Raw genomic sequence first — 144,179 nt, 5'->3', positions numbered from 1 at the left:
CCTTAAGCATTCCTTTGCTTTTAATAGACATTTAATACTTATTTTTCTACTTTTGAGGGAAGGAAAGGGACAGGTGGAGAAGAACCATGACACTAAACTCAGGCCCACAGGTCAGATAAAAACATTCAGCCATCCAGAAGGAATTTGGGTGACAATAACATTCATAATAATGGCTCACGTGCTATGGACCACATATTAATCTAAGCACTTTTCACATATTAAGGCACTTAATCCTCACAATAGCTTTATAATCTCCATTTTACAACTGAGGAAATGGGCTCAGAAAAATTTTGCGCTCGCTCATGGTCATACACTGCGAGAGTAGGATTCTAACCTAGGTGATCTGTCTCAGGCAGTAGTTCTTCAACTTGAGCAAGCATTAGAATCACTGGCAGAACTCGTTCAAACACAGATGACTGGGTCCCACCTTCAGAGTGTCTGATCAAGCAGGTCTGGCCTGGGGCCCGAGAATGTCTGTATCTAATGAGTTCCCATGTGACTGCTGCTGCTGATAGAAGGGCCGCAGTTTAGAACATTGATAGTATATGATTCTACAGTCAACCACCTTATTACACTACTCAGCCATCCTCTTGCAAAATCCTTCACTGACTCTTTCATAACCTTAAGATAAAATACAAATGCCTCCTTAAAACACATAGGGCATTTTGTGATCTTGCCTTAGCTAGCTTTCTAATCTCATCTCCTGGTACCCTCCATTCACCCATGTCCATCCTCCAAAGCTATTTTCCATTTCAGAATGTACCAAAAGCTCTCTCTGGCTTCTCTCTGCATTTGCTATTCCTTCTGTGTGGGAATGCCTATACTCTCACATTCTCCTCCAGCCAACACTTAACAAACTTCTTGTGCTTTAAGGTTAGAGATTCAGCTGAAGCATCCCCTCCTTCCAGAAACCTAACAGAATCCTACTTCCTAACCCCTCTCCAAGTTGGAGTGAGGGGCCTCTTTGGGGCCCTCAGTCTTCCTTCCTGCTCTCACTATCCTTTAATTTTCTATGCAGTGGTTTCCCCTATAACCCTGAGGGACCTATTTCACTCATATTAGTATTCCCAGTACCTGATACATGTTAGATGCTTGTTAAAAGTTGATAGTTGAGGAATGTCACCAGAAGCCAAGCAACAACATTAAAAGCTGCTTGGTGAGGGGTGCCTGGCTAGCTCAAATGGTACAACATGCAATTCTTTTATTTTTCCCAACATGCAATGATTGATCTCTGGGTTGTAAGTTCAAGCCCCCCCCCATTGGGTGTAGAGATTTCTTCAAAATAAAATCTTTTAAAAAGGTAATACATAAATAAATAATACAAACTGGTGAAAATATAGAATCAGAAAAAGCAAAGTGCCTCTTGCTATAAGGCTGGCCTGGTCCCACAGAACTGATCAACCATTCTTTTTCCCATTGCCTGTCTCCCTTTTACTCTTTCTCTTCCTACCCAACTCCACATCCAGCACTGGGCATACTCTACCCATGCTCCTCAGGCTACATTTATAGTCCCTCTGCCCCAGTCGCTGATGGCCTCCAGATTGCCATTAAAGCTGTCCCCTCTTGCAATCAGGAGAGAACCTCTCTCTGGCAACACTGTAGGACTTAGCCAGCTCCGGTTCACCCCTTCCCTCAGAAGTAGGGAAGATCAGGAATGGAAGGAGAGGGCTGGGGGCATATATCTTGGGTGACATAGATTTTGACTCTCCGGATTGTGGCTGATTTCTTTAGGGGAGTCGTTTTCACCCTCTTAGGAGAATGGGATGGGATCATTTCTCATGATGTTTTTTTCTCTTTCTGACATGAAGGCAAATAATAAATGCTGGTTGGCCCTGTGATTTACGAGTTCCTTGAAATAAGGAGATCTAAGAAGCATAAGCTCAGCTGAGATCTAAGAAGCATAAGACAAGTTTAATATTTATAATTTGCTCCTCCCAATGACTGGCCTCAAGTTTCATCAAAAGAGTTGTGGGTCAGCCAAAGCAAACAGTAGGGGGAGTTGTACTTTGTAAAGTGTAACTATGCGATAGGGCCAACTGGCTCTTGTGGAAGTTCAAACAGAGTCACTTAACAAACAAACAACAACAAAAAAAAATTAAAAAAACAAACAACAACTACAACAAGCAGCAACAATGACACACCCTGGGAAGGAGAAAGATTCTGATTTCCAGAGTTACATTATAATATTCAGAATGACCAGTTTTTAACAAAAAATTATGAGACCCACAAAGGAGACCATACCCAGGAAAAAACAAAGCAACCACTAGAAACTGTCCCTGAGGAAGCCTAAATGTTGGGCTTTTTAGACAAAGATTCAAGTCTTCAATTTTAAATATGTCCAGAGAGCTAAAGGATGCCATGTCTAAAGAGCCAAAGGAAAGTGTAAGAATGAGGTCTTAATAAATAGAGAGTATCAATAAAGAGGTAGAAATCATTTTTTAAATGAACCAAGTAGAAATTCTGGCATTGGAAAGTACAGTAACTGATGTGAAAATTTTACTAGAGAAAAATTTACCATAGATTTGAGCAGACAGAAGGAAAAAATCAGCAAATTTGAAGATATTGAGATCCAATGTGAGAAACAGAAAAGAAAATAAAGAAAAATGACCAGAGCCTGAGAGACCTGTGGGACACCCTCAATATACAACATAAATATAAGGGAAGTCTCAGGAGGAGAGAGAGAAAGAAGCAGGAAGAATATTTGAAGAAATAATAGCAAAAGTCTCCCCAAATCTGATGAAAAACATTAACCTACACATCCAAAAAACTTCAACTAACTCCAGGTAGGATAAACTCAAAAAGGTATGCACCTAGATACTTCATAAGCAAACCGTCAAAAGCCAAAGGCAAGGAGATAATCTTGAAAACAGCAAGAGACTAGTCACTCATCACATACAAAGGATCCTCAATAAGTTTAACAGTTGACTTCTTATCAGAAACTAGGGAAGCATGAAGGTAGTGGGATGATATATTCAACATGTTGAAGGACAAAAATTAACAACTGAGAATTCCATACCCAGCAAAACTATCCTTAAAAATGAAGGAGAGGGGCACCTGGGTGGCTTAGTGGGTTAAAGCCTATGCCTTCAGCTCAGGTCATGATCCCAGGGTCCTGGGATCGAGCCCAGCATCGGGCTCTCTGCTTCACGGGGAGCCTGCTTCCCTTCCTCTCTCTCTGCCTGCCTCTCTGCCTACTTGTGATCACTGTCAAATAAATAAATAAAATATTTTAAAAATGAAGGAGAGTACTATTGAGCCACCAAAAAAAAAGAATGAAATCTTCCCATCTGTAAAAATGTGCATGGACCCTGAGGGCATTATGCCAAGTGAACTAAGTCAAAGGAAAGACAAATACCACATGAACTCACTTATATGTAGAACCAAAAACACTAACCCAAGCTCATATATACAGAGAACAGACTAGTGGTTGCTAGGGGTGTGGGGGCTGGGGTGGGCAAAATGATACAAACCTCCAGTTACAAAATAAATAAGTCACAGGGATGGAAAGTACAGCATGGTGACTATAGTTCATAATACTGTATTACATATTTGAAAGTTGCTAGGAGAACAGACCCCAAAATTCTTTGTCACAAGAAAAAACTTCTTTTGTAAGTATCTACGGTGACAGATGTTAACTAGGCTTACTGTGGTGATCATTTTGCAATAAATACAAACACTGAATCATCATGTCATATACCTGAAACTAATACAATATTATATGTCAATTATACCTCAATTTTAAAAAGAGGTGAGGGGCACCTGTGTGGCTCAGTCGGTTAAGCATCTGACTCTTGGTTTCGGCTCAGGTCATGATCTTAGGGTTGTGGAATCAAGCCCCAAGCGGGGCTCCACACTCAAAGTGGCACCTGCTTGAGATTCTCTCTCTCCCTCTGCCTCTGCCCCACCCTGCCATTTTCACTCTCTAAATAAACAAATAAAATCTTTTTAAAAAGAGGGAAAATGGCAAAGGGAGTCCTTCAGGCTGAAATGAAAGCTAGACAATGACTCAAATCCACACAAAGAAATAGGGAGCTCCAATGCACATAACATGAACATTTATAGGTAATTATTAAAAATATGAATGTATTTTTGTAACTCCCTTTTTCTATCTGTTTGAGAAGATAACTGCACAAAGCAGTAAGTATGGATCTATGTTGACAGGCACAGCATGTAAAAGAAGGTAATTACAACGCTCTGATTACGGATCAAGAGCCAAGGCATGCTCAAACAGAGGCGAGGTAGTGAGCCTTGCCAAGGTCATCCCACAGTCCAGAGGTGGAGGCAAGAATTGAACACATGCCTCCTTGCTAGCAGAGCCCACGAGTTTAAAGCCCCTGCTCTGCTGTGTAAGGAAGACCCCGGGCCTCTCCACACAGCTGCCAGAGAGAGCTCTTAGGAAGAAGCTCAAAACACCCCATCAAAGAAGGTCCTTGAAAAATAGCTCCTTCTCCATAGATTTCTACTGTATTACTCAGAGTGCCCCCAGCATAGGGCGAGGCACTCAGCAGATACTCCATAATCCCAGTTGAACGGAGTTCACCCAGAGTGATCAACATACCTCAGAGATCTAAGGACATTCCCTTAGCAAGGAAATGGCAAGACCACACGTCATTTACTAAGTGCTTCCCATTGTGCGGGGCACCAGGCTAAGTTCACATGCATACAAGTTATCTAATTGCCTCCATGTAAGAACCCTGGGAATTAGGTCTTGGGGCTATCTTGTTTTATAGAATGAGAAAACTGAGGCACCGAGCATTTAAATAATATAAGCACCGTCCCACAGCTGGTAAGTGCCAGAGCCAGAATGTGACCTCAGACAGTCTGACCCCAGAGCCTGTGCCCTCTCCAGTTGACCACGTCAGCAGTTCTGGCAATTTTCCAGCTATAAATACTGGTTCCCAGATGAGTTGACATCCAGAGCTAGTAGTATGATTTCAGAAGTGCCAGAAAGGTGCCTTCTCTCAATATCCCTTTATTAACCCTCCCACTTGCTGGTCAATGCCCGAAATTCCACTGATAGAAATTTATTCCTTTGGCTTAAGTTCCTGTATCCTGAAACAAAGACCTAGGAAATGGGCACATAAGCTGCTGGGATAGTCTTTCTGGAGAGATGCTTTTGCTGTGCACATGTAGACAGCTAACATGAGATCCAGAGAAGAGGGAAGACATAAGAGCAGGAGGGCCTGAAGCTCCATGGGAGGGAAAGAAACAAGGTAGAGACCAGCAACAGACAAATGTTCCTGTTTTGGAGAGGACCAGCCTTTGTCAAATGACCGTCACCGCTCTGCAAACATCCTCCCAAACCGCACTGAGTTTCTAAGGAGGAAAGTTTCATGTAGGAGCCTTTGAAGCAAGGTTCTTCAGGGGAAGTGGTGATAAAAACCCCAGGGTGATCTGTTTGTCCTGAAATTCCCTCCCTTAACTCTGAGATACGACTCAGCATAAATTCCTCTGCTGGTCATACTGCAGCTACCTAGGAAACACCTCCGTCTGGAAGCAGGAGGAAGGCCCCCTTCATCTTGAGGAACAGTTTTGGAGGGAAAGACCTCCTGCTGTGGAGGTTGAAGCTGAGAGCTCTGCTTTTCTACCCAGCCGCAGGGAGTAGTAGCAGAGCGGGGGAATTGCACTTGCCTGGGCTTGGCTCTGCCCTTGCTGGCTGTATGACCTTGAACAAGTCATTCCGGCTGATGCTTTCTGGCCCTCACTTGTCTTCTATATGCTGATGATTCCCGTCCCTATTATCCTTACACTAAACCTCCCCTCTGAGCTAGAGCTGTTGTCCTAGGTGGGCGGCGGTCCCTTCCAGAGAACACTTAAAAAAATAAACATCCCTTAATTTCATACATCCATCTATAAGACAAAGAATGTTCCCTGCAGTCTGACCTCTGAACCCGTGCTCTTTGCTACACCACGTTTTAATTCCAGGGTCACACTTCAGAGCTGTGGGACCTGGATTAATGTACCTGAGCCTCAGTTTCCTGGTCTATAAAATGGGGATATAATCATGCTTGCTGCCATATATTAAGCCCTGCGCCTGGCACATACTGAGTGCTCCGTATGTGTTTTCTAAAAGTCGATAAATGAGTAATGACTGGGTTTGCTTCCCCAATTTGTGTGTGTGTGTGTGTGTGGTTTTTTTTTTTTTTTTATCAGTAGACGATTGGCTCCTTTTTCAATTTTTGAGACATTTAAATAAAATGAAAGCCACATCAAGCTTCAGAAATGCTGGGTAAAGCATTCAGTCTTCTGGTCTACCTTATAAGCAATCCTAGGGGCCCACCCCTAAACTTGCAAAGGCACACATGCCATCTGGTTCTTCATGAAGGCTTTCGGCCACACTGCCAGGGGGAGCAGAGGGATTGCCACCATCTGCCTGGAGACCCAGTGTGGTCTATTTGCTGGGATTTCTGCGGTACTAAGACTTCCCCTCCACCTCCATGCCCCATTTTCCCAATCACTCCCTCCTACTGCCCGAAACATCCGCATGATCTTCTGAGGAAACTTAATCCCAAAATATCTACCCTATTGGCTCTCATCCTAGACCCCTGGCCTCCACCCACAGAGGCTTTTTGCCTCCTAGAGTCTTGTTCATGGGCACGCATACCTGCTATGGCCCGGGCTTTTGCCAACTAAGCCCCAACTTGCTTTTCAATCCTTAGCAGGACTCGACATCGTGGGACACAGAATGAGTATGTGGAGTCAAGGAGCTGTCACACAGCAGGAAGGCAAGTGGTGTTCAGGGAGTGGGGGTGCTGGGGGACCCTCTGCCCCAACCCTGGTGACCCTCCCCCCAGTCTGGCTGAGGCTCCAGGCAGAAACGCAATCCAGATTGGACCATCAAGTCATAGCCATTTGGGCCAAAGGGTGTGGAGGAGGCTGGTCTATATTATGGACCAGTTTTCAAAAAGACACAGTTTTAGGACTGCCCAGCCAATACAGTAGCACATGGGCCTAATAGCTAACCAAGAGCTGCCAAGTCCCAGGCCTGCCAGATCTGTTTAATGACAAGATAAGAACCATTTATAATTAGCACATTTGGTCTGTAAGTGGGCCCCACTATACCCCTAGCCAACAGTTTTTTCCCAGGATTGCAATGAGCATGTACCCACAATGCTTCTTCCATTTTTAATAGAATCTCAAAGAAAACTCCATCTTTATGAAGCCCAGCCCCTGGCAGATGCTCCCAAATACTGAGACAGGGCCATCCAAAGCAGGGACTGAAGTTGGCTGTAGCCAAACAATCACAAAGTAGTACCTCGGGGGAGATGAAACCTTGACCTTCATTACAATGAAAGACAGCACTCTCAGATGGCAGTGGCCTCCCACTCCTTTATCTGCTGGAAATATACAGTCACCCAAACATGAACGGGACTCACTTTTCTCACAGGCATCAAATCAGGAGCAGGACATAGTCAGAAGCCAGAGATGGCAACTTTCTGGCTATGTCAAATGAAACTATTAGTGGAAGATATCCCAAGCAAGGTGCTAAGACACCCACTTCAGTTTCCTCCTAAGGAAAGGGAATGTACGACAAGGGTCCTGGGTGCCTTCTGCCATCGTGGGCCAACACACACTCACACGCATGTTTCACACACAAGTCCTTTGTTGAGCATTGAGGCAGGAAGTGGGGAATTTAAAAGAAGAGCCCGAGAAGTCATTTTATTTCATTTTTGGGGGCTTCTCACAAATCTCAATCCTGCAAAGGAGCCAGCACCAAGTGATATAAGACTGGAGCCTCTCTCACGGAGCCTGAGACAAAACAGAGGCCGTGGCCGGGCTCAGGGCTGGAGAAGCTTCATCTGATGGAAGCGGGTGTGGTGGGTTTGTGTTTTGGTGGAGTGAACACATAAAAGAGGGGAGTGTGGGCAAAACAAAACAAAACAGGAAAATCTCCCCCAAACCCACTGGAGCTGGGTCCGAAGAGGCAGCCCAAGAGAGAGGCTCACCTTCCTCCTCCTTTGTCCTCTGTACTGATGGGCGAATTTGGAGCTTGTGAAGACGTATGTGCAGGTAGTACGTGCCCCTAAGGAACTGGGCCCCCCGCAGAGATGGGGGTGGGGCTGGGGGTACCTGGGGGCTATTTCCTCAGAAAGCTCAATAAGGACCCTGCAGATTACCAAAGGAAGAGAAGATTCTAGAAGAGTGAAAGCGTAAAGGCACAAATGAACATGGCGGGGTGGCATGGGTGCTAGGGATCCAGACGAGGCCTAGCTTGCATGGAAGGCCCCAGGCTAGGAGCACTGAGAGGTGAAGAAGTGAAAAAAAAAAAACCCAACAGATTGTACTTGTCAGATACTACAGGTTATTGGCATCAGAGCGTTCCCTGCCCTTCCCTCAGGAAAAAATGTTTGCAGACCTGTGTGAGGCTACGTGCCGCGCCCTCCGGCATGATGCCTGCTTCGCCGCCTCACCTCTGAGAAAGATGCCGCTTGTCTTCAAAGGTCTGGAGGGGTCCCAGGGAACCTGGTTGGGGTTCTTTGTCAGATGAAACATAGCAAGCCGGGACAGCTGTGCCTGACGTTTCCTGAGTGGAGCAAGGAGGGCTGCGCCTGGCTCTGCCTTGCCTGGGAGGGAACAGTCCAGAAGGCGGCTACTCGGCCTCCCCGCTTCCACTCTGTTCTCCAGGCCCCAGAGCTGGGAGCCCTCTTGAATGTGTTGGGTTGAAGGTTGCGAATAAATCCTGGATGTGGGTGTTTGTTGTTTTGGTTTTGGGGTTTTTTTCCAAACTCCATCCAGGGCAGCCCTCTCACACTTCGCCCGTTGTCCCCAGCCTGTTGGCAATGACGTAGGCTGGACCCCCAAAGCAAAGTCTCACCAGTGTCTGGTGCAGTATGGGAGCCAGGGGTTCTCCCCAGAGCCCAGCAAGCCCAGTGCTCTCTGTCCTGGCTTGAGTTAAAATGCAGGCTTAGTCCCCCACTCCACACCTGCGCAGGGCCAGCAGGCCTGGTCTAACCCCCAATGCCTGGCACACAGGGACCTCATTCACAATTCAGTGTGTTTCAAGGGGCACTGCCTACCACAGGCCACGGGGCTCCTTCCTACGAGTGACTCCTGCTCTAATCTTGCAGATAGGCCCGAACCTCCCTCCCTCAGCACATTTTTCAGGAAGGGTGATTTTTTTTCTTCCTCCCTCTCTCCCTCTCTCTCAATCTCTCTCTCTCTCTCTCTCTTGCTTTCTTTTTTATCATCATCAAAATATATTCACAAAACACCCACATCTCTGTCCACACTATAAATCAGGGTGGGGAGCCTCTGGCCCACAGCCCAGATCTGGCCCTCAGCTTGATTCATCTGGCATGTGGGATGTGGGGGATACTGTACTGGCTTCCACAGCTGCAACCCAGAGCATAATGCCTGCCTCCCTCCCGGCCTCCCACCCCCTGCACTGCTGGGGCCGGCCCATTCCAGAGCGAGCCTCGAAAATAGCCAGACTCAGATGTGGGCGGGGGGGGGGGGGAGCGGGGGGGGGGAGGCGGCTCCTGTGGCTCCTTCAGTTGCTCTTCAACAGGAAATGGGACCATAGAGCCAGGGAGGTGATTTTCACAATGACAAAAGTCAACACTGGGCGGCCACTTCAGGAATTTTCAGCACTGACCTAACAAAGCATGTCACCTAGGTTTTCTCATTTATCCTTCCCAACCCTTTTGCACTAAGAACGCTTGATTTCGTCTGGAGTATAGGAAGCAGGGGCTCAGGAACTTGCCTGGCCCCACGTCGAGGAGGCAGCCCAGCTGGGAATTAAAGCCAGCGGTGGCTGACATCAGCGCCTTCACAAGCACTGGGCTCTCCTCTCCGCGGTGCCCCACAGCACGCTGGTTCTCACGATTCGATTCGGGAGGCCTGTCGTTTCCTTGTCTCTGCGTTGCATGCAGTAACCACGCGCTCGGTTCTGGGGTGACAGTAAATTCAATCCCAGTTCCTTCAGAGTGGCAAGCCCTGCTCTGAAGATTTCTAGAACAAGCAAGCAAATAAAACCAAAGAGTGGAGGGCATGTTTAACGGGCTACTGATAATTTTAAAAGGCAGGGAAACTCTTCCCCAGGCCAAGGTCCCCAAAGAAATAGAATACTAGGGGAGTTGATCACAAATATTCCCTTTTACTGTTTGTCTAGATAGATCATGACTAATAGAGGGGGGAAAGTCAGAGGGAGTTTGGGGGAGGGAGGGGAAGGAGGAATCCCCCCTCCCCCCCACTGGAGCAAGCCCCCGGTACTCTCCAAGAGAATTCTTCCAACCCTCCCCTGGTATTGCAATGCCCCAAAGCACCATTGGCTCAATCCTTCACCTCCTCAAAGACTGTGCTGGGATGGCATCTCTCTGCGCAAGGGGAGCGGGAGGCCAGAATGGACGCCCCAATCAAATACGGTACATCTCTGGGTACCAAGGAAGAGGTTGCAAATCCAGAAAGACCCAGCAGTTGAATGGTTAAAGACAAAAAGGGAGCACGGGCAAATTCAGAGCCCTCAGTGCCAGACCATCTGTCTACCTTAAAAAAAGAAAAAAAGAAAAAAAAAAGAAATATAAGCTTCTGCCTGACGTGAAATCTGCAAATACCAGAGGCCCCGCAAATACCCTTTGCTGACACTCCAAGACAGCAGACAACTGCTTGGGGTTAGGACAAACCAGGGGAACTCGAGACTGATCCAGGAAAGAGGAGGCAGCTGCTTGGTGACAGAGCCCCAGAGCCCCTGTGACTCCTGCTTCTTAAGGCCCAAATGACCAGAGGTACAGAATAAAAGAGTCGGCTCGGCCCCTAACCCCAGCCAGCAGGGTGGTCCCAGAATCCGACAGCTGGCACGAACAGCCCTGGCAGAGCGACACTCCAAATGAGTACATCTCATCCTCCCAAGATCCTCGGAAATGGAAGCTTTGCTACGCTCATTACCGAGAAGGCTCTGGCGCCCTCCAGCTCATTTGTACCTCTTTACCCTCTCCCTGAACATGTGTTGCCTGGCAGGCACAGCTGCAGGCTCCTGCAAGCCATGGTCTCAGACCTCCAGGAGATCCCATGGAAAGGGGTCAAGGTGAGGGTGAGCAACCCAAGGGGCATCCCATCAGAGCCCCGGAAGCAGGTGGCCCTGCAGACCTGGCCACAGGAAACCCATGGCCCTGTTTCCAGAACCTGCTTATATCCTGCCCCGCATGGCAGCCCAGAAGCCAGCAACTCAGAGGAGTTTGATTCCTACCCAGAGAGAAGTGCAGAAAACCTGTGAGACTCTAAGGAAGTAAATCAAAATAACAGCGCATCTAGAAGCCTGGTGACCTATTTCCTGAATCGGATGTTGGAATCGCCTTCCCACAGAACAGCCAATTGTGATGTGTTAGTATTTTCATGCAGTGCGGCCCTCTGGCATGGAGGCTCTGCCCCATTCCTTCCCAAGGAAATTCCACTGCAGGCAATGTTATGATTAGTGGACTAATAACACTTGTCGTTGGAACACTAGACAAAGCTGCAGTGTGGACTGGCCTCCAAGTCCCTTAATCACCTATTTCATCATCTTGACACTGGAGCCCTGGCAATGGGGATGGGCTTGTGGATCCCAATAATTAACCAAAGGGACAGCTGCTTACTTGCATGGGGATCTCCCGTCCCTCCATTCATAAGCCCAGGCCGAGCTGGGATGTTAACTGGGTGGCTGCTGTGTCCGATATGGGATGGCAGCTAGAGAAAGAGATGCTGCAGGCTAACTCTGAAGCAAGCCACCCGCCTGTTCACGCCTGACAGTCACACACACACACACACACACACACACACACACACACACACACTTTCCTTGTGATTAGCTTGCTGGGCTTCTGGGTGGGGGCCAGGGGAGAGTCCGGGAAGTGTGTGCGCACTAATGGGCCCTGCGACCTGACTGGGAGCACCGCCAATTCCCAGCAGTATAATGGTGAGCTCCTCTACCCTTCCCCCTGACTGGGACTGGCGTAGGGAGAGGATAGGGCATCTCTAATCATACCTAGGCCCCTGAAGAAGCCAGTTGGGTCTCTGGGAAACAAGGCAGGGTGGGGAGGAGAAGGGGACAGTCTATCCTACTCCTGCATCTGGTCCCCTTTGATTGGGCTTCAAATCAAATTAGTTCATTAGCTGAAGGCAGACGCTTACAGTCTTTGAATGAACTGATTTGGGAGTGAGCATGTATAAAGAGACAACTCAATAACATAAACAAGGAAAGGAGAGGGAGGCTGATACAATCATAGAAGGAGGAAAAGAATCTCCAGGGACTTACTGACTTCTCAGAACTGCTGGCTAGCCTCAGACCAGTGGACTTGACTTCCTTTCTAACCCTGAGAGCCATTGGGGTTTCTTGGCCACATCTTTGCGGGAAGAAATAAACATATAAAAAAATATGAAGGGAAAATTTAAGCTGGGGGGGTGCAAGTAGTGACAGCAAGACAGAGAGGGGTGAGAAAAAAGAAAATAAGAAAAGGGAAAGGTCAATTATTGTTGGAAGGTAGAGTGCTAACGGCAACATCTGCAGGCCCTTAGCTTCTAGAAGCACTGGAGCTCTGGGGTGCCTGAAGCTGGCTTCAGAGAGAAGTGCTTTCCCAGCACATGGTATGTGACTATTTGGAAGCCATCAGCGGTTCTCCTGATGACAAGACACAAGGCAGGCAATCCTCGGCAATTTTCTTCCCACAAATGCACCCATCCACGATTCCTGACATAACTACACTGTTCGTGGGGATTCCCAGGAAAAGATGGCTGTTTCCAAGCCAACCAGGCAAATGCCAGGTGTTCACCCACCCCCGCCTCTGCTCCCAGAACCTAGGTACCAAGAGAGAATGGCTTTTGTCTTCTCCTCCACGATCCCTGAGAAGTACAAACCACCCGGGGTGACCAGATAGCTCATGGAGCAAAGGCTCAAACGTTCTCTGGGAAAGTCCCACCCCAATCCCTTTCCCACTGACCTTTCCAAAATTCATTTGGCTTTGCTTTGGGCTCCACAAGTTATGAAAGTTAGCTTCCAGGGGAGCTAGAGATGAGGCATTCCCAACGTGGGATTTAGATCTCTGTTAATTTCCACCCAACTGCCAGAGTATAGTTTGGGGGCTGTTTCTCCCTCATATTTAGACAATGACGCAAAACCTGTTGATTTGTTTAGACACAATTGTCCCTTCACCGGACAGCTGGTATTCAGCAGAATGGAATAATTAGGAGATTCAAACGAAATAATTATGTGGGAAAATACGGTTGGAGTCAAACATGCCTGTAATCTGTCTATACGGAGGATTTGTGTCTAAAATGTGCATAAAACTGTCATTCTAGATTCTGTTGCCTTGTTATCCTGAAGTAAAACAATACTTTATCGATGAGAGATGTTTCGTATCAAGCTGTTAAAGACAAACACGATTTTTAAGAATCGTGGGAACAGTGACATGAAACATTCAGTTTATTTTCATCTCTTCCTGGGGAAACTGAAGTTCCTGGTGAAACGACTTTATGAGGCAATGGCTTCATTACACTAAATGCCTTTTAAAAAATAACACAGCGGGGTGGGAGTGGGGGGTGGTGGGAGCCACCTTGTTAAATTGCTTTTTTGAACTTTGAGCTGCTTTCGGCTTTCCCCATCGCTCAGAGTCCAAAAGATGGGACTCTGCTGTGATGTACACTTCTTGGAAGGAAAGTTGCACATGTAAGATTATTTACTAGGCACACATCAGTCCTCTGCCCACACAAGTGGTTCGCTTCTTGCCTCCCCCGTGACTGGGGCCACTGAGCTCTCTTTCATTTGTGTGATCTGACAAAGGCAGTGTGGTGTGACTCCGGCCCAGCACCTGGATGGGGGACTAAGCCAGAATGACAAGCTGGAAAATTACTATCTGCCCAATTCAGAAGGTCTGGATCAGCAGGAAAGAGTGGACTTGGACTTGGGTGGATTTGGGATTATTGGGGTTTTATTTAAGTAAAGTGTCTGGTCTTGATCTCAAAAACTCGACCCAGCTTTAAAAATGTTCTAACTCCTTGACACCATCCACCAAAGCTGAACATAAGCATACAACCTAGGACTAATTCTGCTCCTGGTATACTCAACAGAAATGCATGCCCACATGCTCCAAGACACAGGTACAGAAATATTCCTAATAGCCCACACTGATAGTAACTCAAAGGTCCGTCAAATGTAGAATGTCTAGACTGTGACAAAGTCATTAGACGGAATGCCATCTGGCAATGAGAATGAATGCTCTACAGCTATAAGCCCACGTGTATATAAATCTCACAAGGGTGACATTGAGCAAGAGAAGCCAGATACAAAAGAGCACACTTGTATGATTTCATTTATGTGAAGTTCAAATGCAGGCCAAGCTAGTCTATGTTGGGAGAGGTCAGGACTGTGGTTAGCCTTGACAGGCAGTGGCTGGGAGAGATGAGAGGTGTGGCAGGTTGTAGGGTGGCCCCCAAAAGACATACCCACATTCCAGAACTTGTGAATGTGAACTTCTTTGGGGGAAGAAGAGGGGTCTTTGCAGATGTAATCAAATGAAGGATCTTGAGATGAGATCATCGCAGATTATCTGGGTGAGCCCTCAGTGACCAGTATCCTTGTGAGAGACGGAAGAGGAGACACACAGAGGGATAAGAAGAAGAAGGTCTTGTGAAGACAGAGGCAGAGATTCATAGTGACATGGCCCTGAACCAGGGAAGGTCGGGAATTGCCAGAGGTGGAGGAGGTGAGGAAGAACACTTCCCTAGAGCCCCCAGAAGGAGCAGGGCCCTGCTGCCATCTTGATTTCGGACCCCTGGCTTCTAGAGCTGGGAGAGAAACATTTCTGTTGTTGTAAGCCATTGCATTTGGGGTGATTTGTTACCGCAGCCCTAGGAAACTCATACAAGATAGGTGCTCTCTTTCTTGAATTGGGTACTGATTATGTGGGTAAGTTCATTTTGTAAAAATTCATCACGTCTTACACTAACCATCTGTGTACTTTCTTACGTGTATAGTATACTTCAATAAAACATTTATTTAAAATAATCCGTGATTTGATAACCCACTTTCCAGCTGCCCGCCATTTTGAGTAAGGAGAGGCTGTCTTCCTGAGGTTCCACCAAATCAAAAAGTATGCCCCAAATGAATGTACACCCCTCGTCTTTCCTTCCACTGCAGCATGGTGAAGGGAACTTTGGAAGACAGGAGGTCAGAAGCAAGCAGCAAAAGGTCCATTTTCATATTTCCCTCTTTGAAGTTGGCAGCACGAGAGTTATGCGATAACTCCAGGAAAGCAACTGTCTAGAGGTTCTGGGTAATGATGGAGTGACCAAGACCTTACTGGATCAGCTGTAAACCTTCTGGAATCAAAAAGAAGCAGCAGCCAAACCATCACTCCACCTCACGAGATAATTTTGCAGTGTGTGGGAGGAGCATGGCAGAGGGTTCGTGCATTTTTACCAATGACATTTAAAGATGGTTTCCTCTGTCTCGAAAAACAAACAGAAAACACGCTTGGCAGTGTACCCCCGATAAACCAGCCAGAGGTTGCAGATTTTTTTCCAAAAGAATAAGATGTCTCTAAAATGAGCATGTTTTCCATTTTCCACTCTCTCCAACCCCAGGCAGAGGATTCTGAACGTGCACTCCCCTCGCACTGGCTTTGAAGAAGTCAGTCCTTGCCAGGACTATGGACTCAAGACAAAAGCCAAGTGCAGATGGAAGGGACTGTGGAGAGTGGGCCCAAATCCCCTCAGCGGGGATTAGTGAGGAACAAAGCTGGCAGGGTGGGGATTTCAAACAGTCCCAGGTGCAGAGAGGCATGGGGCAGAGGATGGGGCACCGGGGAAGGGCCTTTTTCCATCCTCCTGGAAGTCAGCTCTCAGGCATGTCTGCTTAAAGGGGGCCACTGCTGCCTAAATCCAGCTATCAAACTCCAGTTCAAGGAGACCTTGTGACTGAAGGTGGCAGACAGGCCTCCTGTTTTCTCCATGATGGAGCAGCCTCTGCCCCATGAGCCCTGCCCAAGCACGGAGAACCCAAGACTGTGGCCCCATGGTCTGGGGCATGGGGAATGAAGTAAAGACAACAGTCGTCTTCCTCCAATTCCGAGAGGGGTTTTGGAGTCTATGGTAGTAGGGATAAGCAATGTTTTGGCAGTGGTTTGGGTGCTAACTTCTTTAAGGTGCCAAATCGGGCTAAATTGATGACTTCTCAGGGAGCCTGGGCAGCTCAGTCTTGATTTCAGCTCAGGTCATGATCTCAGGGTTGTGAGACCTTCATTGGGCTCCACACTCAGCAGGGAATCTGCTTAAGATTCTCCTTCTCCCAGGGCACCTGGGTGGCTCAGTGGGTTAAGCCTCTGCCTTTGGCTCAGGTCATGATCCCAGGGTCCTGGGATCGAGCCCCACATCAGGCTCTCTGCTCAGCGGGGAGCCTCCTTCCCCCCTCTCTCTGCCTGCCTCTCTGCCTACTTGTGATCTCTCTCTGTCAAATAAATAAAATCTTTTTAAAATAAAAAGATTCTCCCTCTGTCCCTCCCCCTGCTTTCTCTCTCTCTCTCTCAAAAAAAATAAATCATTTTTTTTTTAAATGGATGACCTAAGTTCCCTCCTGCACTGGAATCCTTAAACGTGTGTGGTTTGTTCCGTGTGGAAGCTTTGTGTCTCGCCTTTTCAAGTGTGAGCTCCAAGGATGGCTAGCGCCAGGCCCTCTGTTTCTGTTGTCACCTTTGAGCTGCTGCCATTTCCATGCAGCTGTTAATGCAAAGAAAACAAGAGAAAGAGAGAACAAAGAAAAGTGAAGACAGAAGTGAATGCCACATGTTCCATACTAGGCCACTGTGGGATGGCCACAACAGTGACCTCTTCAGCAAGAAGAAAAACTTCACTCCAGTATGTGAGAAGAGAAAGTGAGAACTTAGGGGGCTAAAAGAAGAAAACGCCCACCTAGAAGACATGAAAAGAAAGGCAATGCTTATGAGACCAAATAATAAGTAACTGATTTGAAAAGAAGTCAAAACCAAAATCTAACACTGTAGGTTAACTATACAGGGATTAAAGAAAAGATTCTAGGGGCGCTCAGGTGGCTCAGTCAGTTAAGCATCCAACCCTTGATCTCAGTTCAGGTCTTGATCTCACAGTCATGAGTTCAAGCCCCACATTGGGCTCCAAAATATTTTTAATAAAAAAAATTAGGTAATGTGAAATTCTGAGCCTTGACTGTAACCTATATCCCGTGATTTTTTCCTAATTCAGTTTTGTCTGTATGGCATTCCAGCCAAATGTTCTATCCAAAAGCCCCTGAGGAAAGGCTGAACATGAGACAATAGTTCATAATTCAATTCCATCAGCATTTACTGAATGCTTACTACATGCTCAACATTCTGCTTGGTGCTGTGGGGAACATGTAGAAAGCAGACAACACGGGCGATGCCTGCAAGAAGTTTGTTTGCCATTTTGTTGGGAGAGAGAAGGACTTCCAAACATAGAAAAATCCAAATGATTAAGTGGGAAAGTAGAGGCACAGAGAACCAAAAGAAGCATACTTCAGTGCAAAGAGGTAGGGTCCAGGCGAGAACGGGCAATTTAACACCACAAGAATGCCACAGATAGTAAGGAGAGGTCCACAGGATACAAATAAGGTAGACACCCGGGCTGCAGGGACAGGGCCAGCCAATGGCCCACACTGAAACTGACATGAGTGCAAAAAGTGTCAAGAGTTGGTGCTATGAAGACAACTGGCTCCGAATCAACAAGGGGCTGGGAATGTCTTCTAAACTCTCAACCACAAGGCATCAATTTGAAAGGCTAACTGATGCGAAATCGGTCATCTTGATGTGGTAGTGAGAAAAGTCTTTGGTAACTGAATGTGAATACTGCATAAGAAGACCTAGATGGGAAGAAGTTGTTGGTACGTGTGTAGCTCTATTTACAGAAGCAGACCTAAGTTCTTTGGGCCATTACAAAGGTGGATTTTGGATCAAAATAGAGGAGACCACCTAGGTGCTACTCTTCCCTCCTCCCTTGGTTATGAGTCTTTAAAAAGCAGTGGTTCCTTCAGAGTCTGCCCAGGGGACCCTGTGATCCATGTGGCCTTGGGGACTTACCTCACTTCTCCAAGTCTCAGTTTCCTCAAATAGCAATAATCATAATAATATCTCCCCCCACTGAATTCTGATGAGGAATCAATTGGGTGATACATGTGGAGTGCTTACCACAGAACCTGCCACACAGCACAAACTCAATACAAGTTTGCTATTGGGATGCCTGGGTGGCTCAATCAGTTAAGCATCTGCCTTGGGCTCAGGTCATGATCTCAGGGTCCTGGGATCGAGACCTGCATCGGGATCCCCACTCAGCGAGGAGCCTGCTTCTCCCCCTACTTGTGCTCTCTCTGTCAAACAAATAAATAAAATCTTTTAAAAAAGAGAGAGAGAGAGTGTTTGGGTTTTGGACTTAGATTAGAATCTAAATCCTGTGCTCTGCCATTTACTACGTCACTTTAGGCAAATCAGACTGTTAATTGTTGTTGTTGTTGTTAGCCATTGTGCCTATAGTTACTACCAACTTGGTTTCCCGGGTACCTTAATACGGGACAAGGAAGTTAGGGGACACAAGTACTCCAGGCAACAGAAAAGCCAACCTTCCATTGTCAATGAACAAATGGGTCTTCTGAGTTAGTCTCCTCTGAGTCTAGGTGGTGTGTATCAGTCCCCCAGCGTCTCCACGGATGATCTGGGTGTTCCTGTGTCAGCGACCAGCCAGCCTCTCTTGTCACATCTGCGCCCCAGAATGAGAAAGGTTTTGTCTCCCAAGGCTGGAAGTCCAGAGCGAAGTGTGATTGCTGTGGCCGTAGCTCCTCCCCCGACCCCTGGCCCCGGCCACTCTCCTCCCTGAGTTGCCTCTGTCCTTCAGCTCAAGTGAGATCTCACACCCACACATGACAGCAGCTTAGAGGGAGAGTGACCTCTTAGCACCGAGGCAACTCTCCTCAGAAGCCCACGGCAAATGTTCCTTCCTCTCTCGTTGATACGAACTGGGTCACGTGCCCATTCCCACAGAAATCCTCGTAGCCAGGTAGACCTGAGACCGCCGGGGCACGGACTTAGCGAGACTGGCTTAGACTAATGAGGCTCTGCCCCGTGAAGCTGGAAGCAATCCCCAAAACTCCACTTGTGTTAAACAATGTGTGAATCGATGATAGGATATCGACCCGCAATGGCCACCATCTTAAGCATAGGATATCCGCGCTCCCTAATGCTAGAGATAATGAAAAATAACCCTACCACCAGGAACTGGCCACTCCCTGAAAGCTAGCCGAAGTTAAGGTCTACCGCAGTGACCTCTTTGGAACTATAGTCATATCCGGAGTAACAGGAATGTCACTGCCTGGAAAAACAGGGTCCTTTTCTAAAATGGGCTTTCCCTTCTGGCCAGACTGCTTGGTCCATAATGACAGTTGATAGGATCTCTGGGAGAGGTTTCCTTGGCCTTTTGTTTGAATGTTGTGCCCCCTTTATGATTCTATACATGAAGAGGAAACCAGCCCTTTCCAGGTTTGTCAGGGCCCTGATTAATGCCTCAGTAGCAAGCACGACCCAAGCCACAGTGAGCCTGGTTCCTTCCTTTCCCAGAAGGAAGCTAACATGGCTTTCCCTTTGTTTGAAGGTGCTGGGTGAAAAAGCACTAGCTGTAGGTTCAGAGGGAGGTAGGCGGCCCTAAAATCAGTTTCCCTCCTCACCTCTCTACTGTATATGTTGAATTTAAAATGAATCATCCCAGGGACGCCTGGGTGGCTCAGTCGGTTAAGCATCTGCCTCCGGCTCCGGTCATGGTCCTGGGGCCTTGGGACCGAGTCCCGCCTCAGGCTCCCTGCTTCTCCCTCAGCCAGCCGCTCCCCCTGCTTGTGCTCTCTCTGCCAAGTAAATAAATAAAATCTTTTTTAAAAATTTAAAAATAAAATGAATCAGCCTGTGAAACTACCATCCGTCCAAGCCAAGGCAAAAGACTCCGTACGCTAACGCGGACGAGGCCACAGTTCAGCATGACCCCCTGCCCTGGAAGGTAGAGAGCCGCAGGCCTGGGCCACAAGCTTCCAGCCCATCATCGGCTTCCTCCTTGACCCGGTCTGAATTTGTCAGAACTCCCACCCCTCTTGCAGAACGGTTTCGTTTGCTTGCCTGACCTCTGCCTGGTCTCCCCAGGGCAGGTTGCTTTGTTCTCCCTCAGCTGGCCAAGCTGGCTGGCTGCCTAATGGTCCCAAGAGATGGAAAGGCACCCTTTACCTCTCTCCGGTTTGGGGCCATTTTTACTGCCTCTCTGGAGTTACCATCAAGGACTTTAAAAACATCTTGGTAAATGCAGATGTAGAGGCTAGATAGGATTGTGGTCACCTTGGCCTTCATTTTTCTCGCTGCTCGCAGAGTAGGAAAATTCAGTGCTGTTTTTGGACTTGACCCAACACCTTTTCTGTCCAGAAAGTCAATAACTCACTCTCGGAGTGACTTGTTTGGCTCTGCTGGCTATGTCACGTATCATATATTATAGATGATCTATCATAGTCATTGGCAAAGCTAAGCAATGCCCAAACTCCACTCCTAGATCCCAGCACCGACTGCCAGAGGTAACCATAGAGTCACATTAGAGAGACGTGGTGGACTGTTAAACCCATCTGCGTGATTTGAGGTTAAAGTGTAGAAGACTTCCAAGTTTCTTGGATTAGTATCAGTAGAATTTCTTTTGGACTCTAAATACCTCAAAAGATCATATTTTCTACGTTACTTGGAATCTGTTTTCACATCAAGTGAATATTGTATACAGAACACTGTGCTCAACGTTCGAGGGGCTACTACCCAGGTTTTAGGAAGGGATACACGGCATGTGCTGTGGAAAAATGATAAACAATCCAATGTAGTACAGGCTGAGTCAAAAGGAATGGTATAGAGCAGACCACAGACGCACACGGAGGACTTTATCCTTAGTTGATGTATAACCGCTTAAACTCATTTCTAAGCGCTGCCCTTAGGCCTTTTCAATCGGGACAATGACATACTCTGGGAGAGGTGGGGTGGAACACCGCTGACCACCTAGACTTAAATGAAACCTCATTAACCCATTGCCAGCCTGCACCCAGAGGGCCCTGTGCAGTCGCTGGCTTCCTGTGGCTGGGTTAAAAAACACTAGCTGTAGGTTCAGAGGGAGGTAGGAGGCCCTAAAATCATTGGTCTCTCCAGGAGGCCAAAAAAGTGTCTGCCAGGTGGCTGGCACCTCACCTTGCATTCTACTGGGGAAGGGAAGATAAATAAACGTGGAAGAAGCTGGGAAGACCGGTGACCTGACCTCCCTGGGAAATACCCCGCTATATTTCGAGCCGCCTGGTTACTCAGCTTAATGATTTTAAAAGAAGACATTATGTTGTTCAGTGGCCTGTAGTGAAGGTTGCACTCTGCCAGGGAAGAGAAAATAAATGTCTGTGGGAGTGGGGAAATAGTGGGGACCTCCTTGGGAAATTCTCTGCTGATCACTTAGCTTATTAATTTTTAAGAGCCATTCTGAGAGTCTGCAGTCAAGAAATGTGCTGCAGGGGGAAGAAGCCATTTAGCAGAGACGGGAAGCCCATCAGCCCCTGGGAACCCACCAGGAGCATTTACAAGGATGAAGACACAAGCCTCCCATTTTCTACCTCTTTACACTTTTCCAAGCACTTTCACGTGTACTACCACAAAAGCATAGAATTTGCCCCACCAGAGTGGGACTTTAGGACTTATCCATGACTTTATGGAATTACCCAGTATGGCCTCCCGCCCCAGGCAAGACTGTCACCTACAAAATCCTTCTCGCTGAATTTTCAAAGAAGCACTCCACGGAAACCAGCTTAGCACCTTGCAGCATCTCTGTCTTGGAGAAAAAAACCAGTTGAGGGCCTAGAGAGTTCCAGAACAAGATGATACAGTCAATTCATGACAAAACTGGCCTTTGACAGGGGAGTCCCAGTTCTTTCCAAGCTATCACGTTTATCTTTATCTTTTATCTTTATATCTTTATAAGATATAAAGATATTTTATCTTTCAGGGGATAGGTTCTAGTCAATCTTCTGGTCCTTACTAGGTAACTTGGTACCGAATTGTTCGCTCATTGCTTTAGAAGCTCCAGATCAGTTAACCCAGCTAGAGTACAAGATCCCTGGAGACGAGACTATATCTCCTACTGCCTTTGAAGCTCTATCCTCTCCCCACCTCACCACCAATGTTAGGAGTCCCTGGAAGATATTTAACAAATGCCTAAAATGAATGGATTAACATTTGACAATTTCTGAGTTACTCCTATTATATCTTAAAGGTAGGCCAGATTCTACTTTCCACAGTTATACCCTCATCTTTGGAAATTTTACTTGGTTGTAGAGATTAAGGCTACTTAGGCAGGTTAAAATACTCTGGTATCAGGGCTTACATAGGGGGAATGTCTTGATATAGCAGATCGCCTTTCTCAATGGATTAAATAACTGACAATTACCTAGGTCTGATATTGGCAAGTTAAGGATCCAAAACCTTTATTTCCCTTAAAAGCCCTGGCTCACTCTGTTCTAAAGAACAGAGTAATTTTGTATTGCCCTTTTCTGGCCAATGGAACATTTTAAATAAGACATGCTGTGCTCATATTATACCTTAATGTGAGAGAAAGAGTTCTAATCAGGGTTATTTGTCATGGGCTTTTGACATAAACTAGTGTCTTCCAAGAGTGTTAGGCCATAGTAAAGATAAGAATCAAAGACAAAAATCAATTACACAGAAATATCCATAGGACTGACTACTTAGCCAAAACATGCACTTTTTTCTGAAGTTAAAATTTGGGGCTTGGTAAGATATTTCTATTAAAACAACAACAACAACAAGATTTGGGGCACCTGGCTGGCTCAGTTGGTGGAGCGTGCAACTCTTGATCTTGGCATTGTAAGTTCAAGCCGCACACTGGGTGTAGAGATTACATAATTTTTTTTTTAAATCTTTAAGGCCACCTGGGTGGCTCAGTGGGTTAAGCCTCTGCCTTCAGCTCAGGTCACGATCCCAGGGTCCTGGGATCGAGCCCCGCATCAGGCTCTCTGCTCAGCAGGGAGCCTGCTTCCCTTCCTCTCTCTGCCTGCCTCTCTGCCTCCTTGTGATCTCTGTCTGTCAAATAAATAAATAAAATCTTTAAAAATAAAAAAAATAAAAAAACAAAAATAAAATAAAATAAATCTTTAAAAACAGCAAGATTTTAAACTGCTGTCTATACCTAGACTAAAAAAACAAACAAACAAACCTCTCTTTAGTTCATAATTCTTTTGATATTGTTGACATACAGAAAAACCCTAGCTGATCAGTGTCCATTCTTCTCTGCTCACTCTTTTCATTCTCCTTTCCCACAAACAGAATCTATATTGCAATAAGCATCTCCCGCTACTGCCACCCAAGGAATCTGGAAAGTGTGTTAGTTAAGTAGCGATGAGTTTTCACAGCGCTGTGATTTTTACAGCTACAGTGGAGCCTCCCGTCACCACCACTCCTATGCCAGAGATGGGTTAGCTACCCCCAAAAGTCTTTCAAGAGGAGAACAAGGGACAGAATCTGGCAGATTTACCCCAACCAAACACCACCTAGGCAGAAGGGGCCCAACCTGTCTGGTGAGATTCTTTCAAACACATTTTATACTATCCAGGCTTAAATTTACCAGGGGGGCAAGAAACCAACACTGAAATTTACCAGGAAACTTTTAAGGTAGAGTAATAGAACTACTAAGATACACTTAAACATAACTTTCTAAGCTTAAACTGCATAATAATCTTTTCCAGATCCTTTTAGTTGACATCTTAGTCCAAGAAAAACCTTATATGGACTTGCACACGTTTAGCCTGTGCAAATTTGGCCCCTATCAAGCCCCTTAGACTTGGCCCCGCACAAATCCATGCTGTTAACAGCAGCCTGGCCCCACCGTGGTCCCGTTGGTCCTTACAACACCTTACCCTGTGAACATTCCAGTCTTTCTCCTCAGGCCCCCAAGGCCTCTACCTCCCAACTCCCCATTCTTAATAGATGAGCTTGTCAAAGGTTGCTGAATGAAACTGAAGCTGAGAGTCTGAACTCTTGTAGTGACTGGAGGTGTGAGAGATCTCCCACCTCAGATGAAGACTCTTTTTTCCTCAAGACTTTCAAGGTCTTGAGGTTATCCCTCCCTTTCTGCTTTAGAGTTAGTTCATCCCTTCCTACCTTCCTCCTTCCACACTTCTCCTCTCCCTCTACACTTGCACTGTCCTAGCTGGCTAGGCTAGGACATGTGTACTAGAACATGTGGCTATTTAAATGGAAATGAATTAAAATTAAATAAAATTTAAAAGTCAACTTTGCTATTGCCTCAGCCACATTTCAAGTGCTCAGCAGCCACTCGTGGCTAGTGGCCACTGTATGGGGCAGTGAAGATACAGAACATTTCCATCGCTGCAGAAAGTTCTATGGGATAGCAATGATCAGTAGGCTCCTCCGGTTCATTACCTAGCCCACCGGCTCTTCGATCTCACCACAATGGCGACAACAACCTTACAAATGACCATCCTACCCTTGTAGCTAGCAGACTCTAAATGTCTCCACCATTTTTTGGTCAGTCATCACCCTCTTAAAATGTCTTCTCTCTAACCTGTTCCTCCCACCTCGGGTCCCTGGCACAGCACCACTGCTGCGGTGCTGGTCAGATGAAACATGAGCTTCCCTCCTTGATCATCCACTCCAGGATCCTTGCTATGCCTCCCTCCTGTCCCCAAAGTCCCGTCCTCCATTCTTTCTGCCAGCCCTCCTCTAACGAGCTCATCTCCCGTTGTTCACCTTTAACTAGCTGCTCTGTGAAAACGGGATTCAATCTCATGGCTCAAGATGCTAATTTCTCACCTACATGCCTGGCATGAAGAGTCAGGGACTGAAGGGGCAGAAACAAAGACATGGGATGGCTCTGGCCAGAGGAATTTTGCCTATATAGTAATCCTGCTGTAGTCTTTCTTCCGGCGAGTTTCAAAGTCTCAAGAAGGCACAGTTCTTTTTCTTTTGGATTTCTTCTTCCTCCTTTTGGAGGGCGGGGACGCATTAGTATGCTCCACGCTGCCACTACATAGTGAACTACACAATAGTTGTAGATCAAAACGGAAAAGCAGGCACTCGTGCTAAGGTAACACAATGCGGCAAGCCTGAAGTCAAGGAAACGGACAGGACAACACCTCCATCCCTTCTGGAAAGGAATGCATAAAGTACACTCTAACCTTTAACAGAGTATGATATCTATAATTAACATGAAGGGATGTCAGAACTTGTTTTCTCCCTTTGGCTTTTTTTTTTTCTTCTTCTTCCAGCAGACACATTGCTCTGTTGATCAGAAAGCTAAGAAAGCAAGCAGGTAGAAATCTACAGCTCATTCAGCTAAAGGAAGATTAAAATAATAGACCACACAGGGCATGGTGCTGGAGTTGGTCACACTTAGGGACGACTACATCCTGACCAATGTTCCTCTCCAGCCCCCACAACCCAGCCTTATTGAGGTATATACCATTGACCCTTGAACCACAGGATTTGAACTGTCTGCCTCTACTTATATGTGGATTTTTTTTTACAGTACAGTACTGTAAATGTATTTTCTCTTCCTTACGATTTTTTAAAATACATTTTATTTTTAAAAATATTTTATTCACTTATTTTGACAGAGAGAGAGCATGCAAGCAGGGAGGTGGGGGGAGAGAGAAGCAGGCTCCCTCCTGAGCCGGGAACCTGATGCGGAGGCTCCATCCCAGACCTTGGGATCATGACCTGAGCTGGAGACAGACACTTAACGATTGAGCCACCCAAGCGCCCCTTCCTTATGATTTTCCTTTTTTTTTTTTAAATTTATTTGACAGACAGAGATCACAAGTAGGCAGGGAGGCAGGCAGAGAGAGAAGGGGGGAAAGCAGGCTCCCCGCCGAGTAGCGAGCCCGATGCAGGGCTTGATCCCAGGATCCTGGGACCATGACCTGAGCCAAAGGCAGAGGCTTTAACACACTGAGCCACCCAGGCGCCCCTCCTTATGGTTTTCTTAATAACGTTTTCTTTTCACTAGCTTACTTCATTGTAAGAATACAGCATATAAGACACACAGTGTACAAAATACGTGTTCATTGACTTTATGTTATCAGTAAGGCTTCTGGTCAACAGTAGGCTGTTAGTCATTGAGTTTTGGGGAATCAAAAGTTATACATGGATTTTTTTAAAGATTTATTTATATATTTATTTATTTAGAGAGTGCATGTGCATGAAGTGGGGGGAGGGGCAGAAGGCAGTAGGAGAGAAGGAGACTCTCCACTGAGTGTGGAGCCCAAGCCGGGGCTGGATCTCACAACCCTGAGATCAAGACCTGAACAGAAACCAAGAGCCAGGCACTCAACTGACTGAACCACCCAGGTGCCCCTGTCAAAAGTTACACAAGGATTTTTGACTGCACGGGAGTAGGGGGTCAGTGTTCCTAACTCCCATGTTGTTCAAGGGCCAACTATAGCTGACAAATAAAATGGCAATGTATTTAAAGTGTACAACATGACGATTTGCTATATGTATACAATACACAAATATACAAATATACATTTGCTATGTGTATACAATCAAGTTAATAAGCATATCCGTTACCTTACCTAGTTATTTTTTTAAAATTAAATTTATTTATTTTCAGCATAACAGTGTTCATTGTTTTTGCACCACACCCAGTGCTCCATGCAATCCATGCCCTCTCTAGTACCCACCACCTGGTACCCCAACCTCCCACCTCCCCGCCCCTTCAAACCCCTCAGATTGTTTTTGTTACTTTTTTTTTAAAGATTTTATTTTTTTATTTATTTGAGAGAGAGAGACAGTGAGAGAGAGAATGAGCGAGGAGAAGGTCAGAGAGCGAAGCAGACTCCCCATGGAGCTGGGAGCTTTTTTTTTTTGTAAAAATGTTTAAGATTGACTCTCTCTGCAAATTTCAAGTACCCAACACAGTATTATTAACTATAGTCACCATACTGTATATTAGATCCTCAGAATCTATTCTTCTTATGACTGGAAGTTTGTACCCTTTGACCAACATCTTCCCACTTCCCCCACCCTCCAGCCCCTGGCAACTGCCATTCTACTCTGTTTCTATGAGTTTGACTTTTTTTTTTCAGATTTCACATATAAGTGATGCCATACAGTATCCGCCTTGCCCTGTCTCCTGACCAGTGTTCCTGAATTGTAAATTCAACACCCCAAATCCGCAAGTGATGCTAAGGACCCACGGAAACCGGAGAAATTTACACCAGACGGATATGGGTAGTCCCAAAACTCAGTGATCTTTGACAGCTACAAGGTCAACGACGGTTTTTCACAGTGATTTGTACGAAGTTTGCTTATAAAAGAAAAACAAATTTAAAAGCGGGCATTCAGTTATACACAAGGTAATCAAAGTGGCAAAAGTAATCTCTAAAGTGAGCATTTACTAGACAATTTGGGTTAAAATGATATAAAAGGCAGATTGCTTGGGCCAGTATATCTGCTTTTCTTGCACTTGAAGAAAATTTATAGAAGAAGAAACTGCTTTATAAAAAAAAAAAAAGAAAGAAAGAAAGAAAGAAAAAGGAAAGCCTCCTTTCCCACAGCCTTCTGCCAAACAGATTCTGTTGCTAGGTAAACATAAGCTACCAACAATTTATGTACCAATATATATAGCAAATTGTAGCTGAGAGGAAGCTCGCTGGCTTATGAAACAGATGGTAGATTTGTGTCACGGCCCAAGAAAGAACAGGGCTTTGCCACGATGAGCCATTGCAAGTCTCCCTGACAATTTCCTTGACTAATAAACACTCTGATTTTTTATGCTGTGAAGCTGGAGGAGCGTGGAATCATGTAGAAAAGAAGGGAGTAGGAAGGAATGGCAAAGATGATACTGAGTTGGAATTACTGGTTTTAAACTTGGTGTTTAAATATACAGTAACAGCAGTATAACCAACACAGCCCGTAATATATCCCTCAGAGTAGCCGTGCAAGCTGAAGTCAAATTTCATTCGCCTAACTACCTCAGCTGCTCTAGCACTGTAACAAATTTAAGAAAACCTGGTCAGGCAATCAGGGGCGGAAGAAGAGGCTATAATCTTCCGTGAGAGAATGCAGCCGTGCTTATGAAGATTTTGCAAAAAGAAATTTCAGCAACTTAAGCTCTTGCTTGCAGCTCATTTTCTCATCCAAACTAAACTGGTGCTTGTGTAATAAGCAACTGGTTCACAACTGGACTTCAACTGTCCACCATATCCTGGAACAAACTGTTGAACCACACTCAGATCCACACTGACATCTGCAGGTAACTGACACAGGACTTCTATGAATTGATTTCTAGACACAGATTCTCAATCATTCATCGCAGTAGTGTGTGAACCCACAAAACCTAAATACCCTGGAAGACTGTTTCTTTTAAAAAATACTCACAAAGTTTAAGCCTTTTCAGAGACTAAAGTATTGTAACTAGAGCCTGAACTCAATTATGCAGAGAAAACCCACAAACACAGAGCTTTGTCTACCTGGTGTATTTAGGGTGACTTTTTATTTTCACTTTAGAATGTTCTATTTTCCAGTGCTTTTTACGTATTCTCCAACGACCATATAGCACTTTTATAGGAAGTTATCACTACCCCAATTTTTACCTCCAATGCTTCCTTGTCCCAATCTGTATTCACGTTCACCAAAGCCTTAAAACAAGCCCGCAGAGCGCTGTTTTGCTAAGCAGTGTGCTTATTTATAAAGGCTCTCAAAATTCCTAAATACACACAAAGAGATCTATAGCACACTCAAACTGCTCTGTTCTAATACAAGTGATTTTTTTTCTACAGGACCTTTCAACTGAGCAAAATGTCCAAGTCGCATTTATTGGATCAATCTCTAATTACAATATTAGGGAAAATAGGATCGACTACCAAGAGGCTCCTTGTACAATGACTGTCTGGACGAAAGCCTGTTTTTCTGGGCTTGAAAAAAAATCAAGTGACTCATTCAAAGTCTGAGGTAAAAATCAACATTTGAAGAAAGCCGTATTCTATGCGTTAAAAAATTAAGTGTAATAGAAAAACATACTTACAGTTGTGCTACACAGCAAATGTCTATTGATGTATTTATTTTGGGGTGCCTGGGATGCATTTGCTTGAAGACCCGGATCTATGGTTGTTAGAGTTCCCAAGTGAACTCACAAAAGGAACGCTCAAATACTGTGGGTTTACAACGAAACCGTAGGAGGCGATTTCAGCAATGAGATCAAACAAATATAAGAATCTTCTTAGCAATAAACTAGTCCTCAGTTTTCTTGTTTGGATGCGTGAGAAAATAATTCTAGAAAGATAAGCAAGCAGGACTTTTTCCAGCACTTTTCATTGTTGGTCCCTAATTCCCCTTTAAAACTCACAACTTCTACTTATTTTTGATTTTATGCTGATGGGCCTTGCCTCACCTTCTACTTTAGGTAAAAAATGGGTGAGAGTTGGAACTCGGGGAGAAAAATTAGGAGAGAGATTTTGCAATAAAATTCACATGGGCACCCAAAAAAGAGACTGGGGAGAGGGAACCAAAGGAACTGTGGATGTTGCCTCCACTTGACTCATCCAGTCATTCATTCAACTATGAAGTGGCAGGACCCAAGCAGTTCATTCATTCAACTATTCAGCCCTCTCCCCAAAGGCGCCACACGGTCAAGTTGACTGCATATTCTCAAAATCGTATGAGCATCTCTCCCTACTATGTGTGAAGTGGAGTATCTTTTCACATGTTTAAAGATCATTTGTTTATTCTGTGATTTGTGAATTCATGTTTCTACACATTTTCCTTTCGGTATTTTCAGCCTTGGACCCTCCTGTGGAATTCGAGAGCTTTTTATGTATTGGGGATATTAGCCTTTCATGTGGGATATGGTAGAAGTATTTTTCTCCAAGATTTGTCATCTTGCTTTTGACTTTGCTTATGTTTTTTGTCGTGCAAACGTTACTTTCATTTTTATGCAGTTGTCATTTTCCATCTTTTTTTATTACATCTGGATTTGGAGTCAAATGCAGAAAGCCTTTCCCCATACCCAGGTTTTCTTCGAGCACTTGCATGGCTTTATTTTTTACACTTAGATCCATTTGAAGTTTACTCCAGTGTACAGTGTAAGGTGTGCAGCCAAATTATCTAATTTTTGTGGTTATCCGGTTATCCCAATAAAATTTATTAAAATGTCCATCTTTGCCCCAGTGATTTGCTTATTATCATATATTTAAAATAATTATATATTTATATATATATAAGAATATAACAATATATAATATTTTACATTTATTATATATTATTATATAATATTTAAAATTTATTATATATTAAATTTTCATTTACACCTGGGTTTACTTCTGGACTTTCTGCTTTATTCCATTGACCTGTCTGTTCATGCACCAGTACAAAAATGGTAACAAGTTATAATATACTGAATAATAATTTAACAAAGCAATTTGAAGTGATATGCAAAAAGAAGGGGGGCAGCTTTCTTTAACAGAATGGTAGCTAATAAATGACAGAATTAGGAAAACATCATTTTGCAGCCACCATTAAAAACTGATTCAGGAGGGCACCTGGGTGGCTCAGTGGGTTAAAGCCTCTGCCTTCGGCTCAGGTCATGATCCCAGGGTCCTGGGATCGAGTCCCGCATCAGGCTCTCTGATAAGCAGGGAGCCTGCTTCCCTTCCTCTCTCTCTGCCTGCCTCTCTGCCTACTTGTGATCTGCCAAATAAATCAATAAAATCTTTTTAAAAAATTTTAAAAAAATGAAAACAACTGATTCAGATAAGCATCACTAATGAGTGCTAAAACTATCCGGTGAAAGTATTTGGGGAATAGGACATACACACAGTCACACCTAGTTTTTACTGTCAATTCATTAAGTACAAAGGGTAAATAGAGTACCTTTCCAGCAGAAGAATCTGGAGAACACTACTTTCACCAAGTGATCAAACTTGGCATCACCAACGGGACAACTGATGTCATCTACTTCCCGATATGGTACAACGGGAATCACCTACATGGTATTCTTGCCAAAAATGTTTAATGATTCACTGAATCTAATTATGAGGAAAGGAAACAATCTGAAAAATCCAAATTACAAGACATTATGTAAAATAACTGGGCCAGGCTCTTCAAAATAAATATTTCATGAAAGATGGAAAAAGTAGGGGACTGTTCCGTAAAAAAAGAAAACTAAAGGGGTGTCTGGTTGGCTCAGGCAGTACAGCATGTGGACTCTTGATCTCGGGGCTGTGAGTTTGAGCCCCACGTTGCATATAGAGATTACTTCAAAAAAAATTCAAAATCTTTAAAAATCAAAAAAGAAAACTAAAGAGATAGGACAAGTAGATAAATTTGCATGACCTTTGATCCTGAATTTTGGATGCTCTATTCAAAAAAGAAAAAAGCTCTGGGGCAGCACCTGGGTGGCTCAACAGGTTGGGCATCTGCCTTTGCCTCAGGTCATGATCCCAGAGTCCTGGGATCAAGCCCGGGATCAGGCTCTTTGCTCAGCAAGGGTGTCTGCTTCTCCCTCTCCCTCTGCAGCTCACCCTGCTTGTGCTTTCTCTCTCTCTCTCTCTCAATCTCTCTCAAATATATAAATAAATTCTAAAAAAAAAAAAGAGAAGAAAAGCTCTAAAGGAGATTATTGGGGCAATTTGAGAAATGTGAATATGGACTATGAATTAAATGAAATTATCTTATCGCTGTTAAATTTCTTGGGTGTGCTAATAAAATTGTGATTATATAGGCAAACACCTCTGTGTCTCTGAGACCATTCTAGACCCACTGATCGCCTTCCAGCTTGCCCATAAACTCATGAGAAAAAATGAACAACTATGGTTATAAGGCACTAAGCTTTGGGGGTGGTGGGGAGAAGGGGGGAGAACACACAGTCATAGCTCATACAATGATATCGTCTGTGTAAAACTTTGGGAAAATGAAAATACTGATGCATTTGTTTGCATAACTCTCTGTAAGGAAACACAGGAAACTGAAAATACAACCGTCTGGGGGAAGATTAACTAGGGTGGCTCCCATGAAAATGGGAGGGACACATTTCACTGTCTACTCTTCTGTACCTATGGAATTTTGAAATATGTGACTTTATTTCCAATAAATGAATAAATAAATGAATAAAATCTGTTTCTTTACTCAAATCTTTTTAGAACCCTTAAATCATCTCTAGTGGGTAATGGGAACTCTCATACCTTACAGGAGAGATTATAAATTGGTACAATCTTGGGGGGGTGGAGGTGTGGTTTTAAGCAGCTCCTATAAAATATGTAAATGCATATGCAATGCACAGACTGTCTCTGGGAAAAAAAACCACCAGAAGCTGGTAACACTGGATGCGTCTGAGGAAGGACCTTATGGAACTGGGGGTCAAGAGTAAAAGGAAGATGGACTTTTTTCTATATGCCCTTTTTACTACTTGAATTTTTTACACTTAACTTGTATTACCTTTTCAAAAGGAAAATAATGAGTAAAGTGCACATACCCTTTGACCCAACAATTTATCACTTCTAAAAATCTCTCCTGCAGAAATACTTACAGAAGCAAAAATAAATGTATATTACTACTTTTGTATACTAATAAATTATAAAGAGCCTAAATGACCATCAAGTAAGGATTCGTTAAATAAATTATGGAATGTTTGTACAAGGGAGTAATATACAGTTGCTAAAAATGAACCCATAAACCATCACCCAGGTCAACATAGAACATTCCAGAACTCCTAAAGTACTCCCTAATGCCTACTTTGGCCATTCACCCCTATGAATTATCACAAACTGAATAAACCCAGCATAAAGATCAGCATAGAACATTCAGAACTTTTGAAGCACCCCCTAATGCCAATTCCAGCCATTTAACACTCTATGAATTATCACAAACCAAACAAACCCATTTAATAAATCACCCAGGTCACAGAAAATTCCAGAACTCCTGAAGCGCCCCCTTATGCCCACTTCTAGCCATCCACACTCTATGAATTACCACACACTGAATAAACACTTGTAACCATCACCCAGGTCACAAAGAACATTCTAGCACATTCCACAGAACATCCAGTTTGTGCTAATTCATCAAGCAGTACACTCTTTTGTATATATGCTATAATTCAATAAAAATCTCTAAAATATGCCTGTGTATCTATTATAAATATGTTTGCATATTATAAAAAGGCTAATTAAGTATACAAATCAAAGTACTACACTATAGATGAGAAGGCTGTGCAGGGAGGAGTTTATTTACTTTGATTCTAGAAGGCCTGAAATCTTTATAGTGAGCTTTTTTCTTCATAACTGATTATTTCAAAATGAAAAACTAATGAAGAAAAATACATACAAAAAAAAAGAAACTAATTTTAAGTACAGCTACGAGACATTAGTTTTGTCCTTGAGGACAAAAATACACCAACAGGATTATAAGTCCTAGAATTCTTGACCCACCACCTGCAACAGCCAGCGTCCCCCTTCCCACCACCCCTACCCCTAGCCCATAGATCTTGAGGGAATTAAATGCCTAAAGAACCAATTCAAAGAAACACTTTACCAGCCTAGGCTTTCACCTCAAACTTCGATGTAGTCACTAGATAACTAAAAATACAGACTAAAAATTTTATAGACCAAAAACTCCTTTTGCCTGAGACACCTGGGTGGCTCAGTTGGTTAAGCGTCTGCCTTCGGCTCAGGGCATGATCCCAGCATCTCGAGATCAAGTCCCACAACGGGCTCCTTGCTCGGCAAGGAGCCTGCTTCTCCCTCTGCCTGCCACTCCCCTGCATGTGCTCGCTTGTGTGCACTCTTTCTCTGACAAATAAATAAAATCATTCCTAAATAAATAAATAAATATTCCTTTTGCCCAAAGCAGACAGGCTTCAGTGACTCAGACTAGAAACTTCTTTCTTTGAGGCTGACCTTCTGACCTTAGCTTTGGAGCCCTAAACACTCTTTCAGTCAGAAGAGAGGTAAGGAAAGAAACTGAAGAAAAACCACATGTAGGGAAGGCAAGAAACCTTTAAGGGTAACTGAACAGTCCTAGTTTGCCCGGGACTTTCCTTGTTTTAGCACTGAAAGTCCCCCGGAAACACCTCAGTTCCAAGCAAACCAGGTCTCAAGTCCTCTTTAGGCTCCTTTCCCCTTGAACCCCAACCAAGTTCCCCCTTGACCTTGAATGTGCCAGAGGGGTTTCTTCTCCTCAGAAGCTAAAGGAGAGGTACCAGACTTCTTTTACCACACTTCACAGGAGAAAAGCAGAATCAGAATCCCAGAGAGGATTCAAAAGACACCCAAGAAGAACATTCCACACAGATTCAACAGCTTTTAACCTCGTCATACCATCAGCTCCACACACCACTGCGACCCAGTGCTTTCCCTGGATCTAAATTCTGATTCAGATTTTACTTTGAAGAGAAGGGGCCATATCTAGGGATCACTCCTATCAACTCGCTTTTTGTGATGTTCATTGCTTAAATACACATTATTTTAAAATATTGTTTGCTAAATCTATGCCCCCAGAAAACTTCACATCACTGTTATCAATGGAAAACCAGTCCCACATGCCACAAACAGAAAGTACATATTAGGTATAACTTAGAAATATTACCTAAAGGTGGTACTTCTTGACGCAGACTCCTCAAGCGAGTTTTCCTCAGCAATGTCTGGAAGAAGCCTGAAGCTCCTCCTAGAGGTCAGTGTGTGGGTAACACTTTCTCAGGGATTTCTTCCAGCTCCTTCTGCAGATGAGTGATTTTTCTTTTAGCTCCCCCTATTGGTTAGAGTGTGGGGTTACTGTTCAACCAAATTTTATTGAGCGACTGCTATGTTTTGGATACAGTGCTAGCCGCCAAGGCTACAGAGCTTCAAGAAAATGGGGAGCAATTTGGGGTTATAATTGAGCAAGGGTTGGAAGAGAAGGGAAAGAGGAAACTAGGATATTTAAGCCCAAACTGTGCTGCTTGTCTAACCTTCCTCTGCACCCCACCCCACCCCTTGATTTAAGCCACAGCAACTTGACTTTTATCCCTTCCACTTCACCAAAAGCACACTCACGAAAGTCTCTAGGAGACCTCATTGTCAGGCCCAATGGGAAGTTCTTGGTCCTCATCTTTTTTTTTTTTTTTTAAAGATTTTATTTATTTGTTTGTCAGAGAGAGAGGGGGAGAGAGTGAGCACAGGCAGACAGAGTGGCAGGCAGAGGCAGAGGGAGAAGCAGGCTCCCTGCCGAGCAAGGAGCCCGATGTGGGACTCGATCCCAGGACGCTGGGATCATGACCTGAGCCGAAGGCAGCTGCTTAACCAACTGAGCCACCCAGGCGTCCCTCTTGGTCCTCATCTTAAGTGACCATGCAGACGACTCTCCGTAGCTCTGCCGAGAATGTTGGCTTGTTTCTCCAGGTTTTTCTCCTACCTCTCTTGCCGCCCATCTCTCCTTCAGCCTGTCTCTTAGCTGTTGTGCTTGTCAGGACTTTGTCCTTAATCCTCGCCCCCATTAATCTTGCTACTTCCATCTACGTGCACAGCTTCCACCTCCTAAAAGACCACATGTGGCCCCCGTTTCTCTCTCCGGCCTCCTTTTCTTCTATTAGCAAATTACTTCTCTCTGGGTGATGAATTCACCTGTGTACCATTTCCCTCCACCTGACTCCCACCGGCACCCCGGGTTTGTTCTCCCAGATTCAGCTTCCAGGTTACCTCTTGGAGCAAGCATTCCAGAAGCACAGCCCAGGTTATGTCAGGTGCTCTCCTTCCGTGTTCCCCCGCTTCACCCAACACCAGAGTGTCAACTGCTTGGTCTAGTTCTGTTTATTGCACCACGCTGGTCCACTTGAAGGCATGAACGTAATCTGCATTTAGTTCCCAGCACAGGGCTAAGTATTTGTCAAATTGATGAATACATGAAATCCCTGAGCTGTGAACCATTCAACATAGAGGAAGAGGAGCTGGAGAGGGGTGGGTAGACGGGATGGGTAGGAGCCAGGGATATTTAAAGCCTGAATATGTGGCCCTTCTTCCCTTTCCCTTCTGCAGAGGCAGCCGGGGCTGGTGGGACTGGAAGGACATCGGGGTCGGCGCAAGGAGATGGATGCGGCCAAGGAGGCAGCCAGGGGGCAGGCTCAGAAATTGTTTACATCCAGGGGAGATGAGCAGTCATATTGAGGATAGAGGGGACCAGGGCTGTCCCTATCAGAGAATGGAGTTACAAATATGGATAGGGTGGGCACTGGAAGGAACCCTGTGGCATTGAACTGGAGTTGGAGGTACCAGTTTAAACTCATTTGTAATAGATGAACAGGGGTGTGTGTGTGTGTGTGTGTGTGTGTGTGTACACATTTACATAGATTTTCTCTATGCTGAAAAAGCCTTTAAACCAGGATGCCCTGGTAGGAATGATTATACTTGGTGTAGGTGTAGTGCCTATACCTTGGCTTTGAAATACCATTTTCCATTAAAGCAATCGGGGCTCCTTAGAGAAATGTCTGATCCCAAGGCTGGGGCAAGGAAAGTATGAATCTGGAACATCTTAAGCCAGGTTGTGAAACACTGCTCAAACCGCCCCCCGCCCCGAGGTTTGTCAAAAGGACACAGGAGCCAGCTTGGAGGGACTCTCAACTGTCCAAATCTGAGATGTGAATATCAAAATAATGAAAATGATTTTTTTAAAGACTTTATTTAGAGAGAGAGAGAGCGTGCACACATGAGTGAGCGGGGGGAGACGGAGAATCTCAAGTGGACTGTGCTGACACACCAGAGCCCCAAACAGGGCTCCATCTCAAGACCCTGAGATAGCGACCTGAGCCAAAATCAAGAGTCAGACGTTTAACCAAATGTACCACCCAGGTGCCCCAATGATGAAAATGATTTAAAACCCAAGGACTAAAATAGGAGTTCATGAGTGCACACTGATGCAAATAAATGGTGAAGGGAAATTCCTTTTTTTACAGTAGAATGCCAACTAGTAAATGGAGAAAGAATAATAGAATGGGGGTCAAGATTAGGTGGCCATCCTCCTACTATCAGGCATGGAAGATCGATGGATCCTAAAACTAGCGAAAGTTTGAGGACACAGGATACTTAATACACTGTCAAAGTATCCCCACACAAAGTATTTTATTAATTTCATAGGGAAAACACTAACTGTACAGGTACTGGCAGACACCACCTTAACTGAAGGATCAGGGTGGCATCACGTGCCCCCCACGGTAATATACAGAATGCAGCATCGCTTCTGTGGCATTTCTGCCCAGAATACATAACCTGAATTTACTGACTAGGAAACATGAGTGAAACCTAAATTGAGGGACATTTTCAAAACTGGCCAGAACTTTTCAAAAAAATATGAAAATCACAGAAGGAAAGGCTGGGGGACTTTCAGATTGTGGGAGAGCAAAGACCCGCTGTAACAATGAAGTGTAACCCATAATCCTGGCTTGATTCCTGGGTCGGATTTTTTTTTCTTTTTGCTAAAATAGCATTATTGGGACCACAGGCAACATCTGAATGGAATCTCTAAATTAGATGGGAGTTTTGTATCAAAGGTAATTTCCTGATTTTGACAGTTGTAATATGGTTGTGTAGAATGTCCTAAATAGTCTTTAGAGAATGTATTGAAGCAAGGAAGGGTAATCGGGTATCGTTTTGGTAACTTCTCCGATGGTTCAGAAGAAATATGTGAATATGTAAGGACTTACACATACGACAGGGCGGGGGGAGAGAATGATAAAACAAAGGTGGGAAATGTTAACAATCAGGAAACCTGGCATAGGATGCACAGGGATTCCTCGTGCATTTCTTGCCACCTTTCTGTAAGTGTGAAATATCCCAGTTCATGTTTCTAATATACTGAAAAGAAAACTGAGTGTTTAGAACCTGAGTCATGCAGAAAGGCTTTTATTTTTTAACCTGTCAACCCCCTACCTTATTCATAAGACTAAATTGTTTTGGCACATGTTAAAAAAAAAAGAAAAAAAAACTTGAAAATAAGTAAGAAATATATGTGGCCTTGGCAAAAACTGTCTAAATTGTCCAATTCTACAAAATGCTCGTGAAAGTCTGACAGATTATGTGGAGAGGTTTCTTTTTGTTTTGGGAGACAGCCCAATCTTCAATGTGGCTATTCTTCTGAGCTCCTGGTATCATTTTACTCCAAACTTGACTGCAATTAGACACAGAGCGTGGGATACTGGGACACGGAGGCAGAAAATAATTATTAGTAAGGATAAAAGAGATAGACTTGAAAAACTTGTATCGAATTTTATGCATGTGTACACATTTTATTAAATTTGCATTCTAAGATATACACAAGATCAGCATTTCACAAAACTTCCTATTATTTATTCCAAAAGCAGTTATCATGAAACAGAGTATGATTATATAAGTTAGTCAAGCAAAAAGAGCATCTGTAGGATTTTCTTATGATATCATCTCTTGTACTTGCTTTCAAATAGAAGCCTGAAATATGATATATTAGAATAGGAAGAGAGAATTTTACTTTATAATAATGACCACTTTTCAAATATTAGACTTCATATAAAAATAAAGGGGTACTGTCAACAAAGCTCATCTGAAGGCTAGCATCTCTGTCTTTTATTTTTTCCAAAACAATCCCTGCATAAACTTAACTTTCTAGTCAATTTGAACAATAAAAACGAACCCCGGGCTCAACGATGAAGTGACTCATCTCGTCTCCTAGTTCTCACACTACTGTTAAGGACTACAGTTTCCTGTCCCAATTCTCACCCACCACTGGATCTCAAGAAGAAATTGAAATACCATCACATTCCGAAGGCTGTTTCTTACGAGACCTAAATTAGAGCCCAAAAATATCATGGCCAAAAGTATCCCTTTAAGGCAAAGAAGACAGTGGTGCGAAAGTGGATGATTAGCCTGTAAAAGAGAAAACCATCTCTCGGCATTATATGGGCAGAAACATTTGAATGCAGTTCTTTCAGAAACAGGACAGACACAGGATACCATCGCAGTAATTCTTTAAAAATGGCACGCTAGGGAACACGCTTCATAGTATGTACATTGATGTTGGGTTTCAAAGCTGAGGGACCTTGCACGGGTGAAAGCAATACGAGAAATCAAGCCGTTAATGGCCATCGGGGCGGTTAGTACAGTTGAGAATCAACACCACCTCGGATGCCGGAACAGAACTACTCACTGCAAAGCTAAGTGATGCTCTTCTTGTAAGTCAAAGCGGATCGCTTTCCCCTCAAGCCATACGGTAGGACTATTCTGTGAGCCCCCTCAAAGCGCATCATCTTCCTTCAAAATTCAAGAATCTTTGCCTTCAAAGGACACAGGGGCAGTAGTTTCCATTTCTTACATTCATTTCAAAAGTGGAATATTGTGATCCTAGCAGGCAAATTTGCATATTAAACACAGACAATCCAACCACGATGTCTGAACATTAAAAAGCAACCAAGCACAACAGACATTTTTACACAGTTTTAAATAATAAATAACAAAACGATAGATTACACTCGTTTTTTTTTTTTTAAATAGCTCTATCAGGATTTTCCTTTTTAAAATTAAATAACTTACGGTACCTCGGACTTACTATCATGTACACTGTTCACAGCTCAAACAGCTCCTTAAAAGCAGAATGCACAGTAACATCGGCTTGTTTCAGCTCCTAAAAGCTTCCTCACAGATATTAAACTGCCCTTACTAGGAGGCAGCATCGACAAGAACTGGATTTGGACTCTGGTGGCAACATGATTAACCCAAACAGAGTCAGCGGCAGCACATACTCACCACGCGACAAAACCAACAAATCCAAGGACAGAAAAATAATCAGAAAAAAAAAAGCAGCAATCAATACAGTATGTGGCAATCAGACACATTAAAGCCCCCTTTTCTACCCTACCTTAAGACATCCATCTTTACAGCACAACACTGTACCCCAAGGCACCTCTGGCCTCGTAATACCACCCGAGACAAGCTGTCACGCCCCATGCATGCTTTTCTACACAGTGCTTTGGGTGTAAATAACATTATTCATTCATTTGTAGATGCTCCACACATCTGGTCAAGGCAGGGATTTCTTCTCCTTGATAACACCACCTAGAAACATTAACAATATTTTATATATTCCTTCAGGCAACAGGTTTGGGGAGAAAAATATCAACTGTGGTGGCTAAGGCATAAGAACCTGTGGAGAGTCATCCAGGCATCCTGTCAAGTCCATTTACATTCTCAGCACTAAAATCAATCCTCACGTCATACACTCCACCAGCAAAGAAGCGATATGGGTAGTAATGAAAGCGACTACGGGTTTCTTCCCCTCTGTGAGAAATGGCAAGTAAGCAGCTCAAAACAGGAAAAGGAAACAAAATGATGTACTTGAAGCTGATGCAGAAAAATAAAAATTTAATATAATCGAAAGCAATCCATCTATTATTGTGAAATAAAGAGATCTGAAACTATGTAGTCAACAGAACAAAACAGGAACCAAAAAAAAAAAAAAAACCCCAAAAACAACCCCAAATCTCTCAAGCAAGAGAATTTCTGATCAACTTTAGCTGTCGTGTTGCTGCTTGGAAAAAGAACCACTGTCGAAAATACACATCAGTGCTTTCCTTAAACGTATAGGCTCTATAATAGGTGCACTTTGAGGCACCGAGGAATATGTATATATATACATATATATGTGTGTGTGTGTGTGTGTGTATGTATATATATATATACTGGGCAATCAAAAATGAGTATTGGTGATTTAGTCACTAGATCCAAAATGAGATCAGCAAAAAAGAGACATACGTAAGGTCACTACACTCGTAAAACTGAACTTTTAGAGAAGAGAGATGCCACACAGAATGGCATCGGAATGGTTTTTTTGTGGTTTTTTTTTTTTTTTTAGCCTGTCACACTTTAATCCTCATTATGGATCAAAGTTCTCTGCGTTCCTCACTGCAAGTTTTAAGTAAGGAACGGCAGTTAAGAACGCTGAATCAGAAATGGGTAAGTCACTTGGGTGAGAGATCATCCGTGAAGATGAACGGAGAGCATGGATTGGAGCATGCTACTGGAAACTCTGCGGTTGTTCTGCCTTTAGCCAGTGAGTCTGAGGATAAGCCACTGCTGCTACTACTGCCATCCAAAATATCTGAACTGAGGACAAAGCAAAAAGAATTATAAGCAGATGCATCTATCAGGATAAAGATAAACATAACATGCAACGACATAGTTCCAAGAACTCACACACCGGTAAGAGCATTTTTAAATAATAAAAAGCATAAGCGACAGCAATGACCTACACAAGGTGCTACATTCGGATACCTGCAAAAACAAGGTCACAGATATCCAGAGGGCATTCAAGGTTCTGTACCACTTTGGTGCTCTCTTGGAGGCACCAGAACGTCCAACACAGAGTAAGCATTCCTTGAGGTGTCAAGATTTTGGTGAGGGAGTTCCCTTACCTTCAGCTCAAAAGATCGCTATCCTTAGATTTCTCTTCTTCCCTTCCCATCAGTCTTCGAGTAAGAGGACTGGTTACTCACTGAGGCACCCTGGACCAGCTGAAGTACTCTAGTAAGTTCCCCGCTTCGTAGCTCCTCTATCCCCAGAACACAGCCCTTCAACCACTCTAGATCCAACCGCTTCCCCCTTCGCACCCCCTTCCCAAGATGCCTTCAAGTCAAACACTTCTCTTTTCTGATTTATCCCTCCACCATTTGTCTTTTATATTCCTCTCATCTGATGAACTTCTGACACTGTTTCCTTTTCTCTTGCTGTTAGAACCTACAAGTATCTCTACAAGCCTCCTTCGGTTACTATCCAGTTAGGCTGCTAGAAGGAATGTTCTATAGCCACGGGCCCAATACCCTCATCCTCCACTTGCCTCTCTGACTCTGACAGCTAGCTTCCACTCCCATCCTTCCACGAAAACTCCCGATCTGGGCACCAGAGCCTCTAGGATCCAGCCCAGGGACTCCTTACCCACCCAGCCTAGGCTCTCGTGGCTGCCAACCATCCATCTGGCCCGCTTCGTCATAAACCCGGCTTCATGCTTCAGTAGTCACCATTTCACACCAGGCTGCCTTTCTGGCTCTGAGTCCCATCAGTCCAACATGTAAGTCCTATGCTCTATGTATCTGGCCTGAATTCACTCCTTCACTTATTCTAATATTTACTGAGTATCTGCCAAGGGCAGGAAGTATGCTAGATCTTAGAAGTATGATGGCGTCTAAGACTGACATGGTCCTGGCCCTCATGGAACTTACGAAGTACAGTGCGGAAGACAGACATTTAAGGAATCATGCTGATATGTGTGTAATTTGGGATCAAAGCAGCACAGGCAAGATACAAAGGGCTCTGCGAGTGTGTGGCATGGGTAATCTGATCCAATGTGGAGGGACTGGGAGGAACACGTTCCCTAAAAGTGATACTTGAGCTGCTCATCTGAAAGCTGAGTAGGTAGTAACTAGGTCTGGTTTGGGAGGAAGCAAGGGTGGTTTTAGGAGCCGAAAGAGGGCTAGTGTGGTTGTTAAGTAGAGCGAGCGAGGACACGGTGAGAGACAAAGCCGAAGAGGTCGTCGGGTAGTTTTAGGATTTACAGAGACACTTTCTGATTTTGAAAAGGGAAGCAAGCACAGAATTGGAAAAGGAATCATGAATCAGGAAATATGGGTTCTAGCTGAAGTCTGGTCACTAGCTCTTCTACAAAAGCCCACCCTGGTCTAATATGCTCTGAGGCTAAATATTAGCTTCACTTTTAATACGATCACTTTTATGGATCTCCAGGTTAATACATTCCTGGTGTTAAGCAACCCACGGCACACCTGGAAGTTTCTGGGCCCTGTACCCTCCCCCCTACCTCAAAGACATGTAATGCTTTCCCCCCACATCTCTGCTATTTTTTCTATTGCCTGTGGATTGTTTTTAGGCAGAGACAGAAAACAAATAAACTCTGGAAAAATAAACATAAAAAGGGAAACAGTACGGTCCACGGTACTCCCACTTTACGCTCACTGCTGTGAAATGCATCATTAATAACAGCACTTTTTAAGTAAGAAGTTCGGAAAATTTAGCTGGCACTGCTGTTTTTCAACCCACTGGTAAAATAGGTCTAAAATATGAATTATTCAAACTACTGAAAGAAAGTTACACAGATAATCTAAGGCATTGGAAAATCAAAAGACCTTTATATTTGCCTTTGGAACATATGTGATTTTTCCTCCTGCAGCACTTTGCCTAGACTAATATTAAAATGAATTTACTTTCCTAAAGCACATATTGGCTGGGCAGCCGAAGGACACGCTCTGTGCTACTTGGCAAGAAGAAACAGGCCTTGATTAAAATTTGGCCACCGAGCAGATAATATGAATATAAATAAAGACTTTCTTATTCCAACCACCGGCCTTATGGTGAGCCCTGGGTTAAAAGATTCCATTTGTAACAAGACCTGCTTGCTTAGGTGAATCCTGTATTCACTCAAAAACACAGAACATGGCTCATGAGGAGAAACCTCTCATCCAGCACAGTTGATTACCTTAAGAGAAATAAGCTAACAGGGAAATTACCAAGAAGTTACTGGGGAAAAAAGAATACAAATCTGAACATTTCATTTCATATATTCCTTTTCAGGAATTTTTTTCTCTATTATTAAATATGAACATATGAAAAATTATGTTCATTAATAGTAAAATAGCATACTTAAATTTAGCCTCCAGCATAATTTAGATTCAGAACTTGGTAAACCGTTAACCAGGTATTTTCTCTGAACTAAGGTCTAGTTTCTATTCTAATAAATCTGACACTACTACACTTGGTCATGGAAGCAGAGACTACAGGTCAGAGATTACCCACTGTCAGTAAATCTGTGCAGAGCAAGACTTCTGTGATTTCTTTTTTTTAATTCACAGAGAGATCCCTGAATAAAAGTGACTTTCACAGCGTTCATTACTAAACCTTCTGTCAGGCCTTCTAAAAGCAACAAAGTATGGTCCAATTCAAGTTTATCTTTTTCCTTTCCTAGCTGAAACTCTGATGGAGGTATTAATGGGCCTCGGACTAATGACTGAAAGCCAGACAATGCAAGGAAAGCAAAGGACCTAGACAGTTCAAGCTGGACACAGGAGTACAAGCATCAAAAAATGAACTAATTCAGGGCACTGGGTTGGTTCAGTGGGTTAAGCCTCTGCCTTTAGCTCAGGTCATGATCCCAGGGTCCATATCGGACTCTCTGCTCAGCAGGGAGCCTGCTTCCCTCTCTCTCTGCCTGCTACTCTGCCTACTTATAACCTCTATCTCTGTCAAATAAATAAATAAAATCTTTAAAAATAATAAAATAAATAAAATTAAATTTTAAAAAAAGGTGATTTTAACACCTAACTCACATCAATGGAAAAAATCATCCAAGCAGAAGTTCAGCAAGGAAACACTGGCTTTGAATGACAGTGGACTAGATGGACTTAACAGATATATTCAGAGAATTTCATCCTAAAGCAGAAGAATACACATTCTTTTCAAGTGCATGTAGAGAAAAAAAATAAAAATAAAAAATAAAAAAATAATTTTTTTAAAATAAACTAATTCTAATTCATTTTGGCTACTGAGTATACATAATGATACAATATCTGAACCACACAACCAAAAACACTTATGACTATTAAGGTAGTGTCCTTGGTCTAAAAAAAGTAAGAGTGAAAGTATAAGAGAATTATTAAAACATTCAAATGATAAACAACAAAATCAGGATGTCCAGTGTAACTGATGCTATTACTCATTTGGCGGAGTCACTTTGTGCCTTGTGCAGTCAATAAACTGAGTTCTATTTTTTTTTTTTTTAAACTGAGTTCTATCCGACTAAGGACACGCAGGAAAATGTACTCCCAATTCATCATAGCCCTATCAACCTCCACATAGATTCTGGTACTACCCTTTGCTGTGGGTTAAAGTGGTCCACAGGGTAGGTTTTCTGGTCTCTACGATCTTATCTTAGAAAGATCCAACATTATATTTCTGCATAACTTCTAAGTTTTTAAGATCACATATTTAAATATAATCACTTCCATAGTCACCTTGGGGATAGTTTCTCTTTTTTTAAAGATTTTATTTATTTATTTGGCAGTCAGAGAGAGAGAGAGAGAGAGAGGAGGAAGCAGGCTCCCCGCTGAGCAGAGAGCCCCATGAGGGGCTCAATCCCAGTACCCCAGGATCATGACCTGAGCTGAAGGCAGAGGCCCCAACCCACTGAGCCACCCAGGCACCCTGGGGATAGGAGTTTTAAGTACCAGCACAGATGTTTAAGCTACTCACTTAAACACAATCAAGGTATATATATATACAGTTCTATTATTAAATAAATCGTGATTAAATCTCATTCTTTGTATACCTCACATATTCCTGATTAAGTTTTCTTGCCGTGACACATATACCACTAAAAATAATGTGAAAATCACTAAGTGAAACCCAGTGAAAATGTTAAAATATAAAGGTTAAGTCAGCAGTCACACTAACACTGACGCATTGGGCAAGAATCTCATGGGAGAACTTTTCCTTTGCTGTCTGAGAAACAGACTATCACTGAATCTTCACTACGTGGCTAGTGGCCCTAAAAACAGATAATCTTGTTCCCATAAGAACGAGGAACAGAACAAGAGTCCCCAGCACACAAAAGGAATCAAAGCACCACGGACTGGTGAACTTCCAAGCTACAATCAAATTCTTGATGTTCGGAAGAACTAAATGCAGAATGACATTAATTCCTGCCTTGTGGTTGACAACGTTCCCTGGATTTGCTTGGCAAAGATTTCAGAGATTTCATCTAGTAAAAAAATGTGATATCAAGAGCGGGCCTACTATTCCTTTGGGCAGCAGTCACCACATTGGACACAAACCCTACATAGGTCTCTACTCAAACTTCACGCTTAATTTACACTTCAAAGATGTCAGATTTTATTTTTTTAATATATTCCTTTTTTAAAGATTTTATTTATTTGATAGAGAGAGAGAGCATGCACAAGCAGGGGGAGCAGTAGGTGGGGGGGGGAGAACCAGGCTTCCTTCTGAGCAAGGAACTCAATGTGGGGCTCAATCCCAGGACCCTGGGATCATGGCCTGAGCCAAAGGCAGATGCTTAACTGACTGAGCCACCCAGGAGGCCCAAGATGTCAGATGTCAGATTTTAATGACTGTTATCTAACATATGAAGTTTAACTTCAAGTTTTAAAAACCCATCTTTCCTTTGTGGGGTGGGGAAGGGGGACAACGAAGACAACTGAAATGATGAGATGAGATGCCATCTACTAATGATCAACCCGGTACCTTATCTGCTCCCTAAAATGTACAAAAATGGTTTCCTTGGTTATCACATAGATTGGCTATCCTTGACAACAGAAACCAGAACACAGGTAGTATCTGTCTCTCTCCCCATTTCTAACAATACTGATCAATGAAAGAAAGTCTGATCAATGGAACTGCATTATAGAGATAGGAAAAAAAGGTTTTGCAAAAGCAGCATCCAATTTTTACAAATCACGAATAACTCCTGTTCAAAATCTCTTCACTGCAAACATAAATGTCAGCAATATTAGGATACAAGGTACCCCAAAAGTCAGAGCAATCTTGAGCTTTAATATCCTCAGGAGTCCAAATGCTACAAACTTACTGAAAATACCTTTTAATGTTTAATTGCTTAAATATCTTTTACACTTAGTTTTGTGAATTTGGACAATAAACTTCAACCTATTACTTGAGCCACACGTTGGCTTGTTACTGCTCTGACTGGCCATGAAAGAAGTGAATCTTTCCAGTGTGAGGCAATGCTTTTTGTCTTTATGGATCAAAAATGCCCTTAATCACCAATGTCGATGTCTCCAGTGTTCTCATAGTTAGTGACGGTTCTAAGGAGAAAGAATGGGAGTGGTGGCAACAGAAACAGGACCCTCACCATAGCCACCATCGTTGACAACTTAGGGTTTTGCTATTCAGAGGAATAAACATCTGGACAAGGGGTGAGGACCCTTGGTAAATCCCAGACCCTTTGCTTTCCTTCCTTCTTTATTGTTTTATGGCATCCTTTACAGTCTATGACAATATTTTTTTAAAAATCGCCTCACCCTCTGTGTTTTCAGCTTGGTGAAATGCTTCCTTATCTTCTCCCTAACTTGGTTACTTGGTTAGCAACTGGGTAAGCAAAGCTATTTATACTGTCATGTGCCTATATTAAAACACACTTTACCATAAAAGTGATAGACAGTTTCCACTAAGTGTAGAGTTTCATCCACTAGTCCTCTTGACAAGCTTTAGAAGTTTTCTCTTTGCAATCATCTACATACCTGGAAAGGCTCTCTATACCAAAATTAGCACACTGAGCTACCAAGGACAGACATAGATGATAGAGGAGAGACTGTGGGGCTGAAAATAGCTAGAACAATCTAAAAGGCATCTGTTCCAAGGTTAGAACAGTACTGATCAACGAGTCTAATAAACTAGAAGAATCTGTGACTTCTTGGTCAACTACAAGTGCAGTTATCTTACACAAAACAATAGATACGTGATCTGGAAAGGAAGAAACACTAATCCTTATACCTTGTAAGTGGCGTGCACAATTCCACTATTTAGAGGACACCATCCTGATATTTCTAAAGTGAATGCACTTTGGGGCTCTTAAAAAAGATCCTCAGCTATAAAACTCAGGCAACAAAAAGTAGTGAAAGGCACTACACAGTTGTGTCTAGAACACAGGGGCTCAGTGAATTGATTAGAAATAGGTGCTGAGGGGCACGAGGGTGGCTTGGTTGTTTAAGTATCTGCCTTCGGCTCAGGTCATGATCCCAGGGTCCTGGGATCGAGCCCCGCATCGGGCTCCCTGCCTCTCCCTCTGCCACCCACCCCCACCCCGCTTGTGTTCTCTCACTCGTGCTCTCTCAAATAAATAAATGAAATCTTAAAAAAATTTTTTTTAAAAAGAAGTAAATACTGAAAGAATTCAAAGTATTACCTGGCCACTGCCACTATCCCTTCCCCTTCCTTCCAATGTAAGTCAGCATTCAAGTACTCGACTTCAGGTACATGAAAAGATATTAACTTCTGCACCGAAACATTGAAGGGCCTTAAGTTAGATGAGTATGGCTGAAAAAAAATATTATGTGACTAGACCACAGGAATCAGGAAGTGTTTTTATACTAACACTCCTTTTTATACTAAAAGACAAAACCTGGGTAGGACTGTGACAGAACACCCCCCAAATTTCAAAAACACTTTATAACAGAAAATGCTATAGAAAACACCATGCTTCAGAGGATGCTGGTGTTCCCTAAGTCAAAGGATATAATACAAAATGCAGGCAGAGCAGCTACAATCAATGCACATTATCCACACCAACCCAGAAACTCTCTCACGCCATCCAGCTGTTGCCACGCTCCCACACCATTACCACCTACCGAGAGAGGCTGACCTAACAGGAGCTAGGGAGGAAAGGGAAGGTGCCAGAAACATACACACACTTCCGAAGGAGTACTCAATGACTTTCAAATGATCTGCTTTTTTTTCACATTCTCTGTACCTCCCTGGAGCTTTCCCCTCTATAGAGCATGAATAAAAAGCCGAATGTTATTCCAAATGATCCCAACATACTTCGGATGTGGCTCTTTTTTAATAGATCATCCCCTAACATCCTTCGGATTTGATTTCATTTTTTACCATGAACTGAGATCAGACAGTTGTGCAGCCTCTGGAGACAGCATGCTGGTAGTGCCTTGGAAGAGCCTCTTGGGCTGGCTTTCTGTCTCCATTTCACCTACAACAGAAGAGATGAATGCTACCGTAAAACAACTTTACAAATACAGGCATGGGGCAAAAATGGGATGATCTTTGTTCAACTGAAGCTCAGAACGCTTTGTCAAGCCATTACTTCGAAGCTGTTTTTCCACAGGCTTTAAAGTGGAAGAAATAATACTTCCATATAACCTCAACCAAAAAGTAAGCGGCCCTTTAAAAAAAAAAAAAAAAAACCACACACCTTATTTAGCATGCTATGGATATAGTCCTGTTCTTTAACCGAAGAGCAGAACCAGAACACGGACTGCATCAGGCAAAATGAATCAAGGCTTACCCCAGCAGAAATAAAGAACCATCCCCAAACAGCTGAAGCTCACAGTGAATAATGATTTATCCCAGGCAACTAGCAAAGACTATTGTTTACATTATTTTAATATATCGGAGTATTTCCTGAGTCAAAGTCAAATGGGTTAAAAAGTATGTAGTCTAACGGTGTATAAATTAAAGGTTGCTTTAGACTACTTAGGGAAATGAACACTTTAAAAAGTGACTTTGAATGCCCATCTGTAATTGAAAGCAATCATTAATCCTCTCAGGAAATTGGTGTTGTACTGGCAACACCTCACTCTAACAGACTATCTCAAAATATCTTTAAGGTAGCAGAAAAACTTTGCATTAATTGGAATAACAACATTTTGCCACCAGGAGTGCAAAGACTAAAAACCCTCAGTTAAGACAAAAAAAGCCCCTTTTCAAATAAGCTATGATTTAAAACGCACAAATACCTTAGTTTTGAGGCTCTTTATCTGAGCTTTAAAATGGAATATTAAATAAAACTTAATTCTTGGGCCTAACTATATGTTCCAATGGGAAATTAGTAACTGTGAATTTACAGCCATACAAGATTCTTCTCATGGAAAAAGATCAAGCAAGAGCAAATGTAACATTTATTTTTTTCCCTCATATTATCAATTAATTCATATTATCTTTCTTCTGGAGCTATTTTGGAAATTACCAACTCAGGAAAAGTTGTATTTTTATTTGCTTTTGCCATGCTTTAATATGGAGCTTTTAAAAGCTACTGCCAGACTTTCGACACCTCATTAGCAAAAGACTTTAGCCCCTTTTAGCAAAGAATTCCTCCATCTGCTGGTATATTTTGGAATAGCTTTGAAACTAAACAACCATACTAATTCCAACTTCCTGCAATGTATCAAAAATTAATAATAACAATAATAATGGCTTTACTTGTAAATAATTGTAAATTATTTAAATAATTTGTTGTAAATAATTCCTTGCAGCATTAAGGTAAAAGACTACCAGGTTATAAAAAAAATTATTCACTAAATGCAAACATCATCACCATATCAAAACCTACTTTCCAGAAAAAGTATGATATCTGAAACATCACACTTTTTTGAATCTGTGCACGGTGCTATTGGTGGAAAGTTTCCACCAAAGCTCCAAGTACCTGTTTACCCAGTATTAGGAGTGGGACTGTTTTCCTGGCCCCAAAGGTGATCTGCACAAAGAAACCACTTGCTGAGTTGCTTTTTCAAAATTATGGTTAAAACTCTTGTTTAAAATGACACCCAACACTTGGAATCATACAGGTATAGCTCCAGGAAGGATGACTCAACCTTTCCTACTTTTTTGTGCCTTTTTAAAACAGACTCCACAAGGGGCCCTCAAAGGTATCTGAAACTAGCACCGAGTGAGATCATTTTAGTTTAGTGCCCTGTGGTTCAAAATAAGGTAATTAAGAGCACGCCACTGTATCAAAAACCCTATGGACTAGAATATGAGGCAGACTCTCTGTGAGGCGTAATTTGGTGGTGGCTTTATCTGAATATGCAGCGTGTTCAGAGACCTATTTACCAGGACATAAGCATGTACTTCTGCAATGTATTAACTTGCATCTACTTTCTATTCAGATCACTGAGAGGCAAAAATTTCTGGAATATATATTGGTAATATGAATATATGAATAAGATTCAGTTATAAGTACAAAAAACATAGACAGTATCAGATAACTCATTTACAAAATTTAGAATTCATAAAGCATATGTTGGGAAGAATATTTCCCATTTCTTTAGAAAAAAGGACTCATGCCTTGAGCTAACTTCAGACAAATTCTGGTTTGTCATTCAAGCTCAACTAGGGTTAGTATCAGAAGTGTGACACTTGCCTTTTCTTTTCAGAGGACCAAGAACACTGGGCCTGATGCACTTGACTGGACTCTGACTCCTCCTGCTTCAAAGAATAAACGAACAGGATGTGAAGTGCTTCTAAGATGCAAGATAAACATTAGCGCCCACCAAATAAATCTAGACAGTCATCTAGAAAACGGTGGAAAATGCCCGTGCTGAAAGTTGACGAACTGAAATGCCAAAACGTGATCTGAGCTGGCCTACAGCAATCGGAGACAACGTGGCCTTTCAAGCTATTTTAAAAAATCATTCTATAAGACAAGGTAACTACAACAGGTTTTTTTTTAAAGATAAACCTTATTAAAAAGGTATTTTGAGGGGCGCCTGGGTGGCTCAGTGGTTTAAGCCTCTGCTTTCAGCTCGGGTCATGGTTCCAGGGTCCTGGGATCAAGCCCCGCCATTGGGCTCTCTGCTCAGGCAGGAGCCTGCTTCCCCCTCTCTCTGCCTACTTGTGATCTCTCTCTCTCTCTCCGTCAAATAAATAAATAAAATCTTTAAATATATATATATATATATATTTTTAAAAAGGTATTTTGATTTTACTGGTCTACAATCTTACATTTTTTTCCTTATCCTTATAAAGGATATGTTATTGGGTGTGTGGGGGTGGATGTGTGTGGGTGGGTGTGTGCCTGATAAAATGTCACTGGTAGAATACAGGTGACAGGTGGTATGCGGATGCTCATTTGGTTCCATTTTGTCGTCTGTTCGATAATTTCCATAAGAAAACGTTGGGGAAAAAGTGCATCAGGAGAGACAAGCTTTTGCAAAGCAGGTTCACCTACCTGGTGAAGCGTCTTGGACTAGGAACGGGGCTCGGGGGCAGCCCGCTGCTGCTCACAAACATTTGTAAGGATGGTGAAAAACATTGCTAGAAAAAACACATTTCATATTAACATAGCTTTAGTGCTCCAGCTTTCAAAAGGTTCTCAAGATAACAGAAACAACATCCTTAGAATTACTTAGCTGTCTGTCTATATGCACACGCACACACACACACACGAGAGAGAGAGAGAGAGAGAGAGAGAGAATATACACATGTATTGACAGACCATTTTTTTTCCAAATTACTATCGCAGACTTTCATTCATTTTCCTTCTCATCATCGGATTCTTTACACATGAGGTGGGGTGTGTGTGTATGCATGCATGTGTGCGTGTTTGTGTGTGTGTGTGCGTGTTTTAGAGAGTTAACAGCTTAGTGTGTGAAAGAGAGTTAACATCTTGTCAACGAGCCGACCTTTCCAAATCCTCTAGTGGGCGATGGTGCTGGAGACACCGGGGTGAAGTCAATTCTTTTAGGAGAATATAGTTTCTCCGGCTTCTCAAAATCGCTGTCACTCTGTAAACACACAAGTGTTACTTCCTCATAATTCACAATCCAGCACATCACAGCTCTTTACTACTCAAACACACCTACGTTTTTAGAATAGAAATGTACAGATTCTGAAAGTTGCACTCTCATGTTTTGGTGGAAAAGGAGAGATCAGAAATGAATACAAATTTGGAAACAGGGTGGGGGGAACAGAAGGGTACCAAAAAAATGAATGAAGCCAATGAACAACATAAAGGTTTCCAGAAAAAAAAAAAAAAAAAAACGAACAACAAGCCAACATGGGATTAACTTTACCAGGCTCAAGCTCTCATCCCATGACTGGCTTATCTGCATTGCTGTCTGCACTTCCCTAAAACAAACAGAAATGAAAGGCCATTCAGTGCTCAGACATACATACAAGACATACATCAAGCTAGACCGTGTTCTCATGGAGCACTAACCGTTCGTGTGCAGTTTCCCTGTTCATCATATCCATGCCTTCCTCCTGCGAAGACAAACACATGCTGAAAACACAGTATTTATGCACATCCACATGGTTCTCTACCTCGAAGAAAATCTTAAAAGACTTTTCTGCCTTCTTTGCCATCATCACAGTGCAGCAGAACATTCTAAGATTGTCTCCCCTGCCGCATCTGTGTTTCACCTGCACACTCAGAAGAATTTCCAGCTGCCTGTGGCTATTCATGTTTAATGGCCCAATCTTCAGAATGAAAATAAAAGCGAAGTGGACAATTCAGACTACTGTAGCTCTGAGCTAGGAAGGAAAATTTACCCTTTTGATCTGATGCAGCCTGCTGCTAGGAACACGGTTAGGCGAGGACGACAGCAACTGGAAGGGAAAAGTAAACATTTACTATTTTCTGAAGCACAGAGCAGCAGTCTGCTGTCAGTCCTGGTGTCCAACCTCCTCCCAGATAAGATGTCATACTCTTCTCAGAGATGTAGCTCTTTAGATCACTGAACATTAGAGCACTAGAGGCAGGACATTCAGTCTTTGGAAAGTACACCAGGTGTCCAACCTCAAAGCACCATCTGTCACTAGACAGGCACTGACTTTAACACTTTTCCCAAATGAATGCAGGGCTGTGTACATTTATGTGAGAAAAAAAAAGATTCCAGGCCTTGGAAATATCCATTACCCCACTTATTTAAAATAAGGAACGAGGTAAGAAGGGAAAGGAAAAAAAAAACTGATTTTAGTCATTTTAACACCAAAGTACCAATGGTATATGTCTTCACAGGCTCAGAAGCCCAGTATAATATTCTGTCTATGATTAGGGTCGATCAAAAACATTTTAAAGCTGCCATAAGATTTTGCTTGTGTGATCTAAATCAATCCTAAAATTTGGTCATCACCGGTATCACCGCAAACCCTACTTACTAGTTAAGAAAAATCAGTGTGGAAGGCAATGTGTATTTTTCAGATATCTTCTGCTTTCCCTTAGATCATTGCTTTTTTGACAACGCAAAACTAAAATGATTTGGGGGAGGGGGCCCAAATTATGTTCCCGCAAAATAATCACAATCTAATCACAAGATGAAAGGTACAATTCCTCTCAACAGCTCTTACAGGGCTCTAACAGCCATAATGTAAACAACTGCTACTTAGTCCCTAATTAAATCCAAATAAACCTGTAGTGCCGTAAAACCAAATAAGACACCAGCCCTGTTACAAGAGGCCCTATCCGATTAAAACGTCTAAAACTCCTAAAGTGGTGAGTCATACAAAATGGTGATAAATTGCTCCAAGTTTTTTAGGCAAAAGCGAAGTCAGGTGAAAAAAAAATTTTTTAAAGATATACACTGAAACAGGATTTTACCTCAAAGGATATCTCTTCAGTACCCTCCCCTTCCTCTTACTTTTTCCTCTCCTAGGCTCTGAAAATAAAAAAAAAACTTTACGAATAAAATCCTCTTAAATAAAAGGGTTTTTTTTTTTCCCCCACTAGAAAACAAATATATGTTTACTGGTAAGTTCTTAATGAAGGCCATTTGAGAAACACTAAGCGGGGCGCCCGGGGGCGCAGGCAGTGACGCAGCTGACTCTTGATTTCGGCTCAGGTTGTCATCTTGGGGTCCTGGGATGGAGCCCTGAGTTAGGCTCCGTGCTCAGCCGGGCATCTGCTTGTGATTCTCTCTCTCCCTCTGGCCCGACCCCTCCCCCGACTGGTGCCCACTCTCCCTTGCTCTCACAAATAAATATATCGTTCCCCCCCCAAAAAAGGAAAGAAAGAAAAACACTATGAAAAGAAAGAAAAACGCTAAGCTGCTAGGCAAGTAAATAAGGGAGGAAAGACTAAGAGAATACCACAGAAGAGAGCACGGATGTGTCGGTCAGAGAATAAAAGAAACCCCGGAGGCCGCGAAATCTGCAGGAAAGCCAAAGATTGCAAAAAGCTGATGGCAGATAAAGTCAGAAGTAGAGATGCTGCATCTATATGACGTCCAACTTGTCAACGTACACAGAACTGGAAAGAAGACCCAAAGGGGAAGAACAATGCTGTGGCTAGTACTAGAAACAAGTGTTAATGCACAGGCTGAGAAAAAAGCCAATTGCTTCAAGGAGGATGCTGGTTAATGGCATCGAGTACAGCGAAGAGCTCAAGTGGAGTGAGAAAGGAGGCCCTGCCACCAGCATCACGTGGGCACTGGTGACTTTCATAAGAACAGGGTTTGTTGTCTTTTCTTTTTTTAAGATTTTATTTAGAGAGAACGAGAGCAGGAGGAGGAGCAGAGGGAGAGGGACAAGCCAACTCTGCATCGAGCACAGAGCCCAACGTGGGGCTTGATCCCAGGCCCCTAAGATCATGACCTGAGCTAAAATCAAGAGTCGGACACTTAACCGACTGAGCCACAGGCATCCCTACAAGAACAGGTTCTTTAAAAAACATTTTACTTATTTGTGATAGAGCGAGAGCAAGAGAGGGAGTTGAGTAGGCGGGGGGGGGGTGAGCATAGGGAGAGGGAGAAACAGGCTCTTCACTGTGCAGGGAGCCTGACGTGGGGCTCGACCCCAGGACCCTGAGATCATGACCTGAGCCAAAGGCAGAGGCTTAACCCACTGAGCCACCCAGGAGCCCCTGAGAACAGTTTTTTAATAGTGTGGTGATCGAGGTAGTGCAATCACAAATTGGCTGAGTGGTTGGCAAGAAACTAGGAGACGAGGAATGAGAGGAAGTGTGCTGTGGATTAAGCTCTGGGAAAGCTCAGAGGGGTGGAAGGAAAACAGGGAAAGAGAGACCTATGAAAGAAGACAACTTGTGTTCCAGATATTAGATATGTGAGTCAGAAGAAAGTGGGAGCAAAAAGGCCAGGGAGGAAGGGACTAGAGGGTAGACAAGAGCCTGAGCAAAGTGACAGGAGACGCAGAAAATCTAGGAACCATTAGAAAAAAGTGCCCCATGTGAAGGTAAAGACATTTTCAGGAGAAGAAAGCTGACGTGTATACGAGACGGCCATCTGCACGCTCTGTAAACAGGGAAGGGTCATCTGCCCAAAGTGAAAGGTGTAGGAAGTTTGCAGAATTTTGTTCAAAGTTTGAATATTGCTTTGGAGAACAGCATGGAGCCAGTGGCACCTGGAACCCAAAATGCCCAGGAAGAATTTATCTCCTGGCCCTTCAAATGACCAATTCCTTGAAATTTCCCTACTCGTTGTACACAGGCAACACCTTTCCCCTGGTCACTAAGAAGTAAAAGTTCAGTCCCCTGGAGTTCTCCTTCTCCCTGCATTTATACCTAATCCGTTGTCAAATCATGAAGAAACGATCTCTGCACATCATGCGCCAGCCCCCTCCCTTCCACTTGGCTCCACACCTTGCTTTGGGCAGGTTAATACAAGACACAGGGAAGTGTATTAAGATTTATAGAGGGGGGGCCCGGGTGGCTCAGTGGGTTAAGCGTCGGCCTTCAGCTCAGGTCATGATCTCAGGGTCGCGGGATCAAGTCCGAAGTCGGGCTCCCTGCTCAGCAGGGCGTCGGCTTCTCCCTCTCTCCCCTCTGCCTGCCACTCCCCTTCCTCATGTGCTCTCTGTCAAATAAATAAATAAAATATTTTTTAACAGATTTATAGAGGACACTGTGATATAACATGTAAGGTGTAATCAGTGACGACAGAAGTACGCAGAGGGTGCTGCGGAAGGCTTCCTGAAACAGGAAGCTCAAAAGGAAAAGGGCATGGAGGGAAAACCACGTAAACATCACCACAGTGCAGTGAATCAACATGGCTCCTCCAGCAAACCTAGGGATTGTAGTGCCGCCCGAGAAATAGGTATTTGTTGCGGGGGGGAGAAATGAGCCTAGACAGAGTGGATAAGAATCCGCGTTTTAGAAAAGAGAAAAAGTCAAGTATAAAGAGGCAAATTCATTTTCCCTTCTTTGCTCTACTACTGATATCAGGAACACAGCTGGGTAACAAGTAGAAACATTTTTCATAAACATAGCAAAATTAAATTCTATTTTCCAGCATCCTCAGGGAAGGTGACATGAATCAAACCTCCAGATCGCTAACATTTTCCCCTTTAAGTATGTTTAGCCACTTCGGCTGGAAATCTTTCTTGAAAGCATTGTAATTTTTCCCCCCCTTTCTTAAACAGATTTTGCCAAACAGAATGGCCCTGGCGTGTCTCTATTCTAATCCCGGCCCTGCCGCTTCCCAATTATGTGATTCTAAGCAAGTCGCTGCTATCGGCTGAGTCTTAGCTGCTGCCTCTTTGAACTGGGAAAAACATCTTTTGTCCTGCCTACTTCATGTGGGTTGCTATGAGAATGACAAGTGTGTAAGGACTCTGTAACATGCAGAATACCACATAAGCATAGGTACTACTATAATTTAAGCAAAGGTTAATGACCTGGGTATCTTTAAGAACATCAAGTATTTTACAGTTCTATGCCGGCGAGGTCCTCAGGGTCTATTAACGGGCTCTCAGCCCTTGTACTAAGCCACGGACTAATTTTTTAAAAGCCTCTCTCTGCTTTTCAGTTTTTCCCTCTCCTCCCCTGCTAGCAGCTATTAGTATACCTTAAACCCGAATGTACCTCTTCTGATTTGCTGCTTCTCCACACTACCGAGTTGGGAGCTTATTATAATTGTGCATAAATTTTAGATGATTCAGAGGTCAGAGAGGCTCCCTACAAACGACGAACCTTTGTGCACAGACTATGGAAATCAAGCACAGCCATTCACACATTCACAGGTCTGTTTGCTTCCATCTCAGATGTCTTCCAGAGCGCTGCAGCTACTGGCTAAGTGGGGTCCGCATGTGAAGTGCTACTCCATAAAAAACCTCATCATCATTTCTCCCAATGCGACCGGCTAATAAGATGATCCCTGACAGCTCTGGCTATATAAAACAGTCACTATTAGCAACTCTACCGGGAATATAAATACAGGCATTATAAAGGAGCGCTTACTTTGGGTAAATAACACTGTCCAACAGCTATGTGCCAGAAATAAACACTCTGCTACTGTCTAAATGATTTTTGCTTCCTAGGACAAATAAAGACCACTTTCTCAGCTATATTTAGAAGTCAATCCTGATTTACCCCATAACCATGATGCAAGCAGTGACAAAAAAAAAATAATGAATAGTTTTTTTTTTTTTAAATACAAAGTCCCACAGCCAGGAAAAAACTTTAGCCAGATCTCTTTTTGGCACCGAAAGCTGACAATGGCCACTCATGAGCGAGGTAGGTAAGAAATTTTTTTTTTTCTTTTGTGAACAGTGGTGCATAGCGCATCGTCTTGAGAACGAGAGACCACATCGGAAAGTGTTTTCCCCAGCCCACACCACGAAAAATACTTACTTCTATACTTACCAGGCTATGACGGCTCATAATCGTTGTACTATTCCTCCGAGTTCTAAAGGTATAAGGTTGAAAAACCTGGGAAAGGTCACTAAAAAAATAAAAATAAAATTAATAAGGTCTTCTCGTTTAAGGGAACTGCCAAGCCTCTAGTCAACAGTGAAATCTTCCATGCTCCTCATTGCGTACAGTGAATAAATACCTCACCAGCCTCTTCAGAGCTTCGGTGGTGGTGTGCTGTGGAGGACAGGTTTGCCCAGATACTGATCTCCTCAGTGGTTGGGGGGCAGCTGAGAGGTATGGGGCGGAGCTCCAGACTGGTTGCCTCCAGCTGCTTCTGGTCAGAGCACACGCCCCCAAACCGGTTCCCACCAGACAGGAGCAGCCTCATCTGTTTACCCCAGAAGACCTAAACATATTACTGCTTTCTGTGCGTGCCATGAGGGCGAGAAGGGCTGAGGAGCCCTGTTCCACAGCACATCTCCCACTGTTGCCCTAAATATGTGTTCTGCCCGTGAACCTGCTGTGCAATTAGATAAATATGCCTGGAGCTTTGCTCCCGTTGCCTCTTCTGCCTCCGGTGTCCTCCCTCCCACCACCATCCGTCCAAATCCTTCCTCTCCTCGAGCCCCCATTTCAACGCAACCCGCTCCATGAGGCCTCTCTTCAATCCACAAACTGAATGCAAGCATCCCTCCTTTGAGTCCAAAGAGTACAATGGGAAATGAGATGCTTCTTGAGACACCGACTTTACCTTTTATTAAAGAAAAGCGTGCCTGTGTCTTAAACTCTGTGGTCGAGGCCTTTTGTTCCTCTTTGTATAACGTCCCTGCAGTGCCTAGCAGAGTGCCATGCCCGTGATAAGAGGTCAAAGAAGATTTTCAGGACTGAACTGAATTGGACTTCAAGGGCCCACTGAGATCACCTAATTCAGTTCTCCTAAGTTTCAAATGAGAAAACACTCAGAAAGGCTAAGTGAGTCACTCCTGATCACAGGGAGAAATATTGGGACTAGGTACAGTCTCCTCACTCCTTCTTCTGTCACATCGTGCTACCCTGCAAGTAATTACTTGATTTCTGATTCAAAAAAATAGTGTGTTATTTCTACAACAGTCTAAACGCAGGTCAGCAGGATCACCCTAGTCCCTAGCAATTGCTTGCTTACCAGATTTTAAAAAACAACGCCAAAAGACCGATTTATGCCTACAGAATCAAAAATAAATGCAGAGCTGAAGACAGCATTAGGAAAGCAGTCACTCCATCATTCCCTCAGTTTCAAAATTTAATAAAAGAAAATGAGTTAATTCCATTTCCCCCCAAAATACAGATATTATAATCAGTTTGATAGACAAGAATTACCTATTTCTTTGCTTTCACTGTGCTTAAGTAATGATTTTGGCTAATTCTACTCCCATCCCCTTTTTTGGACTAATTCCATTTCTACAGGGTCTCGCAAATTAGCTCTCTACTAAGATGAATTATCTACTTATAAGAGGGAAATGTAATAGGCTCAGGAGGTTTTCCCAACCTAACCTTCACTATCCTAAGATTCTACCTTAAAATAGACCCTCTGGTGACTTAACACAAAAATAGAAGACCTTACCACTAAAATTCAAGGGTTAATTCTTTTCATTGTTTTCTAAAACCTGTTATTTTCACTGACCTAAGCTACACAACACCCTTCCTTTTTTTAATTCACTGGAATGCATTTCTGGCAGTTTTAGGATCTGAAAACATTATGACAAATGCAAATCACTTAATGTGCCATGAACACGCTACTTGATTACAAGTTATTAGATAAATTGTGATTTATTAAAGTAAATGCTCTGTTAATGCCAGGGTTCCTAAACTAAGCTTAGAAATAGCAGCTCTTAGAGACAGGTGTCAAGTTGCAAGTCTAGTTCCAGGGGCTTCAGTCTGACATTCAGTGGTGTAAATTAGGCAGGGCAAGCAACCTGTTAGAAGAGCCAGAAGCTTCTTGTAGATCCTTTCAGAGTGGGCCAACAGAGCTCCAGGTAAAGAGGGCCCCATTTTTCCCACAGTTCCCAGAGTTTGGGGTCAAACTTTCACTCCACCTTGGGACCCAAGTGGCTGTCAAGCAAACAAGTCCCCACCCCCTCAGTTTAGAAAGCCCAAACGAGCGCCAACTCTCACTTTAGGCAAGGAAGCTTGCTTGCACGGGGTCGAGGAGCCCCTGAACCCAGTATTTCACCGTCCCCAACCCGCCTCACCTGAGCCCATGGATCAGGGGAGCGCTGCTGGATCTCCTCAGGGTGCCCCCATCAGATGTATCAGGCTCAAAGTCCAGCTCCATTTTCTCCTGAGCCATGTCGGAGACTTGCAGGCAGGCACAGCGGACAGGGCTCAGCTCCTGGTGCTTAGCTATGGACTCCCAAGACTCTCACTGCAGGACTGAGCTGCTGGGGACTGGCAGCTGGGGGCGGGGGCTAAGGGGCGGAGGCTTGGGGGCGGGGGCTGGGGCGGAGAAAAGCAGGAGAGGAGGAGGAGGGAACGAGGATGAGGATGAGGAAGGGAGGATGATAGTGAGTGAGGGGAGGAGGAAGGGGAGGTGGTAGTGGTGGTGGTGGACGATGACAGAATAAAGGAAGAGCATGGAGGAAAGAGAGGGATGGAGGGAAAAGAACAAGAGGCAGGAAAAGCGGATAGATGGAAAAGCAGGAAAACAGAGAGGGTAAAAGGAGGGCAGGATCGGGAAAGGAATAAGATGGGGGTAAGGAGGAGGACCGAGGGGGAGGAGGAGGGCAGGGTGGAGGGAAAAGAGGAACACGAGGGAGGGAAAGAAAAAGACGAGGTGCGGGGAAGAGGAGAGAGGAAGGAGAAGGAAGCGGACAGAGGGAGAAGAGGAGGGGGAGGAAACTAGGCAGCGGCGGAACTCATGTTGCTATCTTTTGGCCGACGACCTCAAGCGGGGCCGCGCTACAAACACCGCGGCTGCCCGGGCAGCCCTAGCACCGAAAAGCTGACAGTCGGGCAGGGCCCGGCCGGGTGGCCTCGACGGCTCCAGCTCCCCATGCTCGGGGACACGGTCCAGCCCCCCATGCTCTGGGACCCGGTCCCGGAGGCTCCTTAGCCCTGTGAGGGGTGCTTCTCCCCTCCCTACCCCCCCTCCCCGCCTGGAAGACAGGTGGGGGGTTCGGCCCCTCAGCCGCCGCCGCGGTGCCTCCTCTTCCTCTCTTGGGTTCTAATGGCCCGGAGGAACCCCTTGGGGCCAAGACCAAAATCTACAACCTGCCGCCTCTTCCGCCTCCCACGCTTCAGAAGCGGGAACCTCCGCGGGGCCAGGTCTTCCGCGTCCGGGCACCCATCGGGTCCTGCGCACGCGCCCGGCGGCCGCGCCAATGAGCCCGCGGGCACGGAGCATGCGTGGGAGCCCCGCCCAGCAAACCTCCTCCAAAGGGGAGGAGCGTTTCCAGGGGGCCCGGCGCCTTCCTCTCTGGCATTGGCCGGGGGACCCTGGCGCCCGATTTTGAAAAGAACCAATAGTTTGGAGACCTGGAGCATCTTCGTTCAGAGGAGTTTGGGCCGATATTCACGGGAAATAGAAACTTGTGGTTTCCAGGAGGTTTTTTTCAGTGCCAATTTGTTTGTCTGAACTCTGATCTCCGCCCATTTCTTAAATCCCTTGATTTTGTTGGTCTTTAGAGGTGCTGATTTCTTTTTCAGATCATCCATTTGGATGCACTAGACCAAAGGAAATGAAAAACCAAAAGCAATGGTGTAAAAATAAAGAGACTCTAATGAGAGTTCATATAGCGAGTGGCAAGCACTCATCTCCATTTTACAAGCACTGTTAGCTTCAACAATATTAGGAAATGTCCTGAAGAACAAGGAACAGAGCCAATTTTTTTTCCTTTCTAGGATTTACGGAGACCCTAACAATAGCCATTCAGCATGTGTGAGGCCTGGAATTATTTATTTTATTTAACAAACACCCACATAGCAGTTACTGTGTGCTAGGCTCCATTCTAAGAGCTTTAGAAATATAATCTTCACTACTTGAATGGCCCTGGGATAAAGATGGTATTATATTGTGTTAATCATACATACGGAGAAATGTAGGAAATTTAATAGTTATGGAATTGGTTTCAAAATTTAACAAAAAGAGTGTTTCCTGCCTCTTCAACTTAGTTGTCCCGTATTAAACTTACCAAGCCTAATCATTTTATTCTTCGGTGTTAATATTTGCTGCCTATAATACAGAGTTTTTAAGAGTTTTTGGATCGTTTCCTTTAGATTGCCTATATTTTTCTGTCAACTGAATTAGAAAAGCAAGCTGTGTTTTGATCAATTTATGTAGCTCTTTTTATCTCAAGATCTCAGCAACCTCCTCATCTGCTCAAAAAAATGTAGTACATTCTATTGTTCACAATAGCTAGTAAATAATCATCTGTTGCCCACATGCAGAGTTCCTAACTCTGAAGAGTCAAACAATTTAGTAGAATCCCTAACTTTCAGGAGTGCCTAGGTAGCTCAGTTGGTTAAGCACCTGCCTTTGGCTCAGGTCCTGATCCCAGGGTCCTGGAACCAAGTCCTGCATCGCATCAGGCTCCCTGCTCATCTGGGAGTCTTCTTCCCCCTCTCTCTCTGCCCCTCTCCCCTACTCGTGCTCTCTCTCATGTATGTTCTCTCTTAAAGAAATAAATAAAATCTTTTAAAAAAGAATCCCTAACTCTTGGGAAGCTTAACAATTAGGAGAAACTCAAGGACATGTGAGAAGATGGATGCTATTTTGGCCATTATTTCCAGATTCTATTCATATCATTCTTGCCTACCTAGTTTCTTTTACCCTTCATGTAAATCATTTGGGAGGTTTGGGGTATTTGTGTTTTGTGGGCTTGGGTTCAACTTGTCTTTGACTTGCTCTTATGATAACTAAAGGTTAACCAGTTGCTTAAAAGTTGCCATGACCACTGACAAACTAAACAACAGATTATGACATATTTGTGGGACACCTTTCATAAGTAAGAGGCCTGGTGCAAATGTCAGCAGACTGGGACAAGCAAAGAAAGGAGCAGCATAAGCAGCAAAGTATAGATCTAACTAAACCAGCCACCTAAGATCATGGAATATTGCTATGGAACAGCAGGAGATGATCATGACACAGAGCTCGGTTAGTATAATAATGCATGATGAGAGAGGGGGAGAAGTAAAAATAATTTCTTTAAATGTTGTTTGCCACTGTAGTATATAGAATTGTTTTTCCAGTACTTGTTCCTTTAGACATTCTAATTTGTATACATACTGTGGATTCCTGGCATTCGGCTACACTTTAGTTAGAGAATTCCTCCTCTTTGATAATAGCTGAATACTTCTTGCCATCTCAAGCATGTAGGCATTTCATATTATGACCTCTTTTCTTGAAAGTCTCTCCGTTGCTATTTCCTTGTCATTTTATTATCTATTTTCTTAGTGTTCTTGTACTTAGATTTTTAAAAATTAATATTTGTGATGCTTAGGCGTGATGAGCTGTCTATCCATTCAAAATATATCCATTAAACCTTATTACTTGCCACAAATATTAACAAACTCTTTGAAAAGTAAAATGAGCAGTAGAATGGAGGGAAGATTTACTTGTTTTCTGGTGGACCCACCATTTTTCTGCTATTCAGTTTGGCTTTGACCTCTGTTCTGTATTTTACCACAGCCTTCTACCTTCACCCTGCCTTTACTCAGCTTTAACTGTCATCTTTTGTAACCTTTCCAGGTACCCTGGGAACTTTAACAGATCAGGAGATCTTTGTATCAGCTCAGATTCTACTGCTACCTAATTACATGCCATTAATCTCTCTAGAATTTTATCAGCTGTGAAATAGAAATGACTTGCCTGCTTTACACAATAGCTGTGAATGTCAGGTTATTTAAACCTGCGTTTATTCATAAATTAATCTAATAAATATTTATCAAAGTGTTTATGAGTACAGAAATAGTATCCAGAGAAATATCCAGAGGCACCTCATCTGTCTTTTCACTTAAACAGGAGGGCAGGGGAAACTTGGCTTTGCTGCTTAGCAGTTATAACTTGGGTAACCCCTCTGGGCTTCAGTTTCCTCCTTTGCAAAACAGGCATTGTGATGGTGACCACCTCACAGAGTTACTGTAAGCATTAAATGTAATCACATATTTAAAGTGCTTAGGACAGTGCCTGGCATATAATTAAGTGTATGAAAAATGGTAGCTATTGTTAACCCGTCTTACATCAGGAAAGGAGACTCCAAATCGTCCTCATGTCTGGGATTTAGATAACCCAATTCTGCCTAATATAATTAAGCTTTTCTTATCCTATTCTCAGAATGAATGAGGAATGATTATGATCATTCATGTCATAACTTGTCATGAACTGTTTCAAGATAATCCCATTATTTTAAGTTCACCACTGATTAGCTGAGCAGGGTTCATGATTGAACCAATTGAGATAAATATGTGAAGACATTTTCTAAACTGCAAAGTGCTATACCACGTAATGATTACTTTAATTAATAACTCTCATTTCAGTAGTTACACTTGCCTTCTGTGCCAGTCTTCCAAATGGTTCCTTTTTAAAAGCTATGGTTTTACAAAATTATTAGCATGCAGTTCAGATTTCAGTACTCATTGTGGCTCACTAACTGGTGGTGAAAAATTCTAAAAGAGCAATCCTTACAATGTTTGAGCCATGACAGCATTATTAAATGGAAACCCTGATTTGGACGGTACTAAATTCTGAGTTATTTGTTTTAAGTAAATAAGCTTCTCTAACTCAAAGCATGTTCTTAGATGAATAGCTTTGAGAAGCTAAACTTTAGTTAGTGTAAAAATACACTTACGATTATGGTTTAAAATCAAACAATGAGGTCACATGTAAAACAATGATTCGTCCGCACAATTGGTTCAATCGGGTTGGCGCCCTACCGGGGCACTTTAGGAGCAGGTGGCGGGGCTTGGGTTGGCTTGCTTTTTCTCCCCAGACGTAGAGCATTTTTAAAATGACAATTGTGTAGTGCTGGCTATAACAGAATGAAAAAATTCGTCATGGGAGTTCACAAGCTTATCGGCCTCAGTTACAAGAGGATAATGGGCTAATCAAAACTGGGTAGACTGAGTATTAGACATAGCGCAGGAAGGACAGCGCTCCCATACAGCTTACTCCTCCCCACCCTTTCTTTCCTGAATAACGGTCAGTGAAATGATCCCAGGATTCACACTGCAGCAGAGAAACAACCACGGTGAATCTCCACTAGGAATAAAGAGCGGACTCGGCTTGGGGTAAAAAGGCGGCTCCTAAGACTGCGCGTGCGCCCCGGGTGAGGCCGACAAAGGCGCCCTCATTGACTCTCATTGCTTGCGTAATAAGCATGCGTCAGCGGGCCGGGCACGGGGCGCAGGCGCAGAGGGGCGGCACCCGACGGATTCTCGAAGGCGACAGGTTGTAGTTTTTGTTTTGACCGGAAAGCCTTACTTGGGGTTTCCTCTGCTGAGAGAAATAAAGAACGATTCGCCGGAGTGACTAAGATAAATTCCTCATTTTCATTATAGACTTTGAGGTGGAGGATCTTCTCAGCGCTAGGGACCCCGAGGTTGGGGGGTAGGAGGTTCTGAGCCAGTCCTGCCCCCTACTTTGTGCCCACTGGTGTTAGGGATGGTAGGTAGGACTGCAAAAATGAGCGCCAAACACGTCTAAGAGGTTCCTCCTTTCTTCTCTTTTCCGCCCTTTCCTGTCTGTCCACAACTCCTCACCCAGCTGACTTGTCCTTGTGTGAATGGGAGCCAGAAAACCTTAAGAACTTCCAACCAAGCAGTGGTTTCTTCCTCGACGCGGACATGGCACAAGAGAAAATGGAACTAGACTTGGAGCTGCTGTCGAGTTCAGCCACCAAAGATGACATGCTGAGAAGATCCAACAGCGCCCCTTTGATCAGTGGGCTTGGGTGAGCAAGCAGGGGGTGGGTGGCAGGAGGTGGGGAAAGAGACTTCAGATAAAGCATTCCCATGCGTTTCTCCCTCGGGGTTCTACAGGTATCTCTCTTGTTCCTGCTCTCCGGAGATCTCACCCTCAGCTTTGGGGGGAGTGGGATGGGCTGGCTGGAGGGAGAGCGCACACCTACCCTGAGGCTGACACACACGTGAACCTGGACGTGCTCTTCTGACAGTCCACCAGGACCCAAAAGCAGCAACCTCTTGGTGTGGAGCACCACTTTTCTAACTTCACCCCACCTCTTACCCACTCCTTTGAAGAAGCTGAGCATTCCCCACCCCCGCCTCCAGATCTTCTGTGATGACTGTAATTTTCTGTCATTCTCTCAGCTGCTTTGTCACCTCTGACCTTCACCTCCAGCAAATGGAAATGGTTGACAAGCGAAAAAGCTTGGACTTTTTTTTTTTTTAAGCTTGGACCTGTTTTACACCCAGTTTTTATTTGAACAAAATGTTTAGGTACCACAGAAACTTGATCTCCTAAATTTTGCGTTCTCGATGGCCAATACTGCCCCCAACTTGGTTCTTGGGGATATGTGAAAAAAAAAATCTTGCTCTTTTTATGTATGAGCCACAGCTATAAATGCAAAAATATCGTGAAAATTTTCAAGAGGGAGTAATGGGGGCGTGTCAAAAACAGCTCCTTAGAAGGCTAATAATGAAAAGCGTAAGATTTAGATTCTAACTGATGGTTACTATTTCCTGCACATACCCAAAAGTCTGGCATGACATGTGCTTATAATTTCTTAAAACAGAATTTGAAAGTAAGATTTTGGATCTCACATCGCAGTATCATAAAGTTTTATCAATATTGTAAAAGTGTTTGAAAAATTCACTCACTCCCGGTGTTAGTAACTTTGCTCCTCCCTTTTCTAGCATCTTTCTAATTGATAGGTACAAATCACATCTGTCAGAAGTGAACTTGGATACCAGACCTACCCTCCTTATTTAACGTATGAGGAAACTGAGGCCCATAAGTCTCTAAAATGACATAGTAACAGAGCCAGTACAAGGAACCTGTACCTCCTGATTCCTAAACTAGTGATTGTCCACTACTAATCAGCTTCTAAGCTTTTTAAAAAAGATTTGTTTATTTTAGAGAGAGTGCGAGTTTGGGGGGAGGAGCAGAGGGAGAAGGAGAGAGAAACTCAAGCAGATTCTGTGCTGAGCATGGAGCCCGACTCAGGGCTTGATCCCATGACCTGAGCCGAAACCAAGAGTCAGACGCTTAACAAATGGCCACCCAGGTGCTTGTCAGCTTCTAAGCTTACTAACTCTAACCAAATGCAGCTTTCTGGTCATTTGAGATAAGGAAGAATATACTGTATAAAAGGAAAAGCAAAGTAAGATTAAGCAAAAAAAAAAAAAAAAACCCATGATATTTTAAAATAGAGAAATAAAGGGGCCACAGCTGTGCATGTTGGGCTGAAAACAAGAACATTCTATAAATCCAGGATTGACTCTAATCCTGTTGTATGAAAACGTGAATTGTTATGAACCTGCTCTGCTAGAAGAAAGTACTTGGGGGAGAATGTTCGTTTTATTGGAAGCCTTTATGAAATGAAAAAAAAAAGCTGCAAACAAGAAACAGAATGATGGCAGTTATCCCTTTATGCTTTGTTTTGTTCTGCAAAGGACTTAAATTTTTTAAAATCATATTAGAGCATAGTTACAGTGTCAAATTATGTAGCTTCCGCTCCTGCTGGATGAAGCAAAATTGGTACAGAAAGGTAAGAGGCAATTGCATATATACCTAGTTAGTAGGAGTTCAAGGTCAAGAAACTGCAAGATGGACCAGTTGTCAAAAAGAGGTAGCATAAAGATGATACATGACATGCCTGAGGTCATGGAACTTGGCCAAATGATCTCCTGAGGGCAGATTTTGTGCGGTTGTGGCCAGTTTAGGGTGTGGTCCGGGAAGCAAGAACAATCTAGAGTAGAATCACACAACGTCTCGGTTGAATTCATGTTCACCTCCATTCCTTCCGGTTACTTAGGCACATGGCTCACTTCCCTCACTTTCACTTAACAGAGCCTCCGGTACTTGTTGCCTTGCCTCTTTCACTGCTCACTAAATAATTGTTGCACTTCTTTCAAGTAATTTTCCAGTTTTGCTTGATGCTTCCTGTATATACACACAATCTCTCGTGCCAGAATTTGGAGAATTTGTTCCTTAAATATTAACTCTTTAATACAAGTATTACTGTTTTTAAAGAAGTTCTTGCACTGTTTTGTGTACATCTTGTATTAATAAAAATAACCAATGTCAAAAGTTTTGAACCTCTTGGTTCTTTATCCTCTTTAGCCCTCTACTTACCTGACTTCACTACTGGTGTCAATAACTTTGTTTAAAGGTAGTAGGTTTGTTTTTTGTCTCGTTTCTCTGGCTCTTAGGAGGATTAGAGCAAGTTCTAGGATTTCTGCCAGTGTCTTCCCGCCCCCCCCCCCCCCCGGTAAATACCTCTAACCTGACCCTGCATTTAAACTGTTCGAAAGTGAGACAACTACGTGTGGGTCGAATCCATCCTGCTACTTGATTTTGTAAATAAAGTTTTACTGGAACATGGCCATGCCCATTTGCTTCTTATTGTCCAGGGCCACTTTCCCACTATAGTGACAGACCTTAGTAGTTGGCACAGAGACTGGATGTCCAACAAAGCCCCAAATATTTACTGTCTGGCCCTTTGCAGAAGTTCACTGACCATCTGTTTTATTAAATTCTTACAAACCTGGAAAGAGAAGAGTGGCCATAGAGAATGGTTGCTTTGTGAATATAACTGGCATAAACATATTACAGTTTAGATATTTAGAGCTGCTTATTGGTCATTTGATGTGGAGCCTTGAACATGTGTCTAGTTATAGTGCCTTCACTTTTTCTAAGCTCTAGCACTTAACTCAGTTGTAGATATCACTAGGATTTTAGGAATTCATGTTGAATGACTCCTACCAATTGAAATATATGCTTCATCAATGATTTTTTTCAGTTACAGTCCTGTTAAAATCGACAGACAAAATTTTAGCGGAGAATATAATTGTGCCAGCCTTAAGAATTCCCCCCGCCACATACAAAAAAGTGGAAATATGTAACTCATTAGTGTCCCTCCAGCTCTCTTATAAATGAATGCTAGAATCCATTCCTGTTCTTATAGGAGAAAATGACTGGAAAATGAAGTAAAACTTAGACCCATATATACACCTATGTGCTCATAAAATACTGAATAACTGCCTGTTATATACAAATGACCATGCTGCAAAGTTGTATCTCGACTCAGTAAGCTTTTAACTTAGTAGGGCAAATAAGTAATCAAAGGACTTAAATATATGATAGAGTAAGATCTATGCTTAGGGACAGAAAGAAAGTGCTAGGGAGATTCGAAGAACGGAGTGAGAAATGACAGCAGGATTGGTGAGGAATAAGGAGAATGTTCTTGAAGAAGCAGCGTGAGATGGGTGCTGAAGGATTGATAGGAGGCAGACGGGGCCAGGGGAGCTAGGTAGCTGAGGCAGCATTCCGAGTGTATGGAACAAGCTTGCAGACAGAAAAACAGATGTAGTCCAGAGAGCTGGTCAACTCTGCCTGGATCACTGGCTCCCAGACATTCATCTGCTGACCAGTGCTGACCCTGAGTGAATTTTTCAGCACCCATATATTTTTTTAAAAGTTAAGAGCAGAGTACTTAAATATGTTGTGATATAATTGGCCAATTGTCCTTTCCTGGGCAGGACTGTACTTTATCCTGAGATTGTCAGTTATAATTTTTTTAATACCAAATTGTCCTTTCATAAATGAAACAATGGTGTTGGTAGATGGTAGGATTTTTTTTTAATGACCTTACTGGCAAAACAAAGATGGTTAGCAACTGTATGTTTGTGCCAATATTTTGTTTTGAAATTTTTCTAGTCCACGAAATCCAAAAGTCTAGAGCTAAATGGTGGTGGGCTTTGGATGTTGTAGTAAAGAATGGAACTGAACTCAGCTCATGATAAAGATTTACTGAAAGTTGTGAGCAGGTAGACTGCCATAGGGACAAAACCGAGATGAAGGGACAAATCAGACGATTGCAGAGTCTGTAGGAAAGTAAAAAGGCTTGGAATTGGTTTTTGGCAAGGAGCCTGAAAAGGATAAGATGGCTGTAAGAGGGGCACCTGGGTGGCTCAGTCATTAAGCGTCTGCCTTCTGCTCAGGTCATGATCCCCGGGTCCTGAGATGAGCCCTGAGTTGGGCTCCCTGCTCAGTGGGAAACCTGCTTCTCCTTCTCCCACTCCCCCTGCTTGTGTTCCCTCTCTGGCTGTCTCTCTGTGTCAAATAAATAAATAAAATCTAATAAATAATAAAAATATAAATAATAAATAAATATATTAAAAATAAAATAAATAAAAAGATAGCTATAAGAGAGACCTAGCACCTGATTGGATATAGCAAAAAAAAAAAAAAAGGAAGTGTTAACACTGTCTTCCCTGTCATCAGGGAAACCTGGATGAAAACTACATGGGAACTCTGTATTTTTGCAATGTCTTGTGCATCTTAAACTCCTTCAAAATAAAAAGTTAAAACAAAAACAAGCCATAAAAAGGAAAAGACTTCTTCAGGGTCCCAAACTCAAATAGGGCCGAGGCACCATCGGAAGCTGAGGAAGACCAGCCTCCGCTTCAGCAGGCGACAGTTGCTTAGCTCCCGTCTGTTGTTGCCATGTGGGAATGTGGCCCAGTGTGGACACAGCTTGCAAATTCTCAACAGAAGCTAGAAATCTGGAATCTGGATTATCTGTGGGCAACCTCTCACTTAAAAACATTTTAATACCGAAGAGGTCAAAACATATCTGTAAAAATCTCCGTTCTGGTGACCCCTGCTGCTGATTATCCCTCTTGTTCATGTGAAAACTTCAGAGTTGAGAGGGAATTGGGACTGCACATTGTAGCTTCAATCATAAATTTAAATCAGTTACAGGTTTATACAGAAAATGATGCATTTCCAAGGTTACGGTAAATTATACTTCTTCTTGGTAGCATGATTAGCGGTAAAGTGGCATGCTTGAGAATTCCTTTCCTTACACGGAGATTTGTTTAGGCTCAGCCAACTAAGGCTTTGTGTGTGCGTGTGTGCACACGTGCGTGTGTGCATGCATGCACGTTCTAATTTCTCCATCTGCATAGCTGTCTCCACAAAGAACCCATTTACGTTAATGGCATTGCTGTTTAAGTATTTGAAATCTTATTTCTTAAAAAAAAAATTTGGGGGTGGGCGCCTGGGTGGCTCAGAGGGTTGAGTCTCTGCCTTCGGCTCAGGTCATGATCTCAAGTCCTGGGATCGAGCCCCGCATCCGGCTCTCTGCTCGGCGGGGAGCCTGCTTCCCCCGCCACCCCGCCTGAGGCCTGCCTCTGCCTACTTGTGATCTCTCTCTCTGTCAAATAAATAAATAAACTCTTTTAAAAAATTTTGTAATGGATTTCAAATGTTTTCTTTTTCTTCGTAGTGATAACTCACAGGTGTTCCAAGCTGATATGGTAACTCCAAGAGATGACCCAACGCTTATGACACAACATTGTCTGGTAAGAAAATGCTTGTAGCAGCTTCACTGGCCAAGACTTGTGCTACTGGTCTTAACTAGTGGTCCTCAGACTTGAGGATGCACCTGGAAGGCTTGTTAAAACAGACTGCTGGCCCTCGACCCCAGAGTTTCTGATTCTGGGGGTCTGGGGCGGGGCCTGAGAATTTGCATTTCCGACAAGTTCCCAGTTTGAGCAACAGGCATCTAAACGTCACTGAAAGAAAAATAAATATGTTAACTACAGTTATGATTACTTTGCTGCAGCTGTGGCAGAATTAACTTTTAAATCCCATCTGGATTTAACATTGAGATTTGTTTTTATGTATAAGACCATCTGGCTTCCAATTTTTAAAAGAACATTCTAATTTTGAGAGGAAAATTTGCAAGCTCTCCTAAGAGTAGTTTTTAGGCTTTTACTTCAACTTTTATCTCTCATTTATTGAGAGACTGAGTTGAAAATAAGGTTTGTTTTTCATGGTGTTATAATGTAATCTCTAAATTATAGCTCCTATCTACTAATTATCTTGTAAACATATGAAATATGCTTGTAGATCAGTAAACCAAAACGAACAAAGGATTCACTATGTGAATCTTCTTATTAATGTGAAATTCATTTAAGATACAGCTAAGTATTTTGAAGTGTACGATTCAGGGGCATTTAGCGCATTTACAATGTTGTTCAGCTACCACCCCTCTTTTCTTTCAAAAAGCAGACATCCTGGAGTGCCTGGGTGGCTTGGTCTGTTGAGCATCCGATCCTTGATTTTGGCTCAGGTCATGATCTCAGGGTCGTGAGATCCAGCCCCATGTCGCTCCATGCTGGGCATGGAGCCTGCTTGAGCTTCTCTCTCTGTCCTTCCCTCATCCTCCCTCTCAAAAAAAGAAAAAAAAAAGTACACATCCTTGTCTTGTTCCCTAGGTGGAAAGCTTTCAGTCTTTTATCTTTACGTATGATATTAGCTATAGGTTTTGTCAAATGCCCTTTATTGTGTTAGGGAAATACCTTTCCGTTCCTACTTACTATTTTTATCATGAAAGCTTGTTGAATTGTTTCAAATACTTTCTGCATCTGTCGAGATGATAATGTGCTATTTTCCCCTCTGCTCTGTTAATATGATGCATTACATTTATTTTCTTATATTGAACCACCTTTGCATCCCTGAGATCAATCCCACTTGGTTCTGTTGTATAATCCTTTTAATATACTGTTAGATTGGGCTTGCCATTATTTTGTTGAGAATTTTTCCATATGTATTCATAAGGGACATTTGTCTGTAGTTTTCTTTTCTTATAATATCTTTGCTGGCTTTGGTATCAGGGTAATAGAATGTGTTAGGAAATGTTCCTCTTCTGTTTTTGGAAGAGTTTGAGTAGGATTGGTATTGATTCTTCTTCAAATGTTTGGTGAAATTCACCAGTAAAGCCATATCCGGCCCTAGACTTTTCTTTGTTGGGGGCATTTTGAAACAAATTCTATCTCTGTACTTGTTTACAGATCTGTTGAAATTTTTCTCCTTTCTCGAGTCATTTTGGTAATTTGTGTATTTTTTTTAGGAGTTTGTCCATTTCTTCTAAATTATCTAATTTGTTGACATATAATTGTTCATAGATTTCTCTTATATGACTTTTTAGTGAAATATTATAGCTTGGAACCCATTTTAAAATATAGCCTCCTAATCTCGAAACTGGATATTTTCCAGGGTGCCTGGGTGGTGTAGTCAGTTAAGCATCTGACTCGGTTTCAGCTCACGTTGCGATCTTATGGATGGTGAGGTTGAGCCCCACACTAGGCTCTGTGCTCATCATGGAGTCAGCTTGAGACTTTCTCTGCCTCTCCCTCTGCCCCTCCTCCACACTCACACATGCCCTCCTTCTCTCTCTAAAATAAATAAACCTTTTAAAATTTATTAAAAGAAGAAACTGGATATTTTCTTCTTTGTAGAATGGTATCCAATATTATTTCCACAAAGGCAATATTATTCTGGGAAAAAGTTAGAATTGTTCATTAAACAGATCTTCCTTCTATTTACTTATTCATTTACTCATTCATTTAATGGTATTTATTGAGCACTTGCTTGTCTATCAAAGACCTCCATACCTAGTTATTCTTCTTTTCTACTCAGCCAAGTCAACAAAATTTTTTAAGCAATCTCCTATGTATTAGGCCCTAATCTAGTTGCCAGAGAGATCTAACCCAGTATGAGAGGCAGAGGTAGGAAATGACCTCCCTTAGTTGAGATCTTACTGATATGTAGGAGTTCACTAGCTAGGGATGTGGGTCATAGGAACAGACAAGATATTTTTTAAAAATTGGCATGTGTGAAGGCCTAGAAACAGAAGAGAGTATAGTACATCGAGAATAGAGTGTGTAGAGAATTTCAAAGAAGTGCATTCTAGCCAGTGTGGAAGAGACGAAGTGGTGAGAGATGAGACTGGAGATGGGGTTTAGTGTAAGATCTCGTAGGGCCGTCCAAGTCATGCTAAAGATTTTTCGCTTTGTCCTCCTAAGGTCAATACAATGCCATTGAAGAGTTCCAAGTCTGTGATTGACATGACCACATTTTCATCTTCAAAAGATTATCCTGGCTGCAAAGGGGTAAGTAGATTGGAACTGGGCAAAAGGAGATAGGAGATGATCGCATAGGAGGCAAGTACAGTGACCCAGGCTATTGTCATGGCCGTGGACATGGACAAGAGTGGGAGATTCATGAGATATTTGAAAAGTAGAATCAATTGCTGATAGACTGGATGGAGGGTGGGCCGTGGTGGTGGCGAAGATGACTACTAGGCCTCTGACTTGGGCAACTGATGGGTCTGGCGAGGCCACAGAAGAGGGGAAACTTTGCCAAAAGTTTGGATTTAGAGGGGAAGATAAATTTAGTGTTGGACATATTCAGTTTGAAGTTCTCTGAGATCTCTAGGTAGAGATGTTAGTTATACTAGTTTGAAGCTCAGAATAACGGTCTGGGCTAGAGACACACATTTAGGCATCATCAATAGATCCTTATTTAAAGCTATGGGAATGAATAATATGATTTATGGAGAGAGTAAAAAAGGAAAAAAAAAGGCTACAGGAAACGGCTTTCAAGAGCACTAGTAGTACTATGAAAATACAAGGAAAACGTCAAGTCGTATGCTATCAAGTGGTCAAACATGATAAAAACCAAAATATGTCCTTTGAGTTACCCAAATGGAGATTCCTAACGGAATCAAAAGTGGCATCATACAGACCATCTTGGTTATTCACTTGCACATTACCCTTTCTATGCCTTAATTTCCTCTTCTGCAAGATGGGAATGTGGATTTGTTGATGTGAGTACATTAATCAGTGCAAAATATCTCAAAAAAACTGGAAGAAAAAGAGAAAAACTGAAGAGCACATAGCACAACAGTGTGAATATACTTGACACCACTGCATTGGCGCATTTAAACATGGCTAACATGGTACATTTTATGTTATGTGTATCTTACGATAGTCTAGAGAAAAAAAAATGCAGGACGCCTGGGTGGCTCAGTTGGTTGAGCATCTGCCTTCAACTCAGGTCGTAATGCCGGGGTCCTGGGCTCAAGCCCAGCATTGAGCTCCCTGCTTATCAGGGTGCCTCCTTCTCCCTCTCCCTCTTCCTGCTCATATGCTCTCCCTCTTACAAAAAAATTAAAAAATGCTTACAGCATATAAAAAATCAGCATAAGGCACTCAGCACTGTATTGACACATACTAAGTACTCAATAAGTACTAGATGTTTAATTAGCAATAGTACATATAGAGTGCAAACATGTACCTGACAATTTTTTAAATGCATAATTTTCCTTGGGAATTCTAGGCTCTTAATTGGCATAAGGTTCAATTTAACATAAGACATGTTTCAAAAAAACCATCTTGCAGAACGGTTGTGTTTGGCAGAACTGATGTCATTCACACTGACTTGATGATGGGAGTGTCAAGATTTAATGGTTCGGCTTACTGTAACAATGTAATGCACAAGCTTTTTTTTTTCTTTTAAAGATTTCATTTATTTATTTCACAGAGAGAGACACAGCAAGAGAGGGACACAAACAGGGGGAGTGGGAGAGGGAGAGCAGGCTTCCCGCCTAGCAGGGAGCCCGATGCAGGGCTCGATCCCAGGACCCTGGGATCACAACCTGAGCCAAAGGCAGAAGCTTAATTACTGAGCCACCCAGGCACCCCTTAGGCTTTTATTTTGTTTGAAATATCACTTCGTTATTATTCTAAGACTTACGTAGGTTGTTACTTGCTTTCGGGATAAATAAGCTGAGAATGACATGGTAATTCGAGTGCTTTCAGCAGAAGTAACAAAATCCCGATATATCCCATTACAAAATAGAAATTGTTTTGGAAAAAATGCACATATGGTTGAGTAATAACATGAATCCGAAGTGTAAGGGTGCTTTCCCCATACTAGACTGTCCTTAAAATCGGTGCCGCAGGAACCCAGAGTTCACAGAGACACAAGTAGAATGGTGGTTGCCAGAGGCTGGGACTGGGGCGGCACGAGAGCGATTTAATGGGTACAGGATTTGGGTTTTGCAAGATGAAAAGAGCTCTGGAGGTTGGTTGCACGGCAGCATGAATATACTTAACACTACGGAACTGTACACTTCAGATGGTTAATATGGCAAATTGTATGCGTAGTTTATCACAATTTTTTAAAAAAATCAGGACTGCTTTTCGTGTATTTCAATATAGGTAAAAGTGTTTTAGAAAAAAATGCAGTGGTAGAGGTCATTGAAGAACCACGGGAGCCATTTAACATGCAGATAAAGATGCACATTTCTAGTCCTTGTAAAAATCTGCTCTCTCACAATTATTTTCTTAATTAAGCTTCAGTAGTTCCCTCCACACTCTCAAAAAATCACTCCACCTCACTTTTGATGAGCAGAAACCCAAAGTCTTCTTCTGACTGTAGGGACCGTGCCTTCCCCTGACCATCCCTTCTCTGTGTTTCCTAAGAACTCCAGGGTTGCTGTGCCTGTTCCCCACTCTTCCCCTAGGAGTTCTCTTCCTGGCACCTCTGTTGAATTTGGGGCAGCCACATCTCTTCTCCATCTCCACCCCCTCCCACTCCAAGAAAAGCAGGAGAAATGTTTCTTCTTCCTGGCAGAAATGATTGTGCTCTTCTGGAGCACTTTATCCCTTTTAATTTTATGGCTACCGATATTTATCTGATTAGGTTTTGCTTTTCATGTGGCAACTACAAACTAAACTTAATTTACGGCCCACCCAGTAGTAAGTGTGTGATACATTCCTGGCCCTGCTTTATGCTCCATCCCGCTGGCCTACATTCAGTTCATGTTCAGGGTCAGTCATTGCAGGAACTAGGCAGAGGCGTTGAGAAACATAGCGTACAGCTCCTGTTCTGGATTTGCTAAGTGCTTTAGCTCTAGTAAGTACAGAAGGAATGGGTTAAAAATAGCAAACAGAGTAAAGTTAAACTAGTTTGCAAAGAATTTAAGATCTTTACAGTATTAGTTTTCTGTGGTTTCTCCTTTAAATGGAACTAAGCTTGATCTTTCCTTTCTTAATTCCTTCGGTGAGGATAATGCTTGGGAATCTGCTTCACCCAGCGCACTTCCCAATGCCCCCCACTCCTCCCCAGCCCCATGCCCTCCTTCCTTGGTGCGGATTCTCTTGCTTCCTCCCAAGAACTCCTCTCCGCTCCTAGAGTGTGATAAACAGGCGCAATGAGAAATTTACATAAAAGACACCAGTGAGGTTTATTGATGTCTCAGAAGTGCTTTCTTTCTATTTTAATACTTTATTTCATGTAGAAAAACTATCTAGGGATGCCTCAGTCAGTTAAGCGTCTGCCTTTGGCTCAGGTCGTGACCCTAGGGTCTTGGGATCAAGTTCTGCATCCGGGCTCCTTGCTCAGCCGGGAGCCTGCTTCTATCTCTGCCTCTGCCTGCTGCTCCTCCTGCTTGTGCGGTCTCAGTCTCTCTCTCTCTCTCTCTCTGACAAATAAATAAATAAAATCTTCAAAAAATATATTTTAAAAAGTTATCTAAGGTAATTCCCTTGCAAACACCACCTGTAGTGCTTAACCTGTGGGAGATTGTCTTCCAGAAGCCTTCTTTTCTCCAACTAATTTTCCATGTTATTCCTAAAAAATCAGCCAAGTTCAATATTTAATCTACGTTTTGTGGCTTATGAGTCTATAGCTCAAGTTCAAATCCTACCCTCCCCAGACATTTCACACTACATTCCTGTTGATCTCATCAATTTTAGTCAGGCAGTCCTCTCAGGATTTCCTAGATAACATTTTTTAAAAATAATTTTTTTTAATTCTTTAATTTTTTATTTTTTAATAAAAAATACCTACCACCTCCCCCGGGCAACCCTCAGTTTGTTTTGTGAGATTAAGAGTCTCTTATGGTTTGTCTCCCTCCCAATCCCATCTTGTTTCATTTATTCTTTTCCTACCCCACAAACCCCCCATGTTGCATCTCCACTTCCTCATATCAGGGAGATCATATGATAGTTGTCTTTATCTGATTGACTTATTTCACTAAGCATAATACCCTCTAGTTCCATCCACGTTGTCGCAAATGACAAGATTTCATTTCTTTTGATGGCTGCATAGTATTCCATTTTATGTATGTATGTATGTGTGTATGTATATATATATATGCATATATATAGATACCACTTCTTCTTTATCCATTCATCTGTTGATGGACATCTAGGTTCTTTCCATAGTTTGGCTATTGTGGACATTGCTGCTATAAACATTAGGGTGCATGTGCCCCTTCGGATCACTACATTTGTATCTTTAGGGTAAATACCCAGTAGTGCGATTGCTGGGTCATGGGGTAGCTCTATTTTCTACTTTTTGAGGAACCTCCATGCTGTTTTCCAGAGTGGTTGCACCAGCTTGCATTCCCACCAACAGTGTATGAGGGTTCCCCTTTCTCTGCATCCTTGCCACCATCTGTCATTTCCTGACTTGTTAATTTTAGCCATTCTGACTGGTGTGAGGTGGCATCTCATTGTGGTTTTGATTTGTATTTCCCCGATGCTGAGTGATGTGGAGCACTTTTTCATGTGTCTGTTGGCCATCTGGATGTCTTCTTTGCAGAAATGCCTGTTCATGTCCTCTGCCCCTTTCTTGATTGGATTATTTGTTCTTTGGGTGTTGAGTTTGCTAAGCTCTTTTTAGATTTTGGATACTAGCCCTTTATCTGATATGTCATTTGCAAATATCTTCTCCCATTCTGTCATTTGTCTTTTGGTTTTGTTTACTGTTTCCTTTTCTGTGCAAAAGCTTTTGATCTTGATGAATTCCCAGTAGTTCATTTTTTCCTTGCTTCCCTTGCCTTTGGTGATGTTCCTAGGAAGAAGTTGCTGTGGCTGAGGTCAAAGAGGTTGCTGCATGTGGTCTCCTCAAGGATTTTGATGGATTCCTGTCTCACATTGAGGTCCTTTGTCCATTTTGAGTCTGTTTTTGTGTGTGGTGTAAGGAAATGGTCCAGTTTCATTTTTCTGCATGTGGCTGTCCAATTTTCCCAACGCCATTTGTTGAAGAGGCTGTCTTTTTTCCCATGACATTCTTTCCTGCTTTGTCGAAGATTAGTTGACCATAGAGTTGAGGGTCTATTTCTGGGTTCTCTATTCTGTTCCATTGATCTATGTGTCTGTTTTTGTGCCAGTACCATACTGTCTTGATGACGACAGCTTTGTAATAGAGCTTGAAGTCCGGAATTGTGATGCCACCAACTTTGGCTTTCTTTTTCAATATTCTTTTGGCTATTCGAGGTCTTTTCTGGTTCCATATAAATTTTAAGATTATTTGTTCCATTTCTTTGAAAAAAAATGGATGGGATTTTGATAGGGATTTCATTAAATGTGTAGCTTGCTTTAGGTAGCATAGACATTTTCACAATATTTGTTCTTCCAATCCATGAGCATGGAACATTTTTCCATTTCTTTGTGTCTTCCTCAATTTCCTTTGTGAGTACTTTATAGTTTTCTGAGTATAGATTCTATGCCTCTTTGGTTAGGTTTATTCTAGGTATCTTATGGTTTTGGGTGTTATTGTAAATGGGATTGACTCCTTAATTTCTCTTTCTTCTGTCTTGTTGTTGGTGTAAAGAAATGCAACTGATTTTTGTGCATTGATTTTATATCCTGACACTTTACTGAATTCCTGTACAAGTTCTAGCAGATTTGGAGTGGAGTCTAGATAACGTTTTCCAATAGGAAATTTTAAACCTTTACCTAAAACTAACCAGTTCCTTCCCATCCCTTAGATTTCAATTAAAGATAATCTCTTCCAGGAAGTCTTTCATAGTTAGTTTGGGACAGTTTGCCACACCATGCAATTCTCTTCTTTTGTTTTTTATAACATGTCATCATGATATAGCTAAAGTACCATAATTTCTTTTTATAGAGCATATGTATATATTGAAGTTCAGGTTAGCATGTCTTTGCAATTAGAATGTTTCACATTTTATATGGTGAACTTCTGGGTTTGAATGATAACATCATGAGCATCAGTAGCAGGACTTAGATTATTAAAATTCTGTGTGTTTGAAAGATGTGAGTGTGTGTGTGTGTGTGTGTGTTTGATGGGTTTTTTTTTTTCAGGGAAAACCTATATTTTTCAGATTTTGTGCATGTCACTGTATAACAGCTTCTCAGTGATCAATGCTAATAAAGGGAAGCATTGGGGGAAAATATCCCAAACTGTGGATAAATCACAATATTTTCTACTTGCTTTGGAAAAGATTATTTTTATTAGCATGCTTTAAGAATGGCCGTACAATTTTTTTAAATTAGTAATATCTAATGTTGGAGAGGTGGAAGAAAATTGATATTCTCATACACTGCTAGAAAGTAGATTTGTGGGGCACCTGGGTGGCTCAGTGGGTTAAACCTCTGCCTTTGGCTTAGGTCATGATCCCAGCGTCCTGGGATTGAGCCCCGCATTGATTGGGCTCTCTGCTCAGCGGGGAGCCTGCTTCCGCCTCTCTCTCTGCCTGCCTCTCTGCCTCCTTGTGACCTCTCTCTCTCTCTCTCTCTGTCAAATAAATAAATAAATAAATAAATAAATAAATACATCTTTAAAAAAAAAGGAAAGAAGGTAAATTTGTATAGGCTTTCTGGAATGCGATTTGGCAATACATATCAATAGCATTGTGACCCAGAAATTCCATCTCTGTGAATTTCTCCTAAAGAACTCATTAAGGATATGTGCAAAGATTAGCTTTAAGGTTGTTATCACAGTATTACTTATGAGTGAGCAAAAAATGTGGCAACAATATGAATGGTTAGGGATAGATGAAGTGAATGAGCTTTCATTGTCTGTGTTTGAATCCAGTTCTGGCAACTACTAGCTCTATGCACTTGAATAAGTTGCCTAATTTCTCTGGCCCCTAGTTTTCTAATCTTTAAAGTGGGGATAATAGGGACGCCTGAGTGGCTCAGTCGGTTAAGCTGCTGAAGTTGGCTCAGGCCATGATCCCAGGGTCCTGGGATCAAGTTCTGCATTGGGCTCCCTGCTCAGCAGGGAACCTGCTTCTCCCTCTCCCTCTGCCTGCCACTCTGCCTGCTTGTGTGTGCGCTCTCGCTCTCTCTCTCTCTGACAAATAAAAAAATAAATAAATAAAATCTTTTTAAAAAATAAAATAAAATGGGGACAATAATAATGGCTACATCATGGGGTTGTGAGAATTGAGTGAGATAAGACATGCTGGGCACATAATGCGTGCTTCTTACTATGGTACATTCAGATGATATAATATTCAGCCTTTAAAAATGATGTTGCAGGTGGGGTGCCTGGCTGACTCAGTCGATAGAGCATGTGACTCTTAATCTCAGGGTCTTGAGTTCAAGCCCCACATTGGGTGTAGAGCTTACTTAAAATAAAATATAAAAAATCAAAATAAAAATGGTGTTGCAGGTAAATTTTAACATGGAAAGATATGTGGAATGTATTAAGTTATTTTTGTTTTTTTCTACAGTAAAAATTCAGTTTATTTATCTGTTTATAACACAATACATGGGAAGCAAAGTGTTTCACATCATAGATTTCACTTTCAACTCCTTGAACTGTCATTTCTTTGGCTAAAAGGAGAGACTAGTGGGGAAAGCCAGGCAATGCCTAGGCAAGTAAAATAAAGTTGGGTTGAGGGGCAATGCTGATGTCATCCTCACAGGGATGGACACAAGGGGCTGTTTGTAGCAAGCTGATTTTCTAGAACTGGTAGCTGGAGGCACAGGAGCACCACTTGGACGCTCACACTTTGTTCCGCTCTGCTCCCAGGCACAGCCACACCTGGTCGTTGCCCTTACTGTCTCCCTGGATGTGATAGTTCAGGGACATGCCATACTTTCTCTTGAATTCAGACCTAATTTTTAACATGTCCCCTTCCTTCTCTGTGGGTGACCGTGATTCTAATCAGGACCTTATCATGACCCCTCTTACCCTTCTTGGAATCGCACATTCGGTCATCAAAATAGGACAGCTTGTTCTGAATACACTGGACCAGGTTCAGAAAAGCATTTTCCAGGTCTCTTTGACCTCCCCCTTGATCATAAGGGCTGTAGCTCTTGTACTTTTCAGATTCTTTCTGGATGTGATGCACACTTGCTTGGTCAAGATGCCGATCCCCTTGGGAACATCAGTTCTTTCCTCTTCACTCCAGCATTAGAGATCATAGGCATCTAAGGTCAAACAGTTTATAATCAAGGACAGAGCCATCCTCTGCTCTTCTGCTCTTTGCAAGGATAACCATCAGCTTGCAGAAGTCACCAGATGTGTTGGAAACAGTGTCCTTTTCCAGATCAGTCTTGTACATTTCCTTATAAACTGTTAATTTCCTCTAGCATCTAATTGGCCCTGGAGCAGATGATCTCCGTAAGGGAGCCCTCCTCAGTCCTCAGCACGTTCAGCAGCGAGGCTTTCAGCTTGGAAGCTGCATACTGAGCAGGTGTTTTTTCAGTAGGCCAGGCATCCAGGCAAGGCTGAGTTCAATGCTGATGCAGATTCCTTTTTGATCCTCGTCTGGTAGGTGAAGGCAATATCCTGTTTATCCTCATTACTGTGGTTGGTCAGTATGTTGATGACAGTGACCTCATCCACACTTTTAGCCTTGATACCATTTCAGTGTTCAAAGCATTACACTTGACTTCAAAGTTGGTGTATGTTTTGACTGACCTGTATGTGTTTGGGGGTAGAGAGTGGTCACCCTCTAAGCGGAGTGTGAACAGTGGACATTTTGGAAGATGCTGGCCCATAAGTTGAAAGCTGCTAGCATCCCAAGATGCAGAGCCAGAATGTATTAAAATATAAAGAAAAAAAATGGGGCACCTGGATGGCTCAGTTGGTTGGGCATCCAACCTTTGGTTTCGGCTCAGGTCATGATCTCAAGATCTCAAGCCCTGTGTCAGGCTCTGCAGTCAGCACAGAGTCTGCTTGAGAGATTCTCTCTTCCCTCATCCTCCCCCACCGCTCCTCTCCCCGACTCGTGCACTCTCTCTCAAATAAATAAATAAAATCTTTAAAAAATTATAAAGAAAAAAATACCCAAACTGCAGGATAGAATGTGTGGGAGGATCCAGGTCTGGAAAAGGAAACACTGAAATATTTACTATGGCCATCTCTGGATGGTGGGTGCTGCTGTTTTTTTCCCCATTCATTATGTTCTATACTGGGCGTGTATTGCTTTATAATGAGAAAAAAGTAAGTCAGTTTCCATTGGGAAAAAAGATCAGGATGAATAGGTGGGACGCAGAGGGTTCTTAGGGCAGTGGCACTATTCAGTATGATACTGTAATGATGGATATGGGTCATTATACATATGTCCAGACCTAAAGAATGTATAACATGAAGAGTGAACTCCAGTGTAAACTATGAACTTTGGGTAGTAATGATGTATCAATGTAGGTTCATCTATCATAATAATTTACCACTTTTGTTCAGATTTTAATAGTGGGAGAGGCTCTGCTTATGTGGGAGTGGAGGAAATCTTTGTACATGCCACTCAATTTTGCTGTGAACATAAAACTGATCTAAAAAATAGAGTCTGTTAAAAGTAAATTAGTTAAGAGATTGGATGGGAAAAAGAATAAAGAATGCTGGCTAGCAAGGAGTAGATATCTAAGTCTTGTAAAGCTACCATATATAATTCTAGTTGTTGTTTATATGTTGTTAAACATTGAATTCTAGAAATATTTGATGATGGTGGTGATAATGGTGGTAGCTGTAGTAATAGTTACCGTTGACTGAGCATGTACTCTGTGCCAGGTGCTGTGTGAAGTGTATTACATGCATTATCACCATTATCATATTTCATACAAGGCAACGCTTGAAAGAGAAACTTTTTACATCATTCATAGCACTGTTCCATAGAGCAACAAATCATATGTCCAATATAAACCTTTTATGCAAGTTTTATGGAGAAGTTTGCTGACTTTTCTGATAAAGGTCAACTAGTAGCCTTATTGATTTGAATTAGGAATTTTCTTTTTTTTAACTGTATTTTTTTTGGAAGAGAGAGAGCGAGTGAGCAGGGAGAGCTGCAGAGGCAGAGCCTAAGCAGGCTCCTCACTCAGCACAAAGCTTGACGTGGGACCCGATCTCACAACCCTAAGATCGTGACCTGAGCCAAAATCAATAGTTTGATTCTTAACCAGCTGGACCACCCAGGTGCTCCAAATTAGGAATTTTCTTGAAATGTCAACCCTGGAACGTGATTAGTACAGGCTAGTCTGAATTTCTGGCCATTCAGCAGTCATTAGCTGTCTGATAACCTCCTTCTTCGTACCCATCCTCTGGATAGAGCCTGAACCAGGCTCAGGGCTGATGAGTATGTGTGTCTCTTCCAAAGTTAAATAGACCATGCTGTTAGGTGTAATCTGCTCATCTGTGTCTACCAAAGTAGATCATTTTGCCACAATTCAGTTGTTTGTCTGTTTGTTTTTAGTGTGGCATTCAAGGGTGAAGACCCTGTTGGCCTCAGAATCTTCTGTCCCTCTGGAGACACCTCGCATTGCACTCACACAGGACTAACAACCTTTCCTAAAACATGCTTCCTAGAACATGCCTAGCACTTTCCCTTTTCTCTTGCTTATGCTGTCAAACTCTTCGCCCTACGAGGCCTAACTCACACCACCACCTTGTGCCTTACCTGTCTCCCATCTCCCATTCCCTTCATCATTAACTCTCATGTCTGGACTGTAAGATGTCTATGGGTAATAACTATGGCTTACTTTTCTTTTAATTTCTCCTTCCCCTCTGAGCAGAAAAACAGTTTCTTAAATATAATAAGGGCCCAATAAATATTGAAATACTTAAGAGTTAGCCCTTTGTTATGATAAAGTAATTATGGCTCATTGTCTAATATAGTTTAAATGTAGTGAATTTTCAGTGACCCTTATATGTATTTTCCATTATTACTTCTATAACCTTGGCTGTTTCCCCCACCTTCTAGCAAATGATTAGAAAAAACAAACTGGTTTTAATACTGTCTTAAGCGAAATGTAACTAGTGAAAGATTTAAAATCTAATAAAAATTCACACTAGCTACTTCATAAAAATACTTACTTTTATGTAAAAAATACATAAAAATATATCCAACACACCTTTTTGAACACTCATCTCCCCACACACAAACTCATTCTTCTTACTGCCTTTCCAGTCTACCACAGACAGCTAGGAACCTCAGACCAATCTTGAGCTCTTTTCACTCTTTCATTCATTTTTTTAAGATTTTATTTATCTATTTTTTTATGTTTTAGAGAGAGAGAGCATGTGTGAGTGCAGTGTGGGAGGGGCAGAGGGAGAGAGAGAATCTTAAGCAGGCTCCGTGCTCAGCTAGGAGCCCCACTCAGGGCTCAATCCCACGACCTGAGATCATGACCAGAGCCAAAATCAAGAGCTGAACACTCAACTGACTGAGCCACCCAGGCGCCCCTACGGATTTTATTTTTAAGTAATCTCTACTCCCAACATGGGGCTTGAACTCACAACCCAGAGATTAAGGGTCATGTGCTCTACCGACTGAGCAAGCCAGGCACCCCTCTTTACACTTTCTCATCATTTCTCCAGTCTACCTCCTCTTTATCTTGCTCTTTTTCATTCAGGCTCTTCATTATCTCTTCCCTGGCCTTTGATGCTGCTTCTAGTCCCTCTTCCCTCCACCCTCAGTTTGTTCTGTATATGCTGCTAGGGTTGCCTTTCTAAACCAGATACGATCTTGTTTAAAATACTTTTGAATTGGGGCGCCCGGGTGGCTCAGTCATTAAGTGTCTGCCTTCGGCTCAGGTCATGATCCTGGGATCCTGGGATGGAGCCCTGCATGGGGGTTCCTGCTCAGTGCAGAGCCTGTTTCTCCCTCTCCCACTCCCCCTGCTTGTGTTCCCTGTTTCGCTGATGTCTCTCTCTCTGTCAAATAAATAAATAAAATCTTTAAAAATAAAACAAAATAGTTCTGAGTTTTAAGAACTCAGAAGGATCTATGCTTTATGTTTCCTATTGGGCTCAAAAGGATAAAATCCAAAATCCATAATCTGGTTTCAGCCAGATTTCCCCAAATTTGCCCTATCCTTTCATGCCCTATCATGTACCAAATTTCAGCCACCCTGAATCTCTCTGTTCCCCAAACATGCCTCTACCTGAGCATCTCTTCCCACTCCCTGAAATACCCTGCTACCTCTTCCCTGTCTATCGAATTCCTACCCTCCTTTGTGAAGCCTTTCCCAGGAACCCCAGATGGAGATACAGCCTCTGTTCCTTGACTTCACACAAATCATAACTAGTTCTAACACTGACCTATGGTCTAATTTGCCCTACCTACACTTTAAATTTCTCAAGGACAGGAAAATGTTTTATTTCTCTTTAGATCTTCAAGGTCTAGCACAGTGGTTTGCCTCATTAAATATTTCTGAATGCACAACTCATTGTGTTCTTAAGATATAATGTAAAAGTAAGATATGCTAGATTCATTATCTGGCATTTCAAGAACTAACCAGGATACAGGTAGAATGGATAAATGAATTCTAAAGGTACTTTTCAAGACTCGTTTTCACACTTAGCTTTAAATCTGTCCATTCTTTCATTCCCCTCTTGCGTGGGTCCTCATAAGCTTTGCGATAAGACGGAACAGGAGAAAGTAATCTAGATGACAAGTATCTGAACAAGCAAGGAAAAATGTACTGAGCTACTTGGAAGTGACCGCTTTAAGTCATTTTATATTATGAAAGTATGGTTTCTTCAGCTGGGTTCTAAGATATGTGATCTTAGGTTGCTTTGTTTGTTTGTTGCAAGATAAATCTGGCAAGAAAAAAATGAAGTGGTTTTAAGATCCAGTGCCTTGAGAAAGGGAAAGTAGAGATAAACAAAATGTTCTGTTGATGTTCTGCCCAGTAACTCTTATGTTAACAGTTATTTTGTTCTGTACACACACACACACACACACATACACATATACATGCACATACACACATACATAAACATACCTACATATATGTATATATATATATACACACACATACTTTTGGCTAGTATAATTTTCAGTCAAGAGTCAACTGGATCTTTTATTATTTAATTTTAAACCTAACATACTGTTGCTAACATGCATTAGACATTCAGACATTTTAGGTGGTGATTCAACATTGACTTAATTAATGTTTAGAAATAATTAATCAGAAACATTAAAGCCAGCTCAACTTCTATTTATTCTTCTATTGAAGTATGATTAACATTCAGTGTTATGTTAGCTTCAGGTATTGACTTTTATATTTTAAATTTCAGGTTTTACCACCTTCTCCCATCCCCATCCGTGCTTCCTTTGGTCGCCTTCATCAAATCAAACAGGTAAGAAGACTTTCAAAACTGATAGCTGTTCAGTAAAAAGAAAACTATTTTTCCTTAAAAAAATACCTATGGGAAAAAATACTTATGGTTCTGTAATTCTAAATGAGGTCACAAATGATTCTGTTTCTAATTCCAGGAACGGTTCCTCTAAAATAAAAACAACTAAGAAGTCCTGTATTTCTTTGGGTTATAACCTATTTTAATAAACTGATAGTTTCCAGAAAGATGATATATTCTTCTGCCTCAGATCTGGCCTCTTTCAGAGATCACAAAGAAAAAAAGATTATTAATTTTTAGGTTCATAATGACCATAATTATCATTTTTTCTAAAAACCATCAGATGAAATTTTTTTGATGGATGAAATGGCCTTTATGCTACCATTTTGTATAATTGCTTAGTGATCTGAGTTCAGGGACACATTGTACCTTACTGGCTTATGTTTTGTGCAGGCCTGTATGTGTGCGTGCGTGTGTGTGTGTGTGTGTGTGTGTTTAAAAGCAAACGCCTAATACACAGTTAAACCTTTTAATTATCCAAAGATTAGCCACAGAACTCAAAAGATCAAATCGCCACTCTGCCACAGGTGGTAGGATTTTTCTGACCCAACTATAAACAGACTTTTGTTCAAGGGGGGCTTAACTGTTACGAAGCACTTATTATTCACTTAGCGCTAAAATACGTATTTTACATCTGTGCTCTCATTTTATCTCACAACGTAAGATCAGAAATTAACAACAGGAGAAATTTCATAAATTACCCAATGTTTAGAGTTAGTGAATGTCAGAGCCAGATTTAGCCCTAAATTACTGGATTCCTTTCCAGCTACCCTTTCCCTGCTTCAGTGGCACAAAAGCCATAGTATCTCATGAGCCTGGGGTTTAGGACTCCAGCTCCTGCTTTCTTTCCCTCTTTCCCTTTCCCACCATGGCTTCCCTAAAGTCTAGCCTGTCATCCAGGAGCAAACAAGTATGGTAAAAAGATCCTTTTGCTTTTTAGTAGATAAAACGTTCTTTAACTGTCTTTGAGAATAGGGAGCTCTTTTAGAAGTTCTTAATGAAAGAACCTTTAGTTAGTAGGTAGGATGACCTCTGGTTTATCTGTGCAATTTGTTTTGTTGCTTCCCCTAAATGAGATCAATACTTAAAAATTGATTGCTTGTTGCTATTTGATTATAAAGCTTGAAATCAAGATAAATTTTTTGAAAATTGGTTACATGTTGCTATTTGATTATGAAGCTTGAAACCAAGAAAATTTTAACTGGTCAGTAAATTATAAAGCAATCTATCTCCATAGTGACATAATATATGTTACAAACATTTTAAATGAAACACAAGTAGAAAGTGAATTAAATGGGAAAACAGAAATAATATTGGCTTTCAATCTGGGTACTGATTGAATGGAAAACCAAGACTTATTTTTAGCAGCTTAATGGTCTGATAGATATCTTAAATTGCGTATTTCTTTATATGCATTTTTTTTTTTTTGGAGAGAGAGCACATGAACACAGGGGTGAGGGGCAGAGGAAGAAGGAGAACAAGAGTCCCAAGTAGGCCCCATGCCCAGGGCAGAGCCCAACATAGGGCTCAATTTCATGACCCTGAGATCATGACCCGAGCTGAAATCAAGAGACAGACACTTAACAGACTGAGCCACGCAGGCGCCCCTCTTTATATGCATTCTTTAACCGTGATTTCTTTTTAGCTATTGAACTTATTAACCTTTTGGGGAGGAAGATGCCTGAAAGTAAATCCCTGATCTCTTTTTACCCACAAACACTCAGTATGAATCTCTGAGAAGGACTTTTTTTCTTACATAATCACCATGCCATCATTATAGCTAGCAAAATTAAGTTATTCTTTAATGTCATCTAATAAGCAGTCCATGTTAAAATTCTCACTATTCTTTAAAATGTCTTTTTTACTGATTGAAACATGTTCCAACCATGATCTCTCAGATCTCTGGTTTTTTTTTTAAGATTTTGTTTATTTATTAGAGAGAGAGAGAGAGAGCACAAGGCAGGAAAGGGCCAGAGGGAGAAACCAACTCCCCACTGAGTGGGGAACCTAATGTGGGGCTCAATCCCAGGACCCTGAGATCATGACCTGAGCTATATGCAGACGCTTAACCCACTGAGCCACCCAGGAGCTCTCTTTTACTTAAAACATTCCTTTCCCCTCCTTTTTTTTGTTCTGTGCCACTTACTTATTGAAGAAGTGAGGCCATTTGTCCTGTAGACTGCCCCACATTCTGATTCTGCTTCCATGTGGTGTTTAATAGGCTCTTTTGTTCCCTGCATTTGCTATAAACTGAGTTGATTACATTTTCTTTTACTTTTAAATAAACACACAGTGCAAGTCAGTATTAGGTTTTGGGTTAGCATTTAAGTCAGTGTATGATTTAGGTTGCCCCTTTCCTAGCAGGCAGTTAGTGGATAATTTCTTCTCAACTGGGGCTGGTAGCTGTTTTTAGGTTTTAGGGGGCTTGAGAAAATGAAGTTGGAAGTTATTTTTGCCCCCCTAACTTTATTGATATGTAATTGACATATAACATTGTCTAAGTGTAAGGTGCACAACATGATGATTTATGTATATATTGTGAGGTAGTGACCATGGAAATTAATTCTCTAAACACATAGTACTTTGCTAAGTGTTCAGGAACTGTTCTTTTTATGTAATGTTCCTTTCCTAGTAATAATCAAGTTTATGTTTCAAGAGGTTTGGAAGCACTCAGCTTTTAGTTCCCTACCCTGAAACACTAAAGATAAGTTAACCACCCTGCTGAAGTAGTTTGTGTATTAGTTTGCTAGGACTGCCACAACAAAATACCACAAATAGGGGGGCTCAAACAACAGAAATTTAGTTGATCACAGCTCTGGAGACTGGAAGTGTGAAATCGAGGTGTTGGCAGGATTGGTTTCTTAGAGGTGTGAGAGAAGCATCTATGTGTTCCAGGCCTCTGTCCTTGGCTTGTAAATAGCCATCTTCACGTTCACATGGTGTTTTCATATATGTCTGTCTCCTTTTTTATGAGGACGTACTGGATTAGGGCCCACCCTTATCAGCTTGCTCTAACTTGATTACCTCTGCAAATACCCTATCTCCAAATGAAGTCCTATTCTGAGGCCCTGGGGGTTAGGACTTCAGCATACTAGATTTTAGGGGGACACAATTCCACCCACAACAGTTTGTTCACAGTATATGGTTCTCAGACTTTGCCTTATTTCCTGCCTTGTTCAGGAGGATATAAAATCACCAATACCCAGTAAGAATGTAACTTTTTTCTGCAGTGCCTTAAGTGATCAGGCAAATCATCTACTTCCATATTACCACTGCATTTCTAGCATCTCTTCCTTTTACATCTTCACAAATGTAAACTTTAGCAACACACACTACAGTCTTTGTTTTATCTTATCTGGTTTGGATAAATTAAACTGGGTTTTGACACAAATGGAAGGGAACTTGATGAAACGAAGCTTTGGAAACAGATGATGCTAGGAGCGCCAGGCATGATTTTGATAGGGACCATTCAGATACCACAGTTTAGTTTCCACAGTCTAGGAAAGCAGAGGCATTAGATTTCAGTGATATGTTTTTTTCAGTCTTCCTTGAAACCTACCAAGTACCTAGTCTTTTTTAGGAAGAAATGTTTAATTTGGTCTTAGTTTACAAATCGTTTCATTCTTTCAGCAAGCATTTGTTAAGCACTGTGCCGGCACTGGGCAACTCAAATCTCTCGGGCATACTCACCTTCCGAGAGCACTAGTGGCTAACTTACTGTTTCCATTTTTACCTTGGAGCCTAAAAACCTGAAAGCTAAGCTTAGAACTCAAGTGTAGCAATTCTCCTTAAGCTGGGTTTCTAGCATACAGTACTCTTTGCCTTTGACAGTTACATGGCTCTTGACCTTAAAATATAAACAATAAAAGAGTCAGCCTACCTTTACTAACAACCATCAAAATAGCTGATGTTGGCTAATGCTCCCAACTTTCCATGGGAGGAACAATGGGCAAAATCTTGTCCTACTTTGGGAAAGATTGCTCTTGTTGATTAAGTAAATTACAAAATTCTTTGAGCTTCTCACTACAGGAAAACACCTACATAAGTCTTAAATGGAAGGACTATACTAACCTTACATTTTGTTGAAAAGATTTACTGTTATTCCGTTGTTTTAAAAGACTAACTTCTTAAACTTCCTTTCCTGATTTCCCTCATTTTCAGTAATGACATCAAAATAACTGGAAGCTCCGGGTTCACCTTCAGTTCTTCCTTATTTTTCTCCTGTATCTAATTAGGCATCTAATCCTATTAATTCTTCCTTGACAACATCCTCTCTGTTCCCACTTCCTTCTGTCCCTTGGGTCCAGATTACCCCAATAATATTCTAAGAGATTTCCTATCTCTGCCAGTATAATCCAACTTCCACAACCAACACCAAGATAATTTCTTGAAGACATCGTTTTCACCTTTTCTCCCCTGGGCAAAAAGTTATAATGGCTTCCCATTACCTATCGAATAGGAGTAAGATTAAGAACAGCTAGGCTGTAGTGAGTGCTTGCTTACACAGGTTGCCAGGCACTGTGGAAAAGAACGATATACCCATGTCATTATCCTCAGTTCTTATCATCTTCATGTGGACAAGGAGACTGAGGCTCAAGTTCAATCGCTTGCCTAGGGTTGCACAGGTAATGAGTTACAGAGTTGAGATTCAGCCTAGTTCTATTTGGCTCCAAAGCCTGTGGTCCTAACAACTATCCTATTCTGCCCAAACTCTTCAAGCTCAAACCCTTCAGTTACTTAAGATCCTAGAAATTTGGCCAGTTTTCTCTCTCATTACTTCGTCACACACTCCGTTTCAGTCAACCTAGTCTCACTACCCTGAAACCTGCCATGTTCTTTCCCTCTAAGCTTTTGTTCACATGGTTCCTTCTGCTTGGAATACCTTCCCCTTCTCCCTGGGTTTGTCCATGTTTTAAACTACTTTCAAGGCCTAGGTCACATTTTATTTATATTTTTTAAGATTTTATTTATTTATTTGTCAGAGAGGGAGAGAGAAAGACCATAAGCAGGGGGAGCCTGGCCGGCGGAGGGAGAAGCAGGCTCCCCACTGAGCAAGGAACCTGATGTGGGGCTCGATCCCAGAACCCTAGGATCATGACCTGAGCTGAAGGCAGACGCTTAACCAACTGAGCCACCCAGGCATCCCCTAGATCACATTTTTTTTAAAGATTTTATTTATTTATTTGACAGAGAGAGATCACAAGCAGGCAGAGAGGCAGGCAGAGAGAGAGAGGAGGAAGCAGGCTCCCCGCTGAGCAGAGAGCCCAATGCGGGGCTCGATCCCAGGACCCCGAGATCATGACCCCAGGCGAAGGCAGCGGCTTAACCCACTGAGCCACCCAGGCGCCCCAGCCCTAGATCACATTTTAATTCACACAACTCAAGCCACTTTTCTCTTCCAGACTACCCATAACGTATCGCTTGTATTGACAAGAATATTTAAATTCTTTTGATCATACACTGCAACAGTACAAAATATTTTAACACATCCTTACAATATATGTAAATAATATATCCTTCCAAAACATGATGGACATATACTACTAAGCTAGTATATCATGTGAATCATTGAATATATGCAAAATGCAAATGTAAAAAGGATGAACTAAAGATGAAATGATGTTTTTGGAACATTTTAAATTGTATTTTATTAACTACAGCATCATTGAGAGTCAATATGAGTTCATATTTCCAGTAGTCTTCATGATTTAAAATTATTTTAGCCTGTGCCTCGATAGAGATTAGCTCAGCATTGTGTTTTTAGAGGAAGGTGGCAGATGATGTGCACTGTGCTAGGTAGGAGCTTCACCTTTGTCATTTCCTTGTCATTCACTGAGACTTGTATTACATATCTTCTGTCCAACATTTCTTTATAGAAATCTTATTAAGATACTTGTCTGTTTTGTGAAACTCAGTTTAATTAAAACTGGGTAATATATCCATATGGCCACCTAACTTGCAATTAGTTATAATTAGCTAAAGACCAAAAACATGCTGGTGTTTTGCAAGATCTTGGAACCTTCTGGGCTGAGTGAGGGCACCTGTGTCAAACTGTAGACTATTAGCAAACCTGAATTTCTTACTATCTTAGATTTTAAAATATATAAATTGAATTTCTGTGTTTTGCTTTTTGCTTCTCAGTGGATCACCTTGTATACTTCCTGGACTATGATCATGCTTACTTTGGAGAGCACCAACTTAATGCGTATAAAACTTAGCTCTCAAACGTGATTCTAGGCCATTTTAGGAAAAGCTCATCCTCTTATTTCCTGTTCCCCATAATATTTAGCACCCTATTTGCCCAGCACTATCCTAGATACTTTATTATATGTGAATTATGTTTTTAAAAATACTAGGATGAATTTGGACTATGCAATTTCTTAAAGCCATTTCAGCCATTTTTAAGGGTACAATTCAGTGTTATTCAGTACATTCACAATGTTGAGCAACCATCATCACTTTTCGTTTCCAGAAATTTTTCATCATGCCAAACAGACACTCCATACCCATTCAGCTATAACTTCCTATTGAACCTCAATGTCCTGTAACCTCTGTTCTACTTTCTGTCTCTATGAAGATTCGGCTATTCTGGATACCCTCATCAAAGTGGCATCATACAATACTCATTCTTTTGTGTTTATTATTTCACTTAACATAACTCTTGCAGTGTTCATCCATGTTGTAGCATGTGTCAGGACTTCATTCCTTTTCATGGCTAAATGATAAGTCCATTGTATATATCACATTCTTAAATCCATTCATCTGGTGATGAACACTTGGGTTGTTTCCACCTTTTGGCTCTTGTGAATAGTGCTCCTAATGAACATTGGTGTGTAAGGACCTGTTTGAGTCCCTTTTTTAATACCCTTGGATATATGCATAGGAACAGGATTGGCAGACCGTAGGGTAATACAATGTTGAACTTTTTGAGAAACCATCAAATTGTCTTCCAGAGTCTGCCCCACTTTACATTCCCACCAGCAATGTATAAGGGTTCCAATTTCTCCCCATTCTCACCGACACTTGTTACTTTCTACATTTTAAAATAATAGCTATCTTAGGGGGACCTGGGTGGCTCAGTTGGTTAAGCGTCTGCCTTCACTCAGGTCATGATCCTGGAGTCCCAGGATCAAGTCCCACATTGGGCTCCCTGCTCAGCAGGGAGTCTTCTTCTCCCTCTCCCTCTCCTTGACCATGTTTGTGCTCTCTCTCTCTCCCAAATAAATAAATAAAATCTTTATTTTTAAAAAATATTTTATTTATTTATCTAACAGAGACACAGTGAGAGAGGAAACACAACCAGGGGGATTGGGAGAGGGAAAAGCAGGTTTCCTGCTGAGCAAGGAGCCTGACACGGGGCTTGATCCCAGGACCCTGGGATCATGACCTGAGCCAAAGGCAGACACTTAATGACTGAGCCAAGCAGGTGCCCCAAATAAAATCTTTAAAATAAAATAAAAAAATAATATCTATCTGGGGTTGCCTGGGTGGCTCAGGTCATGGCTCAGGGTTAAGCCTCTGCCTTCGGCTCAGGTCATGATTTCAGGATCCTGGGATCAAGTCCTGCATCGTGCTCTCTGCTAGGCAGGGAGCCTGCTTCCTCCTCCCTCCCTCTCTCTCTCTGCTTGCTTCTCTGCCTACTTGTGATCTCTCTCTGTCAAATAAATAAAATCTTAAAAAAATAATATCTATCCTAGTAAGTGTGAAGTGTTAGCTCATTGCAGTTTTGAATTGCATTTCCATAATGACGTATGTTGACCATCTTTTCACGGGCTTATTAACCATTTGTATATCTTCTTCAGAAAAATGTCCATTCAAGTCCTTTGCCCCTATTGTAATTAGGTTGTTTATCTTGTTTTTGTTTTGAATTATAAGAGTTCTTTATATATTCTGGATATATAAAATATAAGATTTGCAATTATCTTCTCCAACTTTTTTTTCAAAAGATTTTAAAAATTAATTATATTTTTAAAAGAGTCTATTTATTTATTTATTTATTTGAGAGAGAGAGAGAGAGAGAGAGAGAAAGTGCACTAGAGAGCACAAGCAGGGAGACTGGCAGAGTGAGAGGGCCAAGCGGGCTCCCTGCTCAGTAGCGAGCCAAATACAGGGCTTTTTCTCTGGACCCCAGGATCATGACCTGAGCCAAAGGCTGACGCTCAACCAACTGAGCCACCCAGGCACCCAGTTAATTTATCTATGTATAAAGAGAGAGCATCAGCATGGTGAAGAGGGGCAGAGGGGGAGGGAGAGAATGTTCAAGTGACTCCACACTGAGTGCAGAGCCAGACGTGGGGATTGACCCCACATCCCTAAGATTGTGATGTGAGCCAAGATCAAGAGTCAGACGCTTTTAACTGACTGAGCTCCCCCGCCAAGCACCCTATCTTCTCCAATTTTGTAATTGTCTTTCACTCTCTTGATATAGTATCTTTTGATGCATGAAAATTTTAAATTTTATGAAGTCCAATTTATCTATTTTTTTCTTATGTTACCTGTGCTTTTTTATTGTATCTGAGAAATCATTACCAAATCCAATTCACGAGGCCTTTGCCCTATGTTTTCTTATAAGAGTCTTATAATTTTAGGTCTTACTTTGGGTCTTTCATCCATCTCAAGTTAATTTTTATACATGGTGTAAGGAAAGGATGCAACTTCATTCTTTTGCATGTGGATGTTATTTTTCCAGCCCCATTTGTTGGAAAGATCATCCTCTCCCCCATTGAATGGTTCAGCACCCTTATGGAAAATCAATTGACAGTGTACGTAGGTGTTCATTTCTGGGCTCTCTGTTCTATTCCATTGATCTATATGTCTGTCCTTATGCCAGTACCACACAATTTTGATTACTGAAGCTCTATAGTAAGTTTTGAAATCAGAAAGTATGAGTCCTCCAAATATATGCTTTTTCTTTTTCAAGATTGTTTTGGTTATTCAGGGCTCCTTGAGATTCCGTGTGAATTTTATTTTTTCTTCTATGTGAATTTCAGTATGGGTTTTTCTATTTCTACAAAAAATGCCACTCGGATTTTGATAAGCATTGCATTGCATCTGTTCATCTTGTTGGGTAGTATTGCTGTCTTAAAAATTACTTTTTCCAATTCATCAACACAGGATATCTTTCTATATGTAGGTTATTTTTAAAATAACAATTTATGTGAGAAATGGTACTTGTGTTTATTTTTTAAAAAGAAGGTCAACAATATGGTAAAGTACAAAGAAAGAACAAATTGCTCTAAATCTCACTACTCTTTTATAAGTACTGTGAACTTTTTGGTGACCATCCTTCTGAACATCTCTTGTTTATAATTTTACATAAATAGCATCAGAGGTTTTTTTCCTACTTGCTATGTAATACATGTTCTTCAGTGTGAATGACTAGATTTAAATTATGTTTGCACATAGGGGAGCCTGGGCGGCTCAGTTGGTTAAGTGTCTGCCTTCAGCTCAGGTCATGATCCCAGGGTCCTGGGATCGAGCCCTGCATTGGGCTTCTTGCTCTGTGGAGAGTCTGCTTCTCCCTCTCCCTCTGCCCCATCCCCTTCCTATGCATGCCCTCTCTCACACAAATAAATAAATGAAATCTTTTCAAAAAAATAAATAAATCATGTTTTACCATCATTTAGTTAAACAAACCAATGTTGATAGACATTTAGTTTGCTTTGGACTGTGAGTATTTATTAATGTCATAGTATTAATAGTAGGAAAAATAGTATAATAATGAATGTTTGATGTTTGCTCTTTTGAATGAAGAATGCTACAGAGTTATTCATTTAGAAAGTTTCTCCATATTTGATGTACTGTAATGCATTACTAATAGATCTTTGGTGTAGTAGGTGCGACGATTAAAAGTAGAGAACTAGACACTTGTTTAGAGATTTGTTTATCCTTTAGCTCTTGTATGGCCCAGTGAATAATAATAAAGGTACAACCAAATCAAATAATTTTGTAAAACCATAGAATCTGGTATTCATTTAGTCTCATGTTCTGCCTTTCAGGAGGAAGGCATGAACTTAATGACTAGAGAAGCAATGCATGAATGGTGAGTAGTGTACTTTGAATTACTATTCTGATCATCTCTGTGTTCAGTCACTTCTTTTCTTTTTGTTAGGCAAACGCCAGTACTGATACCTCTTCTTTTGCAGGGAGGTACAAACTGCACTACGGATAAGTCGGTCTTGGGAAGAGAGTTTGAACCTGGTATGGTATTAACACTTCAATTTTATAGACAGTTTGAAATTTTTGCTGCTTTTCAGTATTGGCACTACTTAGTTTTGCTATAATTTCTAGAAATTCAAGCTCTCATTTGAAACTGAAATCTATATGCTGCATAAATAATATTTATTGCTCCTGAGAAATAGTTGATGACTTACTCATAAAAATAACTGGACATCGTTTGAAAGTGGGGTTCATAGTAAATAGTTATCTGATACAAAACCAGTGTTGTTGTGGACCAGCCTCCTCTCTGTCCTACTGAGTCTAAGAAAAGTTCAGTTCCGCTGGTCAAATTGCTTAGTTGACAAAACAATGAATGATTTCACTCCTTCCTACGTAATTTATTAAATAGGTATTAGAGTTTCAAACCACAGACAGTGAGTTTCTGCATAAATACTACATTTCTGTGCCTGTAACAATACATTCCCACTAACATTTTAACATGCAGCCTTTAATTTGAATATATTTGGAATTGAGTTACATCCCCTGCTAACATTTTTAAATGTTTCTTTACACATTATGATTACTTGGTGGAAATGGGTCATCAACAGAAACAGTGACATCTTATTTTCCTTTGAGCCCTGAGTGCCTTAGATGGACATCTATCCCTGATTTAGGAGTAGGTCCTAAAGATTGAGTAGATAGCCTCTGAAGCCTGCCCCTTTTCATGTTAGTGCTAATACAATTTATAGACGCTGTTGGATTCCATTAACCCAATTATAATTGCCTTACATGTTGGCACGAGTGAGTGAATCTGTGAATATGTTAGGAAGAGGAAGGGAATACATAACATAATGTACTGTGTCTTAGAAAAGAAAAGAGCACATTATAAAGGCCTGAATTATGCAGTACTGATTTTGTCCACATAAAACCTATAAACATCTTTTATAGCTGTAGTTATGTTTGTGGTCCCATTTGTATCTTAGTTCTAACCAAATCCTTTTTGACTGTTCCCTGAGCATAATATTGTAATTTTCAACAACAAAGCACAGGTCAGACACCAAGAGAAAAATTTTAATTTAGGATTTGTGTATATACTGGTAAGTATTACTTGTTATCAAGTGCTCACATTCTAGGCCTTTTGGGGACACTAGGGAAGCCCCTCAACTTGCCATGAGCGTTCTTTCCCAAAAGGAGAAAGTGAAGTGAATCTTGGGTTCCCGTCTTGCTTTAGGATGATATGAGCTTCTCACCATAGTACACACTGACTCAGTAAGGATTCCCTTCCCCAGGCAGCAGCTATCTCCCTGAGTACGTGATAGGTAAGCAATTGGTGCTACAATGGTACACTGCTTTCTGCTTATACAGAGTGACAGTAATTTAGAGAAACCATCTTCAAAGAGCATCGATTTAATTCCAGTATCCCCAGCAGCTCCTCCCACCCAGGGGATTGGGAAGGTAAGAAAGGAGAACCTAAGAATCTGTGTCCCTTGAAATTTTTATAAAATGTTAATGTTTCACCACCTACATTTTGGGGGGATATATTTTGCCATAGGACATCTGATTCTAAATGACATTTTCCCCTTCCTTTTCATCTATTGAACTATTATTAACATATAACAAAAGTCACCGACTTTTAAGTATATGATTTGATTAACTTTTGTAATTGTGCACCATCCTGTAAGCATAACCATAGTCAAATAGAGCAGTTCCCACACTCTAAACAATGGCCCCGTGATCTTTTGCCCTTGATATCCTCTCCTCCCACCCACCCCCCACCCCAGGAAGCCACTGATCTGCTCTCTGAGAAGAGTGGTGGTTTTAAAACCTCTGTTCTGATTTGATTTTAGCAATGTTTTCCTCCATCGTTACAAACTTGTGTGAATTACACCACTTTGCCTCCAAGTCCCGTTCCTAGTCCCACGCAACGATTTCCAATGTAAGTTTTTGTTGTATGAAAATATACCAAATTGCTTATAAAATAAGAATTTAAGAAATTTACAAGAACTGATAGCTCCAGGTTCTGTGACAACCAAAGAAGCTGTGTGTTTTTAGCTAAATTAAAATGCCATTGTTTTGATTTATTATTTTGTGTATTGAAAAGAATCAAGTGAATAAGAACATGTGAAAACATGCGAACCCATGAAGGATCAGTAATTCATTAGCCCTGTTCGAACATAGTCTTCCTCTCCAAGCTTCATGATAAGGATCAGAGCTAATTCTTCAACTGTAAACATCTGTACCTGCTCATTTACCCATGATTTTCACCTTGATTCAAGGCAAGTCACAGCCAGAACTGTAGGGCTTCTAGCCTCCCCCCAACCACAACTTCAAAGAAGACTGAATCCTTCTAAATTACGAGATCGTTTGCTATCCTGAGGCATTCCTGTTTTTAACCCAGATTTACAGAAGAGCAATAAAACGATGTGATACTACAACAGTCCTTTTTTAGTGTATACCCTTCTATTATAATGAAGTAGTCATAGCTGATTTTGTTCAAATTTTTCTTGTAATGATTATATAATTTTATTTTAGAGGAAGTCAGAACCCCACCAACATTATTAGACCAAGTATCTGTGGATCATTAAAAAGAAAAGGTACTTTTATCTACCAGCAAAAATAAATATAACTTTGAATTATTTTATAAAATAGCATATAAAATCAAGTGTTATGTGAAATTAATTTTAAAGGATTTATTTAAAATATATTTGATAAGTTACAAGAGGCCTTTTGTTTTACTCAAACAAAAACTATTTAGAGACAATATTAAAAGCTGTAAAATGCCATATTAATGTGAATTGAGAAGTTTAATTCCAGTTTAGTCAACTATTATGATTTTTAATACATAATTTGCCAAGCTAGCTGCCTTAAATACTTTCTGAAACAAGGTGGGGAATGAATGAATGAACAAACAATGAATCAGTCCTAGTAGTCCACTGAATCTTGACCCTGCCCTGCTTGCTGCCACATCTACTTGTTGACATCATGTGAATAAGTTGACACAAATCAGATCCACTTACTAAAACTATATTCTGAGGTGTGTGTTTGCTGATGCTTCACTTCTTTATGGGGGTTAATTTTGGTTAAATATATGGAAAGTGACCCATCTTCCCAGTAATGAAAGGACAGTGAAAAAAAAAAAAACAACTTTTGGGGTTTTTTTTTGTTGTGTTTTTCCTTTTTGTTTTTGTTTTTGTTTTCAACTCCCACAGCCGGATCCCAACCCTGCCTCACTAGGTTTGTTCTTCCTTTCTTGTTAATACCGCTACTGACTTTAACTATAGTAGGGAGGGAAAATGGATAAATAGGAAAGGAGGTTAAACTTTTAAAATGTGTATTTGTGAAAAATCCATTAAGATAGGAAAGAAGAAGAAGAAAAAAGCAGAGGAAAGGAAAAAGGGAAGGAGAGCAAAACTATAGGGAAAGAAATTGAAATTTAAATGTACTTCAGTGTTGCATGTATTCTGGATTAATTAATGGCAGTTGTCCTAACAACACATCTAACTCAGCATGTATTTATTATATTCTAAGACTAAGACTAGATCAATTCTGGAAAACACTCTTTCAGACTAAGCACTTTGTTTTATGATGATGGACCAATGACCTAGTTTAGGGATCTTTTGCGTGTGCTGTGAAGTTAGGGGCTAGTGTTGACAAAACATTTAAATATATTAAGTTTAAGAGCTGTTACAATGTTGGGGGTCATTTGAGTATTTAAAATAAAATATGCATAAGGGCACCTGGCTGGCTCAGTTGGTGAAGCGTGTGACTGACTGTTGATCCCAGGGTTGTGAGTTCAGGCCCCATGTTGGGTGAGCAGATTACTTAAAAATAAAATCTTTAAAAAATAAAACAATAAAATAAAATTTGTGTAAATGAAAGACAGTGTTTTATTAAATTAAAATAATTCTCCTTTTAGGAAGCCTGGGTCGCTCAGTCAGTTGAGCATCTGACTCTTGAGTTTGGCTCAGGTCATGATCTCAGGTTCATGAGATCAAACACCTCACTGGGCTCCACACTCAGCACAGAGTCTGCTTCTCTCTCTCTCTCTATTTGCCCCTCCCCCATGTGCATAATTTCTCTCTCTAAAATAAATAAATCTTGGACACCCGGGTGGCTCACTCAGTTAGGTGTCTGCCTTCGGCTCAGGTTGTGATCCCCAGGTCTTGTGATCAAGTCCCACATCCAGCTCCTTGCCTGGCGGGGAGCCTGCTTCTCCCTTTCCCTTTGCCTACCACTCCCCCTGCTTGTGCTCTCTCTAACAAATAAATAGATAATATCTTTAAAATAAATAAATAAATATTTTAAAAAATAAATAAAAATAATTGTTCTTCTAAGACATTTACACATAAAATGTCCTATGCCATTGAAAATTCCTGGAATTTTCTTAGAATTTATGATTTAAAAAATTGTTTTATATTATAATTTTTACACAATACACTTGGTTTCTGTGCAGTATCTTGGTGGATGTGGCATGTCTCACACAAGCCTCTTATACCTGGTTTTCAGTTGCTCTAGAGGATGACTGCCTCCTTTCTTTGAGATATCCCTAAGAACTATATGTACTACATGGTCTGTATTTTAAGTCAGACCTTGCCAAACACAACCTGTATAAGTTTGGTCAAAATTCATGTGGAATTTTAGATACAGTAACAGATTAAACAGAAATTTAATTTTATTTATTTGGGAATATGAATCCATTTGGGGAACAACAAATGATGTCTTATTTGGAGCGTATTAATACAAAGGAAATGTGGGGAAAGAAGATATAAAAAAATCCAAAGAGGTCTTGGGTGGGGGAGAAAAAACAATGAGGACTCTATAAAATGGGAGAGAGGTATGAGATAGCAGTTAGAATCTGCAAGCATATGAAAGCATATTGTATGGTGATAAGGTACACTTCCACTAGAATCCACTAGTAAGAGCAAATGAGGCTTCAGGGGCGAATTCTGAGAAATCTGTAGAAATCACACAGCTATAAAAAGTGTTTTATAAGTAATAATGATTTCAGCAAAGAAAATTTCAATTTTTTTATATGATGAATTTGTCTTGATATGTCTGGCTTTTAAACCCAAAAGGAAAGGTGAGTAGTTTTTCTATAATGATGTGATTATAATCTGGCAGGGGACAGGATACCCAGGATATGCTCTTTGGAGCTTTATGAGCCACGATTATACTCCTGAGAAGGTCTGTGGGATCTCTATTTCTAGCGAGATATATATAGATATAGATATATATGTAGTGATATACATAACGATATATACATAGCGATATATATATAGTGGTATATATATATATATATCGCTAGAAATAGGGATTATATATATATATTTTTTTTAATTTATTTGAGACAGAGAGTTTGTGAGCAGGGGAAGAGCAAAGGGAGAGGGAGACAATCTCCAGCAGACTCTGTGCTAAGTGCAGAGCCCCTCGCAGGGCTTAATCCCAGGACCCCAAAGTCACAACCTGAGCCAAAACCAAAAGTCCAATGCCTAACTGACTGAGCCGCCCAGGTGCCCCAGGATGTATATATTTTTTTAATCTTTAAAAAAATTTTATTTATTTGAGAGAGATAGAGAGCATCAGAGACAGAGGGACAAGCAGTCATGGAGCCAGACTTGGGGCCTTATCTCAGGACCCTGGGATCATGACCTGAGCTAAAGGTAGATGCTTGACCAACTGACCTACCCAGGTGCCCCTATTTTATTTTATTTATTGTTTTAAAGATTTTGTTTGAGAGAGGGAAAGAGAGAGAGCAAGCTCAAGCAGGAGGAGGGGCAGAGGGAGAAGGCTCCCCGCTGAGTAGGGAGCCCGATGTGGGGCTCAATCCCAGGAACCCCGAGATCATGACCTGAGCTGAAGGCAGACGCTTAATTGACTAAGCTACCCAGGAGCCCCTATTTTACTTTATTTTTAAGTAAACTCTACACCTAACATTGGACTTGAACTCACGACCAAGAGTCACATGCTCTACCAAGTGAGCTAGCCAGGTGCCCCTATATCTAGGGATATTTTTTTAATGAGTAGGTGGCCTTAGTGTTTTATCATTCAAATTTCACCCTATGAGTTATGGGCTTGAACATCAGTTTTCTCTCATCCAGGCATGGTTATCGCATGATGGCAAATAATGTGTAGATTTTAGCATTTACTTTGAGGTAAAGATTACAGCAATGCAATTTTTTGAGATTAGATTTGTCTCCTTAATCTTTACAAATATATGTATTTTGTTGATTGTAATGCTGTAAAAGAATTAGTCTATTTATTTCATTGTATATATTTGGCAAAATAAAGATAACAACAAACTAAACATTTAAAATAAGGAATGAGATTAAATTATGGTATGACCATACCACATAGCTCTATATAATCACATTGTAGAATTTAGTTAATACAATACAGAAAATTGTAATCATTAAAAACAAAAAGTAGGTTCCATATTGGTATTGTGTATGATACAAATGAAATTTTGTTTAAAAACAATCACGTGTACACATACATTTTAGGAATTACCAGAAAGTGGTTATCTCTGGGTAATGGGGATACAAAACTTTTTGCTTTGTTTTTATGTATCTTATAAATTATTTCCAATAAACAAGTTTTACTTGGCATTTAAAAGCAAAAGCATGTTAGATAAAACATATCTCCTTTGATCTGCTTTTTTGTCATAGGTGAAATGCTATTTGAAGATCAGCCAAAGAAACTTTTCCAAGGCACTACCAGCATGATTTCTTCCGATACTACTCAACAGTCTGATATGAATGAATAGTGAGTATTAACATGAGGTTTTAAACATTCATTGGTGTTTTTCACTTGCCTTTTAAACCTATTCATACAGTAGTATATATTCAGAAGTATTATTAAATATTTTTAGAAGTTATAAAACTGATATCCCAAGTGAATGCTATTAACTTTAGTTCTTCTCCCTCACATTTATTTATGTGTGACATTAATATATGCTGGATACATTTTTAGAAGTGGAGTCTTGGCATTTGATTAAGAGGTATTAGAGAAGGGGCGCCTGGATGGCTCAGTCAGTTAGGCATCTGACTCTTGGTTTCAGCTCGGGACATGCTCTCAGGGTCATGATCTCAGGGTTGTGAAGTCAAGCCCCTTGTTGCAGTGGAGGAGGGGGTTTCTCTGAGCTCAGCACAGAGTCTGCTTGAGATTTCTCCGCTCCCCTTTTGCTCCTCGTCTCCCCCATCAAATAAATAAAATCTTAAAAAAAAAAAAGGAGGTGTTAGAGAAATATATAAAAATCCAAGCTTGGAGAGCATCTTAGGCCCATCTTTTCTTCCTTGGATTTTTGTGTGCTTTGTTAGGCTGAGCATATTATTGGAAAGTGTGCCAAGAAAGCATGTTTTAGTAATCAAGATGAGAAATACAGTGAATGGATTTTTATTTAATGTTACCGTTGGCTTTGTTTTACTGCTCTTGCGAAATTGCTCTTGTAACTAGTGCCAGTTCTTGGCTTCACATATTTTGTGTTCATTTGTAGACAAAGCAGAATGCACAGAGATCTTTTGAATTCTGTTGTTGATGAATAGCATTTTCTTGTCCTAGTCTATCTCTAGATATTCTTGATGTAAACAATAGTGGTGCAGGCTCTTCTTGTAACTGACCAGTTAGAACCAGCACTGTTGGTTGCCTGGGTGGCTCAGTGGGATAAGCCTCTGCCTTTGGCTTAGGTCTTGATCTCTATGTAGTGGGTTAAAGGCCCACATAGGGCTCTCTGCTCAGCAGGGAGCCTGATTCCCTCTCTCTCTCTGCCTGCCTCTCTGCCTACTTGTGATCTCTCACTCTCTGTCAAATAAATAAATAAAATCTTTTTTAGAAAAAAGAATCAGCGCTGTCACATTCTCCCATATCAACTTTTGATTCTCGTTCTTCATGTATTGTAGTGGATGAACTTTCAACTAAATGATTCCCCCATCCCAGGATTTTCTCACCAGTGGAGAAAAATGTTTGCTTCTCTGTTCTCTCTCTCACACACACATACACAAGTTAGAGTAACTATTTCTTATTACCTTATTTTCTCAATTTTCTAAAATTCTGTTATGTACAGAATTTGCATATCTAATTGCTGTGTATGCCCTTAAAACCAATGTAGTGATACTTTCAAAGATGTTTTCCAGCAGCGGCTCAGTCATTAAGCGTCTGCCTTCGGCTAGGTTCATGGTCGCAGGGTCCTGGGATCGAGGCCTGCTTGGCGGGGCTGGGGGGGCCTGCTTCTCCTTCTCCCCCTCCCCCAGCCTGTGTTCCTCTCTCACTGTGTCCCTATTAAATAAATAAATAAACTCTTTTTTTAAAAAAACATGTTTTCCAAATAAGAACTATATCAAAGATACAATCATGTCTTCAAGCTGCTAATGTGTAGAAACATGCTACACTTTGATTTTTTTTTTAATTTATTTCTTTGTCACAGACAGAGAGCGAGCACAGGCAGACAGAGTGGCAGGCAGAGGCAGAGCGAGAAGCAGGCTCCCCGCTGAGAAAGGGGCTTGATGTGGGACTCGATCCCAGGACACTGGGATCATGACCTTAGTTGAAGGCAGCGGCTTAACTGACTGAGCCACCCAGGCGTCTCTGCACTTCGATTTTTTTAAAAATAAAATTGAGAGCACTATTTGTTTATATGAATAAGTAGATACAGCTGTAAGTCCTGATGAAATATTATTGTTCCATTAATCAACAAGTAAAGTAATTTTTTAGGTTAGGTGCCGAATGCCCATGCTAGTTCGTTCATTCGTTCTTTCTTTCTTGACAGAGAGCAACAAAGCGAGAGAGGGAACACAAGCAGGGAGAGTGGGACAGGGAGAGGCAAGCTTCCTGCTGAGCAGGGAGCCTGATGCAGGCTGGATCCCAGGGTCCTGGGATCATGGCCTGAGCCGAAGGCAGACGCCCAATGACTGAGCCACTCAGGTGCTCCAGCCCATGCTAGTTCTTAATATTTTCAATAATTGCTAGTTCCTCTTGGTAAGGAAAAATCACCTATCTTAACAGTTTTTAAAACTAAGCTAGTGGGCGCCTGGGTGGCTCAGTCATTAAGCCTCCACCTTCGACTCAGGTCATGATCCCAGAGTCCTGGGATCAAAGCCCACATGGGGCTCCCCACTCAGCAGGAAACCTGCTTCTCCCTCCCCCACTCCCCCTACTTGTGTTCCCTCTCTCACTGTGTCTCTCTCTGTCAAATAAATAAATAGAATCTTTAAAAAATAAAAAAATAAAAATAAAAGCAAGCCATTTATACTATGCTGATACAAGGATTGCCTATTTTGCACCTGAATCCTTGGATATTTAATTGGCTGGGAAGAAATAGGTAGGGGAAACAAGATGATAAAAGGTAATTGAATAGCAGGAAAATAATATGTAATTGGGCTTTACTCAATTTGTACTTAACCTGATTATCCCTGATCAATTTTGTATTCTAATTAAGTGTGGAAAAAAGACAATGTTGATAAATTGTGGTCTTTTACATTTCTATGAATTACTTTTTATTCATCATCATGACTACTGATTGGATTAAATAAGGCTTAATATGTTAGGGGTTTTCTGCAGGAATCATATGCTTCCAGTTGTCCCCTAAGGACTACAAATGTTTGTTTAAACCTCAATTTTCTATTCAAAAGTCTTAAAGGTTTTCCGAATAAGAAAAATTATGTTAAAAATTTAAAATCTAAAGTGAGTGCTTTAAGTAATTGAGGATAGCATTAGCATTTTGAAAAATAGAAATGCATCCTCATGAAGTTCAGAATTAGTTTAAATTTCCTTAGCTAATGAAATAGGAATTGTTATCTAAAATATTTATAAAAAGTTTTTCCTTGTCATTAGAAATAATCAGAATGAGGAAAATTGGATGAAGTATACCCCACATGAGAAAAGACCGTTGTGTGGAGAATTGTTTGACAGGGGCACCTGAGTGGCTCAGTGGGTTAAGCCTCTGCCTTCAGCTCAGGTCATGATCCCAGGGTCCTGGGCTCGAGCCCAAGCAGGGAGCCTGCTTTTCCCTCTCCTTCTGCTGGTGCTCCAGCAGTCTGTCTTGCTCGCTCATGCTCCCTCTCTCTCAACTAAATAAATAAATAAAATCTTAGAAAAGAGAGAGAGAGAGAATTGTTTGACAGTGACCCCAGTGGAATTGATTAGCATAACTAGATATGTGGGGGGAGATTTTGTTCACCTACGAATAAATGAATATTTATGAGATGACTGGGATCATGATAGTCTCTGAAAGTGGGACAGGATTCTACAACTTGGCCAAGGACAAGTGAACTATCAGTATTGCCTTTGTAACTCGGCTTCTATACTGGCCAGACCCTTACTGGACCAACTGTGAACATCTACGGGGGCCCTCATGGGATGAGGTGGGACTGCAGCCATGTTCCTTGCTGGAACTGTAGATCAGTGACAGGCCGTGTCCTCATGTATCATCGACACTTGGGCAAAATGGAAAAAAAAAAAAGATTTGCAAAATATTCAGGTAACAAAGACCAAGGGTGGAGAAAGTGAACAGCGTGAGTGGGACTACTAATCAGTTGTATAAAGAGCTTTTATTTTTTATTTTTTTTAAATATTTATTTATTTATTTATTTGAGAGATAGACAGTGAGAGAGAGCATGAGCAAGGAGAAGGTCAGAGAGCGAAGCAGACTCCCCATGGAGCTGGGAGCCTGATGTGGGACTCGATCCCGGGACTCCGGGATCATGACCTGAGCCGAAGGCAGTCGTCCAACCAACTGAGCCACCCAGGCGTCCCAAGAGCTTTTATTTTTTTTTTTTTTATTTTTTAAAGGTTTTATTCATTTGTCAGAAAGAGAGAGTGCATGCACAAGTGGGGGAGCAGCAGGCAGAGGGAGAAGCAGACTCCCTGCTGAGCAAGGAGCCCGATGCGGGAGTCGATCCCAGGACCCTGGGATCATGACCTGAGCTGAAGGCAGACGCTTAACCAACTGAGCCAGCCAGGCATCCCATAAAGAGTTTTAATCAATAAATCTTGGTAATCTTGACAATCTGAATGCATCTCTTTCAATTCAGACAATTCCTTTCACCCCATTTGATTAATTTTTGTTGTTTTAGTTGTATTACAGGATGCCACAACTTACTATAATATGCTCAGAATCAAGGATTTTGTAGTTGGTTTTCCTATCTGTTGCCTTTTGAGCTTTTGTTTTGGGAGGATCTGTTTCTTAAATGATTTTTCATTTCTTAAGTGGTTTTCAGACCAAAGTAGTTCTAACCTTTACATGATACTTTTTGTGGTTGATTTTTTTTTCTCTTCTGTTGTTGTTCCAAGTTTTTATTTAAATTCTAGTTAACATAGAGCGTAACATGAACTTCAGGAGTAGAATTTGGTGACTCATCACTTACATACAACACCCAGTGCTCATCACAACACGTGCCCCCCTTAATGCCCGTTATCCGTTTAGCCCATGCCCTGCCCACCTCCTCTCCACCAATCCTCAGTTTGTTCTCTGTGTTAAGTGTCTGTTTTATGGTTTGTCTCTCTCTTTCATTTCCCCTTAGTGTTCAGCTGTTTTGTTTCTTAAATTCTACATGTGAGCGACATTGTATGGTATTTGTCTTTCTCTGATTAATTTATTTTACTTAGCATAATATACCCTAATATACCCATGTCATCACACATGGTTGAGTAATATTCCATTATATATATACGCTACATTTTCTTTATCCATTCATCAGTTGATGGACATTTTGACTCTTCCTATAGTTTGGCTATTGTTGATAATGCTGCTGTAAACATCAGGGTGCACATGCCCCTTCGAATCAGTATTTTTGTATCCTCTGGGTAAATACCTAGTAGTACAGTTGCTGGGCAGGGAAACAGAAATCAAAACGAGGTATCACCTCACACTTGTCAGGGTGACTGATTACTTTCAGTTATGGTAAGACTGTATTTTGTCATCCTAAACTTGCCAAGGAGCCGTCATGTCAGTTTTCACAGAAAAAGACAAGTATTAGTTTCCCAGGACTGCCATGACGAAGTACCACAAACTGGGTAGCCTAAACAAAGTAGATAATCTCACAGTTCTGGAGGCTACAAGTCCAAGATCAAGGTGTCATCAGAGTAGGTTCCTTCTGGAGGTTCTGAGGCAGAATTTGTTCATTTCTCTCCCGTAGCTTCTGGCAGGTGCCAGACATCCTTGCCTTGCAGGCCTATCACTCCAGTCTCTGTCTCTGTCATCGTATAGGCTTTTCCCTGTGTTCCTGTGTTCTCATGTGGTTATTACAAAGACACTGGTCACTGGATTCAGGGCCCAGGCTACTCCAGTATGACTTCATGTCAACTTGATGGCATCTGCGAAGACCCCATTTCCATCTAAGGTCACATTTGCAGATACTGGGGGTTAGGACTTCAACATCAATTTAACCCACAATTTAATCAAACATTTAACCCACAGCAGAATACTTCGGGGATTTTTATTTTACTTGTTCCATTTTTCTTAAGTTAGTTTTTCAAATCATCTATCTTATAACCCATTTAAAAATATATGAGAACAAGAGGTGACCATATTGGGGACGCCTGGGTGGCTCAGTTGGCTAAGCAGCTGCCTTTGGCTCAGGTCATGATCCCAGCGTCCTGGGATTGAGTCCCACATCGGGCTCCTTGCAGGGCAGGGAACCTCCTTCTCCCTCTGCCTCTGCCTGCCATTCTGTCTGCCTGTGCTCGCTCTCTCTCCCTCTCTCTCTCTCTCTCTGATAAATAAATAAAATATTTTTTTTAAAAAAAGAGGTGACCATATTGAACATAGCATTGGTATGTCTTCTTATATATTATAAAAATATGCTTATTTCCAAATATAAATTTATGTTTATAGACAGATAAGCTAGTTTTCACATTATCAATAAAAGGATAAATGAAAGTGGAAGTATATTTTTTAAATATTTTCAAAGCATCCTTTTTAAGCCTTAATATGTATTCATGTTCAATCAAATATTCCTATTTTACTTACAATTTTATAAAAGAGCAGCACTCCTTGGGACACCTGGGTGGCTAGTCAGTAAAGTGTCTGCCTTTGGCTCAGGTTAGGATCCCAGGGTCCTGGGATCAAGTCCTGCATTGGGCTCCCTGCTCAGCAGGGAGTCTGCTTCTCGCTCTGCCTTTCTTTCCCCTTGCTTGTGTTCTCTCTCACTCTCTCTCTGAAAAATAAATAAATAAAATCTTTTTTGAAAAAAGAGAGCAGCACTGCAGATTTCTCCTAACACGAAGACTCCCTGTAGTAATAAGATTCTCAGGTCAGGGAAAAAAATATGGTTCTGAAGATTTATAATACGTAAATCAACCAATCAGGCTCCTAATTTCAATTATATTCAATTAAGTGTCTAATGAATACTTTCTATGTACAGGAAGCTATACTTAAAATTGTAAAATACGGGAAGATGAGGAAAATACCATCCCTCTCTTCAAGCAGGATAAGTACAAAAATAATAGTGAGGCCAGGCGGTCTAAGATCAGATGACTAGAGATACACCTGTGGAAGGACCCTTGCACTATGAAAGTAGGCGAGAAGGACAGTATTGGAATGACAGGATTTTAGAAGCCTTTTAGGCTACCTCTCAATGCAGAAATCCTTTTAAGAATTCCAGACAAATGATCTTTTAGCCTTAGTTTGAAACTTCCAGTAGTAATGAACGAACTTTGCTCACACAACTGTTCATTCTGCTGTTGGTCAGCTCTCACTATCAGAAAGCTCTTATGTTAAAGGGGGGGGATGGAGTGGGAATTTGTATCTAGGTGGCCTGTTTCACTGGATCTTTAGAACCAAGGCAAATCAAATGAGCTATTAAAAGCAGATGAGTTAAGATTCTAATTTGGCATTAATCTTTGTCCCGCTCCTTGAATTATTACTACCCCCACTACAGGATATATTTAATCTCATCTCCTAAATGAATTTTTAAAATTCACCTAGAAGCAACTATATATAAATATTCGTGATGAAAATGCATGTATGGTACTTTGGATATCTATGGAGAAAACTAATTACAGTTTGCCTCAAGTGTTTTTAAATATTTTAGATCTTAAAAGTTGAGCTTGAAAAATCTATCATATAGGTAGGCTTCCCTGTCAGATAGTTGAAACTGTGCATTTAGAAAAGGCAAAAGAACAATAAATACTCTGGCAAAAAAAGGTAGCCTTGTTTCCCTTAAGTTCCATGATATCTCACAGATTTCTTCCGATGAGGTTCTTAACCCAAGAGTCAATGAGATTGCTTTTTAAAAATGTCTATAATAGGGGCACCTGGGTGGCTCAGTGGGTTAAAGCCTCTGCCTTCGGCTCTGGTCGTGATCCCAGGGTCCTGGGATTGAGCCCCGCATCAGGCTCTCTGCTCGGCAGGGAGCCTGCTTCCTCCTCTCTCTCTCTCTGCCTGCCTCTCTGCCTACTTGTGATCTCTGTCAAATAAATAAATTTTAAAAATCTTTTAAAAAATGTCAATAACATATGGGTGGAAAGAGTCATCTGTCATATTGGAATCTTGGAAACTTGCTCAACTTTCTTAATAGTGGGAGACTTAATAACCATGGCCTCTCAGAAGAAATGTGCTAAGTTAATAATAAAATTAATACATTAACTGAATTCTATAAACTGACCAATAAGATATAGATATAGATATAGATGTATGATTGGAGATCTCTGTGGCATCAGTGACAGCAAAGTAAACTGGTGACACAGCTGCTTATGTCAGCCTTTTAAGGGAATGTCCAGACAACATCATGAGTGCAAGAGTCAGGAGACCTGACCCGCGGCTCCAGCTCTGGTCACTCACTCTCTGTGACTTTCGACAGGTCGCTGCACCAATCTGGACTTCAGATTTCCAATAAGTAAAATAGAGTCAAACTAGGTATTTTACAAGCTCCTTTCTGCCTCTTAAAATTTTATTGATTCTTTAAAAGCATCTGCCTTCATCTTTGCTACTGTAACAGTGAAAGTCACAATGGCATTAAGCGTCAGAAAGCTTTAAGAAAATATTGAGGAAATTAGAGAGCTTTATGCCTAATATTTTTATTCTTTCTGGCAACAAGAAACTCATTTTGATCAGCCTCATCAATAGTTTCCTCTCTTCTATGAATTATGCATGCTTTATGATGAAATGTGGAAAGCTAATTTCCCCCTGGTTTCTTGTTTTGTGTGGATAAATGATCCTCTCAGGATTTCCATATTAATAACAAGTTCCCACTGACAAAGCACTCACCATAACATTTTCTTTCTAATAACTACAGCTTGAGACAAAACAAAATAAAGATACACTTGGTATGTCTGTTTCAGAGAAGCAAAAGAGACAGGGCAAAAAAAAAAGCTACCTCAGTTGTAAAAACTCAGGCACGATTCACATTCAGAAGTGCTCAGCCAGTACGAAAACAGACTACCAGCAAAATCGTTTTTCTTTTTCCTTGATAGTCATTATACGGCTCTAAGAAAAACCCTCTAACTTCAGTTTAGTTGGTTTCATGGCCTGGCTCTTCTTGTGCTTGAAAACTCTCCCCTGAACACAAACAAAAAAAAGGACACACTTGAAAGTCGCAGACAGCTGGTTTGTGACTTTGTGCTGAGGAAGGAAATATTTTGAAATTACATTATCCCGTGGAGGAACCTAATTATACTTTCCATTGCTAACCCCACTCTTACGAGAGGGGAGGTTTCGTTTCTTTGCTTAACTAGACTTATATTAAACTCTGCAGTGGTTTACATCGAGTCCTATTCTTAGATAATCTTTTCATAAGTGTGAAGCCTTTGGAAAGGAAGGTGCTGAGGCTAGCATGTTAGGGCTGTTAAGGCAAGTTCAGCTAAAACTCTCTTAAACTTTAATTAGAATACATTCCCATACCACATTGATTAGCAGAGATTTAAAATTTGTTTGTAGTACACATAGCTGTTGAGAGTTTGGTGAAACTGGTGTTTGAATTCCCTGTGGTGTGTTCTTAATGTCCTTTCTGGACGGAGTTTAGTAGGATGTATCACGGGCCTTCAAAATGTGCATATCTTTTGATATAGCAATTCTTCTAGAATTTTTTCTTAGGGAAAATATGGAACAGGTTGAAAAGGATGTTTACTGTAATGTTATTTGTAGGTGTGAAAAATGTAATGTTTTTAACAGATGGTGCTGGAGCAACTGAATATCCACATGCCAGATAATAAAGTTGGACTCCTACCTCACACCATATACAAAAAATTAACTCAGAATAGATCGACAACCTAAACATTAAGAGTTAAAACCATTAAGTTCTTAGGAAGAAAACAGGGGTAAATCTTTATGACCTTGGATTTGGCAGTGGATTCTTAGCTATGTCACTAAAAACAGGAGCAACAAAAGAAAATAGATAAGTGGAACTTTATCAAAATTAAGAACTTGTGTGCATGAAAGGACATTAACAAGACAGTGAAAAAAATATCCTATAGAGTGACAAAAAATATTTGTAAATCGTATCTGAAGAGTTTAATCTCGAGTATATAAAGAAGTCTTACAACTCAGTCACAAAAAGACAAAGAACCCAACTAAAATATGGGCAAACAACTTTATGAATAGACATGTCTCCAAAGAAGATATACATATGGCCAATAAGCCCATGAAAAGATGTTCCACTTCTTAAGTCATTAGAGACATGCAGATCAAAACCACAGAGAGAGATCCCTTCATACCCACCAGGTTGGCTAGAATAAAAGAGAGAGTAGCAAGTATTCATGCAGATGTGGAGAAATAGAGGACCCTTATACATTGCTGTTTGGAATGTAAAATAATGCAGTGACAATGGAAAACACTTGGCAGTTCCTCAAAACATTAAACACATAAAATATATTAAACATCCACAAAATATTAAACTCTGTGATAACATACAGTCGTCATAAGACCTAGCAATTCTACTTGAAAACTAGGCCTCAGACACTGGTATGCTAGTGTTCCTTGTGGCATTATTCACAATAGCCAAAAGGTGGCAACAACCCAAGTGTCCATCACCAGATAAATGGATGAAAATGTGTTCGATATATACAATGGGATGTTGTTTAGCTATAAAAAGGAATGACGTTCTGGTACATACTACCGCATGGATGAAACTTGAAAACATTATGCTAAGTGAAATAAGCCAGACACAAAAGGACAAATATTGCATGACTCCACTTATATGAGCTATTTAAAATTGACAAATTCGTAGAGATAGAACAGATTACAGGTTACTAGGGGCTGGTGGGAGGAGGAATGGAGAATAATTCTTTTTTTTAATTTTTAAAAAGATTTTATTTATTTATTTGACAGACAGAGATCACAAATAGGCAGAGAGGCAGGTAGAGAGAGAGGAAGTGAAGCAGGCTCCCTGCCGATCAGAGAGCCCGATGCGGGGCTCGATCCCAGGATCCTGGGATCATGACCTGAGCCGTAAGGCAGAGGCTTTAACCCACTGAGCCACCCAGGGGCCCCTGGAGAGTTATTCATAATGTTTAAAATTTCTGCTTGGGATGATGAAAAAGTTTTGGAATTCGATAGTGGGAATGGTGGCACATTGTTAATGTAATCAATGCCACAGAACTGCATACTTAAAAGTGTTTAAAATGGCAAGTTCTGTGTAAAAGAACAAAACCCTAATATTTAACACTAAAGAATGAGTTAAGCCATCATTCCTCAGGGTGTTTTATCAAATGTGAATAAGTAAGTGTCCTGAAGAATGAAAGAAGGGGAAGACCATGAGGAGTCTATGGTCAAGTAGGTTGAGGAAAATCATTTAAAATCATTTCTTTTACACTGTGAAAGCCCAAAAAAAGAGATAAAGAGATACGGTGTGAAGCATTTTTAAACTTTTTAAGTTAAGTTCTTGTTTTTGAGGGTCATCTTGTAAGATTTATGTTATGTAGACCCTTTGGAAAACACTGGGTTAAACAAATTACAGTACATTCATTCCATGGAAATCTGTGCACCCATTAAGAGTGATGACATGGTCATATATCACTTGACATGGAAGGATGTTTATACTATATTGTAAAGTAAAAAAGCAGTGTGATTAATGGGATTTCATTTTTGTTTTAAAAAAGTATATGTATGTATTTTATATGGATATATAACAGAAGAAGGTTTGTGAGGCTGTATGCCAAAATGCTTAAGTCTCTGGGTGGTAAGAAGATGGATGATTTTGTTTTCATTTATTTTTCTCTTTGCTTGTCTGTATTTTCATATTTTTCAGCATGGAATATTGGTTACTTGTATGATCAAGAAATAATAGAAGTTAAAATAAGTATATTTTAGAAACTTATCTGCAGCTATTAATTATACGAGGGAGGGGATGAGAGGATCAGGACTCCTCACCACTCTTACTGGACTCTTCGCTTACTTCTGTTTGAACTTTCACTGAAGGAGAGTCAAAGGGCCTTTCAACTATCAGAAAGTTCTGCTCATTCAAAAATGTTTCCTGATAATGAACTGAAATCTACTTTCCATCATTTGGTCCCAATTTGTCACAGGGAATGCCACAAAATAAACACAATCCAGCCCCTAGTAACAAGTATTGGTGAGGATGTGGAGAAATAGGACCCTTGTACATCGCTGGTTAGAATGTCAAATCATGCAGTGACTGGGGAAAACAATTTGGCAGTTCCTCAAAATATTAAACATAGAATTATTATATGATCCAAGATTTCCACTCCTTGAAAACCAGAACTCAAACAGATACTTGTATGCTAATGGTCCTTGCAGCATTATTCACAATAGCCAAAAGGTGGCAACAACCCAAATGTCCATCACCAGGTATTTGGCAAGAGCCAAATACCATCTTTCTCCTCTAGGTTTCCATTCTAATCTTTATGAGATGGTTTCTAGACCTTGTACCACCCTCGCCATTGGCTTCTGAATGTTTTCCAGTTTGTCAATATCCTTCAAGTGTGGTACCCAGAAATGACCACAACACTCCACGCATTTCTTTTCCCATCTCATGATCGGTTCCTTAAAAACTGTGATATTTGATTTCTCTAATTAAAAAAGTAATTTCCGAATACTTCCCAGTTCAGTGTGACTGTACTCGGAATCCTATCATAAGATTATGTATGAGAGATACTGAATTAGCTATTTTCCCATCTTTTAATTTCTAAGCTATATAGATGAATAAAATATTCCAGATCAGTTCCTTACCCAGTCTTCGGCATTTATTAAAAAGTTTAGGAGAACTTTTTATCAAGCACGGAAAGGAGTATGAGAAGCGATTTCATGCTGATGGGGACAGCAAGAGAAGCCCTGCAGTGTGGCCAAGGAATTGAAGGACCTCTTGTCCTATACCATTTTCTACTCTTTTCACCAATCGTTGGTTCCAGTTTTTGGACAAGGTCAAGCTGCATCTTCTCTCTTGAGAGTCCCCTAACAAGATGACAGTGACAAGCCAGGATTCGTGGTGATGTGGAATATCATTTCTTGGCCTTGATCTGATCCCAGGTCCCTGACCAACCTAGTCTGTACATTGGTCTTCTTTCCAGCCTAATGAATCATTTGCCTTTTAACCCTGGTGGCATGCCTCCCACATGGCAGGCACTATTGAATAGATCCTGGTAAACTGTATATACCAGCCCCAAACAGCATCAGCCCAGTGCCTTCCACCATGCACCTGTGCCTGTGTGCTTGGTTGTTTTGTTTGTTGGCTGGTTTGTTTCACTGCGCCAGGCAATGGAAGTCAAGCTTTATTGAGGACACAGGGCCTTGAGGCTTGGGCAAGAGTCTGGCCTGCAGGCAGACTAAGCCAGTGGAGGGGCCTTATTTGACCTTCATGCAGCGCAGGTCATTGGTGTGGCCTCACTTTTTCTTGGCAGTTGTTGACAGCACTGGGGTGCAGATGAGAATAACACTCACGGCAGATCACCTTGTCACAGTTGTTGCTTCTGAGCCAGCTGCTGGAGGGAAGGCCAGGTGATGCCACTCGACAGGTGAAGCACCAAGTGCAGGGCGAACTCTTTCCAGATATTACAGCCCAAGAGAGTGTGGCCATCCTCCAGCTGTTTGCCCGCAAAAGTCAGATGCTGCTGGTCAGGCGGGATGCCCTCCTTGTCTTGGATTTTGGCTTTGACAGGGATATGTGCACCCCTATGTTTATAGCAGCATTATCTACAATAGCCAAAATGTGGGAACAACCCAAGTGTCCATCGATAGATGAATGGATAAAGATGCGGTGTGAATACACACACCCACAAACATAGGCACGCACGCGCACAATGGGATAGTACTCAGTCTTAAAAAAGAATGAAATTTCGCCATTTGCAATGACATGGATAGAGCTAGAGGGTATAATGAAGTAAGTCAGTCAGAGAAAGACAGATGCCATAGGATTTCACTCAGATGTGGAATTTAAGAAGCAAAATAAGCAAACAGAACACCAAAGAGACAAACCAACAGACTCTTAACTATAAAGAACACGCTGCTCCTTACTGGGGGGAGGTGGACGGGAGCCTGGGGGAAACAGGGGGTGGGGACTGAGAAGAGCATTTGTCGTGAGGAGCCCCGGGAGATGTATGGAAGTGTTGGGTCCCTGTCTTGTACATTTGAAACTAACACAACACTGTACATTAACTACATAGAAATGAGAAAGGAAACCTTCCATCCTAGCAAGTCTGAAATCAATGGGGACATTCAGATTAAAGTTCTCCACAGAAAATTTAAGGTGACCAGTGAATTTAATCCCGGGGGGGTTGTTTGTATTTTAAAGCATTAGTTTAGTTCTAACATTAGTCATTTGAATTTGGGGGGGGCAGTGGTCAGGGGATGATGTAGCTGAGAGCTTCTGTCCCTTTCCTGCCCCCTCTCCAGTGCTCCCCCAGCACAACAAAGAGTGGACAGAAGGCATTGGCCTTCTCTCCTTTATCCCCATTATTGTCGCCATTTGTTTAGGAGCAAGCGGAGACTTGGGAGGGTTATGTGATGTCCAAGTTTCACCCTGGGGACGATAGTGGCACCTGTAGCATGGAGTTATTGTGAAGACAGACTTATCTGCTGTATGCAATTCGCTCAGCTACCTAGCAAGTCCAAAGCACACAATTTTAATCTTTTTTAAGATTTTATTTATTTCTTTGAGAGAGAGAGAGACACAGCGAGAGAGGGAACACAAGCAGGGGGAGTTTTAGAGGGAGAAGCAGACTCCCCGCCGAGCAGGGAACCCAATGCAGGACTCCATCCTAGGACCCTGGGATCATGACTCGAGCCAAAGGCAGACGCTTGATAACCGACAGACTGAATGACCGTGGCATTAGCCATCCTTTATAATATGGTCCTGCTCTGTTTTCCAGCCTTACCTCTTGTCATTCTCTCTGTATGTCACCGATGCCAGCGGTGTCCTGAGCGTTACCATTTGCTCCCCCGTCTCTGTGTATTTACTTATGCTCTTGCCGCCACCCTGAATAAATGATCATGGATCTATGCAAAGATTTGGTTATAAGAATGTTTGTCACAGTCTGAGTTTGTATCCGTGAAAAATTTGAGACACCCTCGATATCCATCAATCAGAGTTAAGTTCGAGAAATCACAGCAACTCCCACGTGCTGGAGGGCAATTTGGCACCATCTATCAAAATTATAGATGCGCGTAGCCTTTGAATGAGTAATTCTGCTTGTCGGAGTTTATCCGACAGATACACTTGCTCATATGCCAAATGAGTGTGTGTTGGTGACTCATTGTGGTGCTTTCTTCACTCCTATTAGACACAGCACTGACAGAACTCATTAAATTATTATGTGGCACTGTGTTTATTGATGTGGGATGATCGTCATAGCTAGCATTAATTCAGGCACTGTGATAACTGTTTTGTGAATTTACTTATCCAGGGTCAGACAGCTAATAAGTAGCAAAGTTGAGATGTCTGAAATGTATTATGACAAACAATGTGTACACTATGATCCACTTTTGTAAGGAAAAATACATATGGGCGCGCCTGGGTGGCTCAGTCGGTTAAGCGTCTGCCTTTGGCTCAGATCATGACCCTGGAGTCCTAGGATGAGTCCCACACTGGGCTCCTTTCTCAGCCGAGAGCCTGTTTCTCCCTCTGTCCCTCCCCTCTGCTCGTGCTTGCTTTCTCTCTCTCTCTCTGAAAAATAAATCTTTAAAAAGTACATATAGATATATAAATGTATAGATGTATGTATAAAAAGCTTGGGAAGAAATATATTAAAATAGTAACAGTAAGCTGATGCAATTGTGGGTGGCTTTTCTTTTCTTTCTGCTTATAATTTTCTGATTTTTGTGTTAAATTTGGGGGCTGACTCAGAAGGAGGAAGTGCCGCCGGGAGGCAGGAATTACTTGTGTAATTTTAAAGATGACTACATTTTGCAAGTTTGGGGGTAGTGTAGAGCAGCGACACAGATTTGTGGGAAGTGTTTCTAGACTGAGAGGAGGAACACCAGTGGGAAGGGGGAGCTTGCTCCAAGGGAAAGAGAATGGCTCCTGGAACCAAGTGCAGGAGAGAGCAGGAGAACCTAGTGTCAAGGGCACCAGTGGAAGAGGCAACCTTGAAGAGGAAGTCTCTCATCCCCATGAGGCTCAGGGGTGGAAGAAAGGCAGAGAGCTGGGGAAGGGCGAGGGGAAGAGGGAGAAGGGAGGGAGTTCCTGCCCCATGACCTGAGTCCTGTCACTGAAATCCAAAGCGGGCCCCCTACTGAGGGGCCAGGTGGAGGGGGATGGGTAGGGGATCTGAGGAGAGGGAGAGGATTTGGAACAATCACTGGGAGAAATTTGATACAGATATATAAAAGGATTGCCTTACAGCCCTTGGGGCCCCGCTGAGGCTGGCTGGCCTGGCTTTGTAGCGGAGCCAACTTCATGACCTTCTCCAGCAAAAGCTAGCAGCCGGGGAGTGGGGGTTGGAGAGCATAGACGGTGGGGTTTTCACAGGGCTGGGGATTGGCAGAGCAGGTGCTGCAGAAGGTCACTGGGAGAGTGAGTCCAGGGGTCAATGCTAGCATGGCTAAGTTCCTGCTCACGGGCCGACTTGGAAGGAGGAAGAGATGCCAGCAGGCTCCCGATGGCCTCTGGGAAAGGAGAAGGGAGTAAGGACAGCCCGGTGGCCGTGGGGGCCCGACAGGGTAGAGGGAGACCAGTAGGAAGCCGAGGTCAGGGGGCTGTTTCTGAGTCTGAGATGCTGAAACCTCTCCCACGGAGCCCTGGGAGGAAGCGGGAAGCGTGGCGGGAAAGCGTGCGGATAACAGGGTGAAGAGAGCTTTCGCATAAGCCTGGCTGATGGAGGACAGCTTGGCAATATCCATCGAAATTGCAAATGTCCGTCACCTCTCAGCCGGCAGATCAGCTTTTAGGGGTTTCTCATCCAGATACAATTACTTGCTTTGCTGCGAGACGATTGTGGCCCCCGTTGAATCAAGACAGTGTTGTCTGGGATGGCCACAGGCCAGAAGCAGCCCGGAAGTCGAGCCAGCATGCGTTCGCTGAATAAACTGCGCCTCATAAAATGGGAATGCTGGGTAGCTGAGAAAAGGGGGACGTTTCTCTTATTCAGTAGAAGAAGCCAGGTACAGAGATCAGTGGGAATAGTTCGCGGTCTCTTTGCTAACACATGCATAAGACACCTCCCGAAGGACACAGAAAAAAACTGTTCATATAGTCTGCCTCTGAGGAGGGAGAACTCTTGGCTGGGTGACAGGATCTGTTTGGAAAGCAACTTTTCACTTGTCCTTTTATTATAGCTTTTCTTTCTTTCTTTCTTTCTTTCTTTCTTTTTTTTTGCTTTATGGAAGTATAATTAACAAACAATAATTGTATATATTCAAGGTGTACAATGTGACGTGCCTTTTGAATTTTGAGCCATGTGAGTCTATTACTTACTGAGGGAATAAAGTAATTAACTAAAGACATTATATACAGGTATACATATTTCTATGTGTAATTTGAAGCTCTTTTTTAAGATAGTAAATCATTTGAATAAAAGCACAACAAAAACCCCCACCAGAGAGGTTTGACTTCAAACCAGTGAGTTTGCCAGGGTCATGGGTGGGAATTTGGCTGCGGTGAAATTGACCATGTATTGAAATAATTGCTGAGCCTGGGTGCTGGGTATATGGAGGTTCGTTTTCACCTGAAACATGAATGAGCCCCTTTACCAAGGCAAAAATGGTCACATCGCAGCCCTTTCGTGCAGTTTAAGCTAATAGTGTTCTCATTATTTTTGTAAATTTTCCATAATATAAAGGTTTTCCAAAGAAAGGAAGACAAATGAGCTCCCACCAGGCTCTTGCTAGGAATATCTGCGTTCTTTCTCATCCCAACCCTTGTGTCTTGTAATTAAATGGAAATTCCCATTCCCCATCACCTTCTGAAAGAGCACTGCTGCCTCCCTCATTCCCTTTCGTCTAGGACCCTGTACTGTCCTGGGGAGTTTTCCTGCTAACAACAACCTCTCCCCATCTGGTTGCGTGTTAATTGGGTACCACCTTATCCTTATTGCTGGGGAAGCTCATCGTGTTCTCAAAAAAATCACTTCTTTAGTTTCTTACAATCACTTGACATTCTCTTCCTGCCTTGCGGTCTATTATTAGGCCTCCTAACTAATTTGGGGCCATGGCCTTATCCCAGTTACGTATAGTTATCAATCTGGGGGCTGATGTCTCGGGGGCATTCAGTATATGGCCCCGCCAAGTTCACCCTATGTCATCAGTAAGCACACTTGTGTTCAGCCTTTCAGCTTGAAGTTGTTTTGCTTATGTCGGCATTCCTTCTGTTACCTCAGAAGCTATGGTGACTTTGGCCTGGCCCCCAACACCTGCCAACCCATGCCTTGTTGTCTGTCCTCAGGGGGCAGGTGGCTTCCCATTGCTGCCTGCAGGCCTAGGCATCTTCCCTGTGTCCCACAGTCTGTCATTCAGCCCTGCTTGCATAGCCCACCAGCACCCCAGACTGAATTAGTTCTCCCCACTTGAAGCCTCCCCTTTACCCCTCTGGACACAGCCCACTCTGGCCCCATTCCCCAGGCAGCCGGGGTTTAGCAAGCCTTCCCTGTGCTCTCACAGCTTCCTTTAACACACCAGAACGTGCTTCTATCCCAGACGATGAGCTCCTGGGTTAAGGATCAAGACTGTGTCTCACGCTCCCTTGAATACCTCACACTCAGCACAGCATCAGGCGCGTGGTTAAATGTTCAAAGTGTGTCATTTTTACAATTTTAAGACTTTTAACATATAGAAAATTGTATGCAAGAGTAGTAACAAGAACCTTCACGTGGCATTTATCAAGATTCATCTGTTGTTAGCATCCTGTTAAAATGAGCATTCTCCCCACAGACACACACGCGTGTGCGCACGCACACATGCACACACACACACATTTTCGTGTGAAGCGCTTTAGACTGAGTTGCAGAATCATATTCCTTTGCCCCCAGTACTTCAATATGTATTTCCTAAGAACGAGACATTCTGTTAGAAAAACATGTATAGGTTGGCAAATTCAAGAAATATAACATGGATACACCACACAGGCCATATTCCAGTTGTGCTAATTTTCCTGAGAATGTCCTTCCTAGCTACTTCTCTTCTGGTCCATGATGCAGTCGAGGATCACACATTGTATTTGGTTGTCATGTCTCTTGATTCTCTCAAGTGTCCTTCAATCTAGAACAGCCCCCCGCCTTTCTTTGTCTTTCATGACATCAAGCTTTTAGAAGAATATAGGCTAGTTACTTTGTAGAATGTCCCCCAGTTGGTTTTCCTGATGTGTCCTCATGATGAGAGGTTGCACATTTCTGGCATGAGCAAAACATAAAAAAGCATCTATGATGGTTGGTGATGTTAACTTGGATTAATTGGTTAAATGCCCGCCATGTTTTCCGCTGTAAAGGTATGATTTTTCATGGGCGCCTGGGTGGCTCGTCAGTTAAGAGTCCAACTCTTGATTTTGGCTCAGGTCATGATCTCAGGGTCATGACCAAGCCCTGCATCGGGCTCCATGCTGGGTGTGGAATCTGCTTGATTCGCTCTCTCCCTCTCCCTCTGCTCCTCCACCCTTCTCTCTCTAAAAAAATGTGACTTTTCTTTTTGTACTTAATAACTAATGTATGAAGAGATACTTTGAAACTACATAAATAACATGTTTCTCATAAAACTTTCACGCTCCAGTTTTAGGATCCATTAATGACTCTTGCCTGAATTCATGCTCACTGTGGTGGCTGCCAGATAGTGATTTTCAAAATAACACCTATGCATTGATTAAATGAGCTGCTCATTTGTCCTACGGAAGGGATGCCTCCTTTGCTAGGACAGCAGCCTCTGATTGGCTGCAAGAGTGAAGTCTAGGTGAAGACAGGCTTGCAGTGCTTGGAAACCTTAAATGAGATCAGTTCTCCTCTAAGCCTGCTGGCCTTTATCAGGACCCAGAATGGACTCCATGGCCTTCCCAAGGTGGTCTCCATGCTGAGGGCCCGCAGCAGCGGCCTGCTCAGTCAGTTCTGTGCCTATAGGACCCATGCCTGCCTACTCTTAACTATTTTCCATCCAACTTAGGAGCAGAGAAGCTACAGGTGGGGGGCATTCTTGCTTCCCATTCTGACTTGTTTGAAAAGCATTGGATCTGCCATTCTGGAGAGCCACATTTTTAGGCACTGGGATCAAGGCATCGTTTCTACGTGGGTTCTTGTACAGAAAAGGAGAGTCACCATGACTACATCGGAGGGCCGAGGGAAGTCCACGGTGGAGCTGTCTCTGTTTGGGGACTGTGTTTGTTCCCTAGGGCTTCCGTAACAAATGGCCACAAATGGAGTGACTTAACACATTAGAAATTCGTTCTCTCAGTTCCAGAAGCTAGAGTTTGAAATCAAGGTGTGGCAGGGGCATGCTCCCTCGGAAGCCTCTAGGGCGGGATCCTTCCTTGCCTCTTCCAGCTTCTGGTAGCCCCCCGGGGTTTCCTGGCTGGTTGCTGCATGGCTGTATGTAATCTCTGCCTCCATCTTTCTCTAGCTGTCTTCCCTCTGTGTCTGTGTGGGTCTTCACACAATGTTCTCTCTCTGTCTGCGTCTGTTCAAATTCCTCTCTTCTAAGGACATCAGTCATATTGGAGCGGCGGCCCACCCTAATGACTACATCTGCAAAGGCCCTGTTTCCATAAGGTCACATTCACAGGTACCTAGGGTTAGAGCTTCAACATATCTTGGGGGGGCTGGGGGATGGGTGATGAGGGGACCTGAACCCATCACAAGAACCATGTGTGAAATCCGACCCATTAGAGAACAGGAAGTGGAGTGCTATTCACTATAATGCTTCAGCCCAGTATCGCAGATCTCTCTGTCCCTCCTGCTCACTCTGGGCTTGGTTGGCTTGGCAACATGTAAGGAATGAAAATGAGATAGGCAGAACATACTCAGCCCCCTTGAAATAGAGTTTGGACATAATTTTCAAATGATTGCAAGCTATTCTCATGGCCATTACATAGAGGACAGCAGCAGAGAACAATAACAGTCTGCAAGGCTCTGGCCCCTGCACTTCTTTCTAGAATTCTTATAATTGCAATAGAAATGGATTTGTTACTATTTGACAGATGGGGAACATGAGACCCGAGAAATGAAGTGACTGACAGTAAATCTCACACAGGGCAGGATCGTGTCTGTGAAGCATAGAGCCTAGCCCCATGGCAGGCGCTCCATAAATATTTGTTGCCTGCATGAGTGAATGAATGACTTAATCTGAGATGGTGCCCCTGGTGTTCATGTTTGGATCCATTCCTCTTTCCACGGTCCCTCACAAATGACTGCAGACCGAGGTGTTGTCCTGAGACCATGGAGTTCAGGTGCATCAACAATGAATTCTGTTACACTGAAAAGAAATTAGATTAAATTTAAAAAATAAATAAAAAAGAAGTGACTGTGTCAATTTCAGATTCTTTTGCTATCTTTAAGAACCTTCTGAATTCTGTGGTAATGAGTATGTCAGTCTAGTTGATTTCTTTTCCTGCTCCACTCCTGATAAACCGATCAAGATGCCTTTTTGTCAAGATACTTAGGCATTGGCTTTAATTTTACTTGAGCTACATAATTGTCTGAAAATCGTAAAATTTTTTATATTTTAAAATATAAATTATAAAATTATATTTGCACTTAAGGCAGGCCTTAGCACATAGACTGTTATACTGTAACAGTGTATCAAGGAAGTAAAGAATTCAGGATATTACCTTCATATCTTTGGAACAGAATACTGATAATTCCCTTATACCCATTTCTGGGTCTCCATCAGCATCACTGAGGTAGCCAGGAAAGGTCCATTCAGCCTAGCCAATAAGGACTCATTGACAGTGTGCTGTGCACCCAACCATATGCTGGGTGGGGGGCGGGGGGCGGGGAAGAGAAGGAAGCTCCCAGGAGCCTCCCGTCTGGTGAACGATGTGGCATCCCCATGGAAACAGTGAACAAAGAGAAGTTGACCCTTGCTAAGCACGTAGTAGGTGCCAGACCCTGGACAAACCCTGTAAGGCGGGTATACCCCCTATTCAACAGATGAGCAAACCGAGGAGCCAAGAGATTAAGACAGCTTGCCCAAGATCACATAGCTAGTAAGTGGTAGAACTAGCGTTTGAACCCAGCAGGCCCGGGACCCAATATAAGAGAATAAGATGAGACAGCAGGGCAACGTTTCGGGGAGATGCATGGAATCTAAGAAGGCCAAGATGGGGCCTCTGGGAGCCAGCGTGTGTCAGGAAGCTGAGCATGTGGCAGGCGCTCCCACGCCACATTCCTGTAGAACCTGTTGTAACCCATTACAACCACCTTTTTCCCACTGAAGGGCCCGGGCTTGGTCCATCTCCTCCACTGGTGTGCTTGGGAAGGTGGGGAGGAGAAGCTGGGTCACGTTTCCCCCGTCAACTCATACTGCCCCTCTCTGAGGCTGGCTGAGCTATTTCTTTTCCCGGTGCCTGACCTCGTGGGGCAGTTTCTCAACCCAGAAGCACTGCTCCCTTCTCATTCGAGAACCACAAGACCCCCAGCTGCCCTGCCCTGCCCTCTCCCTCCTTTCCTACCCTTATGTTTCTGTTCACGTAGAAGGCATGAAAGGAATTTAATGTGTTTCTACTTTTTTTTTTCCCCATGGCAGGGAGAAGAATGGGGCTAGTCAGATATAGAATCTTCCCAGTCTGCTCAAGGCTTCGCCAACCAAAGAGCCTCCGTCTGACACATCAGATCTGTAAAATAAAAAAGAGGGCACCTTCATTCTCTGACGTTGTTTCCCGCCAGTGATAAAAAGGAAAAGTTTCTCCTTAAGTCTATAGTTCTAATTCTCAACAGTTACGGTGTTTCGGGGCAGGGACATGTGGGGAGGGTTCTCTGAAAAATGGGATAAATTAAAAGCTTTGTGGTCACTTTAAAGGAATGTCTGAGGGACGCCTGGGTGGCTCAGTGGGTTAAGCGGTTAAGCGTCTGCCTTCAGCTCAGGTCACAATCCTGGGGTCCTGGGACGGAGCCCCACACTGGGCTCCCTGCTCATGGGGAACCTGCTTCTCCTTCTGCCTGCTGCTCTCCCTACTTGTTCTCTCTCTCTCTGACAAATAAATTTTTTAAAAAATTTTAGGGGCGCCTGGGTGGCTCAGTCGTTAAGCATCTGCCTTCGGCTCAGGTCATGATCCCCGGGTCATGGGCTCCAGCCCCACATTGGGCTCCCTGCTTGGTGGGAAGGCTGCTTTCCCTCTCCCACTCCCCCTGCTTGTGTTCCTGTTCTCGCTGTCTCTCTCTCTCTCTGTAAAATAAATAAAATCTTTTAAAAACTAAAAATAAATTAAAAATTAAAAATAAAAGAAATGCAAAACTGTGCCTGGATTTTTTAGACTTTTTACTTTGAAATAAGGATAGATTCACAGGGGGAAAAAAAGGATAGATTCACAGGAAGTTGCCCTGAACCTAATCTCCCGCACTGATTACATCACATGTAATTGTAGTACCATAGAAAGCCCAGAAAACTGACATAGGTACAATGTGTGTGTACAGTCATATTTTTAATTACATGTATAGATTTGTATGACCACCACCACAATCAAGGTAAAAAAAAAAAAAAACTATTCTGTCACTGCAAAAATCTCCCTGGTGTATCCCACTGTAGTCACGCCCACTCTGCCCCCCACCCCCACCGCCATCCCTAACCTCTGGCAACTATTAATTTGTTCTCCAATCTCCATAATCCTGTACTTTAAAAACTACGGTTCCCGGGACACCTGGGTGGCTCAGTTGGTTAAGCGGCTGCCTTCGGCTCGGGTCATAATCCTGGTGTCCTGGGATCCAGTCCCACATCGGGCTCCTTGCTTAGCGGGGAGCCTGCTTCTCCCTCTGCCTCTGCCTGCCACTCTGTCTGCCTGTGCTCACTCTCTCTAACAAATAAATAAATAAAATATTTAGAAGAAAAAAAAACAGTTCCCTTATCAAAATGAATTGGCACCTCCAGCTTTCATAGAATCATGGGCTCGAAGGAGTAATTTCTCCAGCCCAGTTTCTCACCCTGTGCCCAAATTCCCTCTGTAGTCCTTCCAAGTGTCCATCCAGCCACTACAACATGGAAACCAGAACCTTCTCCAGGATCCTGAGGTATGTGATACATTTAGAGCAAGGACATCGTTTCCTCCTACAAACTTATCATTATCAAAATCTTACCTTATCCTTAGATTAAATATCAAAATCTAATCTTACCCTTAGATTAAATATCACAAAATCCGTGCTCATGAGCTGATTTTCCCACACGCTATTCTATCCCAAATGAGCATCTCCTTTTTCCAATCTTTTTTTTAATTTAATTTTATTTTTTTAATTTTTTCAATTTATTTATTTTCAGAAAAACAGTATTCATTATTTTTTCACCACATCCAGTGCTCCATGCAATCCGTGCCCTCTATAATACCCACCACCTGGTACCCTGACCTCCCACCCCCCCACCACTTCAAACCCATCAGATTGTTTTTCAGAGTCCATAGTCTCTCATGATTCACCTCCCCTTCCAATTTCCCCCAACTCCCTTCTCCTCTCTAACACCCCTTGTCCTCCACAATATTTGTTATGCTCCACAAATAAGTGAAACCATATGATAATTGACTCCCTCTGCTTGACTTATTTCACTCAGCATAATCTCTTCCAGTCCCGTCCATGTTGCTACAAAAGTTGGGTATTCATCCTTTCTGATGGAGGCATAATACTCCATAGTGTATATGGCCCACATCTTCCTTATCCATTCGTCTGTTGAAGGGCATCTTGGTTCTTTCCATAGTTTGGCGACCGTGGCCATTGCTGCTATAAACATTGGGGTACAGATGGCCCTTCTTTTCACGACATCTGTATCTTTGGGGTGAATACCCAGGAGTGCAATGGCAGGGTCATAGGGAACTTCATCAAAATCAAAAGCTTCTGCACAGCAAAGGAAACAGTCAAAAGAACAAAGAGGCAACCCACGGAATGGGAGAAGATATTTGCAAATGACAGTACAGACAAAAGGTTGATATCCAGGATCTATAATGAACTCCTCAAACTCAACACACACAAAACAGGCAAACATACCAAAAAATGGGAAGAAGATATGAACAGACACTTCTCCAATCAAGACATACAAATGGCTATCAGACACATGAAAAAATGTTCATCATCATTAGCCTTCAGGGAGATTCAAATTAAAACCACATTGAGATATCACCTTACACCAGTTAGAATGGCCAAAATTAACAAAACAGGAAACAACATGTGTTGGAGAGGATGTGGAGAAAGGGGAACCCTCTTACACTGTTGGTGGGAATGCAAGTTGGTGCAGCCTCTTTGGAGAACAGTGTGGAGATTCCTCAAGAAATTAAAAATAGAACTTCCTTTTTCCATTCTTTTACCCAGCGAGAAGAATGAGATGCAGGAGGCCTGGAAGGCTCACAGAAAATTCCAAAAATCCCTTCCTTACAGATAGGTTAAACAGTCTGGTCTCTGGCAGTTGGACCCTTTCAAATGTAAGTGGGCGCATGTGTGGAATTTATTTCCAATCGGACTGTGACTGTGTTATCTCCATCACATCTACTAGTCATGGCAGGGGGCGGGGGGACCTCCCCAGGACTCACTCATGGTGGGTGAGAGCTTTGAGGGACGCTCCATAGCCTGGGTGCGTCAGAAATTCATGCTAAGCCCAGAAGGGGCTTGCAAAAGTCAAGTCATGGGGGTTCAGTGGGCTAGGATTAATTTGGATCTCCAGCCCCGCTCCCAGGACTGTTTTGCAATCTTTCCACTTTGCACAAACCGAACTTGCTCTTCACAAAGAGCACCTTGTGTTCCTTCCCCGCCCAACTGCCCGCCACCGCCAGAGCCGCACATGCGCAAATCCAGACTGAGACCCCTTAGGATGTGCCCTTTAGAAGAGATGACTTCAAAAGGTAGAGGTGGGGAGGGCACCTGATTTGGGGCCCAGGAAACACTGCAAGCCAATGAATACCTCCTCCTCCTCCTTGAAGTATGGCCAACAGTACCCTCGCTCCCCACTTTCTGAGTGGGGACTCCTGCCTTCCAGAACATTCCGCACTTCACCTTAGGGAAGGAGAGGATGAGCAGTGAGGGAGAGAAGGCAAGAGGACAGCTAGCTGTGTGCCCCACCCCAAGTGCCATGGCTCTGGGGCCCCATTGTGGCAGCTTTCAGCCTGAAGGCTGGCGGCCCACAGTATGACTGGTGAATACAGCTGCTTACCGCCCAGTGATTTACCCTTCGCTAAAGAACCTATGAGCGTGTTTGGTAATGTCCAAAGTGAAAACATATGTCCAACTGCTTTAGGAATCTGGACAAGTGTTGAGCTGCTTTGGTTTTCTAGGGGGTAATTTCTGTGGCTCCTCTTGGGCTATTTCTTTAACCCGCGGTAGCTGGATAGACCACGGGGCCAGTTTATGATTGGGAAGCTGTGTGGGGCTCTTCCCCTTGCTCGCTGGGAGGCAAGTAACTTCAACCCTCCTGGCCTCGGTTTCCTCATCTGCAAAAGAGGGATGACTAACAACTGCCCTCCTAACCTGACAAAGGAGGTCGTTTAGATAAACATGGTAGCAGCATCTTCGTACAAGTTTCAGAAGGAAAATGTAGTGATCAAACCATTCAAATACAGTATTTAAAATATTGCTTTAGGGACGCCTGGGTGGCTCAATGCATTAAAGCCTCTGCCTTCAGCTCAGGTCATGATCCCAGGGATCTGGGATCTCGCCCCACATCAGGGTCTCTGCCTGGCGGGGAGCCTGCTTCCCCCCCTCTCTCTGCCTGCCTCTCTGCCTGCTTGTGATCTCTGTCTGTCAAATAAATAAATAAAATCTTTTAAAAATATATTGTTTTAGGGATCCCAGGTGGCTCAGTGGGTTAAGCATCTGCTTTTGGCTGGGATCATGATCTCAGGGCCCTTGGATCAAGCCCCACGTCAGGCTCCCTGCTCAGTGGGGAGTCTGCTTCTCCCTCTCCCACTCCTCCTGCTTGTATACCCTCTCTCAACTGTCTCTAATAAATAAATAAAATCTTTAAAGACATAAAAAATAAAATGTTCTTCAATGTTTAGAAAATCATGCTTTTTTGTAACTCAAATGGTTACTTTTATTTTTTATGAAGTTTTATTTTCATTCTAGTGTAGTTAGCATACAGCGTTATGTGAGTTTCAGGCATGCAGTATAGTGATTCAACAAGTGGATACATGACTCCGTGCACATCATGGTAAGCACACGCTTTAGGCCCCATCACCTAGTCCACCCAGCCCCCACCCACCGCCCCACTGGTAACCATCAGTTTGTTCTCCGTAGTTAAGAGTCTGTTTCTTGCTTTGTCTCTCTCTTTTCCCCTTTGCTCATTTGTTTTCTTTCTTTTTTTCTTTCTTTCTTTCTTTTTGCTCATTTGTTGTCTAACGTCCACATATGAGTGAAATCCCGTGGTATTTGTCTTTCTCTGACTTATCTCACATAGCATTACACTCTCTAGCTACACCCATGTGGTTACAAGTGGCAAGCTTTCATTCTTTTTATGGCTCAGTAATATTCCATTGTATATATCTACCCCCTCTTCGTTATCCATTTGTCTCTTGATGGGTATTTGGGGCGCTTCCATAATGTAGCTATTGTAAATAATGCTGCCATAAACACAGGGGTGCACAGATCCCCTTGAATGAGTGTTTTAGTATTTGGGGGGGAAATATCCAGAAGTACAACTACCATATTATAGGGTAGTTCTATTTTTAATTTTGTGAGGAACCTCCATACTGTTTTCCAGAGTGGCTGCACCAAGTTTGCATTCCCACCAACAGTGCACGAGCGTTCCTTTTTTTTTTTTCTTTTCTTAAAAAAGATTTTGTTTGTTTATTTGAGAGAGAGAGACAGCGAGAGAGGGAACACAAGCAGGGGGAATGGGAGAGGGAGAAAACAGGATTCCCACAGAGCCAGGAACCAGATGCAGATGTAGGACTCGATTCCAGGACCCTGGGGATCATGATTTGAGCTGAAGGCAGATGCTTAATGACTGAGCCACCCAGGCACCCCAGGGGTTCCTTTTTCTCCACATCCTGACCAGCACTTATAGTTTCTTGTGTTTTTGATTTTAGCCATTCTGACCTGTGTGATCTCATTGTAGCTATGATTTGCATTTCCCTGATGATCAGTGATGTTGAGGATCTTTTCATGTGTCTGTTGGCCATTGGGATGTCTTCTTCAGAGAAATATCTTTTCATGTCTTCTGCCCATTTCTTAATTGGATTCTTTCTTGGGGATGTTAAGTTGTATAAGTTCTTTAGATATTCTGAATACTAACCCTTTATCAGAGATGTCATTTGCAAATATCTTCTCCCATTCAGTAGGTTGTCTTGTAGTTTTGTGGATTGTTTCCTTCCTTGTGCAAAAGCTTTTTTATTTTGAAGTAGTCCCAATATTTTATTTTTGTTTTGGTTTCCCTTACCTCAGGAGACCTATCTAGAAGGATGTTGCTACAACCAATGTCAGAGAAATGACTGCTCTTGCTCTGGTCTAGGATTTTTCTGGTTTTGTGTGTCACATTCAGGTCCTTAATCAACTTTGAGTTGGTTTTGTGTATGGCGTAAGACGGGAGTTCGGTTTCATTCTTTTGCATGTAGCTGTCCAGTTTTCCCAACACCATTTGTTAAAGAGACTCTCTTTTCCCCACTGCATATTCTCTCCTCCCTTCTTGAAGATTAATTGACCATATAATTATGGGCTTATGTCTGGGTCTTCTATTCTAGTCCATTAACTATGTGTCTGCTTTTTGTGCCAGTATCATACTGTTTCGATTACTACAGCTTTGTAATATAACTTGGAAGTCTGGAATTTTGATACCTCCAGATTTTTTTCCTTTTCAAGATTGTTTTGGCTTTTTGGGATTTTCTGTGGGAGCTTTCCCCCTATGTTCAGGAGCAAGACAAGGATGTCCACTCTTACCACTTTTATTCAGCATACTACTAGAAGTCCTAGTCACAGCAATCAAGCAACAAAAAGAAATAAAAGGCATCCAAATTGGTAAGGAAGAAGTAGAGCTTTCACTATTTGCAGATGACATATTATATCCAGAAAACCCTAGAGAGTTCACCAAACAAGTACTAGAACTGATAAACGAATTCAGTAAAGTCACAGGATACAAAACCAATGTACAGAAATCTGTTGCATTTCTATACACTAATAGTGAAGCAACAGAAAGAAAAACAATCCCATTTACAATTGCACCAAAACCAATCCCATTTACAATTGCACCAAAAATAATAAAATACCCAGGGATAAGATTAACCAAAGAGGTGAGAGAACTATGCCCTGAAAATTATAAAACACTGAGGAAAGAAACTGAAGACGACACAAAGAAGTGGAAAGACATTCCATGCTCATGGACTGGAAGAACAAATATTGTTAAAATGTCTCTATCACCCAAAGCCTCCTACAGATATAATGCAGTCCCTATCGAAATGCCAATATTTCCCACAAAGCTAGAACAAACAATCCTAATTTTTTTTATGGAACCACAAAAGACCCCGAATAGCCAAAGCAATATTGAAATAGAAAAACATTCTTAAGGGCTGCCTTAGTGTCTCAGATGGTTGAGGGTCTGCCTTCAGCTCAGGTCACGATCTCAGGGTCCTGGGATAGAGTCTGGCATCGGGCTCCCAGCTTAGCAGGGAGCCTGCTTCTCCCTCTTTCTGTCTGCCGCTCCTCCTGCTTGTGCTTGCTGTCTCTGACAAATAAAATCTTAAAACAAGAAAAACGTTCTTAAAATAACTCTTAGTCTTGGGGCACCTGGGTGGCTCAGTGGGTTAAAGCCTTTGCCTTCGGCTCAGGTCATGATCCCAGGGTCCTGGGATCAAGCCCCGCATCGGGCTCTCTGCTCGATGGTGAGCCTGCTTCCCCCTCTCTCTGCCTGCCTCTATGCCTACTTGTGATCTCTGTCTGTCAAATAAATTAATTAAATATATTTTTTAAGACTCTTAGTCTTATCTATTTTAACAGGCCAGGTTTTTTGGCCTATTTGGACTCAATTCTTTCTAGTCATTATATTTTTTAGCGTGAGGGTGAGGTTGGCCATAAAATCTTATGAAATTGTAAAAAAAAAAAAGGAGTGTGGGATAAAGTGATCCCAGTACTAGGAATTTGATCTCATGCATAAAGACAGCTCACTTCGTTAAGCCGGTGCGCTTACCACTTTCCAGTAGGATTGACTGTTGCACAACAGTAAGCTGTGCCCAGGTCACTGGGTTGTAAAGTGCAACGTCAATCAGAATCACCCCTGTGGTGTCCATCAGCAGGCTGTGTTGCATGCCTTTCACCTGGCCTGTGTGTGTGCGTGTGTGTGTGTGTGTGTGTGTGTGTGTGTGAGGACAGATTGCCCTGAACTGGATCCCTGGGGTTTTGAGCTGAGAACTTCATCAGGTTCCCGCTACCGGCTAATTAATCATCGAATCCACTCGTTGCAAAACCAAGTAGCCATGCTGATCCGTTAGTGCAGGTCCCCAGAGTCCTAAGGACAGCCGACAGAGGAGGAAATGGCCTGATCTCCTCCCGGGATTACCAGGGAGAAGCTCCCGAGATCTGATGAGTCCCTGCCAACCTGCGGGTATGATCCAGGAATGATGCTTTTTCTACCTTTTCCTGTAACAGTCCTTTGAGAAAGCTGCGCAGCCAACCAAAGGGTCTGTGGCCTTGCCCAGCAGTGCCCAGCCGCTGAGAGGTCCCCCATCCGTCCGGGTAAGCCACGCTCTTGGGCGGAGCTAAAGACTCAGACCACCCAGCGAGTTAGAAAGTAAAAACGCAGTCTGTCAACTGTCTACCCTTTGGGGCTCTGAGAGGTCACACCAGTCAGACAGACTTTTTTTAAACTGCGTGGCCCAGCTGTTCGGGTCTGTAACCTCCCTTCCCTTCATTCTGGGACAGCCTGTGATTGCAGTTTGGTTCATATCTGGGTCAAAGGTAACTGTCAAGAGGGAGGAACTTTGATAACTGCTCCAGGTTTGGGGTTTTTTTTCCCTGAAATATTGAGCCATCTACATGATGCCATAATAATGGATGGAAAAGTGAAAAGGTCTTTTGGGGGAGTACGCGATAGCTTTTGAGATAGCAGATGGTTTGGTTTTCTCTTGCTCTTGTTGTTGCCAAGATGGCTGGTTGGTGTGTGTTGTGCCAACACATACTCTCTCCTTGTTTTGTTTTGTTTTTTACCGAGTTGCCCTAACAGTGAAGTCCGCAGTGGGGAGGCTGCATGGTCTAAGTGGTAAAATCATCAACTGTAAAGCCAGGCACATTGAGATGTATTTGCTGTGAGATCTTGGGAACCCCGAATAACATCTCTCAGTCTCAGTTATCTCATCCCTAAATTGGGCAAGATAGTATCTGCCTCGAAGTGTTGTTGTGTTGCAGGATGGTTACGAGGCTATTTTAAGTGTGTGCCTTGGGTCAGGCAGTCAGTATTTCTTAACTTTAAATGTGCATACAGATCACGTGGGGATCTTGTTGAACTGCTGACTCTGACCTAGTAGGTTAGGGGTGGAGCGGGAGGGTCTTCACGGCCAGTAAACTCCCAGCTGATCCCCGTGACCATACTTGGAGTACCAAGTAGGTCATTTGCAAAGTGCCTAGGACAGTTAGTGCTTAACACATGATCACCCCACAATAATTCAACCAACTCACTGACAAATTACTGAGAAGAAATTTCCTGTAGGTTTTCTTTTTCCTGGGGCGCCTGGGTGGCTCAGTCGGTGAAGCGTCTGCCTTCAGCTCAGGTCATGATCCCAGGGTGCGTGGATCAAGCTCCGCATCTGGGCTGTCTGCTCAACAGGGGAGCCTGCTTCTCCCTCTCCCTCTGCTGCTCCCCCTATGTGCATGTGCTCTCTCTCTCTCTCTCTTTTTCTTTCTGTCTCAAATAAATCAGTAAAAATTTTTTTTAAAATTCCCTTTTCCTCAAATGTAATACTGGTCTGCTTATAGCTATGTTCCCATAGCCTTTTGCAAAATGGCCCTTTGAGATTGGCCACAGCTGGTAATTTCTGAAAGCAGGTAATGGGTACGTGGGCGGGGATCATTATACTATTCTCTCTTCCTTTGTACATGTTTAACATTTTCTGAAATACATTTATTAAATTTAAAAAAGACAACCCCAACAGGAGATTTGTAGGGCAGTAATAGTCTATGACACTGAAATGGGGGGGTGTCATGTCACTATACATCTGTCCAGACCTGCGGAAAATACACCGAGTGAACCCTGATACAAACAATGGGCTTTGGGTGATAATGACCATCGGTATAGCTTCATTCACTGTAACAAATGCACAGCCGGGGGACATGGATAGCAGAGAGACTATGCCTGTGTTTGGGGGTAGCGGGGGCCATGTGGGAACTCTCTGTACTTTCTATTCGAGTTTGCTGTGCACCCAGGACTGTTCTAAACAATAAAGTCTATTAAGAAAAACCACACAAACAAATAAAAAACACCTGTTTCCTAACAGCCTGAGAACAGCAGGAGATACAGGTTACCTAGTACACTGATTACCTCCAAAAACATGTTCATTACGAGACAGAAAGCTTTCATTTCGATTCTGCAAATAAATCCATTCCTAACCTGGCCTTCTGTGACCCATGATTACATAAAAGTAATTGACCCATCCGCCCCAGGGTTTAGCACATTTTTTTCCCAGTACCATTAGCACAGTTCACACTTCACTTTATCACAGTGCACTGTGCATTTTTTTTCCCCTCTGCTGTGGTGGGCTAAAAAATCCATCCACATCCGCATAAAATCATTTATTCTTTTCACTTTGTTGAATCGGGGCTTTCCTCCACCTGCCTGGATCACGTCCGGAGCCTCCCAGCTTGGGCGTTCATTAAGATAGTGATTCACAAAGCAAGGACCAAGCTATGGACCTTGAACTGGGCCCAGTTTCTATTAGATTCTGAGCTGCCATCGCTCAGGATAGGCGTCGTTAAATCTTTGGACAACTTTTGATTAACGAAAGTGACAGGGGGGCAAATCAGAAAGAAATCCGCTCTAAACCAGGGGCTTAATTGATTCCTCTCTTTTCTGCCTATGATTTACTTAGAGGGTCTTTGATGTGGTAACTGGACCAGGCCTCATCCCAGTGGCCTGTGGGTGGGTCAACTCTTTGTTCCTCTATCTGGTATTTAATCCTGGAGAGTAATGTTCTGCTCTGGTATGTTGTTTATCACTTCCAGATTATAGGTGTAGCAAATATTTTCCTAATGAAATAATCACTAACTTGGCATTCTCCTGCGGGCAGAACACAGCCAGGCTCTGCGGGGCTCTCCATCTGAATCTTCTGGTGGAACTGCGTGGTTCCCCCTGCACCCCACGCCCTGCAATGTCCTTTGGGTCCGTTTTATACCGTTCCCTTTGTGTTCTCGCAAAATGTCAGGGCTTTAGGTGCTGCTGGCAATCTTCAGTCTTCTTCCTAGTAACAAAGTTGTGAAATGTCAGGGTTCTGTTTCCGCGCGCCTGTTGAAACCTGTAGGTGTCTCCCGGGCGGCTGCCCTGTCGCCTCTCCGCCCCAGTGTTCCCTGAATGAAAATATCCAGGAGAGACGCTTGACCCCAGAATCCCTTCTAGAAACCTGAAACTTTACAAGCTGCCTTTGTACAGTTCTTTCTGAAGTTAACTTGGGTGGCAGAACTGTGCGGATCTAACGATTTCCAGGTGACAGAAACACCTGCAGCGACAGATAATCAAGGCGCTGGCCCGGCCTCTTGTGCGTTTCCTGTTTGCCGGCTGCTTTGGGGATGAATCACATTTGTTTGCACGATGACGATTAAACTTGGCCCTGCCTGGGGCCCCTTGGGAAGGCTGGTTATTCCTTCAAGAGCCCACGTTCGGCCTGGGAGTCATGGCCGGGAAAAGGCTTTCTTGGTGGCGCACAGGAAGTAATAGCCTCGGAGTCTGAATGTCTCGCTGAAAATTGCTTTAAAACAACTGGCCGCAGCTCGCAGTCCCCTCACCCCTGTCAATTTGCTTGTAAGCCCACCCCGGAAGGGCCAGCTCCCACCCTTCCCACTGCAGCAGCACGCGAGGGGCGGGGCCACCGCACTCAAATGTGGACCGCCAGTCCGCCCAGTGCCAACGCACAGTGGACCTATGATCCCTTGCCAGTCACCTGAGGATGACAGCCTGCCCAAGGTTTCAGATTAAACGGAAAGGCTTCAGTGAGTTGAATTAAGTAATCTCTAATAGGGGCGATCCAACCGCCTGATGATTCTGGGAATCTACTTTAGAAACTCACTTGGGGGGGCGCCTGGGTGGCTCAGTGGGTTAAGCATCTGCCTTCGGCTCAGGTCATGATCCCAGGGTCCTGGGATCGAGCCCCACATCTGGCTCTCGGCTCCGCAGAGAGCCTGCTTCCTCCTCTCTCTCCCTGCCTGCCTCTCTTGCCTACTTGTAATCTCTGTCTGTCAAATCAATAAATAAAATCTTTAAAAAAAAACTCACTTGGGAGGGGGGGTCCTTTTACAAAACAGCGAAATTACACACTTCAGAGAGGAGGAAATCTGCCTAGGAGAGACACTGGTTACAAATTTAGTCTTTGATAGGAAATACTGTTCCTGAGTCATCGAGAATAAACCCCTTCCAAGATTATAAAGGAATAAATTCTCCCATACTGTATCTAGCACCCTTATGGGTTCTTTTTTTTTTTTACATTTAAATTGTTGATCCATCTAGAGTTTATCCTGGTAGCATCCATCAGTCCAACTTCAATTATTGACCAGTATATTGTTTATCTATTCTGAGAGGACACTTCTAGCATATACTAAATTCTCAGATGCTTTTGAGTCTATTTCTGTACATTCAGTTCTTTTCCATTGGTCTATTCATGGGCCAGTGCCACAGTTAGAATTTTTGGGATTATATAAATGTTTTAGGGCGCCTGGGTGGCTCAGTGGGTTGGGCAGCTGCCTTCGGCTCGGGTCATGGTCCCGGAGTCCTGGGATCGAGTCCCACATCGGGATCTCTGCTCGGCAGGGAGCCTACTTCCCCTCTCTCTCTGCCTGCCTGTCTGCCTGCTTGTGATTTCTCTCTCTGTCAAATAAATAAATAAAATCTTTTTAAAAAATCATTATATAAATGTTTTAATTTCTAGAAGAATTTCTCCCATTAATCTTCTTTTGAAGAGTTTCCCTGGCTGTGCCTACTTCTTCTCCATGACTCTAGAATCAACCTGTCTAGATTAAGAAGAGATACCAAAACCTCTTGGTATTCTTATTGGAAGCATATTAAATTTATGCAACAAACAGTGGAGGGGCACTTAGAGGGCTCAGTCAGTTGAGTGTCTGACTCCTGATATCCGCTCAGGTTTGTTTTTTGGTGTTTTTTTTTTCCCAAGACTGTATTCACCAGAGAGAGAGAGCACAAGCAAACACAGGGAGTGGCAGGCAGAGGAGGAAGAGGGAGAAGCACATTCCCTGCTGAGCAAGGAGTCTGATGGGGGACTCGACCCCAAGATCCTGGGATCACGACATGAGCCCAAAGCAGACGTTTTAACCAACTGAGCCACCCCTGTGTCCCTCAGCTCAGGTCTTGATCTCAGCACCCTGAATTCAAGCCCCATGTTGGGTTCCAGACTGGGTGTGGAGCCTACCTTATTTAAAAATATATATATATATATATATATATATATAAAAAACAAGGGAAATTTTAATGATGTCAAGATTCAGTGATGTCCAAAAACAGTAAGAGGTCTTTCCATTTGCTCAAGTCTAGTTTTCGGTTTACCAGGAGTGTCTTATAGTTCCCCTCATAAAAGATTTTGAACTTTAAATTTAAACCTAGGGTTTTTGAATTTTGATTTTTGCTACCATAGATTATTCTCTTCATTAGATCTCCAAATTGGTGTTTGTGTGTAAATATGATCTATAACCTTGGAATGGTCTGGGGTTTTCTAGGATTCAAAATCCAGAAGTCATAAACGATTCAAAAATTCAACTACCCCACATTAAGTTTTCCATGGCAAACATACCATAAGCAAAGTCAAGAGAAAAATGAGAAGCTAGAAGGAAACCTTTGCAACTCCTTATCGCAAAATGCTCCTACAAGCCACAAAGAAGAAAACCACCCACCTGCCCGGGAGCACGGGGTGGGGGAAGAGAGGATATGAATAAATAGCTCTGTGAAAAGGTGGTCAACCTCACTTTGGAGTTAATCAGGAAAGTACGCGGAGATGCCACTTCTCATCCATCAGATCGGCAGATCACACGGCTGCTCCGTGGCTGCTGCGACGGTGGGAGAACAGATACTCGGCAGTGCTGGTAAAACCGGTCAGGAGGGAACCAGCTAAGTGAATTATGCTACACGCCACACAAGAAAACACTAGGCAGCTGTTCGGAAAAGGAATGAGGATACTTTTCACTGATCTAGAAAATTCTCCTCGAGCTAGCGCTCAGTGAAAAAGAAGTAGGTGTTTGCAACAAGGATGTGGATGGAACTGGACGGTATTATGCTCAGTGAAATAGGTCAATCAGAGAAAGACAATTATCACGTGATCTCACTGATAGGAGGAATTTGAGAAACAAGACAGAATCATAGGGGAAAGGAGGCAAAAATGAAACAAGACGAAACCAGAGGAGGAGACAAACCGTACAAAGACTGTTAATCACAGCAAACAAACTGAGGGTTGCTGGAGGGGAGCGGGTGGAGGGATGGGGTGGCTGGGGGATGGGCATGAAGGAGCGCGCGCGACATAATGAGCACTGGGGGTTATAGAAGACTGAGGAATCACTGACCTCTACCTCTGAAACGAATACATTTTATGTTAATGGAAAAAAGCTACATGCAGTACAGTATGTAGAACAAGCTACTGTTTAGATATAAAACCGTAAAAATGAAAATACGTATTTGGATAAAGAAACAATGGGGGCACCTGAGTGGCTCAGTGGGTTGGGCCGCTGCCTTTGGCTCAGGTCATGATCTCGGACTCCTGGGATCGTGCCCCGCATCAGGCTCTCTGCTCAGCGGGGAGTCTGCTTCCCTTCCTCTCTCTCTGCCTGCCTCTGTCTACTTGTGATCTCTGTCAAATAAATAAAATCTTTTTAAAAAAAGAAAAAGAAACAATGGAAGTATATTTAAACCAACCACAGTGGTCACTTGAAAGGGCCTGAGTAGGGGCGCCTGGGTGGCTCAGTGGGTTGAGCCTCTGCCTGTCTCGGGCCCTGATCTCAGGGTCCTGGGATCGAGCGCGGCATGGGGCTCTCTGCTCAGTGGGGAGCCTGCTTCCTCCTCTCTCCCTGCCTGCCTCTCTGCCTCCTTGTGATCTCTCTCTCTCTGTCAAATAAATATTTAAAGAAAAAAAAAAGAAAGGGCCTGAGTAGACAGGGAAGGGAAGCAGTGATTTTTTTTATTTTTTCAGGAAGTTATCTCCACCCCCAACATGGGGCTGGAACTCACAACCCTGAGGTCAGGAGTCACGTGCCCCATCCACTGAGCTGGCCAGGTGCCCCTGTATTCCTTTGAATAGTTGATTTTTGAAGCACGTGACTATTACCTATTCAAAACTTTTAAACAAATTAATTCCCCTGGCAAATTAAGAAACCTACAACATTTTAGCTCACCTATTTCACTTTTTACTTTTCCTCTTTAACTCACAGGGATAGGAGACAGCACTAGCAAACAGGAGACAAAAGGGAATTCCTCAGAGGCAACCAGAATGAAAAGTGTACGTCAGTGTGAAACTCAGGCCTCCGTTTTCATTTATTTATTAAAAGTAATTTCTGTCCTTTACAATGTGTTACCTCACACACACACGCACTCACACGCATACACACCCGTGCACACACACGTGTGCACACGCACAGAGGACCTGAAGGGGACAGAGAAACAAGGATAGCCTCCAAATGTAATTTTTTTTTACAAAGTTTAAAATAGATTACATTTCTGTGCTTTTCCGTCATTATACAATGTACAGACATGATCCATTTAATAATGATTTACCTTTCCCAAATTGTTAAACAATGAGGATTTTCTATGAAAGAGTGTACATAAAAGCTCTCACTTTAGAAGCAAAGTGCTATTTCCTGCAGAAACCCACCTCAAGCATACTTTTGTGTTTAGGTATATTCCTTGAGAAGACAAGAGTAGCAGTGCCTAAGTTCGTTCTATAAAAACACCTGAAAGATGATTTTCAAGAGACTCAATGCGTTGTGCTCTCAGATAAAAATCCTAAGTCAAAAGATCAGTTATTGTGACAATAACAGTTAGAACTGCATATATAAGTTAAAGATCAGAAGAGGCCGTAAAGAAATATAAATAGTTGTGCTTTGGGGACTTTTTTTTTTGGTAAAGTTGTTTCAATAAATAGAAACTTAAAAAATGTCTCAGTGCCTGATATAAAATAGACACGTATCAAGGATTTTCTATACCTGGCTTAGAGTTTAAAGGTGAAAAACACAACATCCGGCATCTGGTAATCCCAGGCTGGGCCAGTTGCTGACAGTCAGGTAAAGGGTTAGCAAGAACCAATCAGGGGTGCCTGGGTGGCTCAGTGGGTTAAAGCCTCTGCCTTCGTCTCAGGTCATGATCCCAGGGTCCTGGGATCGAGCCCCGCGTCCAGCTCTCTGCTCAGTGGGGAGCCTGCTTCCTCCTCTCTCTCTGTCTACTTGGGATCTCTCTGTCAAATAAATAAATAAAATCCTTTAAAAAAAAAAAGGAAGAAATTATCAAGTGATTTTTCTCCTCCTAGTAACATAAAGCCCGATCCAGAGGTAAAGCCAAGGCAAACCAAGTAAGTAAACAAATGCCTAGCTTCCTTTCAAATTCTTAGACCAAACAGAGAAGCCATGCTACTTCTGTGAGGGTTAAAGAAAACCCTAGATGCTTTTTCCTTTCTTTTTTTTAACCCTCCACACAGTAACTGTAAAACTTATTTTTAAAACACCATGGCAACTGTTTATAATGACAGAGGACAAGGTATAATTTACATAGTAACATTGCTGTTTGTAGTTAGGAAATAAATGTCATTTAATGTTCAGGCTGGTCAGTTTGCTCTTTCAGGCCTTTCACTTTGAAGGATGTATGACCTTAGGAATCAAAGTGAATTAAGAAAAAAAAAGATGACAAAATAGCAGATGTTTTAATTAAAGTCTTTTGCACAATAGCTTTAGATATAAAAAGAGTTTCTTCAAATAATTTCCTAGGGGTCGCTCAAAAGCATCCTTGCTGTCTGTGACATAATGAGCTGGAGTCCTTCCAATAAAATTAGAGAGTAATTTAAAATATATATTATAGTTTTGCAATTACTGTAAATCACTCAATAGTTTGCCGCATGTTAATGGAGTGAGAGAGAGATAAAAGGCAGTCCGCATTCATATTTGCAAGATAAGTTTACTTCAGAAGTCAACTGAATTCCTTGCTCATGTTCTAAGTATAGCCATTGTGATAAGACCTGGAAGAAAAAAAAAATTGGAGAACAGTTAAAGCCAGGCATTTTACCAAGTCTTCATTCAATAAAGCAATTGTCTAGATTTCGACGAGCAAATAAACTACAGCACACAGATGGGCACTCTACCAAGAATTCAAAGTCAGTTTGAATTTAGTTGATATTATACAGAAGAAATCCAATTTACAGCAACGGGCAGTCACTGGATAGATTTAATTAGATCACTGATGTCTGGCCATAGCTAATTTTTTAACCATCAAATATACCTCCCACTTTATCCAGTCACATCAGCTCTAAGACCAGCAGATGTGGCATTTTTAAGGTGTCAGTAAAGGCAGCCAACGTCATTAACAAAAACATGTTGAGCCTATTTGTATCCTAGGGCTCCAGGACCGCGAAGAGGCAGAAGGATAGTATTCTTGTTGGGCTTGTCTCTTTCGAAGAGACTCCGTACATGAAACCAGAAAAATTTAGTAACGTAAGAATATGCTCAGTCCTAAATAAGTGGTTTTTACACACACACACACACACACACACACAACGAATGATAATGTACAGAGAAAGAGGACAATTGTAGGACCAGGGCAGGTCAGAAAAGATGCTCCAAAAAGCTAAAACTGAAATAAGATGGGCAGAAATGATTGGAAAAAAAAAAAGCAAGGAGATCAGCAGGCATTTCAGGCGTGGGGATGGTGAAGCGAGGAC

General features: G+C 42.2%; 3 protein-coding genes and 1 pseudogene across 7 annotated transcripts in view; 1 reads left to right on the top strand and 3 right to left on the bottom strand.

The window, feature by feature from the left end:
* Positions 1-38,249: 38,249 nt before the first annotated feature.
* PABIR2 (PABIR family member 2) lies at positions 38,250-60,548 on the bottom strand. Of its 5 annotated transcripts, none has more exons than XM_044234470.1 (10): positions 60,317-60,548; positions 58,098-58,176; positions 53,054-53,110; positions 52,722-52,765; positions 52,576-52,630; positions 52,186-52,287; positions 51,732-51,817; positions 50,925-50,989; positions 48,659-48,755; positions 38,250-40,075 (listed from the first exon to the last, which is right to left on the bottom strand). In XM_044234470.1, the coding sequence occupies exons 1-10, from the start codon at positions 60,412-60,414 to the stop codon at positions 40,006-40,008; spliced, it is 753 nt and encodes a 250-aa protein (XP_044090405.1). In that variant the 5' UTR covers positions 60,415-60,548; the 3' UTR covers positions 38,250-40,005. The 5 variants fall into 5 exon arrangements, with proteins under 5 accessions (XP_044090405.1, XP_044090406.1, XP_044090403.1 ...); XM_044234468.1 differs by lacking the exon at positions 38,250-40,075 and adding an exon at positions 40,083-41,122; XM_044234471.1 differs by lacking the exon at positions 53,054-53,110.
* A 5,185-nt stretch (positions 60,549-65,733) lies between these two features.
* LOC122897590 (P2R1A-PPP2R2A-interacting phosphatase regulator 1-like) lies at positions 65,734-104,419 on the top strand. The gene is made up of 10 exons (XM_044235870.1): positions 65,734-66,010; positions 71,531-71,606; positions 74,115-74,201; positions 87,379-87,441; positions 97,497-97,540; positions 97,644-97,698; positions 99,022-99,111; positions 99,504-99,592; positions 100,189-100,250; positions 104,322-104,419. The coding sequence occupies exons 1-10, from the start codon at positions 65,904-65,906 to the stop codon at positions 104,417-104,419; spliced, it is 771 nt and encodes a 256-aa protein (XP_044091805.1). The 5' UTR covers positions 65,734-65,903.
* Positions 81,862-84,781, bottom strand: LOC122897478 (annotated as a pseudogene).
* A 38,592-nt stretch (positions 104,420-143,011) lies between the features above and the next one.
* The window catches only part of MOSPD1 (motile sperm domain containing 1), a 21,756-nt gene continuing 20,588 nt past the window's right edge, over positions 143,012-144,179 (bottom strand). Inside the window, exon 6 of the mRNA XM_044235871.1 lies at positions 143,012-143,480. Within this exon, the coding sequence (XP_044091806.1) occupies positions 143,449-143,480 (32 nt within the window). The 3' untranslated portion in view covers positions 143,012-143,448. The remainder of the gene's footprint in view (positions 143,481-144,179) is intronic.

Source organism: Neovison vison, chromosome X (assembly GCF_020171115.1).
Source record: "Neovison vison isolate M4711 chromosome X, ASM_NN_V1, whole genome shotgun sequence".
Classification (NCBI taxonomy): Eukaryota; Metazoa; Chordata; class Mammalia; order Carnivora; family Mustelidae; genus Neogale; species Neogale vison.
This window is presented reverse-complemented; position numbering and strand designations above follow the sequence as displayed.

Coding starts and splice junctions, on each gene's coding strand:
- PABIR2 (XM_044234468.1), bottom strand. CDS start 60,414: ATGGCTCAGGAGAAAATGGAGCTGGACTTTGAGCCTGATACATCTGAT. Junction 53,111..58,097: donor TTATGAGCCGTCATAGCCTG/GTAAGTATAGAA, acceptor TTTCCCTTCCAG/TTGCTGTCGTCCTCGCCTAA. Junction 51,818..52,185: donor CCACTAGAGGATTTGGAAAG/GTCGGCTCGTTG, acceptor TGTTTTTTCTAG/CAATGTTTTTCACCATCCTT.
- LOC122897590 (XM_044235870.1), top strand. CDS start 65,904: ATGGCACAAGAGAAAATGGAACTAGACTTGGAGCTGCTGTCGAGTTCA. Junction 87,442..97,496: donor GCCTTCATCAAATCAAACAG/GTAAGAAGACTT, acceptor TCTGCCTTTCAG/GAGGAAGGCATGAACTTAAT. Junction 100,251..104,321: donor TGGATCATTAAAAAGAAAAG/GTACTTTTATCT, acceptor TTTTTGTCATAG/GTGAAATGCTATTTGAAGAT.